The sequence below is a fragment of the Pollicipes pollicipes genome, unplaced genomic scaffold (assembly GCF_011947565.3).
Source record: "Pollicipes pollicipes isolate AB1234 unplaced genomic scaffold, Ppol_2.1 Scaffold_4881;HRSCAF=5763_pilon_pilon_pilon, whole genome shotgun sequence".
Taxonomy (NCBI): domain Eukaryota; kingdom Metazoa; phylum Arthropoda; class Thecostraca; order Pollicipedomorpha; family Pollicipedidae; genus Pollicipes; species Pollicipes pollicipes.
In genome coordinates this window covers 1927971-2062870 of record NW_023596576.1, presented here as the reverse complement: position 1 = coordinate 2062870, position 134900 = coordinate 1927971, and the positions used below count along the sequence as shown (strand labels likewise).

At 51.5% G+C, this 134900-nt stretch overlaps 4 protein-coding genes across 10 annotated transcripts; 3 read left to right on the top strand and 1 right to left on the bottom strand.

Moving 5' to 3' along the window:
- Positions 1-2194: 2194 nt before the first annotated feature.
- On the top strand, positions 2195-19823 carry LOC119100993 (NAD kinase-like). Its single transcript, XM_037224224.1, is given in 11 exon segments — positions 2195-2277; positions 9394-9523; positions 10340-10426; positions 10428-10535; positions 10891-10956; positions 10958-10994; positions 12544-12735; positions 14582-14739; positions 15752-15834; positions 18282-18348; positions 18350-19823. Coding segments are annotated over 11 exon segments (1065 nt in total). The 5' UTR covers positions 2195-2254; the 3' UTR covers positions 18464-19823.
- An 85-nt stretch (positions 19824-19908) lies between these two features.
- On the bottom strand, positions 19909-22040 carry LOC119101753 (uncharacterized). The gene is made up of 4 exons (XM_037225171.1): positions 22015-22040; positions 21554-21791; positions 20739-20938; positions 19909-20429 (listed from the first exon to the last, which is right to left on the bottom strand). Exons 1-4 carry the CDS (start codon positions 22038-22040, stop codon positions 20291-20293), a joined length of 603 nt encoding a protein of 200 aa, XP_037081066.1. The 3' UTR covers positions 19909-20290.
- Positions 22041-36248: 14208 nt separating this feature from the next.
- LOC119101749 (uncharacterized) lies at positions 36249-43374 on the top strand. Its single transcript, XM_037225167.1, has 4 exons — positions 36249-36408; positions 39414-39443; positions 40905-41111; positions 43090-43374. The coding sequence occupies exons 1-4, from the start codon at positions 36249-36251 to the stop codon at positions 43296-43298; spliced, it is 606 nt and encodes a 201-aa protein (XP_037081062.1). The 3' UTR covers positions 43299-43374.
- A 17889-nt stretch (positions 43375-61263) lies between these two features.
- On the top strand, positions 61264-101458 carry ThrRS (threonine--tRNA ligase). 7 transcript variants are annotated; one of them, XM_037222925.1, is made up of 14 exons: positions 61270-61352; positions 63865-64142; positions 65657-65755; positions 66104-66258; positions 66514-66629; positions 67121-67254; positions 67635-67892; positions 68546-68692; positions 76547-76741; positions 77520-77753; positions 78137-78253; positions 99265-99464; positions 100258-100704; positions 101212-101458. In XM_037222925.1, exons 2-13 carry the CDS (start codon positions 63888-63890, stop codon positions 100694-100696), a joined length of 2349 nt encoding a protein of 782 aa, XP_037078820.1. In that variant the 5' UTR covers positions 61270-61352; positions 63865-63887; the 3' UTR covers positions 100697-100704; positions 101212-101458. The 7 variants fall into 7 exon arrangements, with proteins under 7 accessions (XP_037078824.1, XP_037078820.1, XP_037078825.1 ...); XM_037222926.1 differs by having other exon boundaries at positions 61344-61361; positions 63863-64142; XM_037222929.1 differs by lacking the exon at positions 63865-64142 and having other exon boundaries at positions 61264-61352.
- Positions 101459-134900: the final 33442 nt, after the last annotated feature.

The window sequence follows — 134900 nt, the reverse complement described above, 5'->3', positions numbered from 1 at the left end:
GGCGATCGATCGCAGCCTCCAACGCATGACGGACCTGTTCTACAAAGGCGGCTGCCCGGGGCACTTGATCGCGCCGTCCTCACAGTCAAATACCCCTGAAAACACCCGGAGACACAAACCTTCAACTAGTGCGCATGCGCCCGCCATCCGTCAATGAAACGGTAATTTGGCGGGTAAACGGAATAATTCGGAGAGCTAATGCGGCTATCAGGTCGGTGAGCGTAGTGGGGACGCCCGCTGACGTAGACTTGGCTTGTCTTTGGGTATGTCTTGCAGTGGCATACCAACGCCCCAAACCCTAAATTGTACACTGTCTTTCGGTTCGAGATTCTTTCCACAAACCGAGGCTGCGCCAAGGCCCAAATTAAGCTAATCAATCCATATATTGAATATAAAGCCAACCCTAAACACTGTGACTAGTTCCTGGCCTTTGGTGTCAGTCGTTGAGTAAAGTCTGCTCGCGGTTTTGCCACCACCGCAGCATAAGCGTGTAGCGTCGGTCATCTAGAATTGATTGTCAGGTCCTGGCCATTCTGTTCTCATCATTCCGATGGGTTCTTATGTAAAGAGCTTCTTACGACATATTTTCGAAAGATGCTTGATATGGCATGTTGTCTTCCGAACGACGACTACCAATGCTAAGGCGAGGGTGAGTTTGCGTGCATTTGAAAATGTGTCAGGAGGGTATAGAGGAATGGTAAAAGGCTTACAACCCGTAGAGGGATCAGGCCAAAAGGCCGTTGCCAGTGTACATTGTCCCCGTTGTTTAAAGGGAATGTTCCACATTTTAAGACATTGAAGCAAGCATCAGGCATGTTGCAGTCAACTCACGTATTGCTATTGGTGTACTTTTAAGTGGAAAAGACTGCTCTAGACCCCATAACTTCTCTATCTAATACATATGCTCCTCAATACGCGCATGAAACGTGAGTATGACATTAGAGGTGCTGCCCAGCAGGCCGCGCAAAACCGTCACCCTGGCGTTGACCTTGCAGCACTCAAACTCGCCGAGAAATGGCAGTGGCGGTGCGGGACATGTTTGCTGAGCCAAATATCATCATGCGCTCGTGTTTTGGCTCTTTCTCGTGGGATTCTTGCATATTTATCCGAGTTTAAGACGTTTACTTGCATTCACATGCTCGGTTATGGTGACATTCTTAAGTTATCCGAGTACAAGTCTGATTTCCGTAATAACAAACAAGTAAAGGAACAATGACCAACTTCTTATATTATGTAGCGTAAAACTTGCCTCGCGACTGAAGCTTGCACAGCTGCTCAACATTGTGAGCCAACTGACGTCCAGTGTGTTTGGAAATCGCCCTCACTAGCGACAGATCGGAACGACTGGACGTTGATGTTCTGCCTGGTTCTGAACGCCGCCTGGCCTGTGGGGTGGTAGGATTGGAGTGACGTTGGTATAGCGTGATACATGTATCAATGGCCTTGAAATATTCTGCGCGAAATGGCTTGCACATCTTCGTCGGCTCGTAGCTCAGAAATTAGAGGGTTCTAAATCTTAAGAAGGGCATGTCTGCGAACAGCTCTGAATGATTGTAAAAGTGACCATTTCAGCTCAAAACCCCATACGCACATGAAACATTTCCTTCAAAATGTTTTCGTTGGCACGCGGCCGACTATACGCGTTCGTGTTGCATTACAAGATACCGAGAAAGGCGTGCAGGCGGGGGGACGAGCTCTTGACTGCAGACATGAGCTAAGTCACGGCTGCCACTGTAACTGTGCTGCCTCTTTCCTCGAAATGCCACAGGTGCGCCAGCATCGCCACTCTCCCAACAGCTGTGTGTGGACAAATGTGTCGCGTGCAGTGCCAGCCAAATCGCCCAATCTTCCCGTAGCGATGGTCGTGGCCTCGTTGTTTTGGAGCCTCGGCATAAGTGCTTACTGGGCGCTCTAAGGTGTTGTTTGAGTTCACGTCTGTCCATCATTGCCTGTCCGTGAAAAGAGTTGGCTCTCACATCCGACATAATCCATCTTCGTTCTTTTCACGCCTTCTCGCATCACGTGGAAGCTGTCCTTGACCCCGTCCTCGCCGTAGTTTTTGTCCCTGTTTGTTGTCTCTCCCCGCAGCCGAACCGTCCGCCGGGGCAGAAGCGTTTCTTGTCTCCCTTTTCGATGCGTCGGCGTGGCGTCTTCGGTGGCGGCTCTGTGTGACCCGCGACGGCCCTGTTTCAGGCGGACCCGCTCTTTGAACGCACCCAGCCCCATACAGCAGTTCGGACCATGCGGACGTATCATGAAGAACTCGGCCATGGTCATGTGAGTATGCCGTGGCCGTCGTCACGGTGGGAGACAGGGGCAAACTTCTGCTCTGTTCCACAGTGCGACGCCTGAGTTCGATGCAGACCAGGTGAGAATGTCGATGGCAAACAACAACGGAATGTGTAGCGAACAGCGCGAACACTTCCGTACAAATGAACGCGGTTATGTCTGGTGTTGGCGTTTTGATCGTCACGTTGTTTTTTGCTCTGCACTGCGTTTATGGCATCCTGTTCACAGCTTTTGCTGTCGTCTCGAATGACGTTATCATTGAAAAGGCACTATAAAGGACAGATGCGACCCTGAAGTCATCAAAGTCGAAAAAACTGTGGATTAAGGATTCTTGTTTCCAGTGATGAACCCTTGATAGCTTCATTGGCATTCAGTTTCACGCCCTTCTTGCCTTCCACATGGAGGCGGCATGCAGAACGGCATGCCGCCTCCATGCAGAAGGGCCTCCAGGCCATGGCGCGGCTTGCCCTTCCGTCTGGGTCCGTGCAACGTTGCGCGCTTCTGTGCGGGCCCTCGTGTGTTTGTGGACGCGCATGTGCGTGTACAAGCGTGTGCGTGTGTAGGCGGGTGTGTGGCGCGCGCCCCGGCGGCTGCCGGAGCCGCTCACCGTTCGCGCGACGGTGGGCCGAAGACGGCGGCCGTCCGACGGGCTGATGACGGCCGCCGCCCATCGCGACACGGGACGCCCGTCGGCACTCAGCGCTGCAAGGCTGGATAGGCTCCCTTGAAAGCCAGAAGTGTCAGTGGAACGATGAGACCGGTCGTGTGGAAACGTCCGAGGACCCCACTCTAAATGTACTGAGAGGGTCATTGACAATCCGGGAGAATAATGAAACATATAACTGAATGAAATGAATGGACAAAGAAAAGAAGGATGAGAAAGGGTGAGAATCCGTGACGGTTCCGCCAGACAATGCCACGGGTGCTGTCTTTGTGAAGTCCCCTCCACCTGCACGTTTTCCGATGACGTGGGCACGACACGTTTGCGGTGGGGGTGGTAACTCCGCAGCGGCACGCCTTCACGCGGCTGGCTCCGCGCGGCGTGACTACGCGCGACGGCGGGGCGGCGTGCGGTGACGCAGTGCTGGCGACATCGGCTCCCCTGGCTCACGAGCGCGCGCGTGCCGGCTGCTGACCTGGGGTCGGCCAGCCGTGGAGCCGGCCAGCCCGGGCGTGGCCGGCGGCTGTCCAGTCACCGGCCCTCCCGGTGGGCGGCGTGCACCTGGGCGTTTGCCGCGTATGCCGGAAACGTGCTCGGGCGCCCAAGTGCCCCGCGATCCGGTCGGGAAGACGGTGGGTAAACCCGGCCGTGCGAACAGACGGAAACAGCGGCGCCACAGACGCCCCTATAAGCGGGGGCGCACCTGGGCGCCGGCCGAGTCGTCAGCGGCCACTGACGGCCTCGGTGCGTGCGGAGGCGTCGCCGTTCGAGACAGCGCTGCCGGCCGAGAGCGCACCGCCACCAAGCCGTCGCTCTCCGCTGCAGACTGGCACAGTACCGTGGTCGGTCACGCTCGCGCAGCTCTCGGTTCGTGTGTTCCGTGCGGCGCCCCACAGCCGCCCAGAAGATGAAGGTGTTGCCTCAGACAGGCCTTCCCTGGCTCAGCCGGCCGAGGGCGCCCTGGAACACCTCCTTCTGGCTGTGAGTATGGGGGTGTCTGAGGCCTCTGTGACGGTGGCTTGAGTCCTTTTGACTGTGAGTATGAGGGTGTCTGAGGCCTCTGTGACGGTGGCTTGAATCCTTTTGGCTGAGTATGAGGGCGTCTGAGGCCTCTGTGACGGTGGCTTGAGTCCTTTTGGCTGTGAGTATGAGGGCGTCTGAGGCCTCTGTGACGGTGGCTTGAGTCCTTTTGGCTGTGAGTATGAGGGCGTCTGAGGCCTCTGTGACGGTGGCTTGAGTCCTTTTGGCTGTGAGTATGGGGGCGTCTGAGGCCTCTGTGACGGTGGCTTGAGTCCTTTTGGCTGTGAGTATGGGGGGCGTCTGAGGCCTCTGTGACGGTGGCTTGAGTCCTTTTGACTGTGAGTATGGGGGCGTCTGAGGCCTCTGTGACGGTGGCTTGAGTCCTTTTGGCTGTGAGTATGGGGGCGTCTGAGGCCTCTGTGACGGTGGCTTGAGTCCTTTGGCTGTGAGTATGGGGCGTCTGAGGCCTCTGTGACGGTGGCTTGAGTCCTTTTGGCTGTGAGTATGAGGGCGTCTGAGGCCTCTGTGACGGTGGCTTGAGTCCTTTTGGCTGTGAGTATGGGGGGCGTCTGAGGCCTCTGTGACGGTGGCTTGAGTCCTTTTGGCTGTGAGTATGGGGGCGTCTGAGGCCTCTGTGACGGTGGCTTGAGTCCTTTTGGCTGTGAGTATGGGGGCGTCTGAGGCCTCTGTGACGGTGGCTTGAGTCCTTTTGGCTGTGAGTATGGGGGCGTCTGAGGCCTCTGTGACGGTGGCTTGAGTCCTTTTGACCCCGGTGGGATGTCAGAGTGTAACGGCTTTGCGTAGTTTCCAAGGCCTCTCTAAGAAGTCTGCTCGTGGTGCGTTGTAAATCCCCCGATAGTCGCTAACCTTGGCCTTTTGCGCCGTGAGATCCATCGTGTCGAATGGGCCATAAGAAACATTCAGCACTTCGGCAAAGGACCGGACCGGTAGAAGGACCGGCAGAAAAAGACTCCGTTCACTCGATTTGCTCGCGTTGGATGGTAGAGTCAGGCTCATCACATCCAACTCTGCTTAGCAAGAAGTTTCACCCCGAAGTCATCCCGACAAAGCATTCCATTAAATGTTTCACAGTACTCGGTTGGACGATAATGTGAATTATGTTTGGAACGGCAAACAGGTGATATCGCTCGCTTTATCATCATGTGATGATGGCATTGTAACTGTTAAAAATCCCGCTTTCCTCGCAGTTTGTGCTGGTCGTAGCCGTGGGTCCCGTATGGAGCCTCTTGGTGAGCATGCTCGGCACCCACGACACTGCGTGAATGTTATTGCGCGTTACGAACCATCGAAAACTTATTTTCAGTTTTGGATGTACCCATGTTCGAGCGGCATGGGAAATGAGTGTCTTCATCATATTATCAAGCATTGCATCTTCATTTTATCTAGTACTATTTAAGCACCGTAAGGCGGCGAAGATTCGCATAAGGGAAGATAGGAAGGCCCCGAGGAGGAAAGCTACTGTCGTCTTTCACCATGTTGGTGTTACCGACAGGATTTCACACTCTCGGAAGCAGCTTTCTCCTTAACCATATATCAAAGGTTAACACATCTGGTCTTCATGCCAGCTAAAATTTTGCACTTAAATGCCAGCACAACCTGATCCCTTCCCTAATCGGGTGAAGATCATATTAGACTGGCCAGTACTCCCCGTAAAATTGGCACTAAAATAGTGCACGTAACGTGTACGTATTGTGTGTATTAGTGTACGTTTACGTAACGTCGCTGTTAGCACCGTTTTTTTGGATGCCGTGCGGAATCGCGGCCAAAGAACAGATTTGCCAGCAACGGTAAGGTACAAACGAATCCGTTGATCTAATGCTGACAGATGGATCGGTTGATCTCATGCGCATCAACAGAAGATGTCGTGAAGTTATTTATACACTGTTTACTCACGACCGATCTACCGACATGATTTAGTTGACTGAAGCATGCTGCACGGTTAACCAGTTATGGCACATCACCACCTACGAATGCAGGCGTCGTAACATGATACCACCACCTATGGTCGTTTGCAGTCGCAACACGTCACATCACCACCCATGGCCGTTTGCAGAGTCGCAACATGTCACACCACCACCTTTGGTCGTTTGCAGAGTCACAACATGTCACATCACCACCCATGGCCGTTTGCAGAGTCGCAACATGTCACATCACCACCCATGGCCGTTTGCAGACGTTGTAACATGTCACATCACCGCCCATGGCTGTTTGCAAACGTCGTAACATGTCACATCACCACCCATGGCCGTCTGCAGAGTCGCTACATGTCACATCACCATCCATGGCCGTTTGCAGACGTCGTAACATGCTACTTTATACCGCATGCCTGTTTGCAGATGCCGTAACTAACTACTATTGGAGATAAACATGTACACTGACCTCACCACGTGTATAGGTTTCTCGTGGATGGACGTTTCTTCATTTTCATTAACATCGTTTTGACATCGCTCATGTCAGTGTTAGCGCTCGCTGTAGCTGAAGCTAAATGCGAGCCAATCCGCAGCTGAGGGCGTCAGCGACTTAGCATGAGTGTTCTGATGAGCCGCAAACCTTTGAGCACATATCAGATGCCGAACGGTCGTCGGAATTTGCTGCGACGAATTTTTCACCCAAGGGGTGCCTACTTTCAGACAGGTTATGGAAAACATACTTAAAAAAATATTGTTGCTGTTTAAACTTGCGAATCTAATCTGCTTACCGCTAAAATCTTGCTAACTTCTCCACTTACAGTAACTAATTTGATAGTTACTGCCGTGTATTTCAAGGTCGCAGATAATATTCTTAACCGGTTTCACCCGATTTTTTTTGCGTAATATGCTCCAGGCTACAGACCACGTCTCCTGACAGCATCAAATTGTGATGCAAATAAGGCTTAAGTCGGCCTTACCGGAATGCAATCCCTGACAACTTCGGTAGATTTTAATGTTTTACCGTTTAACGTCCCTAGTCGCCTCAAGGTCGAAATGATTCATGCAACGATCGTGCCGATGGGATCATAATCAAAGCTGCCGGTCGGTGAGGGCCACCACCCGTTGAGTCTCACCCGATGCATTCGGTGAGGGGTTGATAGGCGCGCCGGCCTTGTGCGGCCGTCACCAGGTGCCGCCACGGCGGGCGGGGTCGGCGGCGGCGCGGTCATGGCGTCGCGGCGTGTGCGTCTGTTTATGGCGACTGGACATGTTTGTGTTCAGAGTCCGGTGTCCGCGGTACGGCGGCCGGCCTTCGTGCTCTGCCATTGTCGGCGGCACTCCGTTGACTGGAGTGTCAGGGGTACTCCGTGGGAGCGGGCGCAGAGGGCGGGCCTGGCTCGGGAACGTGGCGGCGTATGGACGGACCTGTCCTTCCCCACTCGGAGATTGGGAATTCGATACCGCCGCCCGTCCTGCAGCTGTTTATGACCATACCTAATGTCAGGGAGTACGCTGCAGGCTGTGCCGCGAGGCGGCTCCGGACGTAACACCGCTGAAGCCAGCTATTTATGCGATCGGACGTGTTGAAAAGTAATCTAATAATAAAGCCAAGTGGCATCACACACCGTTGCAGGCCGGCGCGCTGCTTGCCAGATCGCGCCGATGACGACGCATCTCTCGGTCGTGGCCTTGGCCGAGAGAACCGACCGCCGCCGTCACGCCGTCCATTCATTGGATCACGCCGATAGAGACAGGTAGCCGGCGATGTGGCGCGGAACGGCCGCTATCGCCGCCTCGCGGCGCTGTCAGGTGGCGGTGATCGCGGCGGCGCGTTGACTCCACGCTCGCGCCGCCTTCCACGGCGATACGCGCGCGCCCGGCCCGCACGGAGGTGGACTTCGATCAGGGCTGATGACGTGGGGCTGTCGGCGAGGCGTCTGTGATGGCGGCAACGCTTCCGCAGCTGTGTTACGTAAGCCACTTGAGCACGCTGAAAAGCGTTCAAGAGCCATTTTGCGTGGGGCCTCCGGAACAACCACGCTTGAATCTGTGCCGTGTTCAGGGTGATGTCAGGGGACGAGCCGAGGGCGTCGGTTTGTCTCTCCGCATACGTAACCGGACACATGGAAATCATTCCATCAGAAATGTCCAAAAGCAGCCAGAGCCAGATAGTATGCGTTAAAGTTCGACTCGGGGCTTCGCCCATCAGGGGGTTGTACGCAGCTTGGTCCCCTGTCAGGAGACGCAGTGGGCTTGATTGGCGCCGCCCCTGCGCGCGGCAGGTGTTCAGAGCGCCGGCCGAGGCGGTCCCAGTCGGTGCCGAGGGCCGGGCCGTGTGGTTGGTGCGCGGCTGCGCCCGGTCGCAGGTAGATCCGACCGCAGCACGGGTCGGGTCATACCCCCCCCCCCCCCCCGGCGCGCTGCCCTGCGATTGGCGCTCAGTCTGTGCCTGTCGCCGCCGCCGCTGACCGGCGCCGTCGCTCGGACCGGACCGTGGTGCAGTCCGAAGCCGGTGGGGGGCGTGCGTGCGTGGCCGCCCCGCGGGTGTCGCTAGTCGGGCCGTCGGCGCTGGCCTCGGGTGCCGATTAGCGGCGCTGGCGGGCCTCCTGCGGGCGGCCGGCGGCCCTCAGACGGGCTGAGGTGATCGGCGGCGGCGGCGCTGCGGCCGTCTCGGTGACGGCGGAGCGGTGCGCCCGTCCGCCCGGCCCGACGGCGCCGGCCGCCGGCGCTCGGCCGCTCCGAAGATTGCGCCCGGCGCTGCCGACGGTGCGGGCCCGGCGGCCGGCCGCCCGCCGCCCGGCCAGATGCACCAGGTGCTACACATCGGAGGCGCGGCCAGGACCTGCAGGTACCGCCGCCGCCGTCGTCGTCGTCGCTGCAGCCTGGCCCGGCCGGCAGGGAGGGCCAGGAGGCCGGCCGGCTCGGCGGGGTCTGCTGGCCGTCCCCGGTCGACTCTGGTGCCAGTCGCTCACCGTGCATGGTGCTTGCTGGGTTGCTCCTATTGTGTATCGAGACGGCGTCATATGCCCCATGTGAAGGGTGTGCCCGCCCGTTTTTCCACAAACGTTCCGTTGAGATCAATGCGTGCGACGGTGCCGACTCTTCGACTCTTCCCTTCCTCACAGGACTGCTTGCTCTCATTCCAGGTAGATGTGTGGTGTCACTTATTGTACTTTGGTTTCTGTACAGCACCGGCCGTGGGTCGGCCGGGCGGGCACGGTACGATCCACACAGTACCGGCCGTAGGCAGCTGTCCCTGAACGCCTTGGGCCTGTTGCGAGCGACGCCGATACGTCGCCGACATCGCTAGTCATAAGCGCGGATGGCGTGAGCTCATGCTCGCAGTTTACCATGTCACGTTATTTCAGGTGTATCTGTGACCGTGCGCCCGTCCGGTCTGGCTCGCCGTGTACGCCTGAGGCTGCCGCGCCGCCACGGTGGCTATGGCCGACGGCGGCACTGACGGCGCGCGCGCGCGTGTGTCGCCGACAGGACCATCCAGGACCCGGCTAGCCAGCGCCTGACGTGGTACAAGGCGCCGATGGCCGTGCTCGTCATCAAGAAGGTGCGCGACGCCTCGGTGCTGCCGCCCTTCATCCAGCTGGTCAGCTGGCTCACCACGGTCAGTGCCCCCCCCCCCCCCCTTTCCTCCCTCCCCCCGTGTCGGTTGCTGGTGAGCGTGTGGGGAGGCTTCAGTGTTGCCCCACCCCGGGCGGCCGCACCTCAGGCGACCAGGCGGCAGGTATGCTCCACTGCATACGATACTGGGCACACAGAGAGCAGCTGTCGGGGGCAGCAAGATCTGTTGCACGGGGGTTTGGTATTTCCGTTGCGAAGTTCCGCTGGGTGGGTTATTCCTCTGAACGTATTGTGTCATGGTGATGCTCTGTGGCGAATGCCGATAGCGGCGTGGGCGACTTTGGTGCCGCTTCTTGACGGCGAAAGAATCGCACTGAAGCCGGTCATGTCTAATGAGGCGGTGAGGTCTAATGCTGACGCAGATTCGCGTCGCGCATAGTCGTACCAATTGAAGCAGGACTTCTTCTATATCGAGCGCTTGACGGTGATGGCGGCAGTGGCAACCGGGCTACGAATACCTAGAAGGGCTCGCTCGAGAAGTGCGTCCTGCTAAGTGCTGTTGCAGGGATTCCTGGCCGATCACTTTTTGTGGACTAACCAAAATGATACCGGGGTCCTGAAAGTCTGGCGGTACGCAACTTAAAAAACGCATGGTTCTTGCAGAGAACAGAAATGATGGTACTTATCGTTGTTAGCTATTTTGCGATTTCAGTTAATCGGTACTAGGCGTATGTATCTGACCTATTAATGCGCAGAATAGTCCTTCACGCGATGTTTGTAGGCATTGTTTAACCTCCGAATGTGAAACGTCCGTGTGAGCCTTTGACGCCCGAAGTCACGACCCGTGCGGCCGTCTTAGGAGAAGAAGATGATCGTGTTCGTGGAGCACTCGACGCTGGAGGATCCGTTGCTGGCGGGGCGCGCCCGCCTGGTCCGGCTTGGAGACGAAGGTTCAGACCTTCACCGAGGGCAAGGACGACCTCACCGACAAGATCGACTTCATCATCTGCCTGGGCGGCGACGGCACCCTGCTATACGCCAGCTCGCTGTTCCAGGTACGTGCGCGGCCTCGTCTGCGGGGGGGGGGGGGTCGATACCAGCGGTGGGCGGCCGTGGGCAGCCTGTCATTTCCGACAGCCAGTCAGCTATTCAGAGGACAGGGGGAGGGGAGGGGGAAGCTGACACCGGAGATGTGCAGCCCCGTATCAAAAGAAACCAATGATGACTCCTCGTGGTGTTTATTTCCCGTCCATGGAATCAGAACTTGTTCCATTTTTACCGGTAGCTATTGGCTTTGTTTGCAAGCTTCTAGTCCAGCTGCGCCGCCGCCTGGCACGGTCTGGCGTTCCCACGGACTGGCCGCTGTAGCCCCGGATGTGATCGGTTTGTCTGACTGTGTGCCGTTTTCAGCAATCAGTCCCGCCCGTTATGGCGTTTCACCTGGGCTCGCTCGGCTTTCTGACGCCTTTCAAGTTTGTACCAGTTCCAGGAGCAAGTGGACGCCGTGCTCGAAGGTCAGTGTCCGCGCGTGTTGTGTATCGGCGCTCTGGGCTGCCGACGGCGGTCGGCCGGCCGCCTGCAGGACTCCCCTCCCCCTCCCCTCCCCTTCGTTACCCTCCCGGCGCCCGTCTCATCTCCCAGGGACTATGTCAGGAGCGTGCGCGCGGCGCACAGGGCTGCTGTATCGGGGGCGGGGCTCCCGTCCAGAGCTAGGGGCTGGTGAGAACGCGGCCGATTCCCCTCCGCCGGACCGGGGATGGGGGCTGCTGAGAACGCGCCCCATTCCCGTCCGCCGGGCCGGGGCTGGGGCTGCTGAGAAACGCCGGCCCCATTCCCGTCCGCACGGGCAGCGGGCTGGGGGGTGGCTGATTTCCCCTCCGCCGGGCCAGGGTTGGGGCAGGTGGGGACACGACCGGTTCCTCTCCGCCAGGGCCTGGGGCCTCAGCGCCATTCGGCCCGAGTCATGGCGCAGACCAGAGGAGTGGCGGCCGCTGTTTTGTCCTCGGGCGCCGATGCCAAGGTCAGAGCTAAGCGAACGGCAAGTCACTCATTGCCGGCATAGATGCGGCCGCGCCGGTCAGGAGGCACGGAGCCGCTCTGCCGGCATGGATGGCATGCTCACGAGCACCTCAGGGGTCCGCGGACCCAGTGTCTCCTGGACTTGGTCTTGGCGACTGTCATCTCGAGTGCGTCGTGCCGGTGCAGTCATCCCCGGGCTTGTGCCGTCTCGTGATGACGTACTTCTTATAGCCACGTCAGTCTGTTCTTTGCTCCCCCGCGTGTGTGTCACGTGGCACGTATTCTCTGTGCACGCGGCTTGCCTGCGTGTGTCACTTATTGCCCTCGTCTGGTGCGCAGGTCAGCCCTGCCTCTGTCCCGTGGCGCGTGTGCCTGTTGTGTGGCGATCTCGGGATGTGGGGCAAGTGACAAACATTCCCGGTATGCGCAGGTCACCCCCGTGTGGGTCAGACTTATGCGGGGTCATATCCGAGTATGTCACGTGTATTTGGTGTTTGCAGGTCGCGCCCGGATGTGTTACGTGGCACGTGTGGTGTGGGCAGGTCACGCTGGGGTATGTCACGTGGCACGTGTGTCCGGCGTGTGCGTGTCACGCCCGGGTATGTCACATGGCACGTGTGGTGTGGGCAGGTCATGCTCGGGTATGTCACGTGGCACGTGTGCCTGACGGGTGCAGGTCGCACCTGGGTGTGTCACGTGGCACGTGTGTCCGGCGTGTGCAAGTCACGCCTGGGTATGTCACGTGCCATGTGTGTCTGGCGTGCGCAGGTCACGCCCGGGTATGTCACGTGCCATGTGTGTCCGGCGTGTGAAGGTCACGCCCGGGTATGTCACGTGGCACGTGTGTCCGGCGTGTGAAGGTCACGCCCGGGTATGTCACGTGGCACGTGTGTCCGGCCGTGCCTATTTCACGCCCGGGATGTCACGTGGCACGTGCGTCCGGCGTGTGCAGGTCACGCCCGGGTATGTCACGTGGCACGTGTGTCCGGCGTGTGAAGGTCACGCCCGGGTACGTCACGTGGCACGTGTGTCCGGCGTGCGCAGGTCACGCGGCGCTGACGCTGCGCTCCCGGCTGCGCTGTATCGTGCTGCGGAAGGACTCGGACACCAAGTCGAAGCCGCCCATCAACCTGCTGGTGCTGAACGAGGTGGTGGTGGACCGCGGCCCGTCGCCCTACCTGAGCAACATTGACCTCTATCTGGACGGCAAGAAGATCACCTCCGTTCAGGGCGACGGTGAGTGCATTGTGCAGCTCTGGAGGGGGGGGGGGGGGCGTCACGCTCCGAGTGCTCACTGCCCTGGAATGGGCTGTATCAGGGCGAAGGTGAGCGCACTGTGCGGCTCACGCTCCGTGTGCTCACTGCTCTGGAATGGGCTGTATCAGGGCGACGGTGAGCGCACGTGCGGCTCTGGAGGGGGCGTGCTCACTGCTCTGGAATGGGCTGTATCAGGGCGACGGTGAGCGCACTGTGCGGCTCTGGAGGGGGCGTTACGCTCCGAGTGCTCACTGCTCTGGAATGGGCTGTAGTGTTTTGAAACTATGGTGACGGTTCGCGATTGTCTTATTCTCAGGTTGGCTAGGTTTGCTTTTGCCTAGCAGCCGTTGGTTTCACGTGGGGAGGTTTTGCGTTTCTAGGGACCTCGCCCCCCCCCCCGAAAATATTTCGAAATTTGCTGTTTTTTGTTAAACTATGCGAAAATTTGGTTTATTAAAGGTGTATGTTCAAACCCAACAGATGAGGCACAGTACAAATATTTTGGTTTGCTTATGCTCTTGTGAGATGCCCCGGCAGTAGCACCATGGCCGAGGCTGCTGCCAAATGTCAAAATAACACTACAATTGCCGTCATAATTGAAAGCTTCCCTATCATTCCATACCATTTCGTGTAAAACTAAGTTGAACAGTAACAGTAGTACGGCTTATGGAGATAACGCCTGACAAAAGTAACAGCTGCGTTAACCCCGGGGAGTTAACCATTGTGCAACCTTCTACGTATTTGTCTTAAAAGAGGCTGCTCGACGGACAACGCTCCTCCACGACAACAGCACTGTTGTGTTACGTTTAAGAAGTCGGTGACGAACGAGCCTGGCCGCGACTGTGTGACCGATTGTTGCGAACGCCCGCTTGCTACATGTGAGCTGACGCGCTTTGAGATATGTGCTGGGCGCTTTGGCTGCCCCTCACCCCTCAGTCGCAGGAGAACCTCGGTTGAGTTGACGCTCCTTATTTTCAGCGCGCAATACACTCAGCGATCCTGTCCGACAAACCGGTGTGCTTTGCGTGTGTGCGTGTGCGCGAGTACGCATGTGTTTTGTGCCGCTATGTCTGTTTGTGATGTGATCCCACCATTTGGGCATGAGCTCGCCTGCAAGTTCATCGCTTCAACACGTACTTGCCGTGTGAGCGTTGTCCCGGTGTGCGTGCGGTGGCTGTGGCGCCGCTCCGCCGCCGCCCGGCGCGGCCCGCCGCCTGACCGGTGGCCAGCAGCTGTGGCGCCGCTCCGCCGCCCGCCCGGCGCGGCCCGTCGCCTGACCGGTGGCCGGCGTCTGTGGCGCCGCTCCACCGCCGCCCGGCGCGGCCCGCCGCCTGACCGGTGGCCGGCGTCTGTGGCGCCGCTCCACCGCCGCCTGGCGCGGCCCGTCGCCTGACCGGTGGCCGGCGTCTGTGGCGCCGCTCCACCGCCGCCCGGCGCGGCCCGCCGCCTGACCGGTGGCCGGCGTCTGTGGCGCCGCTCCACCGCCGCCCGGCGCGGCCCGCCGCCTGACCGGTGGCCGGCGTCTGTGGCGCCGCTCCACCGCCGCCCCGGCGCGGCCCGCCGCCTGACCGGTGGCCGGCGTCTGTGGCGCCGCTCCACCGCCGCCCGGCGCGGCCCGCCGCCTGACCGGTGGCCGGCGTCTGTGGCGCCGCTCCACCGCCGCCTGGCGCGGCCCGCCGCCTGACCGGTGGCCGGCGTCTGTGGCGCCGCTCCACCGCCGCCCGGCGCGGCCCGCCGCCTGACCGGTGGCCGGCGTCTGTGGCGCCGCTCCACCGCCGCCTGGCGCGGCCCGTCGCCTGACCGGTGGCCGGCCGTCTGTGGCCAGGGCTGATCGTCAGCACGCCGACGGGCAGCACAGCGTACGCGGTGGCGGCCGGCGCCAGCATGATCCACCCGAGCGTGCCGGCCATTATGGTGACGCCCATCTGTCCGCACTCGCTCTCCTTCAGGCCGATCGTTGTGCCCGCCGGCGTCGAGCTCAAGGTCAGTCGGGAGGTCAGCGGCGGGGACGGTCTTCGACGGGCCTTGACAAAACCGCCCGTACGCAGAATCGGGCGAATGAGAGGAGTCGGACGCGGGCAGCAGGATTGTGCTGCGTCCGTGAAGCTCTTAGGGTGTGTAATGAAAGGTTCCAGATCCGACCGGTAGTCGTGTGGCGTTAGGTGTCATCGCTTTCTGGCTTGATGATCCTATTACGGTTATCGCAGCTGGTGCAAATTCCGATTGTTTGTGGCAAGCTCATCTCATGCCCGGCGTTTTGAATGGCAGACGAACGCGCTTTTGTGTAAATCTGCTAATGTTCCTGGCTGAAAAACTGAAAATCATGATGCTTTCCAAAATCCATCAGCGTCTTGTGAGACGCATCGAGCTGTAGCTCGTGCTTTGCTGGACTGTGGACTATACGCGAGAGGTCTTGTCATATTGCCCGTGATCCCCGTGTTCTTTGATGGGTTGTACCGCTGGCGCCGTTCCTGATTCGGAGTGCCCTGTTTAACCGGACCGTGACCCGGAGTGACTTTTGACCTGGCCGTGTCTCGAAGTGTCCTCTTTTACGTGGCCGTGCCGCTGAGTGCCCTTTTTGACCGGGCTGTAACTCGAAGTGCCCTATTTGACCTGGCCGTAATTCAAGACACACTGCGTAACCCGGACCTGGTCCGGTGTACCCTGTATGACCCGGTCGTGACCCGGCGTGCCCGATGTACCCTGTATGACCCGGTCGTGACCCGGCGTGCCCGGTTGTACCCTGTATGACCCGGTCGTGACCCAGCGTGCCCGATGTACCCTGTATGACCTGGTCGTGACCCGGCCTACCCGGTGTACCCTGTATGACCCGGCCGTGACCCGGCGTGTCCGGTGTGACGGGCGCCGGCCGTCACCATTCTGACCGGCCGTGACCGCGGCCGCCTCTGTGTGACCTGGCTGTGACCGCCTCTGTGTAACCTGGCCGTGACCGCGGCCGTCTCTGTGTGACCTGGACGTCCCTGTGCGGCGGCAGATCGCCGTGTCGCCCGACAGTCGGAACACCGCCTGGGTGTCGTTCGACGGGCGGAACCGCCAGGAACTGCGGCACGGCGACAGGTGAGAGAGGCAGAGCGACGGCGTCGGCCGGCCGCTGACCGCCCCCCGACGGCCCTGTTGCAGATCTGCCTCAACCCGGCCGCGCGCAACACCGCCTGGGTCTCGTTCGACGGCATGCACTACCAGGAGCTGAAGGAAGGAGATAGGTCGGTGCCCGGCCACCTGTCACCCGTCGTCCGTAAACGCGGCTTACGGCTTTGCCCGGTAGATGGCACTAGACGCTTGAGCCTCAAAACTGCATGTCGTTCTAACTCCTACGTCCATGGTCTAGATGCGGTCAGGATAAGGGGCCTTACCCCGGACGAGGAGGGGATCCCAGAGAGTGGGGAGAATACTCACTGTTTTTGCTAAAGCTGAGGTTAAAACACGATGCCAAGATACTATCTGGTCATCCAAAAAGCATGGTTGCTTAGATTTCCCAGACTGCTGTCCGTGGAGTAATGTATATTTTCTTATCTCCAAAACAAGGTATAAGTGTGTAGTGCGCCAAATTCAAGCATGCCCGCGACTGTAACATAGTGAAGCAATGTCAGCACATTGTGGATGCCGTCGCAGTAGCTCAGGTTCCGGTGGACGGGCAAGCCTATCTCCTTTCTCGCACCTGGTGGTAAGTGCAGAGCTGTGTCATGCGTCGAATGGTGTCGGGTTTTCACCCAGCGACCAGCTGGTAGCTGCGGTTGGCATGGCCCCCGGCGGTAACTTGCACCACGTGACCCCCCCCCCCCCCCCCCCCAGCTGCGCTAGGCTGCCAGTCAATAACAGTGCCAGCGGGTGCTTACACTGCAAGGTATTTTACAGAAATGAGCACCGCGCATGTTAATATTACATATTTCGCCGACCGATTTTGGTGACCTCAGCATTTAGTGGACTGAGAAACCGCTGTCGGTCCCAGAAATTGTTACCTTTTTGCAGACCACTAACAGCGGTGACTGCTGTCCCGTGAGTTCTCAGTGTATGTGCAGTAATGCTGGCCCATGGGACCCGTGAGGTCCGCCTCTTGCCAGCCGTGTCGTGGTGGTATGGTCCTCCCGTTTGATTCGCCACCCACTGACAGTGTTTTTTAGACCGAAACAACGTCGCCTGACAAATGTCACTACTTGACATCGCGCGTGTGCTGACTGTTGGTATTGCCTTCCCGCCGGTCCGCGCTGGCGCCTGCGACTGCAGTTTTCAACGCTGGCAGTTGTCCCGTTGCAATGTTGTGCAGTATTGAACATCATTACCTGTTTCGGTGCGTGATCGTGGTGAAGTTTCCGGCTCACCACCTCCATCTACCCGGTCATGTCCTGTCCTGTTCGATGTCCCGTTCTGACCTTGGACCCTGCCGCAGTCTGCGAGTGACCACCTCCATCTACCCGGTGATGTCCTGTCCTGTTCGCTGTCCGTTCTGACATTTGACCCTGCCGCAGTCTGCGAGTGACCACCTCCATCTACCCGGTGATGTCCTGTCCTGTTCGCTGTCCGTTCTGACATTTGACCCTGCCGCAGTCTGCGAGTGACCACCTCCATCTACCCGGTGATGTCCTGTCCTGTTCGCTGTCCGTTCTGACATTTGACCCTGCCGCAGTCTGCGAGTGACCACCTCCATCTACCCGGTGATGTCCTGTCCTGTTCGCTGTCCCGTTCTGACATTCGACTCTGCCGCAGTCTGCGAGTGACCACCTTCATCTATCCGGTGATGTCCTGTCCTGTTCGCTGTCCCGTTCTGACATTCGACTCTGCCGCAGTCTGCGAGTGACCACCTCCATCTACCCGGTGATGTCCTGTGCTGTTCGCTGTCCCGTTCTGACATTTGACCTTGCCGCAGTCTGCGAGTGACCACCTTCATCTATCCGGTGATGTCCTGTGCTGTTCGCTGTCCCGTTCTGACATTCGACCCTACCGCAGTCTGCGAGTGACCACCTCCATCTATCCGGTGATGTCCTGTGCTGTTCGCTGTCCCGTTCTGACATTCCACCCTGCCGCAATCTGCGAGTGACTACCTCCATCTACCCGGTGATGTCCTGTGCTGTTCGCTGTCCCGTTCTGACATTCCACCCTGCCGCAGTCTGCGAGTGACCACCTCCATCTACCCGGTGATGTCCTGTGCTGTTCGCTGTCCCGTTCTGACATTTGACCTTGCCGCAGTCTGCGAGTGACCACCTCCATCTATCCGGTGATGTCCTGTGCTGTTCGCTGTCCCGTTCTGACATTCCACCCTGCCGCAGTCTGCGAGTGACCACCTCCATCTACCCGGTGATGTCCCGTGCTGTTCGCTGTCCCGTTCTGACATTTGGCCCTGCCGCAGTCTGCGAGTGACCACCTCCATCTACCCGGTGATGTCCTGTGCTGTTCGCTGTCCCGTTCTGACATTTGGCCCTGCCGCAGTCTGCGAGTGACCACCTCCATCTACCCGGTGATGTCCTGTGCTGTTCGCTGTTCCGCTCTGACATTCGACCCTGCCGCAGTCTGCGAGTGACCACCTCCATCTACCCGGTGCCGTCGATCTGCGCCTCGGACCAGATCGCCGACTGGTTTCGAGTCGCTCGACGAGTGCCTGCGTTGGAACGACCGGAAAAAGCAGCGCCAGTTCGACCCGGCAGATATCGCTGACGGCTTCCACAAGCCGACCGACGAGGAGGCCGACTAGCGCTGCGGACCGGCGGGCCCCCGGCGCCGGACCAGGGACCAACGGGCGGAGACCAGGGACCAGCAGCCGCCGCCGGGACCAGCGAGCGGGGACCAGGACCCAGCGCGGCAGCCAGAACCACTGGACTGGTGGAGGGGCCGCCGATCGGGGACCGGGAGCACTCGGACCAGCGGTTGAGTGTGCAGACCACTGAACGGTGACCTGGAGCCAGCGAGTGGCGACGGATTCTGTGCCGGGGTCACTGCGCCCTCGCGTCGAGGCCTGCAGACTTGTCTGTCCCTGCGCAGAGGCGTGTCGGCTGTCAGCGCTGCTGTGAAGGATCTAAATGTAGAGCCGTTTCTATGTGACTGCGAAGGCCGTCGTTTTACGGCTACTCTCAGCCTATATGGAAGGTTTTAAGCGACCCCTCACATGTCCGAACCGTGGAAGGTGTGTGGACCAATGGACATCAGCGGTGTTGTTCGCGTGACTGCGTTTCCCACTAGCGTGAATGAAATCGGTTTTTTACTGCGAGCATGTGCCACCCAGTCAGTGGGAGGATTTGTGGTACAGAGTTCGTCAGCGATGCTGTGGGCGCGCGTATGTGTAGGCGAAACGGCATGGTCATCCTTCCTTACTGCTGGCTTGCTTGTTGTAACGCAAAACGGCAACTTTATGTTGTGACACGAAATGGAATGATTGCGCTGCGATCAAGCAGGTGTGGTACGCCGATGATCGTTATAATGGGATGATTCTAGTTGATCATTTGGCGACGCGGTATAAGCTGGCAGAGTCCGTGCATGGTTCTAAAATATTTTTCATCTCCTTCGCGGCAGCCGCTGTCAACATGGCCATCATGTGCACAGCCTTCTCAGGGCTGAAGCCTCCCCTGCTCATTGTCCGACCTCGCCGCCGCGTGGGCCCGCTCGGCGCCGGCCCCTGAGGTCGGCGGCGGCCGCCTGGTGGGAGCGCTGCTCACCGGGCTGTGGGCCCCTCTCTGCCGCTGGTCCTGGGTTGTGCCGTGCTCGGGCCGCTGTCTGTGGAGGCATGCCCCGTCCGGCCGCTGTTGGCGCGCCCGCCGTCGGGGCGCGGCCCGCTCTCCTGTCGCTGGTCCGTCGGCCCCGGTTTCGCGCCAGTCTTGGTTGAGGGTCTTTAGTGGGTCGTGCGCGAGTGGTGGCGATCCACCGGTCTGGGGATGTGCCACGCGTCACAGTACTGTGTACTTGTGATACATATTTGTAGTTTTATTACTGATTGTGCGGTGCTGATTTGTGACCGTTTACACACAACATAATATGGAGTATATTTTACAGCCGATCTTGATATGAAGGAACAGCATTCTCCATGTAGCTTGGTACAATACATTGCATTTGCAGACCCACTGACGCGTTTCCACTGAATTTCACTACTGCCTTGTCTTCAGTTCGGGATGAACGAGAGCTTGTTGCAATGGTAAGCTGACGTGGACAGCACACTTGGGATGCTTGAACTCTAACCCGGGCTTCTGGTGAGATCAACGTTTAGATTTTTCCAGAAAACGGCCGATATGGTGACCGGATCATAACAGGAATTGACACATATCTATTCAAATATGTCTCGAAGGACAGGTGCATAAGTGGCCAGCTGTGTGCACATCTTTGGTAATATTTAGCACGAAGAGAGTGTAGTTCCTGTTTACGTCCAGCGAATCAGTCGACTCTGTTCTTCATTCAGGCTGCGACATTTGGTGCAAGACAGCAAAAAATCAACGTTGATGTTAAAGCGTCCAATCACATGGCTCCCTTCGCTCAGCACACGCCGCAACTCAAACAACGGCGCCTCACCAACGCTGCCTGCAAGGGTTCTCGTTCACGCCGCTAGATGGCCGGCTCGTCGCGCCAGCTCCTCGAGGCTGGCGTCCGTTTCGGCGATCTGGAGAGTGAGCCATTCGATCTGACGCTGCTCACCCTTGATCGTGTTGTTTAGGCGAGTAAGAAGCGCCTCCAGTCTGCCGGCAGAGACCGGCGTCAGCGCTCAGGCTGTGCTCATTGGCCCAGCACACTGCGCTGGGGCGGCGTACTCACAAAGTGTTTAAACGAACGGGGCAGCGCTGAAAAGAACGTCCGATCTCAGTCACATTTTGAAACTTCTGATGGGGATGGGTCACCAGTAAGCCTGTCATTGGGCGATACATAATTGGTGAACATGTGTGACGCACGTATGTAAGGTTTTTCACGCAGTAAGACATTATGGCGAGCAGCAAACGGCACAGTGATCATCGTAATCGGAGCAGGGAACGACACGGTCCCTTGCGTACCCTTTCCTTTCGAATGCACTGTCTCGGGTCAGCCTGCCCTTCAGCTTGTCGAGCTTAAGCTGCGCAGCGCTGTGCTGGTTCTGTGCTCTTTTCAAGCGTCGTTCGGCTTCTGACATATTGTTCTCCAGGTGCGCACGCGACTTCTGCTTCGTCGCCATCTTGTGCTTGGCCAACACAGCACTGCCGAGACTTTGAAGCACCTGAAATCAGGTGAAACTGGCCAAAATCAGTATTTGCATGCCTCGCGCTGCTTAGCACGGGCTACTTATGATCATGGATTAGCACTCAACATGTCAGGCCTTGATGGCTGGCATCTTAGCAGATCGTTTTTGCCCTGAAGCAAGGTGATTATAAGTGATAGCTTTGTGTCCGGTTGGAGCAATATTACTGAGATATACAGTCTGCGGCCCACAAGTCATGCATTCGCACCACATTTGTCGGGCATCGATGGCCATGACCGGGTCACTGTTGGGTGCACAAAACGCAAGAACTGGCAGGTTTGTCCGTATAGCGATTGCAAGCAGTGGTGTCGAAGCCTCAGGATGTGGATGACAGAGGGAGGGACGGGGGACAAACGCAGTAGTATCTACCGTTTTTCTTTCTATGTAATCTAAAATGGTTAGTAAAGCTTTTGTCAAATTTTCCTTTTCCTGCCAAGCTGATGATATGTCTTATGTTTTTTATGAAAAATTTAATTGAATTTGGGGGGGAAAATTTAATTAAATGAATTTAAATGGAAAAGAGAACGTGATTTAATTACCTTTATAACAATACACAAGGCAAAAGCAGTTTGTCGGTTGATCGAGCTATCTCACCGTCTGCTCCTCGTTCTGCTCAATGTACTTCCCCTTCCAGCCTCTCGTCGTCTTCAGATCATGACCATTTGCATGACCATTAGAGCCATTGACTGCGCTGCCGTTGAACGCCTGTGGCGACATCTGCTTTGGCGGCGGCTCTGACGTCGTGCGCTTCTTCTCCGCTGGTGGCTGAGCCGTCTGCGACTTGCGCCACGCCGTCAGCGACGTTTGCCTCAGCACCGGCGGCGCCGACTTCCTGTCGGCCTTCGGCTCCGGCCGGCCGGCGGACCCCTGCGCCGCCGGCGTGCCGGACGCCGCCTCCAGTCGCTGGAACTTGGTGCGGCGAGCCGCGATCTGCGCGCGCACCTTGGCCAGAGCAGCTCCTCGTCCAGCTCGTCCCCGTCGGTCGGCTCCTCCGGTTCGGGCCGGGCTGGACCCAGCCCGCTGCCCAGCGCGAGGAGGGCATCCACGCGGCGCGCCTCGGCGCTGGCGCGGCGGCCGGCATCGGCACTAGCCGCACCTCCCGCTCGGTCGGAGCCCGCGCGGCGGCGGCGGCGGCTGGCGGTCGGTGACCAGGCCGCTCCAGCTCGGCGCGGCGCGCGGCCGCCGCCTCCGCCAGCTCCTCGAAGAGCTGTGCGACGCGGCGGATCCTCTTGGAGCGAGCGCGCAGTGTCTGCGGGCCGCGTTCGATCAGCGACCAGTCGGAGGAGCGCGCGCCGCAGTTTGAACGGCGCGTCGCCCTCGGTCTGGGTCTGAACGGAGCGGTTGACGAGGTGGCGCGTGGAGGCTGCAGCCGCCCTGAGCCGACCGCTCTGGCCTCGTTGCCCTCCCAGCTGGTCCGTTTCTTGGGTGCTCGGTCGCCCATCTTAGCGGCGTGTGCGAACGGTGTCCCCGCTTCAATCACTGTGTGAAGCCAAGAACAGTATTTAGCTGTGTCGACACTGCATAACGTGACAAGAATATCGAAATTAGTGACGATTCGCCAAAACCACGGAGGAAGCATTGGCTCTGCGTGCGGCATACTATGACAATGCTTCACCTACAGCGCATTGGAAGAACCTCATGTATGCGCAAGACGCACCGAAATGACTACTTTGAACTATGCAACCACTTACCCTGGTTTTTATGTGTAGTGGATGTCGGCTAGGCACCGAAAAGTGCAGGAATATGGCCTGTCACAAGTCAATAACAAGGTTCTTTTGGAATTAATTGTAAGACAAGTTTGTTGAGTCTGTGCTCAAATTGAACGAAGCTATGATCCAGAGGTCATTGGGTTGATTTGAACACTTCTACATGAACGAATGTTTGTTCATCCGACCACAACATGCTTCAAACATTTACGCTGGCTTGGATTGGGATACATGGCGTCCACTTTTTGATGATGCGCGGAGCGGAGCTCCAATTAAGCAAAACTCGCTGACCGAAAAGCTTTCAGGTCAACGTCAAATAGCTGTGTCAACTGCTCGGAAGTTTGACCAACACGACAAGAGCTTTCTGCCTGTTTGGATTATAAACTCCGGCGGTGTCGCGTGGCTCAGGATCAATGGGTCGTCCCATCAACGGCCAACACTAGCGGAGAATTGGACAGGTAAGGCTGAGAAATGGTTCCGATAGTACGGGTCTAACTGGGGGCAGTGCTGTGGCGCGTGCGTGTTGTGTAGGCGAGACAATCTGGATAAGTTAGTCTGGTGTGATTTGTCGATATCAGATAAGTCAGCTTAGTGTAATGAGATCAGAAACTTTTTTCTATATTTCTGATAAACTCTAAGCGTGGTCAAACCTGATGCCCATAATTTTTTTCCACCTACACCATGTACGCATAGGTACGGCATACAACGCGGAAATATTACTCCGTGCAGCATAAGAATTTGCCACGGAGACTGCTCGCGGATTGATACCTAGGCCTGGTGAGTGTTGGCAAGCACCCGATCACAGAGCCGAGCGATGCCTCTGCCTGCCCGGGACCAGCGGACAACCAAACAACAGCTGACATCTGCAAACTGCTGGCAAGCAACAGTTTCCGTCGTCATCCGTACAAGAGGCGAGCGGCACATGACACTGATAACTGCCTATCCCTGGGATAGCGGCTTATGATGACTGCCTATCCCTGTGATAGTGGCCTATGATAACTGCCTATCCCAGTGATAGCGGCCCTATGATAATTGCCTATCCCAGCCAGCGCGTCCATTGGGTGCGTCTGTCACCTGTAGATAGCGGTCCGTCATTCCGCCGGTGGTGGCCCTGGGCGTCCCACCCTGCGCATGTCCGGCCGGAGGAGGAAACGCTCGCCGTCGGCCGAGCCCGGCCACCGCCGCGACGGACGTCCCCGTCACCCGTCCGGCCGAGCCCGGCCATCGCCGCGACGGACGTCCCCGTCACCCGTCCGGCCGAGCCCGGCCACCGCCGCGACGGACGTCCCCGTCACCCGTCCGGGCGCGCCTGGCCGCGGCCGCGGCCGGCGGCGCGGCGTGCTCAGATTAGCCAGCCGGCGGCGCGGGTCAAAGAGCAGTAGCGAGCCCGTCTGTGTAATTGAACGGGTGTTTGCTCTGATAGAACGGCCCGATACATGCGCGGCAGAGTCTGCGAGGGACGCCACTCCGACCTCCCAGCGGGCCGGCACATGACATGACGCAACGTACACACAGGTGCGCTGCTGGCCCCTTGAATGACAGGAGGACATGTTGAAAACCACTACGTTTTAATTCATGTGTGCATCGAATTTTCTTGTAATTATTCCAGGTAGGATGTACCCTGCACACTGGTACCTCAGCCGGTTAGAGCGTCTGCCTTCGAATTAACCAAATGAGGTGAGATTAGCTGTGACAGAATGGCATTGAATGCTTTCATTTAAACAGAGAGACAATACGTGATAAGCCCTCCCGACACTCCTATGAAGACTAGAAGCAATATGTTTGCAACTTCTAATTAAAAGTCCAGACAGTTTTTAGAAACCGGAAGCGTGAATCGTCACATTTCGCTTTGGTTGCATTTTGATGTACTTCCATGCAAGCTGTCTGCTAAGGCGCATATTTTCTCCAGCAACGGTATGAAAACAACTATAGGCCTCCCATATAATTGATACGGTAAATGCAACTGCTGCGAAGCGCTGAAAATCTGCACACAGAGAGAGTTGAGCCCAGGCCCGATCCTGAGGACCGGGCGGCGCATTGACACGAGATAAACAGAGCCCTGATCCTGGGGACCGGGCGTCGCAGCGACACGAGATCAACCGGCCCCGGGACCGAGCGTCGCAGCGACACGAGATCAACTTGTGACGGATAGGTACAGCACTGGCGGTCACTTGGCAAAAGTGATGTGTGGTGTGTAGTTGGGTGGGGTCAAAAACAACTTATTTGGACAGTGCAAGGTAGAACCTTGATATAATGCTGTCTCACGGCTTTAAATGTTGTGCGCAAAGTTCGAGACCCATATGACACAACGTGACCCATATATATGGGCACCTTTGCGCTAAATCCAGCGCTACTTCTCGCGACAGGCGTTACTGTCTTATGTGATGATGCGCCGTTGCAGTTGGTGCCTAGCACCAGGTGAAACCCGCCGCAAGGGAACAGATGATAGCAATGGTGCTGCAGACTGTCGCGGAGCAGTAAATCGCCAAGGCGAGGCTCTTCGGAGGCATGTGAGAGATGGCCCGATAAGGGGTGACATTGCGGTAATGGAGCCACGCCCTCACATTGCCACACAATCTTCAATTCGGCCATCGTTCAGTCGGGACCTTGTCATGAAATTGAAAAGTAAGCTTCTGACGAGGGATGATCTAACACGGTAGACATAGCCGTGCGATTCCTTGCTAGTTCTGACGCTAGCTGTCGGGTCGCAATGTTTGCATCTTACCATACCAAACCAGCACTCAAGGTCCACCCGTAATCGTGCGGGTGTATGTCCAAGTAGTGCAAGTAGTGCTTGCGGCGAGCACCATCTGTCTATAATCAATTCAAACTGAGTGCTAAGTCAGCTTTCGTATAAGTTGATCATGGGTGCTTCATTCACCTGTCAGCCTTAAACTTACACAGCAACGTCTGGTAAACAAGTGAGCAAAAACATTGGATGATTGCGTGATGGTTACATTAGGTGTCCGAGCAAATCACGGTTTGTGAGGCATCTCCTTCCATGCAAATTAAAACTTTTTGAGGAGTCTCCCCTCCATGCAAATCACAAGTTTGTGAGGAGTCTCCTTCAATGACGAATTACCTGGATTCTGCGTGCTGCCTGGCGCGAAAACGGTAAGAGCGTGCAGCTGTTCATGGCTAAATACCTCCTCGACCAGTTTTACTCATGTTTTGACGATTCGGTAGTGGCATGGAAAGTCATGCAGGGCCTAGCAGATAATAGTTCTGGCGCTTTCTACAGCACAGTCTGTCCTGTGTCCCATCACTGGTGACTCGGGGATCTGTCCCGCCCACGTGTGCCAGGGTGGGACCGCGCCTCCCAGCTCAGCTCCGGACAACGGGCACTTCCCGCAGCACAGTCTGTCCTGTGTCCCCATCACTGGTGACTCGGGGATCTGTCCCGCCCACGTGTGCCAGGGTGGGACTGCGCCTCCCAGCTCAGCTCCGGACAACGGGCACACAGTCTGTCCTGCGTCCCATCACTGGTGACTCAGGAATCTGTACTGTCCATGTAATCATGCCAGGATGGCACTGCACCTCTCAGCTCAGCTCCGGAATACGGACAACACGAGTGTGGCAGAGACTCGTTACTTAGCGGTAAGGATTCTTGACGGATCATAAAGCCAATCAAGGATCATCAAAGTGAAGCTATATTCGTTGCCTTCTCCCGCACAAGCATACCAGTTATCAACCAGCACGGCCAACCAATCACACAACCAGCCCATCCACTCGAAGGGCTCTGATTAAATCTGTAAAAAGTCAAAGGTGCATATAGATCCTCGTCTTGCTATCTTCCGTACTTTTGGGGCAATTGGGTGTGTTTCCTAAGCTTCAAAGGGGCGCAAGCCGTTGGTTTAGTCGTGAAACCATTGTGACGTCAAACCGTCGAACCGTTTGTGACGTCACGTGGGCTGTGACTTCCTGGTGCAGCTATGGCAGCTATGGCTATGGCAGCTATGGCTATGGCTAGGTTGCTAGGTGAGGGTCGACAACCTGAGCCCTACTGGCTAACACCATAGGTGATAAACGCGATGTGATCAGTGTGGCAAAGTCCAGGCGAACTCTCACTTAAATGTCTTACATGTCTCTCAGGCTCAGTCTTTTTCCTCTGGCATATCACTAGCTTGTTCATTTTCTAGACAGTCGCTGTTTACCATCCGTAGTTGTCACGAGCATCGCTGAGACCAAGATCAGTGAGGCAGTCTCTGGCTGCATTCCGCGTTGGCGGTCGTTGGACATATTTTCATTGGAAACAGCGGTGCATGACACAGTAGCCCCTGGTGGGGTACCCCCCTCCCCCCCTGCTATCCGTACCACCACATTATTTGATTTATTGTTATCTACGTAACTAAATATTGACCTCTCGTATTTCCAGTTAGACACGTAAGAGTAAGAAAATCAAGATCGTGCGTTGTCGTTTGGAGACCTATTAAGAAGTTGTGCGCGTCTGTGGCGCACTATGCTCGGTTTCCAATGAAAAATATTGAGCAGTACCCCCCCCCCCCCCTCCTCACTGTGAAATACTACGTATGCCCATGGATGAAAACGTCCGCTGTCTGGTGTTGTTGGTGACCAATGTATGAGTGGTAGTCCGGCGATACTTTGTTAGACCAGGGACTCGTGATTGGGGTCGCTTCGAAATATGGTGAGATGGTCCATGTCTGTAGATATATATCATTCAACGCCGTGGGAAGTTGGGCAAACGGGGTACATCGTTTCCCAAGATTCGGCTGGTACCGGTACGGGTATCAATCCCGGCTGGCAGGCTTACGAGGGCAGCGCTCGGAAGCCAGGGTGTCCGGCGTCGATTTGAGCCGCCCTGCAGCCTGTGAGTGCTCCCGATGGGATGTCATCTGCTCCGTTCGTGGACGGAACAAGTGAGGTCAGCTGGAGTGTTTGCTTGATTGGATATGGACTAGGCTCACATGTGTGAGGGAGGTGACCATGTTAACAGTCAACACAAGTGAACATGCTTGAGGTCATGCAGTTTCTGGGTTGTGCCCTGAAAAGTCCTGTGCAGGGTGCACCAATCTGAACGGTTCGCTTCTTCGTGAGCGATGTCTGTAGCATAATGTCAAATCCCGGAGAAGTTTGATACGTGTGCCCCCATACCCCGTTTCGAATCTCATCAATGAAAAAGTTGATTCGCCATTGCAATATGCCATGTTGTCTTCCACTGCGATGCGAAATGCAGCGAAACCGTGGAGGCTAATGATTCGTTTATACTATATGTCGGCAACACTAAAAAAGCCCGCAGTTACTCGTGGTCCATAAGTCATTTTGTCATTGTGCGAAAATAGAATTGTAGAATGTGTACAAGTGACCAATGTTGGGGGTGCGTGTTGACGCCAAAAACAAATAGCGTTATCTCTTTTACTAGAAAGTCAACAAAGAATACAGTTTACGATATTAAAGGTTGAATGGACGCTCTTGGCTAGTGGGGGCATATCACCATGGGCACCATTCTAACTGGAAAGTTATGGGTGCGTTCCAAAGCGAAACAAAACATCAAAATGCAAGTTGTGTAAGATCCAGATTTCGGCAATGGAGACTAATGCGTTTAAAAAGGTATTTTTGTTAGTGCCGAATTATTTCGATGTTTGCAACGCTTTGGTCACACTTTCCAGACTTTCAACCACTGCAAGCTCATGAATTTTGTGACCTGATGCTGCCAGACCTGGTCTGGCTTATTGTCATATTTCAAGTCAGCTCATAGTGAAAGTTCAAGCAGCGAAATTGGAGCGAATAAGTGCAGCTGCTACCTCAGAATCTCCGCCTGTTGAGCTGTAACAGGGTGGAATTTCCGATGCATTGGCGAAAGCGTTGGTGCATTGGACCACCCCTTTGGTATGGGCTGTCAGGGAGGTCAGGCACGGATAACTTAGTTCTGGGAGTTATGTTCGTGATGACGGTTGGTAACTGATGCCTGTTATGACCTCGTCCGTCTAACGCCATACCCACGTAGTACCAGCCACTTGAAATCATTCTAAACATTTGCGGATTCGTATTTGAAGCAGCCACTCTGATGGAATCAATCCCGCTGGACTCCCGGATCGCCACAAGGAAAGTGCTACCTTTCACTTGCTCTGCTTTTCCCAGCATCTGCGTTATGTAGTGCTTGCAGTGCACTAATTTGCCAGTGTGTTTATGCAATAGATGCTATGAGAGCTTGAGACAATCGATTTAGTGAACGCATATCGAAATATGAGGTTATGGCCACATGAATTCAAGGAAACACATACTATATGGCTTTTATTCCTCGCCTGTGGCGTTTAGCACAGTAACTTTCGAAGCATAATTTGGCTCTCGGGAACGTTGTTTACTTGGATACTCAGTTGCAGGGCTGTGTTTAAAAAGCAGATATATACCAGCAACATGCAATTTGGTCTAATGACACACATGCTCAAACTGTCGCCAAATCACATCTGTCTAAATGACTACCTCTCGCTATGTACAGCCGTGCACGCGCTTCTCAAAAATGTGTTTGGTGTAGAGCGAGGGATGGCGGAATGAAGTGATGGTAGTTGAACCATGTCTTTAAAAAACCTTTCCTTGCTCATGGTAAAAACGTGGATGGTAAATCCCGATACTTACAGTAGTTGTCCCTTCACCGATTGCCTCCTACCTGAAAGGGCCACGCTCGCTTGGGCAGCTTCCGCAGGCCTCAGCTGGCGGCGCTGACGGCAGCTGCAGGTGGAGTCGTCACGCTGTCAGCGGCTGTGCGCTGAGTGCCCTAACCGGGCGTCAGCAGGGCGTGGTCGGGCTCAAGCCGCCCTCAGCCCCCACTACGACCGGCCTGTGGGGCGTACCGGGCGCACTCGGACCAGATAGCGGCGCCGGTGCGAGCCAGGGGCGGCGGCAGCGGGCGGGCCGGTCCGACCGGTGCCCCCGCCGCCGGCCGGCACCGGGTCACGGCCGCGACCCCTCTTCGAGCAGGGCACCAGGTGCGTCTCTCCGCACCTCGGGACAACCGCTCCGGCCTTGCTGTCACCCTGTACATGGTTTGGGCAACCGCTGGTACAGTGGTGTCGAGAGGCACGCCAGCCGAAGCCATTTTTCGCAGCCTTGTCCCATGGCCGCCTGCGCGATGTTCCCCTGATCGTCCCTCTCAAGATAACTAGGTCCACGGGTTAGAGCTGGTTGTGGTTAATGTCGAAGAATTGGCACGCATGGCGGAGCTGGTTATGATCCTGCACACTAAAGCCTGGCGTCCGTGAAAAGTGTGTTGGGACCTGGTCAGTCTCCCTTGATTACGCAGCGTAGTGCGCCCTGAATGTCCCCCTTATTGGTTTTCCCCTCGTTGCCAGCATATCCTCGCTCGTGTTATCCTCTCGGTCTCCTCGCGTCACTTTCTTGATCACCGCCGCCACATCATTTATGTGGTCACCCTCGTGTCACTTTTCTGCTCACCCATGTCACCTTCAGTTGCCTGAAGGCCATTGAAGGTGGCTTGTTAATGAACTTGTCTGTTGAGAACAGCAGATACCTGCGGTGCAGAGTCCCCCATAAGATATGAGGATGAAGGTAGGCAGGGTTGTTTAAATGCCGTCAAAGCCTGCAGCTTTGGATTGTCTTCGGGACCAAACAGAAGCGTTCTGATGTGAACTTGGCACAAGTTATCCAGCACGCGAGCTGAACGGGTCGGAGCGAGGCCGGAGAGAGCTCCGGGGGTTCGGCCTGATTCACGACCGTTTATCGGTCACTATCGTGGTCAGGTGGGCGCCGAGCTAACAGACGCGATATGTAGCCCGGACACCTGACACCCTCCATCGGTCCGTCGCCGACGCCCGCCATTGGTCCGTCACGACTGACGTCACCACCAATCACAAACACACCCTGCGACCGGGCGCCGCCGCCGGAAAGAGTTCCAGTTCTCGTGGTTCATGGTCAAATGGGCACACACACTCGGTCTGATCTGAGTGGGGATTTGTATCAAAGTGTAAACCACAGCAATTGCTGTACGTGTTGGCGGCGGTGGTCTACGTAGCAAATGCTGTCGACTGCGTTATTCACATTTGGCTCGCGGTTAATGGATGTATTCACTAGAACGGTTTAAAATTAGGACATGTTTCTTCGCGGTGCATTCAAACGTTATTCAGCCCGGGAGATTACGCGTTTGGCGCCTTGAATCGCGAAATATTTGTTATTACCGGCCGACGTACGAGCTGATGTTCTAAGCATAGCTTACGGTCAGAGTACGCAAAATGGCGAAACACTTGTATGGAGGACACAAAAAACTTGCAACTGTGCGCCGTTTGCGTGGACGGCATTGCACAGCGCAAGAGAGCGATGCGGCCTGCAGCAGCCGCCCATCCGCGTCCAAGCGTGTCATACCTGGCAGCGGCCGCGGCTGACCCTGCCCCCTTCTCCCCCCTCTCCCTCCACTGCCATGGGGTCAGGGTGGCAGCCGTGTTCGTCATGTCACCCGGCCGGCCGGCTATTTCGGGGGCCGGAGACACCAGAGCCGGACGGGCCAGCCCTTAGGCGGGCCGGCCGTCTCCGGTGCCATTGTGGCTGCCGCCAGATGGCACCTTGGTCGTCCGCAGTACCTCACTGTGAACCGCTGGGGCAGCGGTGTAGTTTCCTATTCAGCTTGGTGGGTTCCGGCCCTCCCACCCACGCCCAAACTCGGGCTTCAGCCCCCTCCTTCCATCTTTGAGAAGAAACAGGGCCAACTCCGGGAGAAATACGTTTGTTAGCGTATTTTGGGGGTAGGTTGCGTCATTTTCATTCATTAGTCCCCAACCCAACTTGCGAAGCTAAGCCCCCGCGCCTGGGTTGTTTGCAGCCAAGGGCTGCAGACGACGCACGCTTCTCACGACTAATAAGAAACCTAGTTATTTGCTATTTCATACTGTCATAAACAAATCGTGAATTTGAACGTGAATCTTGGCTGAAAAGTCTGTGAAATCACTCATCGCTGGAGCGTTGGAAACATACTGTGTCACCACCGATTTGTGACGTCAGCACTCGTATAGCATAGCTTGTAACATATTTCTATCACCTGCTAAAAACGACCCGGATTAAAGCTACTATGGTTAGAAGCGATTTGTCACTCGGCTTGCTAATACAGCAGACACGCCAATGCTTCGACAGATGTTCTACACAAGCACACGCTGTAAACGTTAGTGGTTGCATACCAATGCAAAGCTTTGACTTTGTTGTAACAAGGGTGATCTTTGAAAATTCGATTCCATCTTTGCAGTTTGTCACCGGATAGCTCGCAAAAGCATCTCATTCACATCCAATAGATCGGAAGCTGTTTCGCCTTGTCTGGAGGCTCGACGGATATCGATGATTCATTCTCCGTTCTGAAGAAGACTGGAAAGCATTGGAAGAAATCCCGATGAGGCCTAAAGAGACCGTGGAAAGACTCTCTCCCTCCAGACATGAAGGATTGGTCTTGTTATGGGGGCATGCCCGCTGCCGAGCGTGGGGACACTGTCTGCACCTTGGGGAGATCTGTACCTACACTGCTGTCTGCACCTCAGAAGCGATCTGTACCTACACTGCTGTCTGCACCTTGGGAGTGATCTGTACCTACACTGCTGTCTGCACCTTTGGAGTGATCTGTACCTACACTGCTGTCTGCACCTTGGGAGTGATCTGTACCTACACTGCTGTCTGCATCTTTGGAGTGATCTGTACCTACACTGCTGTCTGCACCTTTGGAGTGATCTGTACCTACACTCTGTCTGCATCTTTGGAGTGATCTGTACCTACACTGCTGTCTGCGCCTTGGGAGTGATCTGTACCTACACCGCTGTCTGCGCCTTGGGAGTGATCTGTACCTACACTGCTGTCTGCGCCTTGGGAGTGATCTGTACCTACACTGCTGTCTGCACCTTGGGAGTGATCTGTACCTACACTGCTGTCTGCGCCTTGGGAGTGATCTGTACCTACACCGCTGTCTGCGCCTTGGGAGTGATCTGTACCTACACTGCTGTCTGCGCCTTGGGGTGATCTGTACCTACACTGCTGTCTGCGCCTTGGGAGTGATCTGTACCTACACCGCTGTCTGCGCCTTGGGAGTGATCTGTACCTACACTGCTGTCTGCGCCTTGGGAGTGATCTGTACCTACACTGCTGTCTGCACCTTGGGAGCGATCGACTGAGACGGGAAGAGGCTCAGTCCGCTCTGGTTGAGCCCCTGACCTCCACCAGCACCGGAGCTGGGAGCGGTCCGGCGTCGGTGTGGCTGTTCTAAAGACAAAATGCAGGTTTAAGCAGTTTTCAGGAACAACGGATGTGATTCTTCAGAAGTATTCTGTATGAATTTGCATGCATGAGCATCCACGCTATTCGGAAACTTAAATTTCTCTGGTAAATTGTCATGTGACGCAATTTCACGAGAAATTGTTTTGCAAAGCTTTCCCAAGTGACTGTTTTAAAAAATGCGGAGACAAGAAACTGGAGAGCAAGTAGATTCTGCTGGATGAGAAACAAGAAATCGTCCTGGCAAAAGTGTGTGTCTCCGTACCCAGATGATCCTGCACTCCATGGTGCGCAAATGCAGCCGATGGATCCACGCGCTGTTTGGGGCGATTCGAAGATCAACATCAGTTCTCAGTAACCAGAGCAGATAAAGACGTGAAGCTAATTATACGGTCTAGGCGAATCTGTCGAGAGCAGCTTCTGGTCAACAGATTCCAGAACTGTATGATCCAACGGTGCGCCAGTAATCCAAGGGAGAGCGGTTGTGGTCATTTTGACCGAAACCCATATCGAACACCAGACGGCGTGGCCTAAACTGGATATTAGACCATGAAAACGGCGCAGACATGCAGTGCTGTTTATTGTGACCAATATCAACTCGAAATGTCTGCGGTGTCCTCAATCCCTCGGTCACAAACATGAAACCAGGAAATCACTGCCCTTTGGTGAAGTCGCATTGCCAGGATTTGTTTACTTGGTCGTGCTTAGGAGCTCATCAGCTGCGGTGGTCATATTGCGTCCTCTAAATTGCCGGGACCCGGTTGGATGGCTGGTTGGCTTGGTCGAGGTCACGTGACGCGCTGTCGGAGCAGCGGCCGGGTCGCGCCGGTGCGGCCGCCAGTCTTCTGCAGGTGCTCACGGACGTTGGAGGACTCATTTGCGGGACATGGCGGACACAAACGGTAGGTTGTTGAACGGTCGGGTCAGAGTCGCGCCACATCATTCGTAGACATTGGCTCGGCTGCCCTTGAATGGCAGAGGCGGGACGGCGCGCCACGGCCCGGCTCGTGGCAGCGGGCCTGTGGCCAGAGCGCGGGCACGTTCGGTGCTCTGGACTTTGGCTGCATTCTGCACCGGTGTGGCGAGCAGATTGCGAGGATGCCGTCCGTGTGCCGCCCGGATTAGAAGAGCTGTGCCACTGTGTGACTTCCCAGCACTGTTGCCGGTTTGAGAGACGCTATTATGCCTAACAAAACCAAAAGGTGTCAAAACATTTCCAGGTATTGCTTCGCAGTCGTCGGGAAGCTTCTTCATGATCGGCAGTCGCAGCGATTATCTTGTTTCCATCGCGGCGTGTTGTTGTTTTTCGTAAGAAGCAAGACACGCATTGTGAACTCAAAGCAATCCTACCAGCAGAAATGTATGACATGCTGTGGATAACGTGCATTAGGTGGAAGTCAGCTGACTTGTCTGAGCTACACACAGATTTCCTTCCGTTTGCAGAGGCTGAGTGGGCGCAAGCAGGTCTGATGATTTGGCTTAGCTAGAACGCTTGTTTAGATCCCGTTTGCAAGGTCATCCGTAAAATCCTTGAAACGTGATCTGACTCTTTCTTATAATTCATTGCAGCTGCCCACAACTTGCAGCCGATTGTAGCCTGGCATGATCAGACAAGCTGCATGTTTGTGTTTAATTTGCAGGGTTCAGGGCCATCTGAATACGAGGGATGACCTTGCGAATGATCTACTTAGTATGCATGCTGATTAAATTCTGTTCAGATGTTCAGATAATCCGTTCAATACTCCGTTTAAACAGTCAGCAGTCTGTGAGCGGCTTATCCTGTGACCGGAGGTATCGTCAGCTTGACACTGCACGCCTCCAAACACTTCATAGTCACTTGAGCATAATTTGGTGAGCCGGATGATCGGTTGCCGTTTTGAACGGGCGGACTGCAACATTACGCAGTCATTCACCGAAGCATCCTGCGCCCGCGGCATCCAACACCCACAAAGTGAAGACATCTGGCATGTGTTGTGGGTCGGCCGTTGTCAAATGAAAGCCACCCGCGTCGACTTCCACTCTAACGTCAGCAGTCCCCGGACGCTGTAAGTATGCGGCCCCCAGCGGACATCCGTCGGTTGGCGACGGTGTTTGTTTTGACGACTCGGTCGGGCAGGACGCCGCTGCGCCACCTCCACATCGCCGCTGCGGGCGGCTCGTGGGGGGGGGGGGGGGGGCGAGAGCCGGGGCGCCGGGCGGCGGCGCCAGCTGCTCCGGCCGGTCGGGTCACCGCCAGCTGACGGGCCGTGACCTGCCGCCGGCGCAGGAAAGGGCGCGAGAGGAAGAGCCCGGCTGGCGTTGGCCAGGCAGCGGCCAGGTGACGTTGGGCGCTGTTGGGTGGCCAGGCAATAATGTTGCAGTGTAGTACGCGCCAGGGGTTGGCAATAACGGCTCACGGCACCGTAAACTTCGGAAAACGCGCCAACACTTTTGAGCTGCTAGGCGATACGTAACAAGACAGGGCGGAAACGTGTTGCGTTGTGTGCTATAATGTGTAGTAGAATAGCATTGGTGCTGACAGCATGTTTGTTTTCATTAGGCCTTTGGCCAATGGTGAAGTTGTCCGGTAATGAATGGGAGTAGCATCTATTTATCTCAACAATATCAGTAGTAAGCGATTAATTCGACGTTTTATCATCATTCAGCAACTAAGAGCACCGTTGCTGCTTATTAGATATATATTGTCAATAACGCCGAAAATTGAGGTCAATGCTTTGATATTGTGATGATGTTACAAAATTTATGGGGCCTATTCAACAAATTGAACGGCAGCAGAATGTTCCGTTAGTATAAATCAAGGCTTGGCAGCGCAAATGGATTTCGCGAGACAGACATTGGGCGCTCGATATCTCCAGCCGTCAAAACACCTCTCTCATATCCCTTACATCGGCCGGCGTCTCGCTGTCCGTGCCAGGGCGTCTGCCAAGATCAGCCGGGCGGCGCGCCGCGAAGTCGACGCGCTGGCAGCGTCCCGGAGACAAGTCGTCGGCTTCGTGCCGGCGCCTTACGTTAGAGCATCCTTGACGTCCCTCGGGCGTCATCAAAGCCCCGTCCGTCTGGCGGCTGGGGTCGTCATGAGACCAGCCCCAGGGGGCGCCGCGGGCGATTAGTCGGCGGCCAGGGTCACCGCCAGGGCCGGATTTGGCGCTGCCTGCGGTGTCTGGTTGGCTTGTCCCGCTTCTGGCACGGGCTTGGCCATTAGTGACATCCCTCGAGGCACATCTGCACTTTTGTAATTAAAGGCAAAAGCATAATGACGTCGATGACCCGGTTACATGAGATGCCCGAAGGCTAAGGCCTCAAACAAGACGCAGGTGATGTTCCAGCAACACATTAAGCTTTCTCGGAGGTATACGCATCTGAGAGAAATGGCTCGCGCACCGACATTGCTGGCCACCATTACAGAGAAAAAGAAAAAGAAGAAGAGCAGGAAGAAGGAGGCGGAGGCGGCGGCTCCTGCCCCCGATCAGGAGCCGGCCGACCCTATGCAGGAACAGGAGCGAGAGTGGCCGCCTCAGGTCATCGACGGTATGCGATAAGCTTCGTGTGATGCTATTTGGCTCTAGTCGAGAGAGCATCTGTCGAAGAACCTTTCCAGGAAATAGCCGACCATGGAAACGCAGCGGCACGTAGCAACGTAGCACAGACGTTACCGTGTCTTCTGCACGTTGTACAGTGCACGGTTGCTGGGTGAAGAGCGCAGTGTTAGATACCACTGCTACGTCACCGTAGGATAGGCGCTACACGCCATGAAACAAACGTGTGCAATAGTCTGTAGTTTGGACCAGTTGTCCTAGGCGCAGCCAAATGTTGTCAGGGGACCATAGGCTCGTCGCTAGACCGTTTGGACACATTGGTTGGATACCGGCGCATGTTCACCCATACGGCCCACATAGGCGTGATAGCCACCAGAAGCACTCCGTCTGCGCCTTCCCCTCCCCTAGCAGGTGCAAAGTGCTTGAATGCATCATCTAGCGAAGGTGCAGCTGCAGCTGTAGATAGGTTGGTATCCAAGAGTTGCCAAGCTGAGAAATAAATACTAATGGTGATTCGAATGGCCGTGTTTGTGTGCAGTGTTGGTAGCCCACAGTCACGTGTTAGAGTACCCTCTAATCTACGAACTGGAACACAGTAAACAGTTCTAATGAATACGAAAAAGCTTCTTCTTCCCCGTTATCTAACAGATATCTAGGGCACTAACAGATTAAGTGCTGTAGCCGGAGTCACAAGCATCGCCTTCTGAGACACTGTAAAATCGTGAAGGCTGCAATGTGAGCGATTAGTCTCATTGAATGTTCACTTAGGAACTGTTTTTGGTTAATTTGCCTGTTAGTCAGAAAGCACCTGGCATGATTCATAATGCTGCAAATTTGTAAAGAAAATTATCTGAATCTGCGTTCTTCCGAGTTGTCCTTAAAAAAGTCGGCTCACTTGGTGTCAAAAACTTAAAATTGTCGTGTCTCCAGAAAACAGGGCCACACAAATGTAATGTTTAGTTATTTGATGCGAACTATGTGGTATGATAGGTAAGAGAGCTGTTAAAACAAAAACAAAATGTAGCTAAAAAAGTTCAATCTAAAATGTAGAACTCAACTTATGTCCTCGGGTCTGTCATGTAGACGTTGACCATGTAACCGCACCCGTGACATTGAGCAGGTCATTCCAGGGAGGATGAAAAGCGGCAAGGCATCTCATATCTCTGGAAAATCTAGCATGATGTTTCTTTCCTGAACCCTGGAGTGCTTTAGACGTCTAGACCACAGGTTGCATGAATCTTTTGTTATCAGCCATGCCCGTCAAAGGAGTTGTCTTGAATGATCTCCTCCCGGAAAGCCATTAAGGTATCTTTAGTAGAAATTAAAAAGTTGGTTAAGGTTTACCATTAGCAGTTGACAGATAGTTGCCCGTAAAAGAACCTAGGCCTGTTAAATGAACTCACAGACTGATGATTCCAGAGAAGGGCATAAACTATGACTCTACGAGACAATGTTTTGTTTTCAACAAATACAAGGCAGCGGAAATACTGGCAGCTCGGTAACGTTGTGTCCAGCTGAATTCACCTTAATAGTACGGCCGAAAATAATGTCATATTTGAGAGCGAGTTCTTGCTCTCAAATATATCTGAAAGCACCGATATACTGCAATGATTCCTTTGTGAACGCAAATAGTTCAACACATGATTACACTGTGAAGACCAAACCAACATGACAGGGAAAAAGAAAGTCGGGGCGTCATCAGGAGATGACGTAAATGTCTACTCAGTTCACTTAGAACCGATTTTTGGTGGAGCCAATTCCTACAGATAAAGACTGTCATCGCGCTTGCTAGGATCGTACGCTTCCAAAGGAATGTGCATTTGCTGGATGTTGTCAAATCGGAGGACGGTCGTGATCGGTGCGGAGCTCGGCAGCACGCCGCGCGGTAGAGTGTGCCGCATGGCTCCGACGTCCGGCGGGATAGCCCGCCAAGTGCCAGCTGGGGTTTACCAGAGCGTGTGTTGGAATGATATTGACGCCCACAGCACAAGGCTGAATAAACGTAAGCGTATTCCACAGTCAGATTATGACAGCCACCATTCCACCGGGGAAACCGCCTTGGAATACGGACGCAGAGCTGGGCCGGCGCCACGGTCGGTCTGACGCTGATGCCGATGCCTATACCGCACCAACACGTGTTGGCAGAAGTGTCAATGTTTTTAAACTATTGAGGGGGGACGAGCCAAAAGCCCGACAACTTACCCACCCACCCCCATTGTTCTCACCGGATTTAGCCCACTTTATTTTGATAAAACGCAATAAAGTACTTTTATAAGTTACGCTCTGTATAATTTATAAGTCTTTGATCTAAGGAGTGTTGAAGTCATGTAGGGTTGGATCCAGGGAACAGGCACTGGACGCATGCGTCTCTTCAGATCGACACGTGAAGGCGCTCCTTTAGAGGCCACCTTAGGGCGCCGATGGCGCTCTTCTATGGCGGTCACGGGAGGCGGTACGCGTTTTGGTAGTGGGGGACGGAGACGGGGTTAGCCATGAAGGACTTAGGTTATCCCCGTATTCCAGAGCTTTTCACTTAAACCTCACAAACCAATGCGTGTCTTATGGGGCTAAGCATGCGCAGTTTATTGCCATTGTTTATCCGCTCAGATGCTACGACTTATATCTTGTGGTGAGAGCAGCCATGGCTTTCTGTTATGAGAGTGGCACGAGACGCCACTCGGCAGACAGATCAAAAGAAGACAGTCTTCTTGTTATGATCATCTTTAACCCCCTCTTTGTAGCATTCCAGCCAAAAACATTGGGGACAAAGTCAACATTTGGGAGCCCAACTCAACATTGAGGGGCCAGGGCCCTCACAAAAGAATACGAATCGACACCCGTGGGTGTCGGGGTGTCGACCCAGTTGATGTAGAGAGGGCAGACGATCTTTGGTCCGAAGGGTCATTGTCTATCGCCGCAGCACGCGAAACGAAAACGACGAAAACTCCAGTGTCCGTGTTTCAATGGCAATCTTTGATAATCTATGGCGACTTTCAGAGCCTGACCCCGAGCTGGTGCAGGATGAAGGTAACGCATGATTTGCGCGAGGGTAGTAGACTGTGTGATAATCTCCTGCAGTAAAACGTCTGTGAACTATGCGTGCAGTCCGACTTCAGTGCTAGAGCAGAGACCATACCGACAAGCAGTAGACTGAGCGTTAGGCTCAGGTGCATCTAGTTCTTCGTTTTGAGCAAAGTTTGGGCAATCTGAAGTTATGCGTAGCAGGCACTGTCATTGCATGCATGTGCACGTATGACTGTGCAACTTTGCTTTTCCATTCTACATGTTTTGAGTAATGTTGTGCATTGAATGTACTTAATAAATAGGTACGTTCTTCGCATGCAGCCTATACAGAACATATCTGTAATGTGTTTAAATCCAAGTGCAATAATGTTTTCAACAGATAAGCTCAGCACCACCGTTGTTAAGTTGACTTATAGGATGTTTTTACGTATATATGAATATTGTAGGCATAATTGTATATGTACATGTATATTTATATATATATATATATATATATATATATATATATATATATATATATATATATATATATAGTGTGTGTGTGTGTGTGTGTGTGTGTGTGTGTGTGTGTGTGTGTGTGTGTGTGTGTGTGTGTGTGTGTGTGTGTGTGTGTGTGTGTGTGTGTGTGGTGTGTGTGTGTGTGTGTGTGTGTGTGTGTGTGTGTGTGTGTGTGTGTGTGTGTGTGTGTGTGTGTGTGTGTGTGTGTGTGTGTGTGTGCACGCATGCGCCTGTAAGTGTCGTGATTGAGCGCATATGTGGTAGGTGTTCTGTGTCAAAGATTACCTTTAAATTCCCCGATAGTTGCAACACATCCCTCAGCTATTCTGATATTTTGCAAGATTGCGAATGAGTTAAGCGTATTTAATGAACAAAGTTCGGGGAGTGTGCTCAGAACCCGGCACACAAATTGCGTTGTTCAGGTCAACCACAGATGTTTCCTCTACCTTCCCGCCAGAATGGACTGTGAAAGGCTCCGCGTAAACACAGTGCTACGGCACGGTCGCCCTGGGCCTGGGCTGACTGGTCTTGGTCGGCTGTGAGCCGACGATTCTACACCAGTCAGGCCAAATAATGCGTCGCCCGCGCTGGGATTCGAACCTAGTGACCGCAGAAGCCGGCTCCAGAATCCTTCAACCGGCTACCGAGGCAGCCTGTTCACAGACACACATAGATATGTTGGTGTATATCTACCGGTCAATCGCCTGCCTAGCCTGAGTATTCTCCCCTCCCGGAAGCAGCAAATCCGGCATTGGAGGGATGTAGCGTCAGACAGATACAACTTCCAACACGGAGCGCTGAGTGGACACCACAGTGTAGAGCCTGCTCGTTGCACCGTAAAAAACGGCCAACACTCTGATCGGCTTTGTCGCCAAACTGAACGATTGACCTGATTGGTTCTGTTTCTGTGCTGAGCGCTCTAATTGGTTTATCTGTGCTGAGCATTCTGATTGGCTGTGTCGGCAGAGGCGCCGTTGAACGAGGCTCTGGTGAACGGCGAAGCTCCACCGCTGGGTGATGGACTGGACGAGCCGCCGCAGCAGATCGAGAAGAGGAAGTCGCCCTACCCGGTCTTCTGGAACCGGCCCAAGGCCAGAATGTACCGCATGAACTTCGACTACGGCGAGACCTACTACAGCAATATGATGGCCTACCTTAACAGCAAATCTGGCAGTGAGTTATGCAGTTACCAAGGACTCTTCTACTGGGAGGAAATGGGGTAGCGCAGGTAGCAAAGCTGACAATTCGGGCCAGATGGAAACGGAAACTTGGGAACTCTGTGATCCAATAAGGGGCAGTAGATTGGAGAAAGATAAGCACCAGGTATACCGCATTACATGCAGAGAAACAAACCAATGCCCAAGTTGTTGCAGAGAGAAAACAAACAAAGCAATATCCCCAGTCCCCAATCCACGTCTACAACCGTCACTCTCATATGTTGCCTTCCTGGTGGTCTTGAGCCCGCGGACGATTTGAGGACATTTATGAACTGTGATGATTACAACTACCGATAAAGACGCCGAACGTTTGAGCTGGCGACAGCATACTGGCGCGTGACAGCCGCCCTGACGACAGTATACTGGCGCGTGACAGCCGCCCTGACGACCACCGGAGTGCGTGTCGGCCTCTCGCCAGCTCCAATCGGCCAATAGCAGCGGGCGACGCGTGGCGCGCGGGAGAGACGGCCGGCACCCGTCCCGGCCGCAGACGGCTTGGCACGGCTGCACACACCGCTGTCGCGCCAGATGAGGCGCCGAGCTCTCGGCCGCGACGACGGCGGCTCTCATTAACGGCAGACGAGCTGCGGCATTCCTCTCGGTTGGAACGTGACTGGAGTGAGGAGCGCTGACTGAGAAATCGTCCGGGCGTCGAAGTTCGTAAAGCCCTGGTGACTCAGAGTCTTATCTGCATACAGCCGTGTTTGTGGGCTTTAGTTTGGCATCGCGGCTGTGTTTCTAGTCACCGCCGACGCCGAGAATTACCGACCGAATTGATGTCTTCACTGGCCCATTGAATCACACAGCAAGCAGTGGTGGTGTATTACTGGAGGCAAGGGGCCAGTTGTCCCCATCTCCGGGCAAATTTTTCATTAACCTCATGACAGTGCATAAAAAGACACGAAGCAAAAGAGGCGTTTGCCCCATCTCTACGGAGGCTCTGCCACCATTGCCGCCAAGTGGCTTGAGCTCTTCTTTATAAAACCTGTTCAGCGACGCGTTCACTCCCCCTTCTCTCTCCCCTTCCCTCCCAATAACCGTCAGCCTCTCAGCAAGAAGCAGCCCGGCTGCCCCGTCGTGCGGCGGAGGCGGCTCAGCCACCACTCCTATTATGGCGGTGTCCTGGGTCGCCTGGACGGCCGGACGCTGCGGCTATATCCGCCGCGCGCCGGCTTGGCCGCAGACAACGGCGGCTAAATCGGGCGGCCGTCGCCGCCGTCCGCTGTCGCCGTGTCGCCGGCGGCGGGTCCGAATAGCCAGGATTGTTGGCCGCCGGCGCTGGCAGCTGGCGGCCGGCGGCGAAACTGGCAACACGAGCCCGCTGCTGTCCTCCTGAGAGTGCTGCCGCGGACCCCTGCCGACCGCACCAAGGGCGGTTCCACACAGCGCTCTGGCGAGGGTCCAGGCCATGGACCAACCGCGGCCGATGACGGACTGGTGCGCTTTTACAAGAAACGGGACCGCGGTGGGACCATGGTGGGGTAGATACAGCGAGCAGACCTCAAGCTATATACCCAACATTGCAGGTGACGGTCTATTTGGACCCACTAATCCAACAGGATGTCATTTCCGTCAACATCTACATCCAAGGCAAGATATATATTCTTAGGTCTTTGCATTCAAGCGTTCAATCTCACCACGAAACTTATGTTCGATTTTAAAGCCCTCATGGTCGAGACCAGTAGCTCTTCCACATTCGTGTTAGCAAGGAAAGAGGTGCTGACATAATAAGAGAGTCTCACACAAAGGTATGTGACCTCTTAGTCATGTTCTAGATCTTTGAATATATAGCATGATCTGCATCATGACTGTCTATGATGTTATACAACGTTTTTCCAAGACACCAAGCCTGCTTCATCATAACGAGTCCACGATGGGCTCGCGGCGAGTACTTACCGTGTATTGACATCCTAATGCGATTATTTTCGTTTCAGGCATCTACCGCAATAACATGCCGCCACCCAAGGCACAGTCGTGGGCGGAGCGGGCGCACAAGTCGGCGACGCTGCGCTACCCCCGCCAGGAGGCCGACCTGAGCGCCATGCTGCAGTCGGTGCGCTCCAACATCCGAAACTACGACATGCACCACCGCCAGTACACCTCCAAAGTGCAGAGCGTTTACGGCGGCTCTAAGGCGCTGTGAAAGCTCACTCGGTCGCCTAGTGAATGTTGGCAATGAGCATCAGGCCACAGCAGCGCCGCCTAGCAATAGCACCAGGAGACAGGAGCTTCCACAGGTCGACGGGCGGCGGGAGGCGACCGAACGCAAATGTCACTGGAATGTGAGACAAACCGTATTTAAGGGACATGCCTATGTCATATGAGCTTCCCATTCTGGTCTCAGCACCGGTAATGAAATGGCCATCAAGTGTGAAACGCATGTCCGCTCAATTTGCTATTTTGAGATTATGTTTGCACCAACGGAGTCGTCGCGGGTCGATCAATTGACTCTAATGTGGAATTATGTACTCATGAGAACTGGATGCTAAAGTAGGGTATGGTGTGCCCATCAACCATGTCCCCAATAATCGTCTCGTAAGCTTGTGTGAAAGGGTATTTTCTCAATTATTCTGGCGTAACAACTTGCCAATGCAGCAAGATAGAGAAAACATTCACGATTGTATCCTGATGAGTACGAAGCAAATTTCCGCGACGATATTGGGCAACTCGAGCATAGAGCCATGTTCTTGGTCACATCAAAGCATGCCCTGTGTTCTGTCTGTGCTGCTTCTATAAGTGCAGCTATCCGTTGTATCCATGGCACTGATAATACACCCGTCATGACCTTGCAGTGGATGTATGAAGCATAAAGTGACATTTTCCACGTATCGGGCCATTCAAAAGATCCCTTTCTGACTAAGTAAAGATCAGAGAGGCCACTGATATAAGTGACTGCGTTCAAGCTTTTCTCTGAGGCATGCTGCATTGGGTTAGTATTGGACAACGTTTATAAATTCAAATATCAAAATCATGTCATATTCTTGGTCATTTTCATCTTCTAATAGTCAAGGAAAGTCCTTGATCTGATATAAACACCATTAACTTTTGTTTGTAGGAGGCATCTGGGTTGAAGCTGGTTGCGTGAGCAGGCCTGATGACATTTCGGACACTGATCTGGAATTTGGTATTCTTTAACCTTATTTGACCCGTAGGCAGCACTGTAGGGGCCTCAAAATTTTCATAAGTGAGGGAAAATAAAGTCCCACCTACCGCGTGAATCTGGTGTGTCTAGCTTTTTGGAGATATCAGGGGAGGGGGAACAAACTGAGCAGGTCACATTCAACCAAACATCCGGCCGTATGTTAAAAGTACTAGTATGTTGTATCATTAAATACAACGGATAATTAGAGATCAGCCATCACAACAAAAACACGTTGAATGAAATCCTAACACATCAGTTGGAGACAGTTCATGGACTACAAGATGAAGTTTCGACATTTCCTATCTCTGTTCCGCTGATTATGCTTTGGCTAAGCCAGGCTAGGCTGGCTATGTCTTATCGACCCCAGGCTGCAAGGCCATGGCTAGACCAAAGCCATGCTGTGGTGATGGTCACAGCGAAGCCATGGCAGCCATGACAAGACCACGGCCACGTTGTGTTAAGCATAACATCTCACACAGATATCGCCCGTTCGGCCCTTAACTAAACGAGTGGTGCGAAACGAAATAGGTGTGCTGCTTGTCGTCGGCAGAACCCAATAGTACCAGCCTCTGAAAATTCAAGACTTTTATGAAAAAGTTTGGCATGATTTACAACTACAGCTGGCCTTAACAATGCATCAGGGGCGCAGTTTCGCAGAATGAAGTGAAGAGGAGGCTTAGTGGTGGGAAAATGAAAAACCTGGCCGAAAATACGCCAGCAAACAGGCTTTTCTCCACATTTAGTATAATTTCTTCTCGAAGTTGGTGGAGCCCATGTTGGGGGTGGCTGGAGCCCGCTCCCTCCAATTGATTAGGAAACTACATCCCTGAGATGCGTTGCGTAAAAGAGGCATTTTCCCATTGCTACCCTCCGTGAAGACTCAAAATATCTCCTTTCCATGTTACATCCTTGCATTAGGAGGGGCGGTTCGATAAGACCCCCTGTCATTTTCAATCTAATAGTCCGCTGAAAAACATGCAGCGCGCAAGCCTCGGCTTGATCTCGCGAGTGGCTACAACTACAATGTAGCTAGGTTGGTAGTTGATCCCGCCAGGCTAGGACAACGGGAAATTTTCCTGAAAATCGGACTTTTTCAAATTTTCGTGAACATATTTAACAAGCCATGCTGCACATCAGCACGGAACTTACATAGCCGTGTTCTTGGAAAGCGTTGCTACTTAGCTATCCAGGAATACTAGAACGTGCTATTGGTCTCAAAACATGCGTGATTAATATCCAAAGACTACTGAGATCTTTTGCGAGGTTACACGAAATGCCCAGAAAATCTAAGGACGGGGTTGCATGGCTTCTCGTTCCGCCGTAGTTTTGCCGTCCAATTGTTTCATCGGCCGCCATTGCAACAGATGTGGCTTACCCGTTGTTCACGATGCAACTAACACCCACGAAACGCACCAAGGTCGTTGCAATGCAGGAACACCCATCCAAGACCCAAAGACACAGAAGGAGAGGGCAAATAATGGGCTGAAATACGTTTAAGTTGTACGCGGAAGGTTGTGAGGTTGGACGTGTGCACGATGTCCTTGGAGGCCGATAGGAGCACTATCGGCCGGCAATGTAAATTGCTCATCGGCATACCTGATCTTTTTCTCCTCAAATCATCCCTTACAAACCATTAGTAACTGCGGTCTAACGGCACATCGGTTGATGGCCAGCATGCGACGCTCGGTAAAAATACTTATTATCGCGCACGATGCGGGTAATTATCATTTGAAGAGCGATTACTACAAATTAGAGGACAATTCCACAACAGCTCACCACCGGATGAACTGTCGGGCTCACCTTGGCATCTTTATCATAGCCTGTCCGGCCGCGATCATTTGGTACAAAGGTTTTTTTCTAAATGCCATGTTACGTCCATGATGCCGTTAGTTTGCTGGGTCGCATAGGTCACGAGATATAGATCGCCAAATTTGGCATTGACATCACAGCTGATCTACAAACAGTGTAGCAAAGTTACAAATAGCTATCAGATGCTCAGAGGCCACTCAGAGCCACAAACGATTGCCTAGAACTGCGCTAGACCAGAAATGTGCGTTCCTACCTCCGAAAAGCCTTCAAACTTTGCTCTGATACGACTCTGCTAAAAACGGTGAACTGCAAAGCATCGAACAACTTCTGATAAATAATGACTATCCAACAAAATCGTCGACAATGAAATGAAAAACTTGATATCGCGATATCAAACGAAAAACGACAACGTCCAATATCAACAACATCAAATCGAAGTCTTCTGCTGTGCAATGACGACACAGATACTGGGGTAAATGACTACCAGGACAAATGACTACCAGGACAAGTGACTACCAGGACAAATGACTATCGCGACAAATGACTGTCGCAACAAACGACTACCGGAACAAATGCGTGCATCTTGATCGATAGATTAGGTTTATTGGATTGTAGTAAGATATGCTCATTTATACAAGAAGACCTGCGATTAAGTTCTAGATAATTTCGTCCATTCCGGGTGGGTACGCCCTCCCGGCATTATGACGTGGCCTCGTATGGACGATTGGGCCCCCAATCGCTACATTGAGATCAGGTAATGAACGATACCAGACAGCTAGACAAGTGAAGAACAAGGGAATTACTGGCTGTAAAATAACTCAACGCACATGGCTTGACCTACGTTTTTTTCGCAATTCCAGTTCGTTCGTTGTGCAAGTAATGATTTAAAGATTTCTCGTCGGAACGAGTTTAATTGATCATAAGATAGGCAAACATGTGACTGAAGCCGTTAAAACGACTGCTGGATCCGACCCCATGATCCCATAACCATAGACTACTGCGTGATCCTGAATCAGCCCATAGGATCAAGGCACATGTCTGCTGGTAGACACAGAAAAATATGGATCAATTTAAAAACCTTGGGCAGTGACTCAAAAAGCTGATCGCTGGTGAGCCCCAATCCCCATGCGGTTACGGGGCAGTCCCATAGCCATGCCATATTCTGACTGTCGGTGGCCATTCTGGCCCCACCTGGGACCGCTTAGACTTCATTACTATTTCTGCTGCAAGTTAGCTCAGCTTACCGCTGGCAAAGTTCTGTCCAGTTACACTCCAGCTACAAAGCTGGAGCCAGCGATTCACACCGGTCGGAGGCCATGTATCTGTCAAGGGCCCGCAATCCCTAACAGATCCTGCAATCCCGCAAGGGGCCCGAGCCGACCAAGAACAGTGTTCAGTGAGGCCTGTAGGGCGGGCCGGGCGGCCCACCGAAACCGACGACCAAGACCCTGATTGGAGAGCATAAGGGCCCGAGGGGCCTGCTGATTTCCACAGAAAGAATCGCGGCTCGTAGGGTCCTGACCTGAAATATTAGTCAGAGGGCCTCCTGTACCGTTTGAGGAACCGCAGGGCCATTGCGGGTGTCTAAGTCTGCCAGAGACTACCAACACCGAACCGGTGGCTCCCTGTCAGTCTAAACCCTGGGGGTCCATTTCCCAAACAGGAACAAGACCGGGGCCACGATTTGCATTGGTCTGGGTCCCTAGAACAATGGTGGAGACCCCTGTGTCGGTCAGGGGCCCACAGTGCCTAACAGGACTCCTGTAGGGTTGAGTGAGCCCGAGTCGACCAGGAGCGGTGTTTGAGGGGCCCAAAGAGAGGTCGAAAGGTCTTTCGAAGACAAAAAGATTGAGGGCTCGATTGGAAGGCTGCAGTGGTCCAAGGGACGGCTCTGGGTCACATTAAGGACCCCCGTCCGCCGGCGACGTGATCTCAAATATCAGATAGAGGACCTCTTGCACCGATTGGGGGACCCCTGAGACAGAGCGTTCCGCTTTTTCGGTCGGAGATCACCAATGCCGAACAATCGGCTCCGTGTCAGTCTGAGGTCTGGGGGCCCAATTCTCAAGCAGGGGCAAGGCCGCGCAAGCGATTTACATCAGTCGAGACCCCTGAAAAAAATGCGGGACTCTTGTTTCTGTCAGGGGCTCAGAGTGACTAACAGGGTGGCCTGTGTCAACAAGGGCCCTCGAATTGGCCAGGAGAATATTTGCTGAATAAGGACGGGGACGGGACCACGAACGCCCAAGAAGCGCCACGAATCTTGCGTTTGTTGCGGCCCTCGGACAGTGAGAAGAAACATGAGAACTCATGGTGAGTTTTCACACTGAGGCAATGGAAGAGTCTTCAATGGTAGGTATCAGTCAGGGCTCCAGTATCGAACGGTGAACCCTGCATTCCAACGCCAACATGAGGACTGTTGTTTATGTTGAGTTTATGCGTCAATTATTGAGTCACCTGCCGCGATCAGAGACGTTGTTGCGTGAGTGAGGCTTCCTGTGTCGAACCAGGAACAAATGCGCGGGTCAGAAGGCCTTCAGCGTCAGAAAAGGACCAATACGATATCATTTATCCCTTTAAGGGCATCCAGATTGACCAGGGGATCCCGCCCCGCGTTGCCAGAATTGCAGCCGGTAGACGCCCCGCGGTGGAACGGAATGGCCTTTCAGCTCCTGACCGAGAACAGTGTGGGCGCCAAATGACCAATGCAGTCGGCGCACCCGAAAACACCAATAAACAACAGAGGGTCTCTTGCCCGAAAAGAAGTAAGAGGTATCATTAGTGTTGAATAAGAGGGCCGAAATTAGTTCAAAACGAACCAGGCCGTCCCGTGTTTGCCTTAGAATGTTCATTATTTTGCAGACTAATCAGTTAGTGAAATAAGTTACATTAAAAGGTTTGAGCCTGCGCGCTCGAAATATCTGGAGCAAGGACGACAATGGCTTGGGTTGCAGTTTCCGCACACTGAACGGCGTTGGCCATTGGAAGTAACACTGCGCGCCCCGTGCGAGAACAACCGTCGTGAAATAATCGCTTCGAAAGTTTTCAAATTTAGTTCGTTCCTTTTCTACCCCTGCAGTTCCATCACCAGATTAAAGCCAGTGCCACTTCGCGGCGCCGTAAATGTCAATCCGTTATTAACATTAATCTAAAAATCGCGCCGGTGGAATATACACCCGAACTACCTTCAAAAGGTACAATTCGAAGTCCTAAGCCGTTCAAAGGTACTCGTTCGGATGCATCATTATTTTTCATCCACCCATTGGCCGCAACTCAGTGTTACCCCGCGAGGCTGCCGCTGTGCAGCCTACGGAGACCGCAACTCCCTGAGTCGGGATTTTTGTTTTGGCAGTGCGTATACACCCTCCAAAACGTAGGGCGGTTACGCACCGGGCTTATACACCCTCCAAAACGGAGGGCGGTTACGCACCGGGCTTATACACCCTCCAAAAATCTCTCAGATGGTTGTACGTGTCAAGCGTACGCGTATTGGCAGCGTTGGAGGCAAGAAAGTGCAAAAATGCAGAATTTCGTGCGAAAAGTTGGTTCTATACGTGATAGACATCAAACGATCACTGTGGTATTGTAGCGTAACGAATTACGGCAGTGTTTCAACATGTGCCCCTGCCCGGTTTGGAAGTATAGCCAACTCATAAGTTGATTGCGACGCGCCAGGCAACATGTGTGGGATCGTGCCTGAAAGCCTGCCCAGCCAATGAACTCCTATTGCTCTGCACTGAGCGTGTATGGAACAGGATTGGTGACGAGGAGATTAATTTTGACGTGTTATTTTCACGCTCAATTGCCCGCCATAAGTTCTAAATCCCGCCTGAAAAGGGATGGCGTTGGTCGCACCCCGATCAGTGGCCTAAATGGCTCCGTCGACTGGAAACGTGTCTGGCGATGGGAATAAAAGATCTTGCCCGGAAAAAGGTCATTTGCTCCATTTTGCTGGTCCTGCAGTGTTTGATCAGCAAGAAACGCTGCCACAGCCCCCGCCTGTCGCGGGAGAGGCCGCAGATGATGTCCACCAAAAGGTGTGCAGGCAGCGTGGGTCATATTTTGTTCCGCAGAAAAATATAGACGAGTGTGATGTGTTTGGCCAAACGATGCAAATGGAAGGTGAGTTCAATGACGCAATTGTGGTTCGCCCCAAGCACCCCGCCAGTACTTGTGATTTCACCAATTCCGCCTGGGAAATCTGACAGCAGATGGTCATGGGAGTCAGGGATCCCAGGGTGAGGGAAAAGGCCCTGCTACAGAAAATGACACTCAAGGAATTGCACCCATTTGCTAGAGGCTTGGAGTAAGCATCAGCCCAAGCTTGTGCCATTGAAGCATGCCATTCAAACAGATTTGCTGTGCTACAGGCAAATGTCCAAGCACAAAACATAGTGCAAAAATAAAAGCCCACCTCAAATGTGGTGCAAAAGAATATGCACCAAAGCGACCGGCCCAGTCACAGTGTTTTGAACACAGAAAGATGCTCGAGATGCAACAGCCCAAAACATGGCCAGTGGGAGTGTTCCTTTAAAAAGCAGGACCGCTTTCACTGTGGAAAACGGGATCACACTCAAACAGCATGCCGCAACAAAGGTCAGCATGGTTTTACCATGGTAAAACAGATGGACCAAGAACATTATCTGCAACCTCAGCATGAAAGCCCACCTGAGGAGCACCTCCTGGGGATTAACAAGCTTATACAGGAGACAACAGCAAATGAGAACCATCCAATTAAGATAACAGTGCAAGTGGATGAAAAGCCAGTGCAGTGGGAAGTTGATAATGGCGCAGCAGTGTCAGTGATATCCGAACAGCTCTTCTGCAAGCTGTGGCCAAACAGAACATTGGAGGAATCCAGACAGGGACTGAAAACCTACACAGGTGAGCCCATCTCTGTGGTTGGGGAAGTCAAGGTGATTGTGCAAGAAAGTGACACAGGAGTCCAGGTACCCATGGTCATAGTGCATGGATCCAGCAAGCCCCTACTGGGTATAAATTGGCTCTCCAAGATAAAACTTAACTGGCATGCAATCTTCCAGGTGAATGCCTCACTGGAGGAATAATCAACAATAACAATAATCGACCTGGAACAGGTGTACTTGCAGATTCCGTTGTCAGAGGCAAGCCAAGACTACACAGTGGTTAACACACACACACACACACACACACACCACACACACACACACACACACACACACACACACCACACACACACACCACACACACACACACACACACACACACACACACACACACACACACACACACACACACACACACACACACACACCACACACACACACAACACACACCACACACACACACCCACACACACACACCACACACACACACACACACACACACACACACACCACACACACACACACACAAACACCACACACACACACACACACACACACACACACACACACACACACACACACACACACACACACACACACACACACACACACAACACACACACACACACACACACACACACACACACACACACACACACACACACACACACACACACCACACACACACACAACACACACACCACACACACACACACACACACACACACACACACACACACACACACACACACACACACACACACACACACACACACACACACACCCCACACACACACACACACACACACACACACACCACACACACACAACACACACACACACACACACACACACACACCACACACACACACCACACACATACACACACACACACACACACACACACACACACACATACACACACACACACACACACACACACACACACACACACACACACATACACACACACACACACACACACGCACACACACATATTTTTTAAGCGACCAGGCTGGTATATGGAGTTAGCAATGGTCCTGCTGTCTTCCAGCGCCACATCGAAACCCTGCTAGCTGACATCCCAAACGCCATGGTGTTTCTTGATGACATTTGTGTCACAGGTCCGAACAACACTGCACATCTTGCTAATCTGGAGGAAGTACTGAGATGACTGGATCAGGAGAACCTAAGAATCAACCCAAGAAAGTGCCAGTGGTTCCTGCCAGGGGTCTCCTACCTCGGGGTGCGGATTGACAAGGAAGGCCTGCACCCAACAAAACAGAAGGTAGCAGCCGTGCGAGACGCCCCAGATCCTGAAAACGTTGGACAACTTAGGACGTATATCAGCATGCTGAACCACTGCAGCCACTTCTGCCCGAAGCTGAGTGCGGTTGCTGCACCGTTTTATGCACTCCTGGGGAAGGACGTGGAGTGGCGATGGGGCGCAGAGCAGCGGGACGCCTTCAGGGCAACGAAGGTTCTTCTCTTAGAGGCTCACTGTCTCGCACTACTCGACGGTAATGCACCAGCCATCGTGTCAGCAGATGCCAGCTCCTATGGCCTAGGAGCTGTGTTGTCTCAGATGACACCAGAGGAAGAACGCCCAATCGCCTTTGCCTCCCGCACTCCAAACCAAGCTCAAAAGAACTACAGTCATATCGACCGTGAATGTCTGGTTCTGGTCTTCGCCGTCAAGCGGTTCCAAAGCTTCGTGTATGGAAGACCCTTCACGCTCAAAACTGACCAGCCGCTCCTGGGGCTCCTCGGGAGAACCAAGAACCTGCCAGAAGCCGTCCCACCACGCATGGTGAGATGGAACGTCACGCTGGACGCCTACCAGTACCAGCCGGTACACGTCCCCGGCAGTCCAGAACAGCATCCACCACCAGACGCTCCCAGCCGCCTGCCAACCTCTGAAACGATGGCAGAGGCTGCAGTAGCTCCGCTCATGGAAGTCATCCAGATGCTTGAAGCTGTTGATGGACTGGTAACTGTGGACGCTGTTCGAGAATGGACCAGAAGAGATGCCGTTCCCTTTGAAGTTCTGCACTTCACCCGGTACGGATGGCCCAAGTCGTCAGAGGTGTCGCCAGCATTCCTGCCGTACCAGTGGCGAAATGCCGAACTGAGTATCCAGGGCGATTGCTTGCTCTGGGGATGCCTAGTGGTGATGCCACCACGGTGCGCCAAAAGGCACTCAAGCTCCTTCATGAAGGGCATCCCGGCATTTGTTCTATGAAATGTCGTGCCCCCAGTCAGGTCTGGTGGCTTGGGATGGACTCAGACATGGCCGAGCTCACCAAAGTCTGTGATGCATGCCAGCTACACCAGAAAGCAGCGCCTTAAGTGGCTCTCAACCATGGAGGTACCCAGACGCTCCGTGGGACGGAGTACATGTTGACTACGCTGGCCCTGTAGAAGGCAAGATGCTCCTGATCGTGGTGGATGCGTATAACAAATGGCCAGACGTCTGAATAACCAACGACGTCAGCACAAGAACAACCGTAGACCACCTACGGATCACCGCCACACATGGGATCCCCGCAATGATCGTGAGCGACAACGGTGGTTGCTTCACCAGTAAAGAGTTTAGCGACCTCACAAGTGCCAACGGCATCCGCCTTGTCTTCACCCCTCTGCTTCACTCTGCATCTAATGGTCAAGCGGAAAACATGGTGAAGCTCGTGAAAACTGGAATCAGGAAGCAACGCCTCTCTCCTCTGCTCACGAAGCTCCAGAGGTGGTTGTTCCAATACAGGAATACGCCACATACAGCAACAGGGAAAGCCCGAGCAGAGATGCTGTTCAAACGCGCTCCAAGAACGCGCCTGACGCAGCTCCACCCGTCGGAGCAAAAGCAGTACCGCAGCAGCACGGCGAGTGGTTCTGTCAATAGATCGTTCCGTACGGGAGACCCGGTCTTCATCACAGAAGTGACTGGTTCGGCCTATAAGTGGCTCCCAGGAACCGTGCTGGATGTCTGCGGACCGTCTTGCCAGGTTCTGTTGCAAGATGGCCGTCAGTTCCGTCGTCACTTCGATCACATCCGTCCCCGTCGTACATCTGGAGAGGATGGACTGCCTGAAACAGAGAAGCACTTCGCACCTGGTTCGTTCCGTTCCGTTCCACAAGCACGTTCGTTCCGTCTGCGGAAGCTGTCAACCAGCCAGCGATGTCCGCTTTATCCGCGGAAGCTGAAACCAGCCTCGCGCAGCCCAGTGGCGCGCGAACGACGGAAACAACCGATCACGTTCCGTCGCCTGCTTGTCCGGTACGCAACCAGAGCACGCCAGAGCGCCTGGACTTATAGTATGTATCATTAAGCTAGTTTTTGCCAAGAAGAGAGAAGTTCTGGTACTGTAGCGCAGCGAATTCCGGCAGTGTTTCAACATGTTCCGCTGCGCCGTTTGGAAATATAACCAACTCACGAGTGGATTGCGACGCGCCAAGCCACGTGTATCGCATTGTGCCTGAAGGCCTGCCCGGCCAATAAACTCCCTTCGTTCTGCACCGAGCGTGTATGCAACAATCGCGAAATCCATCAGCTCACTCTGAACCATTTCTATTCTCACCACGAATTTTCGCCCCCCGGGCCCGCATCTCCACTGGATGGATGGTTGGAGTGCTGGTCTCTCACGTGGTAAGCCCGGGTACGAATCTCGACGACGGCCGCTGTTAAGTGGGTGGCTTCATGGTCAATCGGCGCGGCGTGATGATGCCAGCTCGCTTCACTTCTAAGCGGAATGAATTCTAAATAGGGTTTTTCATATCGGACAGCACCGTAGTTTCTGACGCTAGGAGGAGGGAGTTCACACCCCAGAGAGATATGAGAATCCCGTGAAGGTTCACCGTAAATGTAACTTAGTGACACGCTGAATAGCCAGTGGAAATGACGCATGCGACGGCAGAGGCATGTAGAGTTACGTTTGGCGGTTGCGCGTAAAAATTCATCGGCGCGTATTCGACTGCCGCTCAAAGGCGAAGACACCAAAGCCAGTAGGGAGGGAACCTGAGCAGTCAGGGGTGCCGCAGGAGACCAACACAGTGGCTCCCGTCAACAAGTATAGGGTTCTCAGAGCAAGCGAAAACTGAACTCAAGACCAACGTGGTGGGCACCTTAACGATCAGTAGTGCCTCGACAGGCTGACCTATGAAGCCCCGGTCATAGCACAGGACCCTCCGAGGAAAGGGGAATTATTCAGGACTATAAATTAATACCCCTGTGCAATCAAGAGTGCACGGGCAGGCTAACGACACGGGTCTCGATAGGAGTGAAAAGTCAGCCGCAAATGAGACCACAGAAAAAGAGCCCTCGAACAAAGAAGAGGGCGCCTGAGCATCGAGCGTCTCCGTGCCTTACCTTATAAGAGCCCTAGCAACGGCACAAGGCCCTTCAAGCAAGTAGAAAGTACCTGAGATTTATATGAAGGAACCCTGAGCAACTGAATGTGCTCTTGAATATGCGGCCCCGGAAAAAGTGTATGTAGCCTTTCGGGTGAATGGGTAGAATCCGTGGAGGAAAACCCCACTGATCAACAGTGCTCAAGCATGGAGGCAGGTAGCGTCCCAACAGCACATTGCGCCCTACGAAAAAATGGGAAAGGGTCAAGGGTAACGTAGAAAGCTCCTTAGCGATCACATTGACGCAGCAAGTAGACATATAGAAACAAGCAGCCAACAGCGTAATGCCTCTAGACGGCGTAATGAGCCCGAAAATTTCCCCAAGAAACACTCTCAATCAGCGAAGAATGAACTTCGTTTACTTATGAACTTTTTACTTTCGCTAGCAATGGTTCTTGGTCATCTCAATGCCCAAATAAATGCGTCCAATTTTGTTTTGCGTTTGTTGTTAAGAAACTGCGTCTGTCCAGCCGGTGATGGGCCCCTTCAGAGCCTTTAGGTCCCCTTGGCGTGGTCCATGGGACATGGTCCCGTGCCTCCCCTCCCCCTCCCCCACCCTCTGCATCCGCCACCGGCCCGAGCGTCTGAATAAATAGGGCCCGCTAAGGACATAGGGCCATCCATTCAAGTAAGAAATACGACGCAACGTGTAGGGCTCTGAACGATCGAGTGCGCCAGAACAGTTTAGCATGAAGGGCCCCTTCAAGAGCTTGGGGCCCTCCATTCAAATAGGAAGTATTCAAGACTTAATGTAGAGGGCCCCTGAATGATCAAGTGTGCCCGAGCAGGTTAACAGATAAGGCTCCCAAAAAGAGCCTAGTACCCTCCATTGAAATAGGAAGTATTCAAGATCCAATGCAGAGGACCCTTGAATCATCCAGTCTACCAGAGCAAGTGAACATATAGGGCCTGGTCAAAAGCGTAGCGCCCTCCATTAAAAAAGGAAACACCCAGGACCCAATGTAGAGGGACCCCGAATGCCCGAGTGTGCCCGAGCAGGTTAACAAACTGGGCTTCCAATAAGAGCGTAAGGCCCTCCATTCGAATGGGAAGCACTGAAGATCTTAAGTAAGTGGCCCCAGAATGATGTAATGTGCCCGAGTAGCGTATCAGGAGCTCGACAAGAGCGCAGGGCCCTTCATTCAAATAAGAAGTACTCAAAACCCAGTGCGGAGGGCCCCCGAAAAATGGAGTATACCCGAGCAGATTATCAGATGACCTAGACAGGAGTGTAGGGTCCCAAATGCAAACACCAAGACCAAATATTTAGGGCCCTCGAACAATCCAATGTGGCCAAACCGGCGAACAGATGGGGTCCCCGACAAATGCGTAGGTCCCTCCATTCAGATAGGAAGTACCCAAGACACAATGTGGAGGCCCCCGAATATTCGAGTGTGCCCGAGCAAGTTAACAGATGGGGCTCCGGCAAGAGCCTAGGGCCTTCCGTTCAAATATGAATTAACCACGGCACGATGTAGAAGGCCCCGAATAACCGAGTACCAGAGCAGGTTAACAGATAGGGCTCCCAAAAAGAGCGGAGGGCACTCAATTAGAAAAGGAAATACCCAAAACCAGACGTGGAAGTCCCCCACGATCGAATGGGTCCGGGCATCTTATCAGATTGGGTCCCCGACAGAAGCTTAAGGCCCTCCATTCAAATAAGAAATACCTAAAACCCTATGCGGAGGGACCGGAAAGATGGAGTGTACCTGAACAGGTTATCAGATGACCCCGATACGGGCAGAGGGCGCTAAATTCAAACACTGAGAACCGATGTGCAGGGCCCACCAGCAATCCAGTGTGGGCGAGGAGGTGAACAGAGGGGCCCCCGATAATTGCGTAGGGCCCTATTCAAATAGCATGCGACTAAGGCCCAACATAGAGGGCCCCCGAACGATCGAATATGTCCGAGCAGGTTATCAGATAGCCCTTCCCCCGCCCTACAAAAGCGTTGGTCCCCCATTCAGAAAAGAAGTACCAAAAACCCGGTGTAGGCGGTCCCCAAACGACTGAGTTTGCCCAATCAGGCCACTAGATGGGCCCCCGATAAGAGTGTAGGGCTCTAAGCAAGTGACAGAGAATTGGAAACGCCCTAGACCAATGCAGAGGACCCATGGGCATATCGCAAGTGTGTCGGTAGGTTAACCGATACCCACGTAAAGGGCCCCTGGGCAACCGAGAGTACCCCGGCAGGTTAAGGTATGGGACTCTGGCTACTGCTCAAAGTGCCTTTCTGGTGAATGGAAATCATCCGTGGAAGGGCCCGTGATTGACAAGAGTTCCCCGACACGCTAACAGGAAGGGCCCCGACAACAGCGCAGGGCCCTCGGAGCAAATGCAAAGAAATGAAGGACAACGTGGAATACTCTTAAACGACCGAAATGAACTTGCAAGTGACATATAGGTCCCCGGAAACAGCATGGGGCCCTAGACGGTCTAATGGGGCTTAAAATTTCCAGTTCACAACTTTTCCAATCATTAAGTAATTTGTGGGACTCCTCATAGGCCCTTCACTTTCGCTTACTACTGTTCTTGATCGCCTGAAAGTCCAGAGATACCCAGTTTTGTTGCGTTTTGTGTTAAAAAAACTGCACCTGTTCGGCCGGCTGTCGGCCCCCCGGGACCAGTGGGCCCTTTCGTGGCCCAGGGGGGGGGACATGCCCCGTGGCCCTCCCCTCTGGACCCGCCCTGCTTGTTTCCGTATGTTTTGGGGGATGCGTTTGTTATTTTCCACTTTTTTGCCTCTTCCCCGAACTCAGTTTACCCTTCATGTCGGAATGTCGTGATGTCGGACTGTCTTGGAGTCACAGCCTTCAGACTCTGCTCCAGATCAAGGCGTGGCTGGAGATGTCTTCTCCTCAGGACCTTCTAGCCAGAGCGCAGCTGGAGATACCCGCCACATCTTCTCCGCAGACAGCTCCAGGCAGGGTGTGGCTACAGAGGCGCGCTCCGTTTTCTCCCCAGGAAGTTCTGGCCAGGGTGAGGCCGAGGGGGGCCGCCAGGTCCCTTTCGCTGGCAGTTCCGAACAGGTCTCTTTTGGTGCTGGTTCTGTCTGTGTCACAGATCGAGGCATGCGGAGGCGACTGGGGCATGCCACCGAACTGGAACATCTGAGGGAACCTGCCATGATCACCAAGAACAAGGGTCGACCGCGCGGAAGTACGGCAACGTCATCGAACTGCCAAAACTGAAACAGAGAACTCTGGAAACCTTCCCAGATCTGCTTTTCCACGAAGAATAGAATGTAAGTTACGCAGTTTCGCTGTTGATGGCTCATCGCACTTGCGATGAGGGCGATGCGACGACTTACAATTGGGACATTACATGTCAAGTGACGGTTTACACCTCTCTTTCGTTCCCTCGCTCTCTCACCCTCGCTCTCTCTATCGCCTAATCGCTCTCTATTGCTCTCTATCGCTCTATTGCTCTTTCGCCTTCTCTCTCTCTCTCTCTCTCTCTCTCTCTCTCTCTCTCTCTCTCTCTCTCTCTCTCTCTCTCTCTCTCTCTCTCTCTCTCTCTCTCTCTCTCTCTCTCTCTCTCTCTCTCTCTCTCTCTCTCTCTCTCTCTCTCTCTCTCTCTCCTTCTCTCGCCTTCTCTCTCTCCCTCCCCCCTCCCTCCCCTCCCTCCCTTTCTCTCCCTCCCTCCCCCTCTCTTTCTCTCTATGGTCGTCAACAGTGAGTGTATTACCAACAGTGCGGGCCAATCTGGGCTTCGAGTTGACCGGCACTCGCCTGCGAGCTTAAAACATAGCTGCGTCTTCGTCAGCGTATAAGGATTTATAAGGTTCTCCGGGACCTACAGCGGACAGAAAAGTGCGACGAAGCACCTGGTGAAGGCGTTTGCGAACTGTCGTGTCATCCCGACACCGTCCGGCACGAAGGCCCATTCATTCAACGGGAAACGGCCCATGTCACGATTCCTATGCATGCAATGCGCTTTGGCTTTAAAAGAGAAAGATTGAGCCGTGAAGAACAGGGGTCGCAACGTAGTGCACTGTAACCGGCAGTGAGATGAAACACAGTCGCACTTTTCGTGATACTTTTGGCACCATGTACTAAAAGTATGCACAGGTCCGAGGTCCCAAATTTCGTCGATAATAATTCTCCCGCGTCATTCCCAAGGGCAGCCCATTTTGAGGTGAAAGCCATTGAAACAGAAGCCCGCGCACGCTGCATGTCAGTGCACTGCTGCCTGCAAAAAATCAGAAACTAATGCTACAACGCAGCGAGGAAATCTAGTTCCACAATTTTACATGGGCTACTGGCTTCGTACGTTTTGGTCTTGGGTCATCTCTTCCACCGTAAGGTTCGCTTCTGCTATTATCTCGCGCGTTCCATAGTGCAAAATACATCTTACTGGTCCTTGTTGCAGCCATGCTACGCTGCATTCTCAAGAACTCATCGAAGGAAGGCCTGTTCGCTGAAGGGGACGTACGGGCCTGGGATGTCATCCACCTCGGCAGGCTGACAGCGAATCCAGATGTACTGCTATCTCTGGGACATTGCTTCACCGTATCTGCGTGGAAGATGCTCCTGGCTGGGGTGGACCAGTTCGATGAAGAATGTGATTGGTTGTGTGGTTGTGGGGAGGACCACCTGGTTGGTGCCTCCGTACAATGTGGTGTGTGTGTGAAATGTGGTTCAGCACGCGCAGTTCTGTTGGTTATGTTATGGGTATCGGTGCATGTATATGTTCACTGTGCAAGTAGCGGTAGTTTCTTCCAGAGCATAGGCTGCCTTGAGTGGCAAGAAGTTCAACCGTCTTCTTTTGGACTTGAGAGAATTGCTACATTATTTTACGCTGGCCATACCAGATGCAATACGATGACCTGCCCTAGCCGTCGGTAGGTCGTCATGGATCTGTGAATGCCATGGCAGCATGGGTGCACTTGTGTTTGGGGGCAGCGTATTGGTTAAGTATGCGTAGCTGTACAGAGGTACGTAATCCTTACACTAAAATCATGGAGAAAAACCTGTGCCTTTAACATTACCATCAGGTTAACAAATGGCTACCGCACACACAAACAGCACCGTGAACAATACACTTATTAAGCTTTCGTGCATACCAAACAAAAGCTTCACACACACCATAATTTCAGGCACAATCCCATCCATACACCGGGCTTGGCGCGTCGCAATCAACTCGTGAGTTAGTTATATTTCCAAACGGCGCAGCGGAACATGTTGAAACACTGCCGTAATTCACTGGGCTACAATACCACAGTGATCGGTTGATGTTTCTCACGCAAAGAACCGACTTCTCGCACGGGATTCTGCATTTCTGCACTTCGTTGCCTTCAAAGATGCCAATGCGCATAAGCTTGACACGTACAACCATCTGAAAGATTTTTGGAGGGTGTGTAAGCCCGGTGCGTAACCGCCCTCCGTTTTGGAGGGTGTATAGGCCCGGCGCGTAACCACCCTACGTTTTGGAGGGTGTATAAGCACAGCCATATATATCATACGACTTGTCTTGAGATGTAATGACCGAAAAGCAAAACTATTTTTGGAAGGGCCCCAAACTCCAGGGGGCCCCACAAAGTTGCGTGCCCCCCCCCCCCCCCTCTGACGAGAGCCTGGATCCGCCCCTGCGTCTTTCATATAATAACCAACACGGAGTCAAATTACATCCCCAAAATGTTTTTTTCGTTTTTTCCGCTCTTTGAAAGTCCTGAGCTATTTTAAAGAGGTTGCTAGTCTAGCTATTCTCAGACTATGAAGCCATGCTCTGGTCAAGCATGTCTCGTCCTTGAAAATAAGCATTTCCCTCTCTGACGATTTGAAAATGATGATTCATGTTACGTAATGATTACGTCAGCTCGCCAGTCCCACACCTGCACTTCACCTCAGCATTATCACTGGCTTGACTCGAGCTGCCATTACCGGCTGCGCCACCTTTGTAAAAGTTGTCCATACGTGTGTGGACACGTGTGGCAGGTCTGGGGAGCTGCGGCGGGCCGGTGGGAGACGTGGAAAAGGTTTTGCAGGAGGTTGAGTACTGGTGGTGGCATTTAATCTTCCCCACAGAGACATGCCCTGAGAAGCCTTGTGCAATCCCTCTGATATGCTGCGTCGTTATTCGTCCGGTTTTGCCAAGTCGGCCAAGACGCTTTCGTGGGCGGCTCGAGGTCTTTCATGGGTACTGCCTGTTTAATTTACTATAGGTTGTTGCTTGTGCTTTAATTTTCCTTTGCATCCACTCCCTTCCTGTTCATAAGTATGTGATCCGATTTGCAGCTTAGTATCTCTAGCAAACATCTGCCGAAGTCATATTTGTAGGCGTGTATCATCAACATATGTTTTTGTATGTAACAGTTGCGAGTAACAAGACAAAGATGTATGGTTGTGGACCAAAACATACTCACCATCCATTAAAACTAGTTGAGGTAGCAGCTGTGGCATATTTGATGGGGGACCAGGTGTCATTCTGCAAAAATGCACAATGTGGGTCATTGCCCACATACTCTTCTATGGTAAGATGTTGCAAACCTATCCCATATTATGCAGTGTGCTTGTACTTCTGTAAACTGAACACATGCCAGGCTGTATGATGCTGGGATTTTAAGCTATTTCTTTGCAGAACTTTTTGGAGCAAACTTGCCTGAAGTTGCATTGTGAAATCCTCATTTCTTGAGACATTGTATGTGTGCTGCAAGTTTCTACCAGAGGCTACACTAAGCATTGTTTGTGTGGAGAGTGATCACACCATCTAGTCATCGGATCCCATGTCATTAGCTAAATTTGGGGCTAATGCTTTGACATACTGTGATGCTTGTCAAAGTCCTTCCAACCCCTAGCATCACTTGGCCTTTAGCATCACTGTTGACACCAGCCATTCACCATCTCAGTCAGGGGAAATAGTAAGCACTTACAAGCTGTTAACCTTGACCTGCTACTTAAAAGTGGGTCATTCAGTTATTTTTTCAGCTGTGGCCTTTCCACATGTGATCTTGCATAAGCTTGCCCCTGTCTATCAATGCTAAATATTGTCAAGTATGTTTATGCAGTATATGCAACATGTTTCTTGGTTTTTAGTGTGATTAGTGGTCTTTTTAAATCTGCAATCTATGATTGATTATACCTGAGAATAAGTAATTCTGACACTCAATGAGTGTTTAATCAACACTTCCACAGCACTAGAACTGATGCTGTTGGTGTCATTATCAATGATATTTATGTAGGGAACAAGCTGTTCTACAGGCTTTATAAAGGCCTGGAGGCCTTTGGAAAGGTTTTTTAGATTCTGACTATTTTTTGGATGAGTTTGTTTATATGGCATGAAAACTACACTTGATAGGTTTTTTGGATGAGTTTGTTTGTATGGCATGAAAACTACACTTGGTGGGACCACTGAGCCTGCAATGAGTTGCAACTTGGTCAATGCACATGTTTTCCCCTATAAATCTACATCAGTCACGCTGCAAATAGGTCAATTACTGCAGCTCTTTGTCTTGCTCCGACCAAATAGAAGTAAACAGAATTAATTCTACACTAACCCAGCAAAAATTAGCACACTTAGTTGACTGTTCATCTGTAGTTGAACACAAGTGTGCTCTAAGCAGAGTTCTTCTTTTTTTGTGCCCAGATAAGCTTGGACAACATAATTGATGACATTAAATTGTTTCTTGCTAATTTCTGACCACTAAATAATAAAAGTGCCCCTTGTGTGTTGATTTCACTTGTTGACTTCATGTTAACAGTTATTATAAATGTGCTTCATGAAGAAAGTCAAATATGCACCAAACAATAATTGTATGCTATGTACAGCCTGGTGTGGTCCACGGTCCTGTGCCCATTATTTTTCTATATCACAGTGAGATAGTTTTGGGCATGGCATACTTGTTTTATAGTATTTTAGCATCTGTGCTGTCTCTGCGCCAAATTGTGAATTAGGCTTCAGAGGTCATTTATTTGACAGATTCAGGGCCCTCAGAGCAAGTCAAAAGTGTGCCCTGTCAAGACAGGTCAAAGAGCACCCCCACAAATCTCAGTTATGAAGGGTTTCCCAGGAATAGTAGCCAGTAGATAGTGTCCAGAAAGGGGGACAGATTTTTTTGTATGTAGAAAGTTGTAGTGTCTCCTGTTGTGAACAGCATCTGTCTGTTGCCTTTTGCTGGCATTTATGCTGTAATCTTTCTGAAATGGTTCAGACCAGCTTTACCATGAACCTTATGAAACACAAAACACATGGGACATGCTGCAAAGTTTGGTGATAGTTCGGGATGTAGTGTTATGGTGAGTTCGGTTGAACAAAGTGAGTATGTGGTAACAAATGCATTATTTACATGCACGTAGAATGAAAAGAGGTGTTTTTGCATCATAGCTGTAATCTTTTTGTCTGTGTGTCCATTCACGACCAATATGTGAATGGTTGATGGCCAATACATTTACACAGTAGCAGGTTGCATGGAAATACTAAAACATGTGACATTGGCTTCCATTCCTTTTACCATATATGCAAGCATTAACAGCTAGTTCTCCACTTTGCAGTCTGTATTGCATTAGATGGAAACATGCAGCAATTCTTAGACAACCTAGACAAGCTATTGGAAGAGCGAAGTTATGTTGACGGCTTTTGCGCGTCCTCCCTGGACCAGTCTCTGTTCAAGCTTGTCACAAAGCCAGATGCCGGGAAATACCCGCACGTCGGGCGCTGGCATCGGCACATTGAGGGTCTGGTCAAACTAGGGACGCCGTTCGTGGCGTCCGCCAGGTCGCTGCACGAGTGCGGCATCGACGCCCCGCAGGCGGCGCCGGGAGCGCCAGAGGTGGGTGGAGAGGGCGCTGTCGTGGCCTGGGGCTTGATAGATGGCGCTACCGGTGTTTTTCGGTGGTCTGGCCGGCAGCACTGTCTGCTCCCAACGCTGGGCGGCGTTCTGCTGCAGGCGTCAGGGTGTATTGCACGTGGTTTGTGCTCACGAGACTCTGACGCTGTTATGCTAGTGAGCAGTCAAGTACTAGCACCTCACCGGCCCCTCTTACTCACATTCGCAGCATCTGCTGAGCCCAGTCATAACCCATTTGTGTTCCCTCCTTCCATGCAGGCATGAGGATTACGCGAGCTATGCCTATTGCCTATGGGATGGATGTTTTCTTAGCTACTTCATGAAGCCTAGTATGTCTCGATTGATCACTTGTGATCGATCGCGAAAAGGCCACTAACTAGTGACGCCTGCGCACTTCTGGGTAGACCCAGCGCTAGTTTTGTGAAGCTGTGATAACGAGAGATATGAACGAGCGCTGTGTACTCTGAATGACGTAGCCACGGCGTTTAGGCGGTTTCAAGGCCAGGAGGCCTGGATTCGATTCCCAATTCGCGCTTACCGCGCTTTTTGCGCTGTGCTGGATCTCATAAACTGACGTGATGCGTTTTGAGCCTGCCAATTCATACATGTGCTTGCATTGGTTGATAATTATTTGGTTATTGGGGTGATGCTTAAATGTGGATCTTGACAATTCAGGTTTTTTCCTTGGTCTTGTTTTTTGTTTACTTTTCACATCACCTGGGATGCTCTGTATATGATTTGATAGATAAGGACTGGTATCTCTTCCATTCCGTGGTGGTAGCAGGAGCAAAAGAATCTTTGCACCTGTTTGATGCTATTTAAGAGTCCATGAGCCTCAGTAAGGCATATGAGGAACAAGTTTTTAACCATGCATGCTTTTATTTATTTAGGTTAATTGTAGTGCAGTCATAAAAAATCTAGTTAAATCCAGTAGGTTTTGCTACCCGTAGCGAGTAGCTGTTGAGAATAGCAAGTAGAACGTGGACGAGGGTCTTTGCCTGAACATCATGAAATTGTGTGCTGAGGAGGAATTGTCTATTCAGGAAGGACTTGATGCTTTGCTATAAACTCGCAACATTTTTGTACCTGTTGTGTTCAGTGTTGTTTTCTTGTGCATGACATTATTACAACCTCACCCACTGTGTTTATCATTATCACGTGATACTATACCTTTGCCTTTGCCAAACATCTCTTTGTGCTCGTGCTTTTTGCGGCTGTAGCTTGCAAGAAGCTCATTGTAATTGATAAAGTGGACTACTTACTAGTGAACCCAGGATGATATCTTGGCGGTTGTGTGTTTTTAATATGCTTATAATGCTTTGTGTGCTTTATGTATATGTGCCCTGACTTAATGTGACAGCACTTGATGTTTCGGAAAAGCAAGGGTCCTTCATTGCATACAGGTGGAGAACATTCAAGCTAGGTTGTCGGTTTGCAAAGATAAGTATCCTGCCTGAGCCGCCTACTTTTGACGAGGCCCCTACCATCTTTTACAGAGAGCAAGGTCAAAAATGAAGGACAAGAAGGGTGCAGTAGGCGATAAAGGGAAAGGAGTTGCAGCAAAGGAGCTTAGTCCATGGCCAGGCTATATTCAGGTGATGCCAATTTAGAAGCTTGTTAAAATATTCTGTTTCCGTATTCGTGTTCAGGCGCTAGGCTTGGATAAAGACTATGCTTATTTTACTCTGTTATCCATGGTAACATAGTGGTAAGTCTGCCCTGTGTGAAATATTTTAGCTCTACATTACCATTTCCTTTAACTTTTTAGGGATGACATGACACAGATGAAACCCAATGGAGCAAAAAGGGCAGGTTGTTGTTAACAGGCTTTTTTATTAGCCCACATTTGGAAAAGGCCTTTCTCACACCTCGTCGCCGGTACGCCTCACGCCCCCGCTGACTCGTGTCACGCCACTCGTTGACCGCCGCCTTGTCGTGGACAGGAGCGGCTGTCGCTGTGGGACCGGCTGAAAGCCAAGGCTGATGCCGAGCTGGCGGCCAAGACGCCCGAGCCGATCAGTGTCACCCTGCCCGACGGCAGGGTGGTGGAGGCGCAGTCGTGGCGTACCACACCCTACGACGTAGCCAAGGGCATCAGGTGCGGAGCGGCTGGCGGCCGTGGCACTCCTCGGGGCGGGAGCGGGACCGGATGGCGTTAAACCATGTTGGGAAGCACGTGCCTCCGTAATCTACTTTTTGTCAGTTCACATGAGCTTTTAGGCCTCGTTTTGGGTGACTGTGTGAACTGTATTGTACTGTATTGTGTTGTTGGAGGTGTCGTGTAGGCCGTGCAGTTCGTGCGTTCTCCAGCTGCAAGTGTTCTGGCAGCTTCTGACCATCCTGTGTGCTTCAGCCAAGGTCTGGCCGACAACACGGTAATCGCCAAGGTGAATGGAGAGCTTTGGGACCTGGACCGGCCGCTGGAGGGCGATGCCTCGCTGCAGTTGCTGAAGTTCGACTCGGACGAGGGTGAGAGTCACGCTGGCGGGCCGTGCAGGGCCGCTGGCTTCTCACTTCTGACTGGTGCTTGCTTGGACTGCCATTAGCCGGCGAAGCGACTAGTGACTAGATGGCGGTACGTCTGTTGTAGTTTTGATGTTTGTGTGCACGTGTTTGTAATCGTGACTGTAGGTGCCAGTAGTGTAGCGGTTAGCGCGTCTGCGTTGGCTTCTGCGCGTCTGGGAAACCAGAGGTACGGGGTTCGATTCCCCGCGGTGCCTGCCCTTCCTGCCAGGGTGAGAGGCAGGCGACGCCATATAGCCTCAGCAGCTGAGTGCGTCGTAAAGCCCCAATGACACACAATCGTGATTGTACGGTCTTTGATTAAACCAGCCAGTGACTGTCAAAACCGGACTTCTCTTTTGCTGACAGCCTATTTTGTTTCGCGTTAATTTGTCATTGTCGCTGTCTGCCGTCACCTTCGCCGCTGGATCCTAACGCTTGCCTCGACACTTGGCCAGGCAAGTATGTGTTCTGGCACTCGACTGCGCACGTGCTGGGCGAGGCGATGGAGCGCGTGTACGGCGGCTGTCTCTGCTACGGTCCGCCCATCGAGGAGGGCTTCTACTACGACATGCACCTAGAGGACGGCCAGGTGGGTCCGCCGGTGCGGCCGGCTACGCTGCGGGGCCGGGCCACGCCGGCAGTCAGCTGACAGCTGAGGGAGAAGCTCTGTGTGCGTGCTGTGCGCGGGTGATGCCGACGGTTGTGGGTAAAGCTAGCTGGCGGTCAGCGTGCCTGTAGACTCAGTTGAATTTTCACACTGGTGGCGCAGTAGATATAAAGAGGACGTTTGTGCAAGGGGTGTGTATGCTGACGATAAGTGAGATGAGATGAGCCATTTGTTTTGAGCATGCAATGTGATGAGCTCCATCATCAACACATGAAGGAAGCATGCTTGTAAAACGCTCACCCAGATAAGCTGCGGCTGACTGACCGGGCCCGGCTGACTCGGACTCCGCTCTCCTGCCGCAGGTGAGCAGTCAGGACTTTGACTCACTGGAGACGGTGATGAAATCGGCCATCAAGGAGAAGCAACAGTTCGAGCGGCTGGAGATCTCCAAGGAGGACCTGCTGAAGATGTTCCGCTACAATAAGTTCAAGGTGCGCATCCTCCAGGAGCGCGTGCAGACGCCGACCACCACGGCGTACCGGTGCGGCCCGCTGATCGATCTGTGTCGCGGCCCGCACGTGCGTCACACCGGCAAGATCAAGGCCTTCAAGGTCACCAAGGTGAGCCGCGGGAGGGCATCGGGGGGGGGGGGGGGGGCGAGGGGCAAGGATGGATGCGGTCCCCGCCGGGCTGCGTCGTTGGCGGGCTTTGGTGAGGCGTGACTCTGAGCGTCCTTGTTAGAGTGGCCACTGGGGTGAGCGTGTGTGGGGAACCGCCGCGGGGCCGTTGCGTGGAACGAGAACATCGGCGTCCCGCGCGGTGAACGGTTCGTTTATGGTTTAGGTCATTCAACAAGTTGTACCAGAATGGCAACATATGTTGTGGTGCGACACGATGCAGTAAAAATACGCCAGGATTTAACAATATATCTTAAATTCCTCGCTTCATTGTTGAAAACAGGTTGCAGTGCCCTTTGGTTGTTAATGTAACGTACGTATCGAGAGCTTACGCTACCAAGCTCTTGACTGGTGTTGTTTCATACCTACAGCCCATTTGCATCCTTATGAACTGTCTGAAGCAATGCGCCCCACGTCCGCCAAACTTACGGCACCGGCTGTTCCCCTGGCCTTCGCACCTTTTTCCACGCCGGGCGTCGCTTTGTCATCGGTGCCGTTCTTTTTCGTTCGCTGATCGCAATCCCCTCCTATCGCGGTGTCTGCCGCCCCGGGACCAGAGCCGGTGACCCCTGCTGACCTGTCCGGGCCGCCGGCAGAACTCGGCCACCTACTGGGAGGGTCGGGCCGATGCCGAGTCGCTGCAGCGTGTCTACGGCATCTCGTTCCCGGACACCAAGCAGCTGAAGGAGTGGCAGCATTTCCAGGAGGAGGCGGCCAAGCGTGACCACCGCAAGCTGGGCCGGGTGAGTGCCGACGGAGGGGCGGCGCCGAACGGCCGGACGCCGGCGGCGGCGGTGGGCTGGCCAGCGCCGGGCGCGGTGACCACTATGGTCAGTGGCAAGCACATGGCCATCATGTGAAGTACACAGGGATGCTGGAGATTGTGCCTGACTGAACAACCGACGGAAGTTAATCATTAAATTGTCAAAGGTGTCAGTTTGGTATCAGGGGTCCCAAAAGCACGACATTGGAGATGTTAGTTTCATTTACTCCGTGACATTATGCGTCCTCAATTTCTGCAGTTGTCGAGGTTGAGCTTGTGTTATTTGGGAGCAGCTCTGGCACCAGCGACTGATACGTGGGACATCGGTGGTCAAACCCAACTGGTACTTACCAAGTCAATTATGGTATGCCCTTATCATTTTCGGTGCTGAGAATATCCATCTTAGTCCTCATCATGTAGGTCAGTTATCAGTCAGTCCTCATCATGCAGGTATTATAGTTAAGTCATGAGTTTAGTTAAGTTATTGGTCTAGTTCAGATGTGTGCTGCGCTGCGCCAAGTTTATGTTACAGGTTTTAGTTGCATGTCACGTGCGTGGCGTACTCTAGCCATACTGTCAGCGTACTTATACTGCCAGCCTCGATATTTCGAATGTTCTCCGTCCGGCTGCAACAGGTTGTGTGATCTCATATCCTTGATTTGGTATGCACGAGAAACGGTGGCCTTGACATTTCAAATGCTTGGGGTACTGAATTATCTTTATCGACTAAGCACGAGCGCTTGTCGGTTACCGCTGTGCAGATCCGTAAATGGGACTTTTTGTCCGCTTGCACATGGGTTTCCCTGCTGCAGTTTCAGCTGAGCGAAGGAAGTTGAAAAGAGACTGCATGTTGTTTGCGTAGGTTGAAGTTCTCCTATGGCCCACAATGTGCCTTCTATGCACCACAGATAATCTCTCGCTCCCGCTGATCCGCCTGTTGCCAAGTGAAATCTGTCCCAAATCAGCACCTGCTGCAGGCGCCCCATCCCTCCCCCCATAAACTGCAGAGTCGCCACCTCGCCGGCCGCGCCAATCAACGCCGCCGCTTGCCGCCACCGTGGGAGGGGCGCGCGTCAGCGCGTGTCATCTGTTGGCCCGCATCGCGCCTCGCGCCGGGCCGCGAGGCGCCCACTCTGGCCGAGACCATGGTCTGCTGCCACCGATGCGGGGAGGGCAGGGGAGGAGGGGGTCGCGCCAGGCCAGGCGACCTACTGTCTCCTCCGAGAATGCATGGTCTGCTGGCAGCAGGCGCACTCGGCCCTTCTTGCTATCGCAGGCGGACTTCCGGGAACGGTGAGGCGCAGGGATTTGGCGGTGACGTGGTGACTGTTTTCGTTTGCGTCACTTGACGAGTGGGGGGAACAGTGGGTCTCCGAAGCCACGGTAATGGATGGTCCAACTGTGGGTGTTCATGGTGTAAATTTGTGCTTATTCCTGTTGTAGGTGCGTGGCCGAGGGAATATTTGCGCTATGCGAGGGAGGAGCCACAGTGTAATTTGATTAGTTTTGTCATATGTTCAGACATAGACGTAGAGAATGGAACGGAACCCCTGTAATGAGTTACGTGTATTAAACCTCTGCGTGGAGTTGATTTATCAGATGCTCCTTTTGATCGCTGCCCCGGAATTTTGTGATCATTGTCGAAATTTGTTTCCGTTGCGTTGGTTTTAGTCATATTTTACAGTGCCTGTACAAGTCACTTTCTTATTGGACTCAGCTCAACGTTCTTGCTTCAGTTGTCCACAAAAAACTCCGTTTTGATGTTGGACATCATTTGTTCAATACTTTGAGGCGTGGCATAACCTCGAAGCTGAACCGCTTATCGGCCAGTACTACGACCTGTAGCATGGCTGTACCAGGGTATTGGCGATGCCATGGCGGCGGGCTGAACGTGCTCGGCGTTCGGCTGGGAGACTCTCTCTTGACAGGCCCATCAGTGCTGTGTTTGTTTTCGGTCGGAGCGCGCGACCTCTTGACCACACGGCTGTCCTGCTACCACCGCGGTGCTGGCCGCGTGCGCCGCTAGTAGCGACGCGCGCGTGCCGCGGCTGTTGACCCCGCGTGGCCGGCCGCTGCCGTCGCTGGGGCGGCGTCGGCGAGCGCGCGAAGGTGGCCCGCTGTCCCAGTCAGCCGCCAGTGCGGCGGGTCCACGCCGGCCGCCGCCCGGCAACCGAGGACCGGCCGTCGTGTGACGCAACACAGCGTGTGCGGGGCGCGCAGACGACAGCTGATCGCCTGCCGCGTCCAGCACCGGCCCGGGAGTGAAGCGCGCGGATGAGGGACCGGCCCACGCCCGGACCGCCCGTCGGCGGTGATGGGGCGCTGGTGCATGTATCGCACATGGCATCCGCCTGCACAGCGTGATATGTTCTCGGACGCTGGGGAGTCGGTTATCCTTCGACTCGTCGCGGGTCGATCGCGGTGTAGGGGGGCGCTGGCAGGCGGGCGGGCGGGCGCCAGCCACCCGACCGGCGAAATCCCGCACCTCTAGCGGGCGTTGCACCAGCGAGTCCGCCGCACCCGTGGCGAGTGTGCCGCGCGTCCCTAGTGGTGAGAGGTGGAGCGCTGCGCGCGGCTCTCAGCGGCGCGGAACGAGCCCGCTCCGCCGGGCAGCGGCTACCGGGCATGGCCTGATGTCAGGTTTCGTTGTCCCGCTGGGATTTCACGATGAGGGCCCCGACGAGCTGCGCCGTCTCTTCCGCCTGGCTCGGGTACGGTGGTGCCGGTGACCTGCCGGCGCATCGGTGTCCGCTGTGTGGCGGGTGGTTTCAGTGCGACCGTAAACGGCTCGTGTTTCGACGTGGTGCCCTGGTGCCGACGACGCGACGCTGTCTCGAAGGCCGAGTATAAGTATGGGTGGGTTTGTTTCGGCCCACCGCTGCTGTAGTCTCCGAGTGGCATGTGCTGGCGTTTTGTTGGTGTCGTCAGCTATGTTACCTCGTTTCAGCATTTGCGACGGTCAGGGCAGCGTCGACCGTCGGTTGAGCCCCCGCCGTACCATCTTCCGGTGCGCGGCACGGCTGTCTGACTGGCCCGTGGCCACGTGCTCGGCGCGTGATGATGCGATCTTGTGCACCAGATCAGGGGCCTGTTTTCCCAGACGGGTGTACCCGCCATAAGCCGGGCTGCTATGAGCTCGAGGTAGCAACAGCCTCGACACGCTCGTGTGTAGGGGCGCCTCTCAACGCCCCTGTGCGGGCTGGGGGGAGAGGGGGTCCAACAGGTGTGCCGGGCCGCGTCCCCCTCCCCCACCTTCTGTCGCGGCATAAAAAAACGGAGAAGTCTCGGTGCGAAAGCAACGCCCAAATCGGCAGAGCGATACTGACGCTGGTTTATTCTTGCATTTGACACTGGTAAGATAATTGTTGGAAACCGGCGCTGATAAAAATGCGCCGGCTGTGAGATTTCAAGACACCTTCATGTGGGCGGACGAGATGCGGTGTCTGAATCCGATAAGGATCCCATATCCAATCATCGCTGTCTCGTATTATCTTTTACAGTACTCTCAATCTTCCGTCAACTATTGCTCCCCGATGTCCGTCAGTTGCGTGACCCGCCCTTCCCAGAGCAGGTGGAGCCGGTTGTGGGCGCCGACCGGTCTTACGCTGATCGCGGCCCTGGGCACACCTGGCGGAGGCGCTGCACGTGCTGGGCGGGAGACGCAAGCGTCTGTGTGCCCAGGTGGCGCTCCGATTCCGCTGTAGGGGCAGGCCACGCCCGCATCCAGCTGGCCCAGTGTCGGCGTAGTTTGGGGTCGGCGAGGCAAGGGTGACGCGGCTGACTCGAGACCGAGCGCGGGCGGTGACCCGTGTGACACGAGCGGGGGTGGGGAGAACGTGGTCAGGTGCTGAGGCGCCCGCTTGTCCGCCCCAGTGTCCGTGTCAGCCGTGACGGGGCAGCCGCTTTGTCGCGACCTAGGCGTAGGGTCACAGTGTTTGGGGAAGGAGGGGAGAAATGCGGCATGACCGGGCGGGTCATCTCAGTTGGGGGTGCCGGGCCGACCCGAGCGTCGGTTCACAGTGTTCGGAGAAAGAGGGGAGAGATGGCGGCATGACTGGGCAGGTCATCTCAGCTGGGGGGTGCCGGGCCGACCCGAGCGTGAGTTCACAGTGTTCGGAGAAAGAGAGAAGAGATGGCGGCATGACTGGGCAGGTCATCTCAGCTGGAGGCGCTGGGCCGACCCAGGCGCTGGGTCACAGTGTTCGGAGAAAGAGGGGAGAGATGGCGCCATGACTGGGCAGGTCATCCTAGTTGGGGGCGCCGGGCCGGCGCGGGCGTGAGGTCACAGTGTTCGGAGAAAAAAAGGGAGAGATGGCGCCATGACCAGGCGGGGGTCATCTCAGTTGTGGATGCCGGCCCGGAATGAGCCGGATACGGGCGTGTCCGGCGTCTAATGGATGGGAATGCAGTCTAGTTACTCCCCACCGTTTAGTGTACACTGGGTATTGCGGTCATGACCGTCCATGCGAGAAGTCGGGCACCGGCTGGCTCCCCGATCGATGTGTATGTCTCGAAATACTGGAATGCTATTTCGGGATTTATATCACCATTATGTTGCTGCAAGCAGTTCGTTGGTTGTTGAATATTCCTGAAAATCACGTGACCGCATGGACGTAGAATGAAGTGGAATAGTTTGTTATCCACTACATACGTTGTACTTGAAATCGACAAGGGTCAAAAGTGACGAATAACGCTTAGAACAAAGTCCGTGCGTGAGTTTCAAGCGCGCGCCATGTGTTGGGTTATTTTTTTCATAGATATCTGTAGAAAGGCCGAATTTCGCATCGTATGGTACATGCGTATTTCTAAGAACGGAACAAGCGCGGCCCTCGAAAACCGCCGCCTGGCACGCATGCCCGAGTGACTTCGATACATCCTAGCGGACGGGCCATCGATCCTCTGGCTGTACAGCAGTATGCAGCTGATCTGCATTCGCATCTCGCACCTGGTTGCCGTGTCCGCCTCGTCTGTCGTTGGAATACGAAATGGTACCGACACTCTGTGGCAGACGTGCTGCATTCAGATGCGGTCCTCAGCTATGTATTTTAGCTTATTTGCGGCCAACTTGTCGCTGAACCTGGCCCTGCGGTGTCACTGTGTCGGTGGCAAGGATGGGCGCTCACCCGGCCCTGCGGCGTCACTGTGTCGGTGGCGAGGGCCGGCGCCCACCCGGCCCTGCGGCGTCACTGTCGGTGGCAAAGGCCGGCGCCCACCCGGCCCTGTGGCGTCACTGTGTCGGTGGCAAGGACGGGCGCCCACCCGGCCCTGTGGCGTCACTGTGTCGGTGGCAAGGACGGGCGCCCACCCGGCCCTGCGGCGTCACTGTCGGTGGCAAAGGCCGGCGCCCACCCGGCCCTGCGGCGTCACTGTCGGTGGCAAGGGCCGGCGCCCACCCGGCTTGGCGGTGTCACTGTGCCGGTGGCAAGGGCGGCGCCCAAATTATGCGTGCCGCTATCGAAATCGGTGTGATTCTAACTTTGCACAATGTAGTTTTATCTCGTGCTTGTTTTAAGTTCGACCTGGTTTTGGGAGACTTGCTATGTTCATCTAGTGGCAGTGTTCGAAGTTCCCCGAAAAAATTCCTGGTAGCGGAGTAAAAATTTTCTATAGTGGAGTACAAAATTATCCAAGTGGCGTGGGTCATTACAGTTTTATTTAGGTTATCTTTAAGTCTTGCGTAATTTTGTTAAAACAATGTTAGTTTTTATTATATATTAAAAATTTGGAATGCATGTAAAACACTTTAAATGAAAGGAAACATCAGTATTAAACATGGCACGCTGAAACGGCACAATCTCACCCTGTTCTATGAAACACATGTGCATATACATGGGCTTGCAAGTTATGAAAGGCTATGTGTATACACCCTCCAAAATAAAGGGTAATTACGCATCGGGCTTATACACTCTCCAAAATGGCGGGTGGCTACACACCGGACTTATACATCCGCCAAAATGGAGGATGGGTGGGATACGCACTGCCAGAGAAAAATGGAACACAAAAAATGCAAATGAACATGCCACGGACGGCCACCTGCTCATGATCCACCACGATCACGCTACTCACGCTCCACCACGGCCACGCTACTCACGCTCCACCAGTTAACTGGTTTTAGAAACAGCTAAACATTCATGCCCTCCACCTTTCAACTCCCGGTCAACACACGAGGCCCCGCACATCCCACCCGAACAATAGAGACAGGCGGCACTCTTAACCGATTTACCGAGCCAGCACAAGTACGATGCCTGACAGACCCGTGCAGTCCGGCCAAAAGTGATCGGAGTCAGTCATTCCGCTGACTCCGGCGGATAATGCAATGTATTAATGGACTTTGATGCGCTTTAACATACATTGCGGAATTTGATAATTTATGTCGGAATTAATTGATAATTGATCCTTATAAACCATTCTCCTTAATTTGCCGCGCCAAAGTTATGGGTTCATGCTACTCTGGTGTCCTGGTGTTTTTGCCGGAGTGAGATGGCTGTCTCTGAACAGTTTTGTGGATGTTTATAGCAACGTTTTTTGACTTAAAAGTGTATTTTTGTAAAGCCTGAACTACCAGCTTTAACTCCACACCCTCAAGCGAAAAATTTAACTTGGTTTAAATCCACAGCTGCCGTAACATTTTTGTACTCCGGATGTCAAGAAGCGGCCAAAAATCCAACCACATGGCGGTTCTGGATGAGTACAAATAAGTCCTTCTTCATAATTGTCATGTCCATCTATAGAGCTTCCCTCCAAGTGTTTACAAATACGTTCAATGCATGAGCGCGGGCAGAATATTTATGCCCTAGACAAATCAGTCACGAGGAGGCGAATCATTAAAACCAATTCGAGAGTTTTGCTATGTTCAACCTCCAACCTGAGCTGGGAGCCGGGCGCAAGCCGCTGAATAGTTGAGACGTTTCCGACGCTGAATTGCGAGTGATTCTCTTATTTGCATTGCCATGACACAGGGTAGCGCGTGAGTAGGCGGCTGTCTGTGGTAGGTGATAGGGCGTGCGGTTTTCTTTGACTGTTCGTCGCATCCTTGGCAATTAATGCGTTTCGTCGTCAATGGTAGGTTAAGGCATGTTCAGGTTTGAGTTGGTCTGCGTAGGGAATAGGAAATGAGAGCTTCGCTAGTCTACAGACCGGTACGATTCGGGTACTCGTTTCTCAGTTCCCGGTATTGTTTAACGGCATTTTTCCCCATTGAACATTCACACACTTTATTTTTCACATTTCCATACATGATTTGCCGTATACCTAGGTGGCAACACAGACTGCTCGATATTGGGCGTCTTAATCTGGTGGATGCAAGACTTCTGCTCTTGCAGATATCAATACATGGCTCCTGATCGAAGCAGCAAATCACAAGCTGTTGCAACTTCTGTTTTTTTTTTGTTCTGACGAAGGTAAAATGAGTTTGCAAAAGCCGTTTTTGTTGCATCATGATGGAGTACAACATATTTAACTTTATCTAGCCTCGATCCTGCAGTACATCTCCTGGTATACATTATACCAGGAAACATAAAGTTTTCCAACACTCTAGTGGTGCAATCATTGTGGTACTTGTGGTTCTTACGTTGATATGAATTACGTTACCTTGCAAGAGTGGGGTTTGCCATCACATTGGATCCATTCGCCCCATTTACTACACACAAAAACATGAAATTCATGTCCCTGTGGTAACCACGATTTCGTACCCGTCCCTGGTCATTTGCCGCACGCGTATCTGTTTAGCCCGATTCGACGTGTAGCTGCGGTGCCGCTTCGCCGCACCTGAGCACCCATGCAGCCAGCGCACTGTCCCGCTCCGTATCTCACCGCTTACCCGCGCCGTTCGCAGGAGCAGGAGCTGTTCTTCTTCCACGAGCTGTCGCCCGGCTCGTGCTTCTTCCAGCCGCGTGGTGCGCACATCTACAACACGCTGGTGGAGTTCATCCGGACCGAGTACCGCAAGCGCGGCTTCCAGGAGGTCGTGTCGCCCAACATCTACAACGTCCGGTTGTGGGAGACGTCGGCCCACTGGCAGCACTACGCCGTGAGTGGGCGTCGACCGGGGGTGTCGCAGGGGCGCGGTGACGAGAGTGGCGCTCGTGCGCTGGCTCGGTGTACAGTGGATTGGTTTGTTTGTGACGGGCAGGCGGGCGGACCTAAATGTCAGATGCGGCGAATGCTGATGGGTCTGCAGAAGACGTGCTGGGGAATCGGTCGCTGCGGGAAAATCCTTGGCCGTCTTCCGTTCAACAACTGCTTGTGAAGGAGGGTGCGGCGGCCTTCCTTGCTGTTGGATCGACTTTGGACGTCTGGAAATAGCTTGGTTATGGACGTGGTTACGTTGCTTGCATACTATCTGGTGTGCGGAGTGTTGCTTGACTGTAAACCTTTAAAGGGACGTGTGTTTATTCGTTAACGGCAGCGTGATTCACTGTCTCGTGAAATCTGTTTCGACCACATGATTTCGTCATGAATTCCTGACCGGTCTTCAGTTTGTTTACGTAGTTCCTCGCATTTGTGACGTGCCAGGCATGGCAAACGTATGCACTGGCACATGAAATTGACGATTTAATTGAGGTCGTTCACCTAACGAAGCCGCTAAACGCCCAGGTGTTTAGTAGCCGCACAGACCAAAGCATTACCTAACCGTTGTGTGCCCGAATATGCAGGGAGAGGAAGCATACCCCTCTGCACTTTGCTGGCTTCCCACGCAACCAACGCTCCCGAAAACCCCAGTCAACACCGGAGCATGTCTTTGGAGTTCATGCGCTGGCTCCGTACTCCTCCACTGACTCCTTGGCTTCGCCTCGCTCAACCCGCAGGAGAACATGTTCTCGTTCGAGGTGGAGAAGGAGAAGTACGCGCTGAAGCCGATGAATTGCCCGGGCCACTGCCTCATCTTCGACCACCGGCCGCGCTCGTGGCGCGAGCTGCCGCTGCGGCTAGCCGACTTCGGCGTGCTGCACCGCAACGAACTGTCGGGCGCGTTGTCCGGCCTGACGCGCGTCAGACGCTTTCAGCAGGACGACGCGCACATCTTCTGCACCCACGACCAGGCGAGTCTGGAGCGTGGGCACCGCTGAGCACGGGGCGGGGCAGCCAGGGGCTCCACTCGGACGGACTCTTCGGACAATGCGGGACGATTCCGCCCGTAATGTTGTAGCATGCGCTGGGCTAGGGACACAAATCAGTGTTTTCCGTTTCGGAAGTCAAAAATTGTTTGGATTTGTTGGCAGTTACAGGGCATGGGGCGTTTTTGTGGCGCCCGACAGAAGCCTCAATGAAATCGTGAACACGTCATTGGAGGGGGTGGGGTGGGGGGGGGGGGGGGGAAGGGGGGTAGTAGTAGGTGGCAAGGCGGGTTGGTCCGTCGCACTCGCGTGATTCGAATTCACTGACGTCGCACCCGTGTCATACTGACCCCTCGCGTCGCCGGCAGATCAAGACGGAGGTGATGGGCGCGCTGGCCTTCCTGCGCGACGTCTACTCCTGCTTCGGCTTCACGTTCCAGCTGAACCTGAGCACCCGGCCGGAGAAGTTCCTCGGCGAGGTGGAGGTGAGTGACTGGCCGGCGGGCGTCACGCGGCCCGTTCAGGGCGCGGCCGCGCCGACACCTCGACGGCGGCGAGACGGAACAGACGCCCTGCCGACATGTGGACAGCTGCCGCACCGACAGCGTCGGTAAATGTGAAAATAATGCCTCAGCGTAGGTAGGTAAGCGCGTTTTGCTGTGGAGTTATACCGTGTGGCTTGTTTTGCTATTCTGAGCGAGGGTTTTCCAAGATATTGCGTATGCAACTAGGTTGTTGCTCACTCGTTACTGAGATTTGCTTGGAACCTTAACGCTCGGCTTTCTATGCTGCGTCCGTGATTGGCGGCGGCTTTGGTGATACTGCGTAAAAAGGCTGTAAAAAGACGGATAAGGGCGAAGGATTACGGTGAAATGTTGTTGGTGCCCCTTCTCGGAAGGCTATAACGTCCCGTGGTCAAAACGTCCAGAATCGCAGCATCCATTGTTCACAACATCCAGCAACCGTCCAATGCGCCTGGACAGAGGAGAATCAGAAAGTCCAGACTCGCAGCGTCCAGAACCGCAGCGTTCAGTGTTCATAAAGTCTAGTGTTCATTAAGTCCAGCGTGCGTGAGATCCACGGGTTGGAATAGGGTCCCACTTCCTCGCAACCCGTAGCATAACCTAATGGTTCGGATATTGTCCGACAGAGGGCTACCGTAGCCGATTTCGCCCGCATCAGCCGACGAGTGAAGTCAATGCGGTACAGTGCTGCCCAGTTAAACCACTGCGGATGGATATGGACAACGTTTTGTTTGAGCACACAAACTTTGCCGCGTCATTTTGGCGAAGTTTGGCAGCAGGCGCATTCAAAATTTCAAAAGTTTGGTCCCTGCTCGTGGCATCGGAAATAGCTGGTTAGGCGGTAGCTGCAAGGTAATCGTGGAAAGCACTTGTCGGGGTGCCTGCTGTTTGGTATTGCGAGACATGGATTAAATTTTCCACGGTGTTTGGTTCCGTTATTTACTGTATGTATTGGCGATGTTCCGCAACTCATTTTTTGAAGGAAGTGATGACTGACGTGTAAGGCTGACTGATTTGATGTCTGCTCCAGGTGGGCGCGCATGTAGATTTCCAGCTCTCGGAACGCCAACCCATATTGTAGTGATTTTATTTGGCTGTTTCCCCTGCCTCCCCCTCCAATTGCAATTTTTCACACGCTCCTGCAAACGAGACTTATTCTGAATTCTGCATGCCTCTACTCTCAAAGAGAGGGGTAAGGGACTGTCTCATCAGCTGAATCCGGATACTACTCCCTGGTGAAACACGCTCAATGGACCAGCCTACAAACAATTCGTTTCTGTAATTAGGTACGTTTTAGACTGGGCGCGGTTTCCCAAAACAAGTTGGTTGGCTGAGCGATGAAAATACAACGAAGAGTACCGTGATGATATGCCAACAAATTGGTTTCTCTCCAAATTTGGCTCACTTCTTCACAAATTGGCAGGCTGCAACCCAAGTTACGGAGGGATGAAACCTCTGCAACTGAATAGGGAACCTCACTCCTGTAGCCTTTCTCACAAAGAGTTGTTACAAATAGTTTGTATTTGTAAGTTGTAATTTAGAATGTACAAACTACAACTTCCGACTGTTTCATAAAACTAGCGAAGGTTGTAGAATTCTGGTTGTAAAATTATGCGCCGTGTGTAATTTCTCAACGCCAATCACCGGCCTTGCCAAGGACGTAAAAAAAGTACGCCTGACCGTTTTTTAGCACCCCATACGCCCAACGCTGACGTGACGTCACTGGAGTCTTGCCACAGCGAGAGCAGCGCGCAAGCCCGCACGACGCATATTACGATCTGGATATCTGCGTTTCCGTTGGTTACAGCTGCATTGCATGCCAAATTTGCTGGGAAAGCCACCCTTTTTTTCTTCCGTCACTAAAAATAGGTTGCGTTATCAAACGATTAGTTCAGTGTAAATTCGGTAAACCTAACCTAAATTACATCGCCCATACTGAGCGAGACGTTGGCGTCAAGGCATACAGTCAGGCTCACGCAGTCGGGCTCGCCGTTCTCGCTGTCCCCGCTCCTTCCGGTGCCGGTTTCTGTGTCACCCATGTGCACGTGCCCGGGGTCGCACTCAGAATCCTGGTGGAGCACGAGTGACACAGGGCTTTATGGAAGGCCCCTAGTTAAATTTCTTAAGTTTTGAGCGCGCCTCAAATTTTCCGTTTCTTTCGTTTCTGTTTTTATCCACTTATTCCGACGGGCGTGTTAATGAAGGGGCCATGGAATGAGCACTGACCCCACATACTTGTTTCGTTTAGGCGGCGTCGTCAGTGAAACACTGGGGGCCACAGAATACTTATGGTGCGACATTCTGGTGGCACGGGCGCCGGGCCTCATGATCGATTCAGAAGCCCTCTGAAGAAACGCTGGTCCACTTTATGACTCCGGCCGTCCTCCGACGGGAGCAGTGCGACTCGGAGTAGAGGATTTCGGTGACGCACAATAATTTCTTGCAGGTACAGGGGATCTACTAAATGACACAGGGATCATTTTTGATAAAATCGGGCCCCTGGACAAAACGGAGCCAGGTCGTTTGTTGATTAATGGGCCCACTGTCCGACACATAACCATTCAATTGCGTTAATCAATGCGGGCCCTGTTATTACCCTATTTCCTATCCCCTTTATTGTCGGGGTACCCAACAATGCAAGAAGCCCGCTGACATTCCAGGTCCCGTCATTGTCCCTTTCTGGCAAACTGGCCCGCCGCCGACTCGGATTCCCTTGCTGACACAGGATCCCTTGTCTGGCACTGTGGCCTATGCTAAAACACAGTGGCTCTTGTTCATCTGTGCTTACCTAGCCTCCGCGCGTACTTGCCATTAGTTCATACCAATAGCAGGGGCACAATCAATATTTTCTTAAGAGGGTGGGGGCAGGCCGCAGCGATAACGCATCAAGACAATTTTAAATTTTCTTCTAAGAGCGCTGTGGTAAATATGAAGACCTGTGGGCAGAATGGAGCGCCCCTTGACTGTGCTCCTCCAAAACAATCAAACTGCAGCGACAGCAGGGTTTGAAGACTATGATCTTGTAGGCAGGAGTCGGTTTGTCCCCTTTGTGAGTTTGTGAGGGCCCTCGTTTGACACCCGTCTACCTTATTTGGTTGCTCCCTTCACAAATTTTTTGACCTCAATGCTACAAAATCTCAGGAAAATATAAATATCACAGGGATCTTCTTCAGACATGACCAGCGGTTGATGACCGTTCTACTAAGATAAAGGACTACTCCGAGCCAACAACTTGAAAGAACTGCCGTACATCAAAATCGAGTGGCCTAAGAGCCGGTGAGAAATGTATTTAGAGCGAGGTTTATTTATAAATACCGCGTTTTTTCATAGTTCCTCACTAGGGCGTAATGTCGATGAATAATTTGTTGGGGGAGGGCGGGAAATGGCTCACCCTATCACAAAATATGCATTTCACCTAGGTCCTAGGTCATCCCCAATGATTTAGAAAAGCTGACGCCCCTGCTTGCAGGATAAAAGAAACACTAACCGAACCAGTACGACTTTGCTTGCTACCTCCAATCAAAGCTCTATTAATTGCCTTGCCTCCAATCGCTTTGAATGCTGCATCTACCCTACGTTTCCGCTACGCCACCACGATCGAGACAGCAGCGGCGGGGCCTATGACACAGGGCACCAGTGACGTCATTGCCCTGTGCTGAGTCGCACGGTATTCCACCAGTGGGAAATCCAACAATGCCCCCCCCCCCCCCCGTCTAGTGTTTCATCCGCCAGCTGATGTTGCCAATGTCCGACGAGCGCACGAAAACAAATTATGCTATGGATAATCGCAAATACCGCGGTTTGCAAACAAAAACAAAATAAATGTATCGGAAAGGTCAAGGAGCAGAACATTAGGTTCCCCAATACCAGCAATCAAGTACATTTATTACGGTATTCGCCGTGCGTCTTACAATTTTAAGCAGAAGTAAACAAACAATATTGGCACCGTCATGGCGAACAGCGAAACGGTGACTCACTGAACCAGCATAATACTAGTGTTCTGTTACCATGATGGACACCTATGTTCCACTTACAGACATGGGATTCATGCATCGTGCACACCCGGCGATAGCTGTCCCTGGTTGGCGTCAACGTGAATGGCGTCGCATGTCCGCAGTTCGATAGGATGGCATGGCTGTTTTCACTTCCATGGGTAGAAACTACACTTAAAATTAAGACATTTCATAACCTATTTGTACATCCATTTCATCCCGGCAGTGACTTGCATGCCAGTAGGCCTACTCACGGAAAATGACCACCTTCGTAACAGTACCCTCCCACCCCTGAAACGCGCGAGCACAAGGCAATGCAGGATTTCGGGCTTTTTTTACTTGGGTACCTGTATTGCCGGCGGTGGGGAGAGCTACGCTGGCTGCAGGGTTCCTGTACTGCCGTGATGGAGAAATGCTGTCAGGTGTCAGCCGACGTAGTGACGTCATTGAAAATGGGTTTCCATCGATCGGGGTTCTTTTGGGCCAACTGAAGGCTACAAGGCATTTGCTAGCGATATGATGTCACTGGTATTCGACTGGATATGTGACGTCACTGGTTGTGAGGCTTTAGGGATCTTTTGGGTGTAATGAATGCCGTAAAGCATCACCTGACGATATGTCGTCGCTGGCATTCAATGAAACATCAGGCGCAACAGGCCTTATTCCATCTCTACCTTTCGTACCTGTCTGCTGCAAGCATTTGCGTGTCGAATAAAAGCTTGACCGAATCACCTGAATGCGTGACGTCACTAATCATCACTTGATACGAGTGCACTTAGGCCCCACGGCCGCGGTGTATCATGTTCCGTGAAATATCACCAGGTATCGTGACGTCACTGATATTCGACTAAATATTGGTCGCAACAGGTCATGCTTCATTTTTACCTTCGTACCTGTCTACTGCAAGCACTGGCGTGATGAATAAAAGCTACCAAATCACGTGAGTGTGTGACGTCACTGGTCATGCATTTTTATGGATCTTTGGGGGCCAACTGAGAGCCGTAAAGCATGACCTAATGATGTGACGTCACTGGCATTCGACTGTGTGTGATGTCACTTGTGATCAGATTTTACGGCCTCTTTTGGGCCGACGAAAGGTCATACGACATTAACTGAAGATGTAACGTCACTGGTATCCGAATAAAATTCAGGCGGGACAGGCCATGCTTCATCTTTACCTTTGGTACCTGTCCATTGCAAGCATTTGAATGCTGAAGGAAGGCTCTGCCGAACTACCTGAGTGTGTAACGTCACTAACCATTAATTTATATAGACTGCTTTGAACCTACCGTAAGCCACACCACATCAGCTGACCATATGACGTCACCGGTTTTCGTCTAGATGTCATGCGCAACAGGCCATGCTCTATCTTTGCCTTTCGTACCTGTTCACTGCAAGCATTCGCGCGCTATATCGAGGTGGTGCCGAACCATCTGAGTGCGTGACGACACTGGTCATGAGTTCATACAGGCTCACTTGGGCAGCCCAATGCAACAAAGCATCATATCCTGTGAAGCATCGCGGGATGATATGACGTCACTGGTATTCGACTCAACATCAAGCGCAACAGGCCATGTTCCATCTTTACCTTTCGTACCTGCCTACTGCAAGCATTCGCGTGTTATATGACGTCAATGGTCAAGAGCTCTTACGGGCTCTTTTCAACCCCCTATATGGTATAACGCTTCAGCTGACGATATGATGTCACTGGTGTTCGACTTAACATCAGGCACAACATGTCATGTTCCATCTTTGCCTTTCGCACCTGTTAAAGTATCGGCGAGCCTAATGATGGCTCTGTCGAATCACCTGAGTGCGTCGTCATGAGTTTTTACAGGCTATTGTTGGCCGAGTGAAAGCCATAAGGCATCATCTAACGATGTGTCGTCACTGGTAATCCACTAAGTGTGTGACGCCATTGGTCATGAGTTTTCCCGGGCCCTTTTCGGCCGACTTAAGGCCATTAGGCATCAGGCAACGATATGGCGTCATTGGTATTCAATTAAGCATCAGGTACAATATGTCAAGTTTCATCTTTACCTTCAGCACCTATCTACTGCAAGTATTCGCGCGCCACATAAAGGCTCTGCCCAATCACCTGAGCGTGTGGTGTGACTGGTTATGAGTTAACGCGGGTTTACTCGGGCTGACTGAAGGACATCAAGCATCATCTGGCGATGTGACGTCACTGGTATTCAACTTAACACCAGGCGCGACAGGCCACGTTCGTCTTTATCTTTCGTACCTGTCTATTGTAAGCATTGACATGCTTAAGGAAAGCTCTGTGAAATCTCCTGAGTGTGTAATGTCACTGGTCATGAGTCCTTTATGGGCTGCTTTTTTGTACCTATAGGGTACAAGACATCAGTTGACGATATGACGTCACTGGTGTTTGACTAATCTCAGGCGCAACAGGCCATGTTCCATCTTTGCCTTTCGCACCTCTATACTGCAAGCATTCGCGCGCAACATAAAGGCTCTGCCGAATCACCTGAGCATGTGGTGTAACTGGTCATGAGTTTACGCGGGCTTACTCGGACTGACGGAAGGACATCAAGCATCACCTGACCATATGACGTCACTGATATTCGGGCTGTGGCCCAGACTTATGACCGCTAGGCGGCGCCCTTGATTATTATTTAGCCATCAGGGCATTCCGGACCGTAGCTGCTCAGGGGCGCATCCTGTGATGTCGGGCGGAATAGCTTTGCATATACGTCGGTTTGTGGGCTGGGATCACCTTTGTTTTGTGTTTACGTTTGTTCAAAATTTTAGTCGTTGAAACAGCCCGTTGCGTTTGAAGCTGCTACTTAATGGTGCGCACAATAAAATTAGTGTGCTTAACTATGGTGCATCTCCCGCCTCTGCTGCGGAATTTCGTAGCCATAGGTGGCCAAGTGACCTCCTACCAACTGATGATCAGTGACGTCACGTACTCAGGTGATTCGGCGGAGCCTTCATATAGCACGCGAATATTTGCAGCAGCCAGGTACGAAAGGCAAATGACCTGACCTGTTGACCTGACCTGTTGCGCCTGATGTTTAGTCGAGCACCAGTAACGTCACTGCCGTCAGCCGATGCATTACAACCTATAATGGGTTCAAAAGAGCCCATAAAAACTCGTGACCAGTGACGTCACAAACTCAGGAGATTCGACGGAGCCTTCATTCTGCACGTCAATACCTTTAATAGACAGGTACGAAAGGTAAAGAAAGTACGTGGCATGTTGGACCTGATGTTAAGTCGAATAACAGTGACGACATATCATCCTGTGATGCTTCACGGGAGGTGTTGCTTTGTGGCCTTGGGGGCCCAAGTGAATCCGTATAAACTCATGACCAGCGACGTCACCCACTCAGATGATTCGTCTGGAGTTTAGTCGATTACCAGTGACGTCATATCGTCAGCTGATGCTTGATGTCCTTCAGTCAGCCCGAGTAAACCTGCACAAACTCATGACCAGTTACACCACACGCTCAGGCGAATCGACAGAGCCTTTTGTAGCGCACGAATACCTGCAGTAGGCAAATGCGAAAGGTAAAGATGAAACATGGCTTATTGCAATTGATGTTAATTCGAATACAAGTGACGCCACAACGTTATCTGATGCCTAATGGCCTGAACTCGGCCAAAAAAGGCCCGTAAAAGCTCATGACCAGTGACGTCACACACTCAGTGGACTACCAGTGAAGTCATTTCGTTAGCTGATGCCTTATGGCTTTCGCTCAGCCAAAAATAGTCGTAAAAATTCATGACCAGTGACGTCGCACACTCAGGTGACTCGGCAGAGCCATCATTTAACGCACCAATACTTTACAGGTACGAAAGGCAAAGATGGAACATGACCTGTTACGCCTCATGTTAAGTCAAACACCATTGGCATCACGTCGTCAACTGATGCATTTTTCCCCTATAGAGGGTTCCAAGGAGCCAGAAAAAACTCATGACCAGTAACGTTACACACCCAGGAGACTCGACAGAGCCTTCATTCAGCACGTCAGTACTTGTAATAGATGGGTACGAAAGGTAAAGATAGAACATGGCCTGTCGCGCCTGATGTTAAGTCGGACATCAGTGACGTCATATCGTCAGCTGATACATTATACCGTTAGGGGGTACAAAAGGTCCCGTAAAAAGCTCTTGACCAGTGACGTTACTTACTCAGGAGACTCGACAGAGCCTTCATTCAGCACGCCAATACTTCCAAGAGACAGGTACGAAAGGTAAAGATGGAACATGGCCTGTCGCGCCTGGAGTATAGTCGAATACCAGTGACGTCATATCGTCAGCTGATGCTTGATGTCCTTCGGTCAGCCAGAGTAAACCCGCGTAAACTCATGACTAGTTACACCACACGCTCAGGTAATTCGGCAGAGCCCCTATGTGTCGCGCGAATACTTGCAGTAGATAGGTGCGAAAGGTACAGACGAAACATGGCTTAGATAGAGCATGGCCTGTTGCGCATGATGTCTAGTCGAGACCTAGTGACATCATATCGTCAGCTGATGCCTTGTGGCCTATAGTAGGTTCAGAAGAGTATACAAATTAATGGTCAGTGACGTACACACTCAGGTAATTTGGCAGAGCCTTCCACGGCAATGCTTGCAATGGACAGGTACCAAAGATAAAGGTGGAACATGGCCTGTCGCGCCCGAAGTTCATTCGAATACCAGTGACGTCACATCGTCAGTCAGTGCCGTATGACCTTTCGTCGGCCCAAAAGAGGCCGTAAAATCTCATGACCAGCGACACGCACGGTCGAATGCCAGTGACGTCACATCGCTAGCTGATGCTTTATGGCCTTCAGTTGGCCGCAAAAAATCCGCCAATACTTGCAGCAGACATGTACGAAAGGTATAAATGGAGCATGACCTGTTGGCTGATGTTCAGCCAAATACCAGTGACGTCATATCGCCAGCTGATGCCTTACGGCATTTCGTCGGTCCTAGAGGACACGTGGAAACCCACGACCATTGACGTCTTGCAATCGGTCGTATAGCAGTGACGTCGTTAGCTGACACCTTGTGGTCTTCAGTTGGCCGAAAAGCACCGGCTGAAACTCGTGACCAGTGACGTCACACACTCAGGTGGTTCGGCAGCTTTCATCCAGCACGCCAATGCTTGCAGTAGACAGATACAAAGGTAAAAATAAAGCACGGCCTGTTGCGCTCAGTATTCGAATACGAGTGACGTCACGCTATCCGGTGATACTTCGCAGACCATGACACACCGTGGTCGTGGGGCCTAAGTGCACCCGTATGAAGTGATGATTAGGGACGTCACACATTGAGGTGATTCGGTCAAACCTTTATGCGGCACGCAAATGCTTGCAGCAGACAGGTACGAAAAGTAAAGATGGAACGAGGCCGGTCGCGCCTGATGTTTAATCGAATACCAGTGACGACACATGGCCAGCTGATGCATTACGGCATTTCGGTGGACCCAAAAGAGCCTTACAAACTCACGACCCGTGACGTCACATACCCAGCCGAATACCAGTGACATCATATCACATTCAAAAGCCTTATGGCCTTCAGTCGGCCCGAAAGGACCCCCATCCCGATCGATGCAAAACCATTTTCAGTGACGTCACAATGTCAGCCGATGCCTCACAGCTTTTCCTCCCGGACGACAATACTCGAAACCCTGCAGCTAGCGTAGCTCTTCCCTCCGTCGGCAATACAGGTACCAAAGTAAAAAATTACCGGATTTCGATCAGGTCGGTGCGTCTGCCAAGGTCATGTATAGTGATGGGTAATAGCGCAAAGGAATAAGTTTGATGCACGCTTGGTTGCACGGGCCATACGCGGAGTTAGAGATTATCAAATCCATCAGCACCATCACTGGGTTACTTCATCTGAGCATTGCGTTCTGCGAGCTTGTTTGTCCTTTCACTTCCTCCGAGTACTTGCTTATTTTGCCCCTGGGGATTCTTGCCAGCCTCCTTCTTCTGCGAGCTTTGCGTTCACAATCCATTTTCGCTAGTGGCATTGCCTTAAGCTAACGATCACCTATTCTACAACGGGGTAGGCCATCGTTGATTTGTAGTTGTAATTTGTACTTTAAATCTTACGGTTGTAGAAATTCTCGAGAGATTTGTCAATTTTTGTGTGTGGTTTTGTAGGTTTGTAATTTGTAGTTGTTGTTTGTAGGTTTCTGCTTCATGAAACACATTTTTACAACTACACATGCAAATTTACAAACTACAATACAAATGTACAAAAAACTGCCTTTGTGAGAAAGGCTACTGGTTGCAAGTAAATAGAACGTAAAAAAACAAACGTTGACTGCGAATGTACTCAACCGCTTGCCAAACGTCATGCAAAACACTACGCACGTGCCGCGGTCAAAGGCGCTGTTGACTCACCATCTGAACAGCAGAGCCGAGTGTATGTCACTGAGCTGGTTTGCGATATATAAGCTAAATGAATTTGGAGAATCGTGGGCTTGCATTCGCCATCCACCTCATTAATCTAGACACGCTTTCTTCCTTTTACGCTTCAGAAATTCCTAGTATGTAATTTGGGGTCCAGCAACACCAGTGTGGGGTTTGTAGAGACGGGTGCAGTTCGCGCCGTAGAGAGGCGGTGGTGGTTAGTGGTTAAGGTGCTCATATCTGGACTTTTCTATCTTGGGATGGGGTTCTGGCCACACCACTACCGTATCCCACGTACCTAATGCCTGATAGATACATAATAGAGCCGCCTCGAAATAGCCCTAGCAGCCGATGAGGCGTAAAGCCCCAACCGGTATTACAGCCCGTCCGACCAACAAACCGCTGCCCGCCAAATTTGCAGGCAATGCTTTCGTTCAATCACTATGTATATGTGGGAATAATAATGTGCAATCGGTTGGACGCGGAGCTCTGACACACAGGCCAGCCCAGAGGCTGCCCAGCTCGACGGTCCGGCCGGCAGCCACACCCGCAGCGGGCCGGCGGACGAGGCAGCCCGGCCGCCAAATGAGGATTGCAGTCACGCGCGCCGTCCCCCGCCCGGGAACGGAACCCTGCCACACGCGCGCGAGGCCTGTCCGTTGGGCAGCCCGTCCGCGATAGAAATACTGCCCCGGGTTGGGTAAAATGCTCAGTCCGGCACGCCGCCATCTTCGCGTCCGAGTCCGAGGCCCCTGACTCGGTTTCGCTCTATTCGCCGTGGTACACATGCCGGCGGACCAGACATCCGGACACGTCAGACATCCCGGGATCTCGCTCATGCTGGGCCGGAGCCGCCGCCCCCCCCCCCCCCCCTTGATGGGCGCCTGAATGGAAGAGCCTCGTGTCAGTCAGAAACAAGCACCGGATAGGGTCCCTCTGCCCGTTTTCTCTAGGGCCCAAATGCGTCGAACTGGGATCCCTGTGCCATTTATTGAACCCGCTAGGCTTGGGACCTGTTTGGATCGGCGAGTAGCCCCGCGTTGATCCAGGGTCGACCATCCGGATCAGAGGGCCTTCGGCGTCAGAGGGGGGATCAGTGTATCATGTTTACCAATAGAAACCTATTGGAAATCTGAAAAAGGATGGAAAGGTCCTTCGGCCCCAATCGGGAAAGGCATGGGGTCTCAAGTCTAAGCTGAAAACTATTGGAGTCTGGCTGTTTAAGGGGGGGGGGAGGGGGGCGTGTGGGAGAATGGCGAGGGGGTCCAGGGACCCCGTGGGAGGAGCCCTTTTTGGAACCGTGAAGTCCAAAAAATAACCATATTGAATGAGAATAGCAAACGTATTGCCAAATCAAATTTTTGACAGTACCATAGCAGCGTCTGGCAGTTCAGGAAGCCCCCTCTGGCAAACTCGTTGACCCCTCTCGCCGCCTAGTCGGGACTTTCTGGTTGCCAGGTGTACACTGGTATTTAAGGGCCCTTACAACCATTTATACCTCTGTTGCCCTTTAAGCTATGGACACTGAAGGAACTGGAAAACTGCTAGGATGCCCTGGTCGCTCAGGGGTCGTATTCACCGCTCAGATACCTCCAGTACCGCACACAGGAGATGTACAGGGGCTCGTGCCCCGCCTCCTCCCGCCTTAGGGCTCTGGGCGCAGACGATCAAAGTCCTGGTTCGTGGCTCCGAAGGGCCCGAAGGTCTCGGTGTAGGTCGCATTAGGAATTGCGGCCCTGCGGCCCGGGCCCGCATAGCCGGTAGTATTTGCACATAACCGGTATTACCAAAACTGATGCAGGTAGGCATAAGGCCCATGTAAGAACAAGTACAAGATAGATTACGTAAGTTAATCAGTGCATTAGCGAGGAACATTATTCACATAGATTACCCAGTAGTATTAGCCTTATTCCTTGAAGAAAACCCAGAGGAATGGATATATAGTTGGGTTGATATTTCGGCAACATGCCTTTATCGAAACAATAGCAGAATCAGGGGGTTAAACAAAGAGCGTTTGCCAGCCATTACCACGATGCAGTGCCTACCGATCATCCGGACTAATGACTTAAAGCTCTAAAAGGGGCATAGGATCCACACTTCCCTCGATTTCAGTCTGATCGTGTTCTGCCAAAAAATGGTCAAAGAAAAAGGTGACCTGTTTTGTTTTTAGCGTCTCACAGGTGTTCATTATATCTCAAACGAATAGGGCGTATGACATAGACTATGACCGCGACATAGACTATGTCCCCCATGTTTTTCACACAGTTTACACTTGATTTCGTAAACCACGTTTTTTTGCGTGCGAACCTCTTGAAACCCAGAGCTGCATAAATGACATCTGTTGCCACCCGGGCACTTAGGCTTCGAGATTTAAGATTTCACCGGAGACTTTTTAAGCTTATGGTCGTTTTTCCAAGGTATGCGCACGCGCAAGTTTGGATTTTTCAACAATGTGTTAGACTTTCCAAAGCAAATGATCATCTATGTAAAGTTGCGTTAAGAATCCGTCTTCCGATAGGACGGGTTTCCGCCACCTACCACCCATCCCGCCACGCGCTCTAAACTTGTTTGCTTCTTCCAACATTTTACCTAAAAGTTGCGGAGAATATCTGTTACCCAACAACAAAGCCCATATTTTGTTGATGGCCTTTTTTCTTTTCCACTTCTTGAGTTGTTTAAAGCCCTATGGAACATAAGGCTCTAAATAACTCATCAAGTCTGGTTTGAGGTATAATGAACACCTGCGAGACGCTAAAAACAAAACAGGGAATACCCCTTTCGGTGTCCATTTTTGGGCAAAACACACTGAGGCTGAAATCGAGGGAAGCGTGGACCCTATGCTCTTTTAAAGCTTTAAGCCACCCTAGTCATCTTAGTCATCTTAAAGTCATCATCAGAGCACAGGACCACCCAGACAGGAAAATAAGTGAATCTATTCTTGTGAAAAGTAGGCGACCAAATCTTGACATACAGGGCACATCATGGCCCATTATCCGAACGTGATGTGTGCCTCTGTGTGTGATGTGTGCTAGCTTAAATCCCTTATATATGTAAGTGACACCCGACGCGTGATGTGCCATGCCTGTTCAATTGAAATAGTTTGCATGCATAATTGATGCGTGATGTGTGATGCTTGTTTACTCCAACTCGCCTACATGCTTGAATGAAGCGTGAAGCGTGATGCCTATTTGCTTGAATTCCTTTGCATGCACGCGTATGTTCGCGCATTCTAATTCTTAGGTAAGCACTGTATCGTAGCAATGGCTGGCAATCGCTCTTTGTTTAATCCCCTGAATGTTGGTGTCCTGTAAAAACTGTGGTTTGCTTAAAAAAAATATCCTAAAAATCGAGTAGGGTCATCGGCTGGCAATTTTTAATTCACTTTTTCTATTGTTTCGATAACGGCATGTTGTCGAAATATCAACCCAACTGTATCTTCATTCTCCTGGTTTTCCTCCAAGGAATGAGGCTAAACTGCTGTTTTATCTGTGTTTGCGTCTTTGTCACCCACGTTTTGTGGATTCCAAAAACAGGCTGAGCGGGTGATGTTACTTATGGGTTGTTGGCTTTGCTGAAAGTGATCTGTATATTGTACCATGTGGTTTTGGTCAGTCATATGTCAGATGGGGGTTCAGAACAAGAGTGCACGCCTGACCCATCTTTGCGTGATGGAATTTGTTATAAAAAGCAGCAGGGACTGCCACAGTACAGCACTGAGGTAGTGTCACAGTGACGCTGTTGATTCGTACCATCACACAATGTACCACACTGGTTAACTACTCTATGTCAAACCTATGAGACAGCAGCTTATAAGTTGTGAATGACTGGTAACAACTGATTTAACAATGTGAAATGACTATCAACGGCAAGGATGCTATTGCACCACAATGGTGATATCAGGGCTAACCATGAATTGCATAAATAATCCTAAGCAAGATAAGCACTCTTGGTAGCCCAGTCTTACCATCATAGCCATAGCAATAGTAATGCTTTGGCAATCAATTCATACCAACATTTCAGACTTATTATTTTTTGCATGACACCGCATTTCCAGTTACAAACAATAAAAAGTAACTGCTGCGCACATCACAGGATATCAATGTCAGGACCACAGCACTGCAGGCAAGGATAGGTCGAAAATGCAGTATTGGCAAAATCCTCATCAGCAGCATGGCAGCAACAGCAGCAGCACAGCATATCGCGCTTTGATATTAACAATTTGTTATAAAGGCTGGCGATCGCTACGTTGCATATGTCAAACAGTCCACCAAAGCTTTCCTTACGGCCAGCACCAAGACAAAAAATCCGCAAACAAACCACCTACTAATCCGCCGCCCGACATAGCACCCGCGACGAGAATGGCCGGTTGGCGTCAGCTTTCGTGTATTTCGAGGTATTCTTTAGGTCTGGCTGCCAAACGCTGCCAGGTATTGTTGTCCTCACAAAACCATTCCATTACGCCATCGGACAATGATGTAATGGGGCGGATTTTTCCTTTTGAAAATAACTGTAACTAAAACTTTATAACTTTATAACAACTAAAAAATGATTTTAACCTTGAAAATCTGCTACTTAACGTCGTTTTTGAACTTTGAAAGTTTACCAATAGTTACAAGTAAGCTTTTCCCATCATATCTGATGCCTACCTCAATATCTTCAAATGTGGAACATTCCCTTTATTCCCCCGGGTTCATTACTCACCACCCCCGTAAGGGCAGGCCATCCCTGCATCCACCCTGACACGTTCTCCTTAAGAGTGCAGGATGTACATTCCAACTTCTCAATGCGTGTGCTGCGAGCCCGTTTGGCCCGCCGTATTCCATTCCCATCCTATGTTGTTGCATGGTGTACTCTTTTAAACAGGCTGTTTCTAAGCACTTCCGACTGAAGTTCCTGGGGACAAATCACTGGTGAATGGGTGACCCTATCTATCTGTCGGGAGCAGGCTGGAAGCGCATTTCAACAATATTTTGTGGCTTTCGTGCAAACCAACCCCATTTCCCAGCTGACAATGTTTCATTGAATATGCCAGGTCGAAAAAATCTGGGTCATAGAAATATTCATATTTAAACCATGCTGCAAAGAATAGCGTTTTCACGCCGCCATAGTGCTGGTGCCATATGACTTAGTCCCATGACAACGTTACAGCATCGCAACCCAGAATGCAGTAATGCGGGGGCTTGTTCACAAGCGTACTGCGATATCGACTTTGTCCAGAGTTGTCATTCCAGAAAATGTCCAATGAAGAATGGAACGTTGAGAAATTTAAATAATACCAGGCCATGCGATAAGACAATCTGTATCATCCTTGTATCATGAGCTGTGGTGATATCTTCAACGACCAGCGAGAAGAAGGAAAAGCTGTCATCAGATTTATCCAGAAAGCATCCAAAAGGTCATCAATGCTAAGACCGCTGTGATGTGTAACAAAACATGTGTAAAGAAAAATCTGCTTCGTGTATGTTTATTGATATATATATATATATATATATATATATATATATATATATATATATATATATATATATATATGGGTGTGGGTGTGGGTGGGTGCGTGCGTGCGTGCGTGCGTGCCTGCGTGTGTGTGTGTGTGTGTATGGATGTTTTTGCTTATCAATTGGCATGCGGTTAAGTCATGCATCACATTTCGCGCCAAGTAGTAGCTACAATCAACCAAGACAAAGAGCCATTGTAGGTTAAGTCGATCGGATTTGTTGTCGAAAATTAGCTCCAGTACGTGTACGTTACGTGTAGCTCCAGTACGTTCGCTAAAGACAGTCTCATGGCAGGGCAAAGCGAATACACGTTCAAAAATAGTTATATCTCAAAAACACTGCCACGCCAAATGTTCACATGCATCACATATGTTTTCGTGATGAACGGCGACAAGTTATTTAGATGCCTGTTTCGGTGAAAATGACTGCATATCTTGCAATTTTCTGTTTATTGTGAAGATTGTCTAGCCTCCGGAATATCTAGCCGAATTATGACCGGAGTGACATAACGGGAGAGCTTTGGCACCCACAGATCGGAGTGCAAAAGTGTGGGTTCATGTAATGTTATGGTCAGGAAATATGTGGTTGATAGTAATATCCCTTCTGCATGTGCGTTGTACGCGCGTTTAAGTACATATGCTCCCTGTATGTCTTAGCCATCGCCCTGATTCGCCGCTTTGCATAACGCGGGCTGATAGGGGAGAGGGGGTTGATGCGACCCTCCCCCTAACGTTTCCAAGCTTCTAAAGATAAAGGTTGCCGGGAACGCCAGGATATTGTTCTGAACGCGATCCCATGATTGGTACTAGTTTTTTATGTTGTTGACAGGTCAAAGGTCGAATTTTCCAAAAACTGCACTTTGCAGCTTTGCTTTATGTTTACGAGACCATGCCTTGCTGTGACACAAAATTTGAACTGGCGTGTGTCTTGTTCAATTCTCAGTACATTCTGTAGTGCATCTCTCTTGCCGCCCGCCGCCCGAATCAGCCATAGATCGCCGTGGAGTGCTCATCACAAACTGCCGCTGCTCCGAAACCAGAAAATCGAGCAACACGTTTTGGTACCAAAGCACGTGCCATAATCGCCGCCTATCTTGGCGAGGGTTAAACGTCTTGATATTGCTGCGTTGGGTATCGGCAACGATTTTTCGTGAAACGATATTCCTCATTTTGTTGAAGCCATAGTGGGCAAAACAGGAAAAACAACGTTTTTTTGCTCTCATGTTTGCTTGCTCCTAGCTTGACCTCACGCTGTCCCCGTCCCAAAAGATCAAGTCCCTCGCAACAAGTTTTGATCTGTCCGTGGACTGGCGCCGAAAGGTTCCGATGCTCGGGAAACTTCCCCGTCGGAACAACTAGAACATCTACATTGACACGCCAGACTGTTCTTACGCGTTTGGCGACATGCAGGTTGGAGCGAATGAAAATGGCGTGAACGATAAGATGACCGATTAAGGCAACTGCTCGCTCTTATCGCGTAAGACGAAGTGCAGTGAACGCATGAGACCCAGGGTAATATGACAAAGATATGGGTATGTAATTTGTATATGATCATGATAGACTTTAATTTGCTCAGCTCTTTTCATCGTTTCGCAAAGTCTTTGATGATCGATATAAGAGCACACATTGCGCTTACGGCACGCCCAGCGTGTGAGGCATGCTACAAATGCTCTTGAAACGGGAGATGCAATAGTGTAGCCGATCGCATATAGCAACTCCGAGACAAATGTCAGAGCATCATGTTATCGGTATTTAGCGGATACTTGGCCAGCAGGCAGTAGGGTGATGGCAGGTTCTGCCATTTAATTTGGCTTTTCCGCCATTTCGGGCGGAGGCAGGTTTTTCTGTTGCATGTCTCGGTTAAGATAACAGCATACCGTGCATTTGTGTTTCTTCTCACGTTTTTGTAGTCTCCGTAATATCTTGCCTAGTTTTAAACGGAGTTATATAACGGGATATGTATGTAACCAGAATTAGAGTGCGAATGTGCGAATTGATATTTACTGCGTAGAAAAATGTGGTGGATGGTGATATTCCTTCTGCACGTGTTATGTCCTATGTGTAAGTGCCTACTCTCGCTGTCTTACATATCATCTTATTGCTGCATTGGATGTCGGCAATGAAGTCTCGTAAAATTATGATCCTTGTTTTGTCGACGATTGCAACCATGTGAGGCAATAATGTTTACGTACTTCCATCTTGGCTTGGCTTGGCTGCTCAAATCCTCATTTTGGATCCACATAACCTTTATTTTCAAAAGGCTCCAAAATTTCAGGAGCACCGCAAATGACCACATTTTTTTCGATAAGCACCGAGATCTGGGTACACCATAACCGGCCCAAAACCTTCATTCTCTAAGGGCACCAAATTTCAGGGCATTGTTGTGTCGTCCAGCCTGACGAAATCCTGGACTGACCCCTTGGGCTAGGGGACACCGAAATGGCCAGTTTGAGGCACCATAACTTTCATTTCGCGGCACCATAGCTTTGATTTTAAACACACCCTCTATCTAAGTGGGCAATTTAAATTTCCCAAAGCTTTGGCTTGAAACAGGGTTAAAGATCCATGGACATCACAATATCTATACCTTTCACCCTTCGAAATTCTCGATCTGCCTGTCCCACGAGGGAGCACCAAACCAACTTCATTACCGGGCATCTTAGCTTTTATTTTCCAGAGGCACACACTTTCTAAGGCGCCACAAGGCAGGGGCGGGTCCAGAGGGGAGAGGGGCCATGGGGTCATTCCTCTCCCTCTTGGGCCCAAGGGGGTTTTGATGCCTGAAGAGGCGCCAAATCTCATCGCAAAGGAGCAATAATACCTTCATTTCGGAACCACGTAACTTATATTTTTATGAGACACCAAATTGCAGGGGCACCGCGACGTTCGTGCCGTGCCCTCAATGAAACCCTGCGTCGGTACGTTCGGCGGGGGAACACCAAATCCTTCTCTTCAGGGCAACATAACCTTTATTTTCAAGAAGCACCCAATTCCATAGAGTACCGGATAAGGCCCCGACCCTTTATTCTGAAAGAGTCATTGATTCCAAGGGCATAACTATGTTGAGCTTTCCGCCCTGATAAAATCCTGGATCGGACCCTTGGGCAAAGAGGCGTAAAAACCGTCCTTGCGGGGCGACATCGTCTTCATCGCCAAGGGGCACGAAACCAAAGCGGGCCATTTACAAAGCCCAAAACCATGATTTTAAAAGAGCAAAAAGAGCTAAGCAAAGCAATGGATCAGACTACTGAATGATCTGTTTGAAGCAGCATCACAAGTAGATCACTTAGACAAGGAACAAGACACCGGTGAATAGCACGGGTATTGGTATTGGGTGATTGGCATGCAGTGTTGTGATTTGCTATGTCGATTGTGTTATTCGCAGTGTGCGGTGCTAATGATGTCTTTTGCACGGCTAAATAATTATTTGTTGTTGCCAAGTCAAAACGGCGGTGAGTGCATTCCCGAGAAAAGTTTGTTGTTGGCTTGCATGCCCGTGTTTTCCGCTCTGATTTAAAGTGTTTAAGGTACCGAAATGAAATGAAGTGCGAGATGTATAGAAGAGTCAGTCACCAGTCATAGACCGTGCAAGTTCTGCGAGCTTCGTGTGTCTGTCGTCTGTCAGTGTATATATATATATATATATATATATATATATATATATATATTTGTAATGTGGACGCTCTGTGCGATTCGGGCAAAAGCATCGGCCACAACTAACACGACACCATATGGGAGTGATCGGAAGCAGGTAACTCCATGATAACTAAAAATTTCCACACACATACACCGCGAAAACGCTAGAAAACTGGAAGGCCCCTTACTTTGTGAGATCCCTAGAGTTCAGGGTTCTATCCACCAAGAATCCTCATCTTCTAGCCATTGAGTTTTAATATTGTTATGCATGCAGTTTGCATGCGGAAACCTAGCTTACTGCGCATAGTCGTAGAAAACTAGACGTGCTGCGTATGAAAATACATGGAGCTTGTTCATTTCCACCGGATCATGGGAGATTATGCTATTTTAAGGCCAGGTGTTTCGAAGAAAACATGGCAACATACACTTAAATTGGCCGCTAAATATGATCAAAATAAATCACAAGCTTGATTCCACACAAGATTGATACGGTCAGCCGGGTAGTTGATCTGATCAGCTGATGGCTGAGGACTAATTTAGAGTTTTTGCTTTGCCTGTTGCGTGGGAATACAGAGTACGGTCAGCCGGGTAGTTGATCTGATCAGCTGGTGGCTGAGGACTAATTCAGAGTTTTTGCTTTGCCTGTTGCGTGGGAATACAGAGTATCCTATCCTTCAGCATTTATTTATCCTGTCCTTCAAAATTTAAGGGCCCCTGAGCATCGAGTGCCTCGAAGCGTTACCTTGCATGGAGCTCCAACAACAGCACGGGTCCTCCAAGCAAGTCGAAAGAACCCGATGTGAAGAACCCCATACCAATATGAAGGGCCCCTGAGCAACCGAGTGTACCCCGGCGGCAGCGGCGGGGCGGGAGAGCCCGCTTTCCCCGCTGGCGCAGCGGTCCGCGCCGAGCCCGCGCCACCCGCCATGTCTCCGGCCGCGCCGCCGCTCGGCGCGGCTGCGCCCAGTCCGCCGGTGGGTCCCGGGGCGCGGCCGCGCCCAGGCCGGATACGGCCGCCAGGCGTCTAGGTAATTTATCGTAACCCTGCTTCACTGTACGCATCATGTGATCATCAGTCGAACGCCAAGTGGACTGTGCCATCTGTTGACAAAAGAGGGAAATAGCGACAGGACTCAAGGATGCTTCTGTAGTGTCATCTAGCGGCAGGAATCCAAACTGGCCTGAGTGCCGGGGATACTGGACGTTTTGAACACTGGACTTTATGACTCTGGACTTTGCGACTCTGGGCGTTGCGCGCCTGGACCTTATGAACGTTCCCAATGGGGGCACGGCATTGGACGCATTCTGTACGTTATGGACGGTGGATGCTGCGATCCTGGACGACATGAACACTGGACGCTGCTATCCTGGGCGTTTTGATGGCTCCCCGCCTTTTTTGACGGGCGGTCACTCAGGGCGCGCCCCACCCTCGTGTCATCGGTCTGACAGCCCTGACCCGGCCGGCCGCCGCCAGCTCTGGGACGACGCCGAGAAGCAGCTGAAGGACTCGCTGGACGCCTCGGGCCAGCAGTGGCAGCTGAACCCCGGTGACGGTGCATTTTACGGGCCCAAGATCGACATCCGCGTGCTGGACGCGCTGCGCCGTTACCACCAGTGCGCCACCATCCAGCTCGACTTCCAGATGCCGATCCGATTCAACCTCAACTACATCAGGTGCGTGGCTAAAGCACCGTGCTCCTGTCCTGGGCACGGCAGGTTTGTAGTCATTGTTTGCTGACATAGGGGCAGTAGGTGTATTCTGGCCGGACAAGAACACAGGCAGAAGCGTGCTCAGTTAATCTGTGCAGCATGTGCATGCACAGGTTGCCGCGCGTGCGTGACACTGTAAGGCTTGTTTTCAAAGGTCTCTTGAGAGAATATGCCCCACGAAGATGGCAGTGTAAGCGTCGTCAAATCTCCCCCCCCCCCTGGTTCTCTGAACCTCTGAAAACCGTGCAAAATGAATATTGGCCAAAGGCAATGTAGAAAATTCTCCTGAAATGTTGATACCCTAGGTTCCTGTAATGCCACTGGACACATGCTATATCACTCATTACCTTGTTCTGTACCGTATCAACTGCGACGCCAATACGGCGGGGCGGGCGATGATACTGGCCCGCCTCATCCCCGCAGCGAGCCCGGTGATACTGACAACGCCCTATCTCCGCAGCGAGCCCAGTGATACTGACCCTGCCCTATCCCCGCAGCGGGCCTGGTGATACTGACCTCGCCATATCTCCGTAGCGAGCCCGGTGATACTGACCCTGCTCTATCCCCGCAGTGGGCCCGGTGATGCTGACCTCGCCATATCTCCGTAGCGAACCTGGTGATGCCGACCCCAGCCCTACCTCCGCAGTAAGCCCAGTGATACTGACCCAGCCCTGTCTCCGCAGCGAGCCCGATGATACTGACCCTGCCATTTCTCTGCAGCAAGCCCGGCGAAACTGATCCTGCCCTATCTCCGCAGCGAAAGCGGCGAGAAGAAGCGGCCGGTGATCATCCACCGGGCGGTGCTGGGCTCTGTGGAGCGGATGATCGCCATCCTCACCGAGTCGTACGGCGGCAAGTGGCCGTTCTGGCTGTCGCCTCGCCAGGCGGCCGTCGTTCCGGTGGGCCCCGCCTACGACGCGTACGCGCTGGAGGTGCGTGATCGTGTGCATGCGGCCGGCTTCTGCTGCGACGCCGACCTGGACGCCGGCGACACGATGAACAAGAAGATCCGCAACGCCCAGTTGGCGCAGTACAACTTCATCTTCGTCGTCGGGGAGAAGGAGCGGAGCAATGGCACGGTGAACGTGCGCACGCGCGATAACAAGGTGCACGGCGAGCACTCAGTCGACCACGTGGTGGAGCGCTTCCGCCAGCTGCGTGACAGCAAGAGTCAGGCGGCCGAGGAGGAGTTCTAGCGCGCCAGGTGAGCGTGGTGGGAGGAGAGGTGAGGAATGGCGCACGCTGGATGGACTGACGAGAGTAAGAGGAGTGGACGCTACGGGGGTTCGTGTTCGTGCGTGGTGGGACGAGAGGTGAGGAATGGCGCACGCTGGATGGACTGACGAGAGTAAGAGGAGTGGACGCTGCGGGGGTTCGTGTGCGCTCTGTGGGGAAGACGTGTTGCGTTTGTCTTGATGCAGACGGATGGGAGGGTGTTGTTAAGGTGGCGGTGCTACGAAAACGTACTTGCCGGGCTGTGGCCGGGCCATATATTGGCGTCTGTCATTTGCGTTGTTACATCATGCATTTTGGCCTCACTAATTGATGGCTTGATTGCAGTGCATGTATATTACCAGCAGAGTGTGAAGCAGTCAGTGAAGTACATGTATTTAGCAGCTGAGCCACGGCCGCGAAGGATCCTCGCGCGCGTCAGCCCGCCTCCACTCACAGTGTTTCACAAAGCCTAACCGGTGTTCCGCTGCGTTTCCAGGCCCGGGTAGCTGGCGGGGGTTGTGATCAGGTGCACGGCTCCAGCGACACGTCGCACCGCGGCACCAAACCGCTGTTTAATTTGATTCATCCGACGGTCATGGCATGCGCTCAGTGGTCGTGCTCTCCGACGAGATGCCTCCGCGGCTCTGACGTCACGACCAAAGATCCGTTCCGGTTTGTTTACGTGGGTTCCCGCGTTCTTGTGATCGGAACTTTTAGATAAATATATCGCTGCTGGCACCAAGGCGACTGTGTTACTGAGAAGCCAGCGTTATTCCTGTGAAGAGGACGTGAGGCCTACGCTGCGAGATGCGCTCGAGTCCGTCAGCGTCTGCAGCATGTGGCATCCACAGAAAGGGTGCAGACACCACAAATGATGATGCAAACATGGCAAATGTTGGTGCTGCCACTACCATCACAGTTGCCTGCTTTTGTCGTTAGCTATATTTTCCCCAACATCGTTGAGGCTCTGTGTTGGTCCAATGGCAGCGTAGTCACGCCACTGTTGGTTACGTAGGCACATAAATGGAGGGTGAAGAAATGTGTCATGCAACTTGCTTCCGCCTGGGCGCTGTCATGACGGACCTTCCACTGTCCCTGACAAATCACGCCAACGTCTTCCAGGGACCAGGGGTTCTTATAATACGGTTGGTGTGACGGCGTCGAACCACAACTGTTCGAAGAACACAAATGGCTGGGTGTTACGGCGAACTCATACGCATTTATTTGGCAGTCTATTTGGCTGCGATGACTGGCGAAAGTCGGTTCATCGATAGCAACCAAGCCAATTTAGAAGCGCGAGTGGTTTTTAGAGCCGGGGTGAACGAAATAAGACATTGAATGTATAGCCGCGCTGCATGCAGACTTGGGCGAGAGATCGCTGGTCAGCCACGCGGGCGTCTCGGCTCTACCCTGCCTCGCTTCCGGCGCTCCTCCTCCCTCCATTCTCGCGTGAGGGCCATCCCCCGGCCACCGGCCCCCGCTGTCGGAGATCGATGCTGCTCCGCATGACGTCACAGCGCCGCCGACGCGTCGGCGCCCGCCCGGTCAAGGCTGGCGTTCGTACTGGAGCAGTCCGGACCGCTGTCGACCGCCCCTGGCCGAGGTCGGCCTGAACTAGGCCAGGTGAGCGGGGCAGCCCGACGGACCGAGGATGATCTCTGGCCTGGCCGGAGGGGGGAGTCCGGCGGGCCGGGGGAGGCCTCTGGTCTGGGGAGCAGTAGCCAGTAGATCTCTGCGGTCGATTGCGGGTTGATTCTTGGCAGCACTGCGCACATGGTCTGTTGGAGCCGTTGGAGTACCTTGGTAGGTGGGCTGGTTTTGTTGTAATGGGTGACGTGTGCTGCGCAGGCGGTGGTGGCGGTGCTCAGCGGGGTTACTGTTCTGAAGCCTGCAGTTTCGTGATGTGCAACGACGGGATGCTGACCAGCGAGAGCTGTAAAAAATAGCGTCGGCGATGAGGCATGGTTTTCGTTCCCTTGTGAAGACATGCTGTGCCCCGCCCGTGCCCGGTACTCAGCCGACACCGAGCGTGCTTGGCGCTAAACAGGGGTATAGATAGCCGGTACGTGCAGGAAAAAGTCATTTGGTCACGGAGTGGCCGTGTTGTCCGCCGGCTCGTGGGCGGGTCGAGCTTGAAAGATTCCTAACGTGTTGGTGTTGGAATGTTCCGTCGGAACGGTAGATGGGCCTCAATGATTAATTGTTTCAACATTGGGAGCGGGCCGTTGTGCATAATCGAACCAGTTTAACATTGTGGGGTTTAGATGTGAACATGTTCGGTTAGTGAGGTGTATGATAGGATACTGAATTGCAGGTTCCGAAAATGCGTCGACTAGACTGGGAGAGAGTAGAAGTGGCCGGTTGCTTCAAACTGATGCATGGGCTGGGCACACCTCTCGTTATGGTCATGTGCTAACTGTGCCGTTTAACCACGCCATCTGAGTCTTTCGGAACATGAGGAGGCTGGTTAAGCTGTGCGTGGCGACGACTATGTTTTTTTTCTGTAACTGAAACTCGGCCGGTTTCATGAAAAAATTGCATGCCCCTTGCTGAGGCGGTAGATGTGAAATGTCTGTGAATCTCTTACGTAAACTTTTCCGTGTCTATGACCGAAGCTTTTAGCGATCTGGACGTCTGATTTTATATGCAGGTGAACCATTCGCTATTGCAGTCGGAGGACATGTGAGTTCGGCGCGCACGAGTGTCGTAACAGCAATGACGTCACGGCGCGTCGCCGTCTGCGCGTCCGTCCTGCTGATGCTGGTTCTACCGCTAGAAGGCAGGCCGCGCGCCCTGCCAGACCAGAGTATCCGTGGCTACATTAGCCAGGTCAGTCGGCTGGATTGTTCCGAGTGCTCGCACCCGTCTTCACCTGGTGTGACTGCCACTGAGCCAGTCAGCGGTGCGGGTGGGTGGTCGGTCGCCCTGTGGGATAGCACAGAAGACACACATCCGCTTGATCGTCCCGCGCCTCTGTGCTTCACAGTCTTGAATACTGTTCTTTACGTGGCCCCCTCGGTCAGTGCCAGTGAAATACTCAATCGACAATTTTAACTGAAGAACGCTTGAAAGACTCCTTAAACGTCTCTACAGGAGCCATGGTTCTCCGAGCGTCCAATTGCCTGCCAACATGAGTGCAGTCTGGGTGTGTCGTCCGCCTCCTATTACCCGACCGACCGTCCTGTTTTGTAGCTGTACCATGTCTTTGCAATCAAGTCGTTATTATGAGACTGACCAGGGCATACACCCGCGTGCCATCCAGGTAGATTTGTCAAGTGTTGCACCGTGCCGTGTTGTGTTTTTTTTTGTGCCGAAGACGCGAGGTTTGTTCAAGTACGTGCCCTCTTTTCTCTGCAATACAGATGACGCTGTTCCCAACTGCTACTTGTTACCATGGATGTTGATTTGGTTGGGAAAGTTATGAGAACTGTTGAGAGATGCGGATATACAGCACGACTGTTGTGTGGTTAATTAACTGGCTGACGTAGTGAGCGACTGAATGGTGAATCCCTGTAAGTGGATACGTGGGATGATTTTGTTTGGTTTTAATTAGAGCCATTTCCGCCGTTAGTGGCTATCGCAGTGCTGTAGGGTGCAGGAAAGTGGATCTTGGCGGCGCAATACTACAGGCACGTGGGACTCCTATTCTACCGAGATTTCGCCCGTACAGGCCCCCCTCCCTTCATGCTATCGTGCTATGTGAGTAATGCTGCGGGGTACTCAAGACCACTGGTAGTTGGTGCGTGAAGCTTCGTGCGGATAAACGGGGCTTCGTGAGTGGGCAGAGTAAAGCGAGAATGAGGAAAGGGGGTGAATGTTGCATATGTGAGTATTCTTAGTCGATTTTAGATATTGTTTGCTCGTGCGGTATCGATCGTTAGACATCGTTCTTTCCAGAGAGCCTGCTGGTGGAACGAACTCTGCAAGGAAGAGTTCCAGCCGCTGTTCAAGTGTCGCTGCCCCAAGTTTTCATACTGCCGCTCGCCCGGCAAGTACTACAACGCCCGCTGTGCCATGTCCAGCACGGGCTACATCTGGATGCAGCCCGAGACACGCTGGTCCCTGAGGTCGTGATCACGGCGTCTGCCAGTGGACACACAGTAATCACGGCGTCTGCCAGTGGACACACAGTGGAGGCGTTTGGTGGACGCTCGCTAGGGTATTCTTGGGTGTTGACTTGTGACTTCGACAAGGCTGAATCATGGAACTTATGCACTGTCTGCTGCCGTATTCACGGGCGAGAAGGATTCGTGTTATGAGAATCGATCACGTTTGCACGCACATAAGAAACGTTTCTATTCGCATGCACATGAGAGACGTTCCCAGTCGCACGCACATAAAAAACATTTCTAGTCGCACGCATATGAGAAACGTTTCTAGTCGCACGGTCACGAGAAAATATTACAGTTACACGCGCAGACTTGTAATGCTGGACTGATTTTAACAAAAGCTTGAATGAAAACTGGTTGCTGTTCTGCGGTGTTCGTCACCTCTGAATTTTTATCCCATCGCAACTTAATCCGCTACATGGACACCATTCGAGTGTTTATTGCACAATACATCGCGCAACTGAAAGATGTGCGTGAACCCCATCCGTCGAGTGAGTGGACTAGAATATTGCTTTAGTAGATCCGGGCTCGGCACGTGTTTTTTGACGATATGTATGCGTTTCAAAGCGATTCACTGAATTGTGTAACAGCTGAGTTATGATTTACGAGGTGTGTAAAATCTAGCCAACTTTACCCGTGATAACACTGAGCAATACGACACAAGTAGTGTCAATATTTTGTAGCCCAAAATGTGTGTAATATACTTCTAAAAAATGAACACTGTTTTAAAAAGGGTATCAACAAATGTGTTGGCATCTCAGGCACGAAAATTTATACAAAACGACACGTGATTGCTGAAATAGTCCATAGCTTTTCGTCGTATTCATGCTTTTTATTTTCATAACCAATGGGCACGTACAAGCAGCAGTAAAGACGCAGTCGACGGTAAATTCACTGCGCGTCAATGCCCCATTAAAAGTGTTTGCTTCATCTGTAATAGCACTTCTTTGCGGTCCAATTTCAGGATTCCACCCCTTGCGACCTTGGTTTTATCATTGAATAAACTTAGGTCGCCACTGACAGATGTTGTTTAGTCTCGACCACCCAAGAGGGCGGCATGGTCGTACTCTGATCTGGGTGCTGATGGTTGTCTAAGGATGATCATCCGTCCCTCTTATCCTCTATCTCGCTTCATCCTGCATCCTCGCGACACCCGCTTGTCCGGGGCAGGCTGCATGCATCAGTCACGAGTGGGCCGAGAGCCCGGCGGGAAGGTTGGCCCCGACCGGGTACTCAGTACGCATGCGCGGGTTAAAGCCCGGCGGTTGCCCCCCCCCCCCCCCCCCGGCGTATGCGGGTCTGCTCCACCTTTAACCATTTTCCTGGTCGAAAGGGCTCTAATAAAAAACCAAGGTCGTCTAAGGATGCATGTGATCACGACTAAGCCTGGTACGCGTGTAAAGAAGACGATCCCACACATCTGGGTGACAAGCACAAGAATTTATGCTAAATCAGTAGTTCAATACGTGACGCGAGAAGCTCCAGTAAGCGTCTTCACGGCCTGGTGTCTGTCTCATCGCAGCTCACACTTCACCCAGCCGTTTGAGCTTGCACTGCAAGTAAACAGCAATGGCTTTGCTCCACAACCGGTGGACCCAGTCCTGGTACTTGATGATTCGCCTTGGCGATGGGTCGTCAGTCACCCAACGTCACCACATGGTCACACCAGTTCTCACCATTCATGATGGCCTCTCATGGTAATGCTGGGTACTTGCATATTTTTAAGTTGTGTAAACAGGTTGTCGTAATCGGAACAACAACATGGAGAGTGGAGCATCTTTACGAACGTGGTCGCAGCCCGAGGGAATTTTACCTAAATTGTGACATGTTTCACAAAAAACGGTGTGACCGGACCGCCCCGGCTTCATCCGGCGGCCTGATCCGGCCGCCTCACTTTCTCGAAGCTCATGCCCTTGTATTTTCCGAATGCAGGCTTCTGCAAGTTTCGTGCATTGCTTTTAAATATGTGTGGTGTAGGTGGCATGCGCTTTGCATTTTGTGTTTGTATCAATAGGTTTGATCACGCGAGTTTTCCCGCAGCATCACAATGCTGCCACAATTTGACTTCCTGTTCGATCAGCATGGATAACGTTAGCGTTAAAGTCGTCAACATTACGTAAGTTGTCAAGTGTACTTTCAAGGAATATTCTTCGTATAGATAAGACGGTACTGATAGCCGTATTTGTCGGAAAATAATCAGGACAGGGGATGCATTTTTATGTCGGCTGCATGCTTTTATCGAAACGAATATAAGTAATGAATTAAAAATTTTGAATGCATTACTAACATTTGTTTCGATAAATGCACGTAGCCGAAAGAAACAGGAAATATGCATTTTTATGTCGGTCACATGCCTTTATCGAAGCGAATGTAACTATTGAATTAAAAGTTTTGAATGCATCACTAATATTTGCTTCGATAAATGCGCGTAGCCGAAATAGGGCTATCAGTACTGTTTTTGTACTGTAGTCGTGTTTGTCGCAAAATAATCAGGACAAGGGAAAGAAAGGTGCATTTTTTAAGTCGGCTTCATGCTTTTACCGAAACGAATATAAGTAATGAATTAAAATTTCGAATGAATTACTAATATTTGTTTCGATAAATGCGCGTAGCCAAAATACCAATACATTTATTTTTCATTTCCCTGGTTATTCTACGAGGAATAAGGCTATCAGTACTGTTTTATCTTTAAAGTTCGCCGAACAGTTATAAATCACAAAAATGCGCACGGAATGGAAGTGGGCGCAGTTTTCATCGACTCACGCGGCGCAGCGACACAGGGCTAGCGTATTCTAACGGAGAAGAAGACAGACATTCGTAATAGCACGACCAGAGCTGGATGCGTGCGGCGCCTTTTCGTGCTCAAAGCATAAATCCGCCCGTTTCAGGGCGGTTTTAACAACCAAACCAGATGAAACCGTAACTCTAGCAGCACTGTGTAGGCCGACTACAGTTTTGTTTTGTCTTTTGGGGGATTTGCGAAGCATTCTACTCATAGAGACGTCACTAACGATGATGCCAGTGTCACCTGATTCAAAACCGGTTTTGAAGACAAGACGTAGTTGGCGTGACTTGACCCAAGACATGACCCGGATGCGATGGAAACCACACAGGCCCGGGTTCTATCGTTCTGAAAAATATCGAATAAAAATTTGTGCGTTGTTTTTTGCAATCTTTTGGTAACAGCTGCCAGAATAGGGATGGCGATATTGCAGTGGATAAGCTGCGCGTCTGGAAAAACGGGAGCACTTGGCTCGATCCCAAGCGGTGTTGGCGAGGACAAACAGCCTCAGCACCCGAGTGCGTTGTAAAACTCCAATGACATGATTTGATATGGTGGCATGACATGACACAGGACATGACAGTTACCAAAACCAAAATCGTTGTACATTTGTCGGTTTCGTCTGCTCAAGTTTCCACACTTGACTAGACTCATTGACAGCCAATTTCCAAACATGCTTTTCATGAATGTGCGAATGCTGCATCAGAGGACCTCTGCCTGCAAAATCATCCCGTGCGCAAAGTGGCCGCCGCAGTCGACGCGCCGATGAACCCCAAATATCATCCTGTGTGCGCATGTGCGTGTACGTGTGCTTGCGCGCGCACGCGTGCGTGTTTGTGTGGATGTGGGCGTGGGTGTGTAAGTGTAGATGGGTGGGATGTGCGTATGTGTATGTGTGCGTGTATGTGTGTGTGTGTGTGTGTGTGTGTGTGTGTGTGTGTGTGTGTGTGTGTGTGTGTGTGTGTGTGTGTGTGTGTGTGTGTGTGGTGTGTGTGTGTGTGTGTGTGTGTGTGTGTGTGTGTGGTGCGTGTGTGCGTGCGTGTGTGCGTGCGTGTGTGTGTGTGTGTGTGTGTGTGTGTGTGTGTGTTGCTTTTTAAGGGCGTTCCAGACCATCGGTTATTTGAGTCGTCCATAAAATCATAAAAAATGCTTAGTTTATTTCAGGCGTTTTAATGACAAATAAACATTTAACGTGAAGTGTAGAAACCTTTGAGAAAATTAAGTGTTTACATGACGTAATGTGTTCGCGCAAGACAACTGAATGGACCGCACGGCGGTGACCGTTGCCCAGCAGCAAGGCAGTGAAGTGTCGCAGCACAAACCAAACAGCGAGTCTGTACGATGCGCTGATGTAGCCGGGTTTGGGTTTCTGCCCTTTGGTCGGTCGGTTGCCTTGAGCCCACAGCTCCGCCGAGTGTGCTGCAGTGTCCCCGGGGATGGGCTGCGAGTGGCTAGAGGACTGTTTAAGTCCTCAACATTTACATTTACATTACATGGGGTGGTTACATTTGCGTTAATTCATTCTCCGCTGTTGCAGCAGCAAACTTGTTTGGCTCAGGAGGGTTAATCTACGCTGCATTTTTTGCCACCTTTGCCAACCTTAGGTTGGCTTAGAGGGTACTTAAACGTGCAGCTTAGGCGAAATCGCTACACCAGGGAGGAAGAGCGTCACATTACTCTAAGTCATCTCTTTTTATGTATCACCCGCTTCACAACTCCTGAATAAGTCCATTTTTTTAAAGTATCGAACGCCGCATGCATAACCCATTTCGGAATCATCATCTTTCTACCTGCGTCTGTTGTGGCATAATTGCTTAATAGACGTAGTACCTGTGTCGGATAAAAGTACCTTACTTTTAAGGTTTACCGTTCTGCCCCTTAGAAATTCCCTTAAGAAATTCCTGACGCGTATATTTTGTTTTGTAAATATGGAGTTAGTCCTCGGAAATCAAACGCCATTTGCTTTTGAACGCCGTCTGGTGCTTTTCGCCTTGGTTCAGGTCCCTCCCAATTCGTTCGAAAGAACTGCGCTTATCAGAGCCATATAGGTTCTCCTACTGAGACCACCCGGATGCTCGAGGCTCTCCGGTGCATAGCAATGTTCACACTCACTTGAGCCCACTTGGAAAGTCCTACATTCCTGTCGGGTACACTACCTGTTAGCCTCTCTGGGCGCACTTGATCTACCAAAGGCACTCAACATTGGTCTTAGGTCTTTCTCGACGCGGTTGACGTTGACCCTGTATGCTGAGCTGTCCCGGTACCCTCGTCAGCCCAGCGGCCTTCCACAATGGTCCTGGGTTCTCTCATTTTCCCAGAGGGCCTGCGCTGTGTTGATCACGGTGCCGTCACTGTTGACGTGACATTCTTCGCCTGATAGTACGTAACCATTGGGTCCATCCATCGGGACTCTAATTTCGGATGTCTTGAATGCTGGTCCAGTGTGTCACCCATTACACCGTAGGAGCCAAGCGAACCGGCCGCACCATGAACTGCTTTTCCTGTTGCACTATCACTAAATGATAAGTTTGTGAAGTTTTTTAGCCGGGTCTATTGATGTTTTGTGCTTTTATTGAGTTGTTCCAGCTTTGGCCGGCCACGATTCCGTGACCGCTCGGCACCTCGGCAACATGATTCGCCTGCTATTGCGTCAAAATTTGCATATTGGGCCGTTCGAGCCGGTCCGTGTCACGGTGGGTGGATCCAAATTGTTCGCGACAGTTGCGCACAAAAGGTGCGACCGCGTTCCTCCCGATAGCGCTCAGGGAGGATTTTCAACTAGCACAGTAATTTGTGCTCTGCCAAAGACACCTGTATCATTGGTATGGCTCCCTGACAGTGCAGTACCGCGGGTGCGGGCGAGTGACCGAAGCGTGGATTACTCAAGCTACGGGAGCTTAAAGATGCAACTGTGCGCACAGGGTGCAACTGTGTGCATTCGATAACACTTTGATAGGCCTATCAAATGGCACCGTAATATGGTCATCAACCAAGGGTGATTGCTTTACCTGCATGACCCCTTCGCTGGGCATTACGGTACGCCGGTGGCCAGGCGGAGTGCGGTAGGAAAACTACAACAACCATTTAGAAAAAATTGCATCATCGTGTGCAGAGGGTCCGACTGTGCAGAGTGCGAGCGCGTACATTTGATGTGCGCACTGTGGGAACGCTACCAACTAGCATAACGGCATGGCATCGTGCTCAGCCGAAGAAGTCTTGCTTATTCATAGGTATAACCCCGCAGCGCATTACTGAATTCGGCCAGCTGGCTTAAGCGTGGATTTGCTAAGTTACGGAGACTTAAAAAACTGTTGAATCGTGCGGGGGGGGGGTGACCGTGGGCATTCCATGGAACTATAGGAGGTCAGACGACTAGCACTGCACAATGGTCATCGCCGTCGGCACCAAACTATTGTATCGATATGACTCCTGACAGCATATTACTGAGTCCGTGCGACCGGCCGCAGCATGAGCCGGAAGCTACGACAGGCCTTCAACAATACTTGTAATGGTGTGTAAAGGGTAGACACGTGTGCACTCGATAGCACTGCGGAAAATCTATCAGCTGGTACCGTAACATGATCATCGCTGAAGACACCTATTTTATTTGAACAACTCCTGACACCGCGCGGATTCAGAATGCAGTTGCCCTCTCTTATTTGGGGTTTACTTCGTTACGACAGCCCCTAAATATAAAAATATCATCGTGCACCGAGGTTACGATCGTGTGCATTCAAGAGCCTTGTTGGGTGGGTGGGCTATTGAATGGTACCGCGGCGTGGTCATCGGAGGACGGCACCTATTTTACTACCACGACCCCTTTATAAGGCATTACTGGATGGGCCGGCCAGCCTAAGTATCAGGTATTTATATTTGGGTATGTGAAGGGCTCATTTGACCCCTCTGACGCAGCCTGACTAGCCTACCATTCACAGATGTAACATACGAACAAAAAATAGTAGAGGGTATGGAAAAGTGATGTAATATCTTGATCTAAAAATATTCCTACAGTAAGGGATAAGATTGGTTACCGAACAGGCTGGTCTGTTTTTTTCCTAGTTCGATTATGGCTCTCGAATTTCTTCGAAATCCAACAAATTGAAAGACTTGTATAGGAAAGATAAGGTCGATAATCAGTTGCGACATTATGAGTTTGGAGCTCTTAATTTAACAATAATCCACCATTAGTACCCCAGGTGTCATTGGCTAGACGAGGTTTGAAACAAACCTCATTTATATTGTCAGTTCTCAACGTTTCAAACTGTGCTCTTGGTAACCATTATGATGTCGCTAAATCGCTATTTCCTGGTGTTAAAGACCAATTATTGTCAACACAAGAATGGGAAGTTCATGATTCGTAAAGAGACAGGTCTGGTCTTGTAAATTCGAGTAACGCATTTAGGCCAAATTTGAGCCCGACGGTAGTGCTTAGCGCTGAAGCTTCCAAATTAATACATATTCCAGGTTGGTAAAGGTAATGTCGTGACTCACTGTTGCATATGTTTCTTTAAGTTCGATGCTACACAAAGGGCTGGTTCTATCACGTGTATGCAAACAAGCGCCTTCGGTTAAAAAACACCAGAGTTAAACGCGTTGTTTTTTAGGCTATAGTCAGGCCAAACTCCCAGAGGATGCACGAGTCAAGCAAAAAAAAAAAACAAAAACAAAATTAAACCTGTCTGTAAAGTCAATAATTTGGTACGGACTGAAACAATACCATTTTCAGCCTGTAATGATAACCTAGAAATGGTGTCACCAGCCTTGTTTTGAACAGGCTTTTTTGTACCTAGGGAAGGATGGACCGCCTAAGGGAGATACGAAGGCGCAGGCCCACAACCAGACCAAACTCCCAGCGGTGCATCAGCACTCCGAAAGAAATTGGACGCGTTATGTAAACTTGATTTGTTTTGGGCCGAGATGGTTTTACTGTCCACTTAATTGTTTTTCAAATTTGTTATATATTTCATCACGAAAAAATGTACATCAATTATGTGTGAAACTACATGTCTTCTGTACAGGGATGTCACGAGAGGGGCTTAGGAGCATATCCCGAGTCCGGAGGATGGACGGACGCTCAGTACAACCGCCTGGTTACGGGGCTGCGAAGGCGCGACAAAAAGGCGCAATGACAAGAATGGTGAATTCCCTGCTTTACGAATGTCACATAGCGCATGCTAGGTGTGGACACACACACACACACACACACACACACACACACACACACATATATATATATATATATATATATATATATATATATATATATATATACATGTCGTGAAAACGACGTGCCAAAATGACGAACAGGTGAAATGATAAATGTACTGTGAGGATGCACCTCTGTATGAAAATGTGCTATTAACTGATTCATGAACAGCAAATGGTTACCCATATTAGTCTCTCTTTTTCTGAGACCATTGGCACCGCAATCAGTGACATAAAAAGTGCTTAAGGATTCACACGGGCCCCAAAGCTTATCTGGTGGCCCCGCCGTCACGTCACCGCGGGTCTCTGTGGGAAGCCATAGAACTGAAAGGTCATGGGAAAGGATCGTTTTCAGAGGCAGTCTTTGGACAGATTGCAAAGGTACAGACGGCTAAAACGCTCTCAGTATGAGCTAATACGCATGCTCTCTCGTACGCGAGGGTGCTTTCGGAGCTCAGTGCATTAGCTTTGGACTGCAAGTTGACCTACACATGTGCAGCTGCTGAGCTTCATTTTGAATTTAAAGTTTGGCATCTTTTTGGAATGATGGATACTTTTCACCCTTATAAACTCCCTACATGTTGAGCGCGTGACATCAATATCCGACACTTCAAACACACAGTCGCTATTAGGTGAGCAAATGGGTGGAAGAGTAACTCCACCCCCAAGAACAACAATTGTGCCTGTGTGAGATGCAGATCATTTGCAGAAGGTCACAACTCCGTGAAAACTAACAATTTTGGTGCATATGCCGTAACCTACCGGATATAATACGATGCAGGTATACAACACAACACCAGGTAACAATATATTCACAAAACACTGGAGTTGAACGAGGCAGGAAAAACACCAAAGGAGTCGATAGCAAAGGGCAAGCAAGGCGTCATGCTGCCCGCATCGAGACGCACAGAGCTGCCCAGAGCCAACAAGTCCATGCCAACTGATAGTCTCACGATTTAGTCCGGTAGGCGTCGCCCTTCGTCCACATACCAGAACCACGTGTCCGGAAAACGCGCTCACCAGCTCCAGGAAGCGTGCCGGGACGCCGCTCACCAGCTCCAGGAAGCGTGCCGGGACGCCGCTCACCAGCTCCAGGAAGCGTGCCGGGACGCGGAACCTGATCACGTCCCCCTTCCCCTCCTCCGGTAAACCGGCATAACAGTGAAGAGTCAGTTCGGTCGGCGCAAAACTGTCACTGCCAGTGAAATGGTTTGGCATGATTTACGCAGTGGCGGCGCTTTGATTAAGATACTTTGGACACTACTCAACCAAACTTTAGAGCAACTGCAGCAACGTTTCACTGGTGCACTTTATAGCTTCAGATGGCGATCAAACATCTTTTCTTATGACACATTTTCAACGTACGCCCTAGCTGATCTAGACCTATAATCACCCATACAACCGTCCGAATTTGCGTCGAGTTTTTCATATTAGCGAGCATGACCATAATGACACCTCGGTAGCGTTTTACCTTGATTTACCCCATTATGAACATGGCTGGGCGGCTCGTCGTGAACTTGGGCACTACGGCATGACTGGCCCAGCCTAACCCAAGTTTTGGGACGTCTGTCAAATTAGTAGCAGCTTTAACTGTACATTCATATTCAGGGCTCTTAAGGTCTCGCTAAAAAAATAGGTTGATGGCAATTGGTCTTTGCATTTCAAACCAAAAAAGGTAAGGTAGGTATACGCCACTGCCCGAGACATAGGCCAAACTTCAAGGTTAATTAAAGCAAGCCAAAGGAAAGCAAATACTTTTGATCGAGTTCAAAATAAGTGCTTGTAGACCACGGCCCACGTTTTTGAAGGCGGTAAGTTTGGGCAAATGAGCCTATAATATGTCGCGAAATGTTGGATGTCCAACTTAGCTTTAACTTAAATCGTTAGCTTAGCTAAGTAACCCAGCGCATCGACGGTATTCTTCACCTCATCGACTCTGCTATCAGGGGGGGGGGGGGTTGATGAAATTGATAGCACATGAAAAGAAAAGCATACGTCGGCCATAGCTATGCATCTGCCTGGATAGGCAGCTCCCGCTCCAGCGCCTAAGCTGCCCCGTAGGGCTGGCGCCACTGGAATTGTTTCCGTTTACGTTGTTTACGTCGGGTTTGCGCGTACGAATTGAATCTGGGTCCTTTGCGGCATGGAACGGTTTTAACCTCAAATCACGTTCATAACCCTTTCGCAATGAGGTGCTTCGAACGAACCCTGTCTCCTAAAATCTCGAGCATGCACCTTTTGTCGGCAGGCCTGAAATCACGTCTTACTGCGCATCTCGTCTGATTTCATTGAAAAAAATAATGATGGGGCAGTGGCCGTCTGAATCAGATATAATCACACTTTTCACACGCACTAAACTTAATTCCGCGAACTTGTGCCGTGCCACAAGTTTGTGGAGACTGGTAACCACCACACCAATAACAAAGTATTTTGTACAGATATCAAATTTGGCCTAACCGAAACGTTTGGCATACAGCAGTAATATCTACTAATAACTTCGGTTTACCTTCGATATCTCTTTGAATAGCAAAAGTCAGTCAAGATCTTGCAGAATTAACAACTTTCTTGAGTTTTATGACGAGTTTTTTTTCGTAGCAACCCAGTTAGTGATAACAGCTACATTAGCCCAGCGATCTAGCTGATTAAAAAAAAAAACACATAAAGTAGGAAATCTAGCCTCGCGAGTACGTCACGGGCTGCCAGGCTTACGTAAACTATATATTGAGTAACCGTGGATTTATGCACCGGGCACAAAGTGGAGTTTTTTTTCTAAAAAAACGTGGCTAAAATCACGGGAAACTATTCACAGACCCTTCCCATGGAATGTTTGCCAATCCTGCTATTATCTATCCACGAGTTGCTGAACCACACCGCGTGATCACAGCTTGAAGCAGCAGAACTCTGATCGCACGGCCGCTGCCATCAGGATGATCATCATTAGCGTGTTTTTATTAAGAACGAAATGGTCGTTGACTCCTAAACAAATTGGTTGTTTTCTATCGAAATCGCTGCCAATTCGCACTCACTCAACATAACCACGTTGGACACCTAACGCCATAGATAATTGTCGGGGCATTTGATTCGATGGCCTATCGGCACGACTTCTGAATTAATGCCCAATAGGAAAAAGGCAATTTATTTGGTTATGCTTTATTGCAAACATATTCAGACGACTCCGTTTACTGCAAGTGTCTCATACACTGTGTAGGCACACAGTTCACTACACACACTGTACACACACCATGCACTGCGTGGGCATTCACCCCATGTGACATATGGGGTAAATCAGTACGGCTGGTGCACTTTGGCATGTATCCAGGTGGAAGCTGATGTCTTTGGCAGGCACCACCAACAAAAAGTCGTCCAGTCCTTTTCCGGCAACGAAGATGGTGTGGTCCTAGGCCGGCAAACAACAGCTGACGGTGGCGTGAGCTGTTGAAATTGATCGTCTCTGAAATTAGTTTCATATTATCAGAAACGCGATACAATGGAGGGAATATGATCCGCACGACATTGAACGACACACGTATACCGTGCTGGAGCTGAAACAATGCAGCGCTCTCTATGTGGATGGTCGGGTCTGGAATTAATGCGTTGACATGCGCCAAGGTGAGGGTGTAGGAGGTGCAGTTCGGCCTCACTTATTCATGTTGTTCAGAATACTCGATCTCACTATATATATATATATATATATATATATATATATATATATATATATATATTCACGCTTTCACGACTGCCGCCAGGGTGGGCCGGGCCGCTGGGTCCTCCTTTCCACGTCCAGGCGACGACTGATCTCGAGGGCCATGGACTGGCCGCGCCACCCATGGACCGGCGGAATCGCCCAGTCGTAAGGAGGATGCTAGGGACGACAGGAACATGACACATAGGCCGGAGCCGTATCAGGGAACAAAGCTAACACGGTAACGCAGGGGCCGGCGCACGGCACGGCCGGAGCTGGTCCACAGAATCGGGCAGGGCGGGTCTGGCGCTGCTGCCAGACGACCGGCAGGCGTGACCAGCGACTGGCACGAAGGCGCGGCTCGCGGCCGACTCGGTGGCGCTGCCGGCGGGACGGTCGGTGCTTGTGGCCGGGACATGGTGCTTGTGGCCGGGACATGTCAAGCACCGACAGCAGCGAACGCGGTCCGAGCAGAGGCAGCGGCCGCGGCTGTAGGAGGTGAGCGGGCCCCGTGCCCGCCGCCCGCGCGTCTGGGTCGGAGATTGCTGGCTTGACGCGGTCGATCGAGACCATGTCTCGGCAGGAGCCGCTGTCTAGGGTCAATCGTCTTGGCCATGTGACCCAGAGCGGCCCGTCGCACTCGCAGACCAGAGGCGGCTTCGTGGCGTCGCGGCGTAAGAGCACGTGCTCGGCGTCGTGCAGAGCGCGCGGGACGTGCGACTGCGAGCAGCTGGCCCGGGGTGGGACGGCGCGCAGCTGCTGCATGACGCGGCATAGGTTGGCAGCGTAGGACACTGATGTCGGGGCGATCTCCCTTGACGGGGCCATGCAGAATTCGCCCTGCAGCCGGAAGCGATGCGCCGTAGACCATGTCTGCGGCCGCGCAGCCCAGGTCGGTCTTGACGGCAGACCGCATCCCCAGCAGGATGAGAGGCAGCACGTCGGTCCATGTGGTTTGCCATTTCGCTCGAAGCGCCGTCTTGAGCTGTCGGTGCATGCGTTCGACGAGCTTATTTTCTTGCGGGTGGTAGCTGGTGATGCGGCGTCACTTGCATCCCAGGAAGCACGGCTAGCTCGGCCCATGGGGCCGACTCGGTCTGATTGCCAGTCTGTTGTGACCTGTGTAGGGACACCGCACCGAGCGATCCAACGACTGACGGAGGCGCGTGCGACGACGGGGGTGCACGTGTCGCGCAGGGGCATCACTTCCACCCAGCGGGTGGAGCGGTCCACGCACGTGAGGAGGTGCGTATAGCCGTCGGACGGCAGCAGCGGCCCGACTATGTCCACATGCACCGTGCTGAACCGCTCACCAGGCGCGTCGAACGGGGCACCGCTGACTTGGTGTGCTGGTGGACCTTGGTCCGCTGGCAGCAGATGCGAGCCTGGGTCCATACGCTGATGTTTCGCTCTTCGTTCCCCTCCCCCCCCCCCCCGCCGAAGGTCTTACAGCATAAGTTTCGAACAGCCTGGTGCAGCTGCAGCAAACAATGCAGACCAGTAGGCAATTCATTAGTGGATCCCATCATACAACAATAGATGCACTTTGTAAGGCCGCTGTTCTACGGCAGGTCAAGTCAGGCCGAGGCTGTCAGAGAAGACAATTTCTGAAGGATCCTTCACTCTAATGCGACAACGGAGTGTGAGATCAAGCAATACATTTGTGAGATAGTTTCTATGGCAATACGGCAATTTAATGTACAATCGCAATAAATTTAATTGACTAAGGCTCAAGTATGATACCAGACCGAGGTCAAAACCAATCTGCTTTGTTGCTCGATATTTTGCGACACGGAGTAGCTTCTAGTGCTTATTTCGAATTTATTTGTAGCAGGGACCACAAAAGACATCTTCCATGACTTTTTAAAGACTAGAGTAAATGGCCCAATAACTGAACTAAAATGACCCAGGTCAACACCTTGTTTTTAGGGGCATGCCACCTAGCGAAATTCTCGGCGCTTATTCAACTGCAAAAATCAAAACAATTTCTCATGATTTTGGCCATCATGGCCTTCCCAAGGTCAAATAAGATCACTGAACTTAAATAAACACCAGTGCCCTTTTGCTTAGAACAGATGTCTTCGTTCAATACGGTCGCATGAGGAGGTCTGAGTGCACGTTGCACACACATCTAATCTGATCTTGTTTGACCTGATTTGAACCGGAAATCATGACGTAGGAATCTCATACTTCAGCCCAAGTTAGCTCATACTCAGGCCTATATACGCTGCGAATTTGGTGTCTTACTTCCTAAATTTTGATACAAAATTCCATGCAGAAATTCGAAGTGTCGAAATTGTCATATCAAAATTCCATGCAGACACGTTGAAATAAAAAACGGCAAAATGCGATGCTTTTCACGACATTCCAGATTTTCATCCGTCATTCTAACACGCCTGGAGCGCGCTAAACTCGGTTTTTAATGAACATTTTTTGAGTTGTACTCTACCTGATTATGGAATCACGCGTATGTCTCTGTTTTGGACTGGACCGGATCAGATGGGATCAGCGTGGAATGTGCAGCAGAAGACCGTGTGAGGGGTCCGTAAGGACTAGAGTGCACTAGAAAGGAATTAAATGTATTGGAGGCAATATGACTGGTGTCAACTGGGCAGAGGGCAAAATGGGTGTCATGGGTCAGGGGCGCAGGCAGGTGCTTCTGAAAAGGTAAGGAAGAGCTCTACTAAAACTCTTCACATTTCTTATGTATATCTGGAGCTATATATGGTAATACAGAAAAATGTAAAGGGCCCTTAAACATGCCCCAGCGACAGATGTCAACAGCGCCAGGCACAGCGAGACCGGACTGGACCGAACGGAAATAGGCTCACCACACGGTGATTGACCAATTGATCAGGAATGGCATTTATCAGGTCAATAACCGATAGAGAAACTGAAAATAGCCGAAACTGACTGCAAGAGGTATGAGCAGCCCGCGCCAGGCCTGACTGCGTTGTGTTTACCCGCATAAAACGGCATGAAAAATTGATAATGTTTAAAAATGAAATTGGAATATTGCCTACTTTCAAAGCAAACACTACCATGGCTGTTCAATACAGGGAGCTAGAATTGCTTTTGAACCAGGGTGGTAGTGAAAAATTCCATCGCAAAAAGACCATGCAGGAGTGAAAAAAATCAATTCACAAAAGATGGAACTTATGAATTTGTGACTGATGCTTCAGCGATCAAAGGCATCTATTTCAAGTTGGCAAGGACGTAATATCAGGAACCTGACAAAACTATTTCATTTTTTTAAATCTTGGATAATTTAAGTGAAACAGAATACATTAACAAGCGCTCGGGTGGGGGGTGGGGGCAAACTCCCCCCCCCCCCGAGGGCTTTTCCCGAATGGTTTCTGAACGGCGCGGCGTAGTTGCGCCAAATTTTGCATAGCTGTAAAAAATTGCATAGCGGATCGCTTGACATACAAATTTTAGATGTACCTTGTAAGGTCGCTGACCTATCACAGGTCAAAGTGAGCCCATGGTTTCAGCGAAGGCAATAACTAGGGAATCGTTCAGTCTGATACAACAACGGAGTGTTTGACGACGACATACATCCCTGGGATGCTTTCTTAGGCACCACAAATATTGAATGAGCGAAATACATTGGCTTAAGATCAGGTATAAAGATCAGACCAAACTCAAAACCAACCTGATTTATTACTCGAGGGCTTGCTGTATGGGATAGCTTCTGGTGCTCATTTCGAATTTATTGACAGCCGGAGACGCATTATACACCTTCAGTTGACTTCTTAGGGGTCAGAACAGGCCATTGACCTAAGATGATCCGGGTCGAACTTTTTGTTTTAGGAACATACTGCCTAGCGTAATCTTTGTCGCTTATTCAAGTGCAAAACGCACAGCAGTCTTGTATCATTTTGGTCACCATTACCTTCAAAGGGTCAACAAGGTTATTGACCTCAAATGGGCTTGTGACATTTTGATTAGAGACAGTTGCCAAGGTTCTGGGGGCGCTTTGGAGACCGACCTGGAATTTGACCTTGTTTGACCTTATTTGACCTGGGAAGCTGAAACCTTAACCTAAGTGAGTTCACGTATAGGCTAAGACACCCTGTAAATTTGGTGTCTCTAGCTTTCTTAGTTCCCGAGATCTCAGAGGGGGGGGGGTCAAATTGACCCCCCCCCCCCCCACCCGAGCGAAGGGTATCTAGCCGGCCAACCGGTCGGCGTGTTAAAGCATAATAATTTTATGACAGTATTAGGAGTATAACAAATTATTAACACCAACAGTTTAATGCTGCACTTTTCAATTCCCTTCGACAGCACTTTTAAAACAAAACAAAGCAAAGGAATTCAATAACAAAATAACAATAGAACATTCAACAAGCATACAGCACTCAAACAAAAAACCTTGGACTCCTACACATCAGCCCATCACCGCGTCAGACAGCAACAGACATACTTCTGGCTTCTGTGTAGATGGGGTCAGGGGAAAAAAACATTTTGTCACTGTTTTTTGCAAGACACCAATGCTTATTTCCATGAAAGTGGCCCATGCCTAACTTAAAGAGGCCTTACATCATCTCATCCTGTATAACCTGTTTGCATCATAGCAGGCAGTTGTAAGTTACTGATTCTTCACAGTTCCTATTGTCCACTTGTCATGCACTTGACCAACTTAACCTAACTTAGAGTAGCCCATATGATGAACATCATCTCAACTCACTTATTGGTGTTTGAAGCTAGTTTTTGGCTGGTTTCATCTTGCATTTTTATTCGTTTTATTTGTGTATGTTTGTTGACGTCAGACAAAGTTCACAAACCACAAATCAAAACATGTTAAACCACTTTAAACAACTTATTTTGATTGTCATGGTTAACCTATGCCAAGAGCAATAATGGGTATGCTCCACAAAACAATTTCTCTTCCCCAAAAATAACAAAACTTTGTATGACTATGCCAGTATTTCTGCTTGCCTTTTCAGCTGCACCAAATGCACCCATTTGGGCTTGTTTATCCATATTTAATGACAAAGTGTGAGATGTTGGCTTCACATTTAAAATGGGATGGTCTGACTTTGTTACGGACCAATATTTAACTCATATTATAATTGCTATGCAGCTTAGAGTATCCCTGTGTTAAAAATATAGTGCGTATATACAGTACAGTCATTTGCCGGTCATCAAACCATGACAGCTATAGAAAACATCTGGTTAAAGCAGCCATGAGGGACCACTTCAAAAAATTTGGGGCAAATAACCAATAATATGGAACAAAATGGGCCCATTGCGTGCCTTGTGGCATCATAATTTATCTTATCGCAAAACTCGATGCATTAAAACAGAGAATGGCTAACTCTGGTTACCAATCATGTGTTGCAAGCAGGTCAGGTAAGCGATCACTTGGTCCACAGAAGACTTACTGGCTTCTTCTTGCTCCCCCAAAAACAAAAATTGAGTACCTTTTGCTTGGTCTGCTGGCAGACAGAGTCATCTGACTCACCCTTCAAAAATAAATATCAATCATTCCCACCAACCTACGAGATTAAAATGCGTAACAAGTAGGAGATGTACGTGATAAACATCTCCAGAGAGCAGAATTTCGCCATCAAACACTTTTGTATTAGCTGGGTCAGGTCTGTCCCAAGGCTCTGTATGGCAGCATTAGAACAGCCTTGCCGGGTAACCTGGTGAGTCAGACACTCGAAAGGCTTAGATTTATCATTATTGAGCACCGCCATGAACCAAGAAAACGGTTAACCGAGGATTTAAAGGGCAAAAATGGCGGAAAAAGTAAGTTCCGTGATTCAAATTGTCTCCCTCATTCCTCGTGAACTGTTCGCGCTTGGGTGCATATCAAACATGCTTGGGCGGCTGGCAATCACAATCAATCGAAAAGTAAGGATGAATGAAGTGGTAGCACACTGGTATAATACCAAGACAAACAAAAGTAGCTAAATAAATATAAAGACTGGTACTTTTCTCGCACAATTTTGTAATCAGCCGATTTGACTTAAAATCTGTTGATATAGGTGCTCAAATGGTGATATTCATCTTGCAGGTTTGATTTAAAATATATTTCGCGAACTTTTCACTCATGCATTTTGGGAATGATGCAATTTAGTGGTTATTTTTCCCCGAGAAAAGAGAAATACGTGGAGTAAAATTACCTACCAGGCCTTGCTGGTGTTTGCACCAGGCTCTGCTTTCGTGGTGTGGTGGTGAGACCAAAAAATAGGCGATGCGTGAAGACCTTGCATTTGGCGTACAGCTGCAGATTGTGATACATTTTGTAAACAAACTAAACTTAATGCGTGCAAGCGGCTGGAGTCGTTGGGTTTCTTGGGCTTGGAGGTATCTGAGCCTAGTTTGTGCTTGGTGGCCTCAAGTGAGCTCAGTTTTGGATGACATCTGAAAACCTCAGAAAGGGAAATACGGGTTTGGCATGTGCGATTAGGCAATGTCAGACAGGAGTGAAAAATTCGCATAAAATATGGGAAAAGGAGTGAAAAATTCCTCCGCATAGGGTGTCACTTTGCACCCAAAGTCGGCAGTTCTAGGACACTGGTTCAATACTCCAGTGACACTCATTCAGTGACACCGTGAAATTCATACAAGACGGACATAAATGGTAGAATAGCTGATCAGTGACGTCATAATCAGCTGGTGAGATTATGGAAAAGCACGGTTCCATTAAGCACAGTCAGCATGTAAACATCACTGCCTGATGACGAGGGCTTTACAAGCAGGTCGGGTACTGTAAATTGCCATAAACCTTTGCCTTGAGTGTGTTCACGCGCATAATAACAATTCAGGTTTAAAGACATTACTCGCTTCATCAGTACATGTCATGTAGTTTAATGCAATTTGCTGTCTTCTTCCTTATATGGCCACGAGTGGAAATGGTAAAATGTAACGCTTCCTCAATAAACATATCTTAAAGGGAATGTTCCACATTTGAAGATGTTGAGATAAGCACCAGATAGGATGGAAAAAGCTTACTTGTAACTCTTAGTAAGTTTGCAAGGCTAAAAAACAACTCTAAGTAGCAAAATTTCGAAGTTTGTAAAAATGCGCCTCGTTACGTCATCGTTTCGTGGCGTCATGGAATGGCTTTGTGACGACAGCAGTACCTGGCAGCATCTAGCAGCCAGGCCTAAAGGATGCCTCGAAACGCCTTAAAGCTGACGCCCGCCGGGCATTCTGGTGGCGAGTGTTGTGTGGGGTGGCCGGCCAGTGAATGGCTTGGTTGTTAATTTTTGTCTTGGCACTGGTCGTAGGACAATATTTGGTGGACGGTTTGACATACGCAACGTAGTGATCGCCGGCTTTTATGGTGGATTATTACGAATCTGCACCATAAAAAGGACGATATGCTGTGAAAACCGTCATGTAGTGTCGTGAATCTCTAGCCGAAACCTGCCGAGGACTGTTGAAGATGTCAATACTGAACTGTTGACCTGTCCTTGCCAGCAGTGCTCTAGTCGTGACATTGACATATTGTGATGTACGCAGTATTTGCTTTCCTTGTTATTTGTAAATGGAAGTGCAGGCACATGCAAAAATTAACAATGAATCTGTAGCATTGCTATGAATCGATCACCAAATCACTATTACTGCTATGGTAAAAGTGGTAAGGTTGAGCCACCAAGATTCCGTTTCTTGCACAGGATTATTTATGCAGTCATTAGTTAGCCCTGATACAATCATTGTAGTGCTATGCCATTCCGGTTCGCAATAGTTCTTTGGCAGCGTTAGATCAGCTGTTAAGTCATCCGTAAATTATTAACTGTTTACTCACAGGCTTGACATAGAGCAGTGAACCAGTGTGGTACGTGGTGAAATGGCACCGCTCAACAGTGTCATTGTGGCCTGCTCCAGTGCCGTACAGTGGCATAGCATAACAAACAATGATATAGTTTTTGTACTGCAGTCCCTCGCCGCTTTCATAATAAATTCCATCATGAGAAGATGGGTCAAGTGTGTATTCTTGTATTAACTCTCCATCTGACATAAACACAGTATACAATATACCAATCACTTCCAGCAAAGCACACAACCAATAAGTGACTTCACTTGTTCAGCCTGTTTTGTGAATCCCCAAAACGTGGGTAATACATGCAAACACATTTTTGGCTAGGCACATTCTGCACTCAACGACAGTGAACACTAACATTTCATTCCCCACCAAATATCACATGACATTCCACCAGGAGCATTCATCCTCAATGGACGATGCCAACGCCCGCCAGGGCGAGCAAAGCGGGGCTAGCCAGTCATAACAAATGTAGACTGCTGGAATCGGCGTGCCGGGTGCGGCTGTCCGCCAGGCTCTGTCGACTCTCGTCCGGCCAATGTCCGCGGTGCACATTTGGGTGTGCCACACCGCAGTGCTCCGACGGACCAGTGATGGTGACCTGCACACGCTTGTCCACGATGGCCTCCAGGAGCGGGCGCACGCGCGGAAAGGTACTCGACATCTTCACTGGCCACAGGATGCACTGGTCGGAGATGCGGCTGTAGACACGAGACGTTCTGGAACCATGTAACAAAGTTGAGCCATAACTAACTCACATTGGCATCCATCACTATGGACTTTCATTGCTGACTACACGCTTCCCAGAAAAGAATAATTCTGACAAAAGACAAAATAAAAACAAGCATAGACACCATATTACAGAAAAATATTCACTCCCTACTAACACCAAGCCGCCAAAGGATGACGCTCTATAACTCTGTCCAAACCATTTTCCATGAATGAATTTCTGGGATTAGTGTCCAAAATAACGGAACCTGGTACGCGCCGTGAGCACATCTGATCGTAGGAATACCGTTTGTATTTAATTATGACGTATGATAATTATGAGGTTCTTTCATGTGCCACATTGCTCGGTAGAGTCCACCTCGCCCCCTGACATCAACTGGCCTTGAGCGGCCACTGCCAGCGGATGCATGCCATCCCAGCCATGGGCAAAATAGGGGGCAACACGGCTGTTCCCGCTCACCCACCTGCCGCGCGTGCGAAGACAGACACGCAAACTGAGGCGGACAAAGGTTACTGAGAGTCACCGCCAGGTACATAACATTCATTGCATTTTTTGAAGGATGCTCATTGTAATCACAATTTTTTTGCTCGTTCTGGGAAAATGAAATAAGAACTTTCTGGATTGAGCCCAATCTCTTAAAGGGCGCAACGGTGCCATAGTTGGTTGAATGCTGCCTTTTACATTGTCACAAGACTATCAACTGTTTCCTGACTACCAGTCACTATCCTGAATACCACATATGGCCAAACCCAAGACTACACATTGCTCGGGTGATACATGTACTGCTGTGCTGGAGTATTCAGTGCGCCCTTTGCAGCGGCGAAGCCACGCAGCGCGCCCGCGGGAAACTGCCGGTGGCGCCGCGCGGCCGCCCCCCCCCCCGCACCCCCTTCCGTCAGCGCCCAGCGCCCGGGGGCAGCCACCGTTGACGCCGCGCGGCCGCCCTCAGTCCTGGCCCAGCGCCCGGAGGCACCTGCCGTTGGCGCCGCGCGGGCACCCTCAGTCCGCGCCCAGCACCCGAGGGCGGCCGCCGGTGGCGCCGCGCGGCCGCCCTCCGTCCGCGCCCAGCGCCCGAGGACAGCCGCCGGTGGCGCCGCGCGGCCGCCCTCCGTCCGCGCCCAGCGCTCACCGGGCGCTCCAGCACGTGCTTCTTGAAGGCGAAGTAGGTACCAACGAAAGTGAGCGGCACGGACACGCCAAACCAGAGCCCGATCAGCGTCAGCATGGTAAGGCATAACAGCGCTGTCGACGAGTCGTACGCCCACGGCACGAGTTCAGCAGCAGCGTGATGCTGAAAACGATCCTGCGGACGGGCGGCGAGCGGGGGCTCAGTGGGAGCACCATCGACGCATTCCACAGCGGCCCGAACCCTCCCGCAATATCCACGGCAGCCAGCGGAACAGACGTCTCATCCGATCCTTGAGCACAGTGGTTTCTCTTCTATGGGGCACAGGCATTGTCAATGACCACGATTACGTTGGCCGCGTTCGTCCACTCCACTGCGATTGGGAGCAGGACTCAGCGGCACAGCCTCCCGCACACAACGAATCATCAGCCGATTCAAACGTGGCAATTTTCCAAGCTTGGTGCATGTCACGCCCCAGTGTGCCTCCATCAAGTTCTAAATCTACAGCGACGCCGAAATCGCACAAATAGGATGCCCGCATGAGCGGTGCGAATTCTGTGCCAGCGCGGCGGGTGGGCGCGGCCCGGCGCCGACTCGTCCGCGCCGGCGCACACTGTCCGGAGAGAGTGACGGCCCGATACCGGCAGCGCAGCGGCAGCTGGGCACGGCTCACCCCAGGCACAACGTCAACGTCAGCAGCACGTCGAGTCCCCACTTTTCGCCGCCACTTCCCGACTTGTCAATTCGGGCGGGACACGTAGCCGGCGGGCGTACCCAAGCAGACGCACAGCACAGGCAGAGGCCACAGGTCATCAGCGAGCCGCGGTTGACCGGCGACAGGAAGCCCAGGCACGCGAACACTGCATGGGCAGGTCAGAGGCCAACACAAGACGCTGATATGGACGGTCGGAGGTCAGCGTCGATACTGGTGCAGGCGGTCAGAAGCCAGCGCCGGTGCTGGTATAGATCAGCGGCGCAACACAGGCAGGAAAAAAGCAGTTAATTGAGTGAATTATGCAGTAGATGTTAACTTCTGGAGTTAATTTGCAGTAGACGATGAACGACATATGTTTACGCCATTGCATTAGGCAAACGCTTTCTCAAAAATTACAACGGCCTTAACAGCAACAACAAAACACCTAGGCCCCTTGCTCATCCCACAGCGTGGACCACCAAATCACAGTAATCCACGTCAAACGACGTGAAGACAGCGCCATTGCAGTGTCAACCATGGCACGGACAACCATCAACGCGGGGCCGGCCCGAATACGGCTCAGGCGCGAGGTCCACCATAGCGGCCGTAAATCATCCACCGAGTGTGATGAACGTCATGGAGAGCGCCTGGACACCAGTAATGTCATTGCCGGAATATGACAACTGGGTGCTTATTTCAGTGCAAATCTGATTACAGCCCATAGGGTTCAGTGGTAGGCTGAGCACGCTGATGATGTTTGCAATCTGGAACAATTGATTAATTGTTAAGACTGATATCCCTGGTCCTGGCCTAACTGGCAAAATTTATATTGAATTACATATCTGTTTATACATGTGGTTACATCAAATAGCCAATGTATATACAACCTCCATGATGCCTCCAGGAACTTAGTGAGAAAGGTAGGGGATGGGAGCAGGCAGAAATATTTGAGCTTCCTCAAAAATGTCAGAACAAAGTTACTCCCATATTTCATACACAACATGGGTAGGAAATATGCCATGTGCAGGTGTTTGTCGTTGCTCACATTGGGCTGTGCAGTGGCAGTGTCGTTATCCCTGTCTACTCGCTCTGAAAACCCATCAACTCTGCCACACCCACCTAACATCAACATTTGTGTACCAAACCTGCGCCAATGGGTCAGACTTGGGCCTGGTCAGTTACTCTCAAAATTAACATAGTGTATATTTTTTGTTGTAACAATACGCTACATAAACAAAACCATTTCTCAAATTGGTGGCAACCGTAAGCCCAGCTCCTAGCACTTGCACCCGCTGTTCAGCTGCCACGCGCATCTGCTTTTCATTGACTTTGTTTTATTTTTGAGGCATTTTTGCCGGACATCACTATAATCGCATACCTATTCCTCAAACTGTGACAAAAATTGAAAGGCGACCACGCGCCATACTCGAACTGCATGCAATATTGAGACGTGCATACCCTGAACTTATTGCTGCGATGCCGGTGATGCGCCAGACATATTCGGCGTGAAGTGTTTTTAACAGATTGGGAGCGAGGTACTTACGCGAGCACAGTGAAATGATTCTCGTTTGTCCTGCGATCACCACATACACAACACTTTCTGTTGGGCATCCCGCACGGACGCAAACAAGACACTGCCTAGGAGTGGGGAGAAACGCCCCGTTGACATGTGCTGCACAACCCGAAATCGCTCACTCTTATGTTCGCGACACGCATCCAGCAGTAAAATCTTACTAACAGCCCATCATCTTCCGCAGACTGTACCACATGTGCAGCCTCAGCGCATTTTGCGAATGTGTCACCGGCCATGCTGTTTTGACCATACCCCTCCCAAAAAACAGCCTGTAACATCAAGGTGATCTAACCACGTTTCTATGGTGTCATTAATCAGAAGGCGATTTTGAAGTTGGCTCTAAGCAAGCCTTTTGAAGCTTTGCGGGCGTGTAACTCAGGAACCAGAGCGTTTTGGGTCTTAAAAAGGGCATATCCTTTAACTGCATGAAAATGTCCTCAAAATGGCTGTTTCAGTTCAAAACGCCATACGAATGTGGAACATTCCCTTTAAACATAATTGAGAAAGACATCAGATCCTCATGCTCACCAACGGAACATGGGGTAGATGTGGTCATGGTCTTTGATGCTACCCTATACTAGTCATCAACTGATGTTCTTAAAACAGGCACCATGTATAACGGCATAAGCGTAGGAACATTTCAAAAATTGGGGGGGGGGGCAAGCGCAGAGTGTAATTCAGGAACTTTTCTGGCAAGCGGGCCCGATGACCCGGAGGGGGGGAGGGGGTAGGAATGGTGGTTGTCATCGCTGTTTATTCAAATGTCATGGCTGCTATGCTAGATATGTATCTAGAGCTGTTTGTCACTTGTGCACCAGCTTGCCTATTCGACTCATCTGCCATTTGGCAAATAAGGCTATCCAGCTTCCCTAAATTATTCTTCCATTTTAACATTGTCTTTCCTGGGCAGGCGAAATTCCACGAGCGGGCAGGTATTTTGGGTCATTAAGGAAGCATCTGCCTCCACAGTGTAGATGCCAAAATACGGCCTGTCTATAGGCTGGTGAGAATTTTGAAAGTCGATCGATGGCTTACAGTGCGACAGATTTTCCATGCACGTTCATTTCGCTGGCTGCTTTTCAAGAGATAAGATTTGTCGCAGCATTTTAGGCATAAACGAGTTCGGGAGCTTAAAATAGCTGGAAACAATGAAACAAAAGCCATGAAACTGGAGATTCTCCTTTAAGAATCATGATAAGGCCCAGCTGTCATATGTTCCTTATCTGGGTCCCGCTCCTGTCCGCCGTCGGTGGCCACTGCCCTGGCCCAGATGTCTCCCGCATGACTGACTGCGAGCTGATCGTATGGCTGCTTTGTTGCATACTTTTGGACCAGTGTTACTACTACATGGTGTATGAAACATATGTTGAACACCTATTCAGCATCTTTTCCGAATTATCTTCCCTTACAACACACCATCGCAGAAAAATAGCCTCCGGGAAGCTGTCTGCCTTAGGTATGAATTTGTCCAACGGACATTTCATTGCCCATCACGCACCATAGACGACTTGATTTGCTTTTGTGCGTAGACAAGGGCGTAGGCAGGACCTTGCCAGGGGAAACACAGGGTTGACAAAAGCCCATCTTAAATAAGTTGTGAAGTGCATTAGCGCGAAACATTATTGACACAGGTAAGACAGCAGCATTAGCCTTATTTCTCGGAAAAGCCAGGAGAATGGAAATATAGCTTGGTTGATATTTCCGCAAAGTGCCTTTATCCGAACAAAAGCAGAAATGAATTCAAAATTCATGAACAACCAGCATTCAAATCTAGCTTCTACGATGGAGCATACAGGGGGCAGAAAAGGGGTCCCATATTTGGATACGCTAGTGACAGTGGAAAGGAGGAACAACCGCACAACGTTAGAAATGGACATATTTACTAAGCCCACCAACTCGGGTATCATTCTGCACCGCGAATCTGCGCATCCAACTTCCACTAAGCACAATATAATTCGTAACATGTTCCATAGGTCTCAAAACAGCTCACCAGATAGTGACAAGGAAAGAAAGAGCGTAAACAGAATATCGTCTTTGCTGTTGGGCAACGGATATTCTCTGCAACTTTTAGGTAGAATGTTGGAAGAAGTAAAAAAGCCTAGAGCGCGTGGGGGATGGGTGGTAGGAGGCACGAATACGACCTATCGGAAGACGGATTCTTAATGCTACTTTACATAGCTGAGCATTTGATTCGGAAAATCGAACGCACTGTCAAAAAGTCAAAACTGCGCGTACGCATAGCTTGGAAAACCGACAACAAGCTTAAAAATTATCCGGTGAAATCTTCCGTCTCGAAGCCTAAGTGCCCGGGTGGCAACAGTTTTGGATTTCAAGTGGTTTGCACGCAAAAAAATCGTGGTTTACGAAATCAGGTGTAAACTGTGTAAAAAACATGGGAGGGACATAGTCTATGTCGGGAAGTCCATACGCCATATTCGTTTGATATATACTGAGCACCTGCGAGACGCTAAAAACAAAACAGGGAGCACCCCTTTCAGTGACCACTTTTTGACAAAACACGCACAGGCTGAAATCGCGACAAGTATTGACCCTATGCCCCTTTTAGAGCTCAAAGTCATTTACAGAGCACAGGACCACCCAAACAGGAAAATAATTGAATATTTTGTTATAAAAAGTCGGCAACCAAATATTAGCATACAGGGTTCACCATGGCCAATTATGCGGAAGTGATATGTGCCTCTATGTGTGATGTGTGCTAGCTTAAATCACTCACATGTGTAAGTGACGCCTGACGCGTCATGTGCCATGCCTGTTCAGCTGAAAGCGCTTGTATGTATAATTGATGCGCGATGTGGGTGCCTGCTTACTTCAACTCGCTTGCATGCTTGAATGAGGGGTGATGCGTGATGCCTATTTGCTTGAATTAGTTTGCATGTATACGTATTTCTGCGCGTTCTAATTCTTAGATAGGCACTGTATCTTGGTAATGGCTGCCCATCGCTCTTTGTTTATTCCTCTGAATGTTGTTGTCCTGTAAAAACTGTGGCTTGCTGTCTCAAAAAATTACCTGAAAGGCAAGTAGAGTAATCGGCAGTCAATTTTAAATTCATTTCTGCTTTTGCTCAGATAAAGGCATGTTGCCGAAACATAAACCAAACTATATCTCCATTCTTCTGGTTTTTCCGATGAATAAGACTGATACTACTGTCGAAAGCCGATCTCATGGTGATCCCCAAAATCCCCGGACATAGCTTACTGGTTAACAAGTGATACGGTTTTCTTCGCTGTGTTGTTGTTTTTACCTTGTAACCAGAACAAAAGCCAGGAGCTACCGTGAGCTCAATTCTGTTTGTATTTTGAGGTCAATAGACTGCAGAAATCAGGAGTTAAATGGCTGCATGGAATAAATCGACGGTGCTCTTAATTTAAAATGGTTAGTTGAATAGCGCTTTTTTCATATTTGCACCATGGTCATCATCTTTGCATCGTTGCGTCACAAGTTACGTGACGTAATTTTGAGCATGCGCACTCGAAAATCTTAGAAACACAAGCCTCGACCCCAGGCGTTGCAGTATCCGTAGGCCGCGCGGCGTTGGGCTAGCAGCTAACATTAAGTTGTGACCAATGGTTGGACAAAAATGACAGTGTGACAGAGTTTCTGCAAAAGCATCCTTGAACGCTCCATGACATCAGATCTTACATTTAGAAAGCAGTCTGAGCGCATATTCCACGTGTGCAATTTTTAGGCTGATGAAAAAAACAGATTGGCCCTTGAAGCTCCGCGAAGTGGGGCTGGAATCTGATGGTTGAAGTGGAAGAATAAAGGTAGAATCTCTATCTTTCGTGTTTTTTGCAGCTGTTCATCTACCAAGAAGGTAGATTAACACGGCGCCCGCCGTCTGGTGGCACTTACAGTGGCCGAAACTTTTCGTATTTACGGAAGTTGCAGCCCAGACCATCCTTGTCCTCGCTCTCGAGGTCGCGGGCGGGCATGCTCAAGTCTTTTGATGTAAGTTGTTTCAGCAATGCATTTTGAAAAACGAACGTTCTCGGGCAAACATGGCATGACCCTGATCGTTTTTTAAAGCTCATTTCGACCCACCATATTCGATAATAATGAGACCCCAACTCTATTTTAATAATAATGAAACCCCTTATTTCCTTCCCGGCAAGGGGCCTCTTGAATAGAACACCAGGGGTGCATTACTGTTTCGGGTCAAGGGCTGAAGGGCTATTCCGTCCAATCGCGAAGTGTCTTCCGACTATCGTTCTGGCGACACTGGGCGAGATCTGCTGGTCAATCCGGAGGCCATTAGAAGAATATGTCATATCACATTGTTCCCATCCCTGACACGGAAGGCCTTCTGACCCGCGCAGTTAGCTCCGGATCAGCACAGGCACCCTCATTGACGCAGCAACGTCCTTAATCACGGCAGGTAGTCCAATAATTGTTACATAAACTCCAGTTCCGTGTTTTTCTGTATTGTTCGGAGATATTGAGTTCTCCCTGACCGTAAATTGTAAACGAAATGGGTTCCTTAGTTGTATTAGCATGGCTAACCCATGTTCATCTTAAGATGTCCAAGGTCCTGTCAGAACTGATTACTGATAAGAAAACTACATCATATGGTCTTGAACATGCGCGCTCGCAAGTCATAGCAACAACAGGCTCGACGCCCGGCGTTACAGTCTCTAGGCCGTGCGGCGTAGGCCTTGCGGCTGTAACATTAAGCGATGGTCAATGAGCAAACGAAAAAGATGACGCATCTTAAGGGAGATGGTTGGTGAACTAGGTAAATCGGCATGCATGTTTATCGTACTGGAAAAGTACGCCAGATGCAACCTTAATCCGAAAAGTAGGGGGGGGGGGGCAGTTAACATTGCTGGCTCCCCACTTTGAAAAGTTTGGAGGGGCATGACCACCTGGCCTCCTTGTACCCACACCCATGCCTTATATCTCAAACGAATAGGGCGCATGGACTCCCCGACATAGACTATGTCCCTCCCGTGTTTTTCACACAGTCTGCGCTCGATTTCGTAAACCAGGTTTTTTTGCGTCCAAACCTCTTGAAACCCAAAACTGCGTAAACGACACCTTTGCTACCCGGGCGCTTGAGATGGAAGATTTCACCACAGACTTATTAAGCTTATTATCGTTTTTCCAAGCTATGCTTGCGGGAAGTTTTGATTTTTTAACAATATGTTTGATTTTGCAAAGCAAGTGCTCATCTATGTAAGGTAGAGTTGAGAATCCGTCTTTTGACAGGACGCATTCCCGTCTCCTACCACCCATCCCACCACTCGCTCTTAACCTTTTTACTTTTCCACTGTTCCACCTAAAAGCTGCGGAGGATATCCGCTGCCCAATAGCAAAGCCCATATTCTTTTTATACTCTTTCTTTCCTTTCCACTATTTGATGAGCTGTTTAGAGCCCGATGGAACATGTTACGAATTATGTTGTGCTTAGTGGAAGTTGGATGCGCAGATTCGCAGTGCAGAATGATAAAAGAGTTGGTGGGCCGATAAAGAGCTCCGTTTCTAACGTTGTGCGGTTGTCCCTCCTCTCCACCGTCACCAGTTTATCAAAATATGGGACCCTCTTTCCGCCCCCTGTATGCTCCATTGTAAAAGCTAGATTTGGATGCTGGTTGTTCATGAACTCTAAAAAGTCTTCAAGGGCACGCTGTCTGTGCGTCCATACTCCAGCATAAGCACCGATGCATCCAGCTAAGGAAGTTGGTTTTAAGGGGCTGGCAGCCAGGGCCTTCGTTTCAAATTGATCTAAAAATATCGCCAGAGGAGGAGCGCATGGACTCCCCATCGCTGTTCCCAATTTTTGTCGGTGGAAGCCATCTCCGAACGAGAAAACATTAACCTGGAGGCATTGTTCCAAAAGACGGCAGATATCCTCTTTTAATGCGCCGAAAGCATCGATTTCATGGAAATGTTTGCCTACCTTAGCTTTTACGGCAGCGATAGCCTCATTGACCGGTATGTTGCTATATGATTGACAACATCTACACTGAAGAAAATGCTGCCTTCTGGTAAGCATCCTGTCTGAGAATGATTAGGCGCCTTTTTTGAAAAGTGTCTGGCGTCCCACGGATGAGTAAGAACAAGCCTAAAGAGCTGGTTGTGTATTTTGTCTAAAATACACGAAGTTTTTCTGTAGGCCCACCGCAGATTACCTTCTAAACGTACGAATTGACATCCCAAAGCGTTCAAAGATGCTTCCTTCAGAAACGCTGCCGTCTGCGTTTTCGTCTGCTCACCGGCCTCCGCAGAATGTAGACAAGAGGTCAACGCTGCGCGGCCAACGGGGACTACTACGCCGGACATCGGGGTTTTTGTTCTACGCCTTAAGAGCTCGCGTGTTCAAAGCTATGCTGTGTAATTTTTCTATTTCTCGGTTCTGAACAAAGGTTGAAAATTCCCAGACACATAGTGACTGTGTTGCGTTTTTCAGCGACCTGTCAGTAACCTGCGTTGCTCGTGACATTAGCATTATGGTTGTTTCCTTTGCCATGCATGTGAGCTGAAGC

Excerpts from the sequence above, each read along its gene's own strand:
- LOC119101753 (XM_037225171.1), bottom strand. The coding sequence starts at position 22,040 with ATGCCGGCCGCCGCGCCAGCGCCGAG. Across the intron at positions 20,939-21,553 it reads AGCAGAACGAGGAGCAGACG|GTGCTTCAAAGTCTCGGCAG; the intron begins GTGAGATAGCTC and ends ACCTGATTTCAG. Across the intron at positions 20,430-20,738 it reads AGTGCATTCGAAAGGAAAGG|ACTGGAGGCGCTTCTTACTC; the intron begins GTACGCAAGGGA and ends CTCTGCCGGCAG.
- LOC119101749 (XM_037225167.1), top strand. The coding sequence starts at position 36,249 with ATGGCTCGCGCACCGACATTGCTGGCCACCATTACAGAGAAAAAGAAA. Across the intron at positions 39,444-40,904 it reads CGAGCTGGTGCAGGATGAAG|AGGCGCCGTTGAACGAGGCT; the intron begins GTAACGCATGAT and ends CTGTGTCGGCAG. Across the intron at positions 41,112-43,089 it reads CCTTAACAGCAAATCTGGCA|GCATCTACCGCAATAACATG; the intron begins GTGAGTTATGCA and ends TTTTCGTTTCAG.
- ThrRS (XM_037222925.1), top strand. The coding sequence starts at position 63,888 with ATGCAGCAATTCTTAGACAACCTAGACAAGCTATTGGAAGAGCGAAGT. Across the intron at positions 66,259-66,513 it reads GACGTAGCCAAGGGCATCAG|CCAAGGTCTGGCCGACAACA; the intron begins GTGCGGAGCGGC and ends TGTGTGCTTCAG. Across the intron at positions 67,255-67,634 it reads TGCACCTAGAGGACGGCCAG|GTGAGCAGTCAGGACTTTGA; the intron begins GTGGGTCCGCCG and ends CTCCTGCCGCAG.